Below are 144,179 nucleotides of genomic sequence, written 5' to 3'. Positions count from 1 at the left end.
GAGACAAAGGCTACAGTCAAAAATGATGCCAGAACCACAGCCAAGTTCTTGTATGAGTACGTGTTTACACACTATGGCTTACCTATTGAAATTGTTAGTGATCAAGGTGTGCACTTTGTGAATGAGGTCATAGAGTTTTTGCTTCAAGAATTTATGGTAATTCACAAGCGTTCTGCACCCTGTCATCCCCAAACCAATGGACAAGCTGAGAGTACTAACAAGATTCTCTGCACAGCACTCACAAAGATTGTTGAGGGACATAGGACTGATTGGGAGCAAAAGTTGCACTCAGTTCTTTGGGCATATAGGACAGCCTATAAAACATCTGTGGGCACAACCCCATTTGAGCAAAAGTTGCACTCAGTTCTTTGGGCATATAGGACAGCCTATAAATATCTGTGGGCACAACCCCATTTGAGCTTGCTTTTGGGCTAGATGCAATTCTTCCCATTGAATTTCTTGTACCTACCCTACGGGTTGCTAAACAACTGGTCATGAGCTTTCACAACGCATTGATGAATTGGAAAAGCTTGATGAGACCCGCTTATTGGCGGTAATGGGGATGTATGCCGAGAAGAGGAGACAGAAGCAATGGTATGATAGAAATGTAACAACGGGCCGATTCAAAAAAGGGGACCTTGTGCTCTTGTACACACTTAAGAAGCATAAGAGAAAGCTCAAGAAACGTGGACTAGGACCGTTTGTGATTAATGAGCTTACTCCAAGTGGTGCAGTGCGTTTAGAGACACTAGAAGGTGAGCAAATGCCTAACTTCATTAATGGAAGTCGTCTCAAGAAATACAATGAACCATTAACTGAAGCCATGCTTCAACAAATGCATGCTGCACAAACACGAAAAGAAGCACTTGACCTACTTAAACGTCAGGCTCAAGAAGAGGCTAAAGCTAGAGTTGCAAAAGCCAAGGAGCATCGCAAGGCTTCTATGTTGGCCCTACAGTTGGCTACTGATGAACCATATGTCGATCCTTTCAATATTCAAGTGTGTCTTCATCTTCATGAGACTACCTACTTTGTCTCTACCTTAATTGACTCTGGTGCAGATTATAATGTTCTCTCGTTTGACACATGGATAGCCTTGGGTCAACCAACACTTGTGCACATTCCTATTGACTTACGAAGCTATCTCAGGTGAAGATAACCCTATAGAGGAAAAATGTGTCAGTATGATGTCCATTCAGGATCACCAGATGTCTGTTCCCTTTTATGTGGCAAGTAAGTCCAAGGCAGTGGTAGAGGCTGTTCTCGGTCGATCATGGTTAAGTGCTACCAATTGTTCATTAGATTGGAAGAATAGACAATACAAATTGCAAATTGATTCTGATTGCGTATTGGGATCTGCTACTCCACAAGATTTATCATGTCAAAAGGGTGGTGTTTCTACCTTACACAACCCACTTTCAAAATCTGCTCTTGAAGCTCCAACAAAAATGATGTGGATAATTGATGAGTACTCAAGTGAGGGCCATGGCTGGCATGTTCCAACTACTTTAGTCACTGCTCAAAGAAGGCCAGGCAAGAAGGAATTATCAATTTGGCTACCCAAAGATGCGTACAAACTTGTATCATCTAGCCTAGTTGCTAAGCCTCCTAAAAAGCACATCTTTTCCAAGCCTAAACCTCAGATTGTTACTCGTTGGGTCCCAAAGCATGTTCTTAAAGCACAAGGCTATTTATGAGGGTGCAACAGCACTTTGGCTTCCCAAATGCCATGGTTTGCTAGGGGTAAAAGAGTGTATCAGAAAGATTCCAAAAGCCACCCTTGATTTTCCATATCAGTGGGTGCAAAGGAAATCATCACTCTTCAAGATAGGATAGGTGGTTGTGATAGCACCTACAAATCTTCTTGTGTTGATCTTCCTAAAACATGTATTGAAACACCAGTTGTCCCAATTTCTCCTTGTTACACAATTCCACCATCAACTTGTGTACCTAAGACAAGTCCAACCTCACATGAGTCTCCTTTGAGCATAGATTCTAGCACTTCAATGCTTAAATCCTCTTATCTTGCTCAAATTCCTCGACAATTGCTAAAATTTCCACCTCTTAAGAAGGACATACCGAAAACCAAGGATAAGGCATTAACACTACAATTGAAGCTCTTTGGTAGATCAATGTTTGAATAGTGTGGTTCCTTATGCCTTTAGGGGATTGTGTTCTTTTTGAGATGATCTTATCTAAAATGTTTTTGATTGGGATTGTAAGGATGGATATGAGTGTTTCTAAATTTCATTGTTCTACGTCCAGACAACTCCTGATGGATACTTGGCGAGATACATGTCCATCATGCATTAACCCTGATAGTACTCGACCTAAACATCGCGGGGGTTATAGTGCTCCTCCTTTTCAAACTCATTCTAGGTACTTTTATGCTCCCTTAGGTGAAAATTGTTGTGGGCATCACTTTGTCACGTTATTCTATCAACAGCATCACCCATTTCCACATTGTCAAGAGTGTGCACGACTCGTATTAGGAGAAGCTTCACACATTTGTTGGATATGTCGCTCTTACTTTAGGCGATATGGCATGGACTTAATGAAACAAATTGTGGGAATTACACCCCAACGCCATAATCTTCTTAATGTGAGAATACCAGAGAGAGGACCAAATCAACGTAGATTACCTGACAAGGTTCAAGCACAACAATGGAGGGATACATGCTTAAATGACTTGCAACCACCTACCTTGCAAGCCCTCCTTCCCCAAGCCTCAACATGTCAATTTTGGATCAATATGAGTACCTATATTGCGCAGTTCCAAAATCGAAATTGTCTGCTTAACCTTCCCATAGAACCAATGCCATATTTTAGCGAGGAAGCACTCCTTCCTCTACCACCTTCTCCAGAGGCCGGTTTTTGTGAAGGGTTGTCCCTGCATCCTGAAGAAATTGATACCATCTTTCCAGCAGACGTGGACACGGATCCACCACCAGTGCAAGGGTAAGCTCAGCGACTCCAAAATAAGATCAACAAGCCAGTGCACTTTTCTCCCACTGGGTTTTTCCCCTCGGCTATATTCGGTGATTGGCACCAATAACAAATTTTATTCCTTTCTTTTCTTTTCTTGTTTGTTAATAAACATTTTGCAGAGATCTCAGCTAAACAAGAGCATCAACCACGCCCCAATAGTCCACCTACCGTGCACATAAATTAGAAAGGGGGGACATGCAACGCCTACAAAGAGCAAAGAGAAGCAATCTGCACAACATCAGCAATGCATCAATGCAAACACACAACATCAACGAGCACTACAACAGGTGTATTCAAATCATAATCTTTTGTTCTTTATGTGCTTTTAACTTTTGGATATATTGTTTGCATGTTCACACACAGTTGGTTGGTTTAAGTTTTAGATTAGTTGTTAACATGTGGTGAGTAATTTCTAGATTCTTAGAGGACTTAGTATAAGGTATTTCTATTTGAAGACAGTGTAGGATATATACCAACGGAGTATGCCAAGTTCTTATGCTCTCAAGGTATATTAGTTATCCCTAGTGGTAGCTATCTCTTAGGTATGGGCTAGGTGCTAGGATTAATAAAGAAATTTACGAAAAATATGCCCTAAAAATATATATACAAGTGAATCGAGACATGACGTGTCTACAGCCATGTGGAATGCTTGGTAGGACCTGGGGTTGTCTTAACACCTTGGGGCCGATGCCTTGGTTTCCATGGGGTGAACACTGACGTCTAAATGATTCAGAAAAAGACCTTCAAGGACTCTATCGCCTTGATAGATGTTGGTAGGACTCTGGGGTACATTATGGGCCCTTGAGATCGGTGCCCTCATCTTCATGGGATACTCCTTATGACAAAAAGAAAGAAAAGGGTATGTCGCCTTTGAGATACTTAGCGGCCTTTAGGTTCTCTTGGCGGAGATCTCTTAGCCATTGCTTGGGTCTCATTGGGATGGAAGCTTCATCTTTTACACACACACCTCCAAAAAAAAAAAACAGGAGAAAAGAAGAAGAGGTCCAATCACCTTTGCTCATATTTAGGAGTAGGTTTGCCACTTAGGAATAACTTAAATACTTGTAGGACATTGAGACTGCGGTTATAACCTGCAGTGTGCCTTTGCATAGCACTATCTACCACTTAGTCTCACTTTGACTAGTCTTTACTCACCTATTTTAGCACTCTTTAAAACTCTAATCAGCCTTTCAATTGTATGCTCACGTGTGAGATTGTCATTGCTGGTTTCTTTTCTTTTCTTTTCTTTTCTTTTCTTCAATAAAAAGCTTTACTTGTATCCATTGTTTTTTGTAGCTTTTGCTTCTACCGCGCTCGAGGACGTCCGCAAAATAGGAAGGGGGGAGTGTTGCGTGACGAGTGAAGATCAATGCAAGGATGCAACAAAAAGATACTTAGGGCTCTTATAAAGAGTTCCAAGTTGTAGATGAGTGTGGGAGTGGGCTTGACAATAATCCCACATGGGAACTTTTGGGAGTTTTAGAGTTTTTGTATAAAAAGTGGCTCATTTGAGAGCTTATGGACACATTGGGCAAACTCACGTTTGAGCTCTCTTGAGATTAGCTCTCCCTCTTTTCCCATAGAGGTGCAAGCTCTTCTCTCTCCCCATCTACATTATTGTAAGTTCTATTTTTGTTAATTCAATGCAATGAGTTGATGTTTGTCTCTCCTCTCATGTCAATTCTCTAGTGTGCATGTTTCTTGTTGATAGCTTCAAGGTTTGTGTGCATGCTAGGGAAGTGAGTGTTTGAGGATGAAGAATGCTTTGATCTTGTGTATGCAATAGCTAAGCTTTCTTCTTGTTTGGATGCATGAATGAGTGGGATGAGGAGTGAGTGAGCAATAGCAAGATTGAGCTTGTGTGTGTGTGTTAAGTCTATGTCAATGGTAGTAGTATTCTTAGCATTCTCTCCATCAAATGGATAAGCTTTTGTGCACCGGTACGGGTTAAATCCCTAGCTCTGAAAGGGATGCAAATCCCATTGGATTGAGCTACATGTGGATCATACTACTCTTGCTACAAGTGAGAGAGTTTTCCGTCTCTCCAACCCCTCAAGATGTCCAGTATCTTCCCTTGTAATCAATCCCCTATTCAGATTAATAAAAGATCTTGTTTCTACCTATTTTGGCTTAGAGAGAGAAAATGTTTTAGATAGAGGTTATTCAGATTTTAGATATTTTTGGATGGAAAAATATTTCTTCTTATTAAAATAAATTCCCCCAAAACATAAGTTCAAAAAGATTTTCAGAAGGTGCATTAGAAATAAATTATAATCTGTTTAAAAGGCCTTATCCTAAGGGTCCAGATTTTTTGAAATTTTTAAATTAAGGTTCTGAGGGGCCAATCAGATTCATCCAAATGTATAGAGAAGATAAATTGAAGAAATAAAGAAAATCCCTCCCAAAAATGAGTAGATACTCACATAAGATGAAGAGTGGACTAAGGACCAAAGGAAATACTAAAAAAATAAATTTTTGACACCTCAGAGTGGGGATTCCCCCTCATGAAGGAGGCGCCTATTTCACATGTGTGGTGGAGTTTTAAATTCTCAAATATTGAGATATTTCATCTCTCCTCTCTCCTCTCTCCTAATTCAAGTCTAGTTCCAAAAAGTAAGCTAAACCGACCCAAAAATGGTCAAAAATTGACCAAACTGATCTGGAAAATTCTAGAATCAGTTTGCTTGGTTAGAAGCTCACTTTTTCTTATAAATAGAAGCCTCTCCCTTTGTAGAAGCTTAATAGTGTTTTATGCACTGTTACTCTACACCTCCCTAGAGCCAAAAACAGTGAATTTATTGATAATTCATTAGTTTTTGACCTTTCCCTCTTCAAAAGAATTGGTGGCCACTCTTGGTGCAAACAAGAGTAGATCCCTCAAACCATCAAGCCAAACGAAAGCTCACAGAAATTCATGTAAGTTAGAAATCCTACTTTTTCTTTATTCCTTTCAATGGTTTTCAAATTTTGTTTTCTTTAAAATGAAAAAATGACGTTATGCCTTGTTGGAAAGGCTTTCCCCCTCTCTTCATTCTTAAATTCAGCCTTTCTTTATCCTAGATAAGTAATCAAATTGTTAGAATTAAACTTTTGTTTCTCTTTTAAAAGTAGAATTTGATTAGTTTAGAATGCTTTAAACCATTTGGGATAATTTTTAAGTAACTTGAGGATAGAAAAAATTGAAAAATGGTCAGCCATGGAAAGGAGGTTATGGTAAAATTTTCTTAAATTTTGTGCCCTTCGGCCTCACCAATGCTCCAGCAACATTTCAACGGTTGATGTGCACAGCCTTCAAGGATTACTTACAAAAGTGGTTGGAGGTATTCATTGATGATCTGTATGCGCACTCTCGATGGGCAGACCATCTAGTCTGCTTGAGGAAAGTGTTCAAGCGATGTCGATTATATCACATATTCCTGAACCCTTTAAAGTGTCAGTTTTGGGTCAAGCATGGTGTGATATTGGGACACATTGTCTCAAATAATGGTATATCCATAGATGATAGCAAGGTCAAGCTGATATTGGAGCTGCCACCGCCCACCAATTACAAGGGTGTGTAAAGATTTATGGGCCATGTGAGGTATTATCGCCGCTTCATAATTTTCTGTGTTGAAATAGCCAGACCATTGTACAAGCTCCTCATTGTCTTTGAATGGACTAAGTTATGCTAGGAAGCATATGATCGACTGAAGCAAGCATTGGGACTAGCGCACCGATTCTACGACCCCCGAATTGGGATCTTATATTTCACGTGCATATTGATGCATCAAATTTTGCTATTGGTTACATACTAGCCCAGCCTGGTGAGTTCAAATTGGACTATCTAGTTTGCTTCACTAGTCGTCAGCTAAATGATGCAGAGGTGAACTACACCATCACAGAGAGGGAAGGATTGGCCATGGTTATGCCATCAAGAAATATCGACATTACCTCTTGGCCAACAAATTTGTATTCTTTGTGGACCATCAAATCTTATTATGCCTGGTGAATAAGCCTTACACCACGGGGAGAATCACACGATGGTTGCTATTATTGTTGGAATTCGACTTTACAGTCACGGGTCAGAAAAGGAACACAACATATGTTAGCTGATCACATGTCAAGAATTCCAAATGGGGAACCACCAAACTGGTGTTGATGATGATCTCCCTGTGCTTGCTTGTTCAAGTTGCATATGGTACCCGAATGGAGTGAGGAAATCTCAGATTATCTAGCTTATGGTTTTTCGTCAAAAATACCTTTGAACAAAGATAAAATGTAGCGGTTTATCAAGCATGCAACACCTTATCAACTAATTGCGGCAGAACTATATAAGCTAGGAAAAGATAATTTGCTCAGAAGATGCGTTAGAGAAGATGAGTTCGTCACCATATTGGAAGAAGCTCATTCAGGGATAGCAGGCAGGCATTTTGCTAGAGAAATCATAGCTCAAAAAGTGCTTCAATCAGGACTATGGTGGCCTATCATGGGACTATTCTGAGTATCGAAGATCACATCTCAGGGGTCTGTTCAAATTGAGACAATTGACGGCATCCAGATGGAGGGTTATGTCAATGGAAGTAAATTAAAAAAATATTTTGGACGACTTACCCAAGAGATGCTCTTGCAAGAACATCTCTTAAAACAATAGAAACAACTCACAAAGAAAAAAATCCAGCAGGCTCAAAAGAAGCTAAGGCTAGAGCGAGGCCAAAGCCAAACAATTACTGCACAATAGACTAATACATGTTAACATGACTTCTGTGACTCTCTTGGACGAAGAGGAACTAAACATTGAGCAAGCACGACTCAAGGTGGGACTTACTACTACAGCTAAAGGCCATGCAACAAGTATTGCATTAATATATACAGGGTCAAGTCATAACTTGATCTCATATGAAACTTGGGTAGCATTAGATTGACCACACCTTGAACCCACTGATGCACAAGTACATAGTGTTCACTTGATAACCACAAAAGCCGAGGGATTTTTAAATGTTAACATTTCCATTAGAAATAATTCCTTGGTCGGGAAGGTGTTTTTCATGCCTATAGGTTCCATGGAATAAGAAATGATTCTAGGACGATTCTGGATCTGTGCAAGTAAATGTAATATCCAATGGGAAGAAAGGATAGCATTGTTAAGCACGGGCGACAAGGTCATGTCCATACCCTTATGGAGCTTGAAAAATAGAGGAAAACACATTATAACTGATGAACAAACAACAACGAGTGCAATGGCAACACCTCAGAAAACAGAACCAGCATCCGTTGCATGAAGTTTGCACACAATACCTAACATCCAAGGGTACACAGAAGTGGGTGTCCAAGATTCAACTTAAAAATCAACCCGACAAAAAGGACACCATAAATCATATGGGGACCACAAGAAGAATCTGTAAAAAATTCAAAAGTCAGACCTTGCTAACACAAACAGATTGGTAGGACTCCAAGTATCCCAAGGGACCTCAAAGGTTCCATAAGCAATGGATCCGAAAGGACTTACTACGAGCACAAGGGTACTACCAAGGCAATACAGCAATATGGGTACCCAAATCCCACTCAGTGATAACACAAGCAGTTCAAATCATAAAAAAGAGGGTGGTAAGAGCATACAACATCAACTCCCAACTCAAGCAAGAACCTTGCCAGCCCTTGTGTGGAGGAAAAAGATGACTCAACCAAATGGGTTGGGAATTACCAAAGCAACGAAAGTACCCACTCTGGTTACAGAACTAAACAAGGAACCTAAAGGTAGAAACAAAGAAGTTCAACAAGGAGACACAATTAGAAGCCCTCCACCACAAGGCATAGTAACATTGTTCAGTTGGGTGGTGGAAGGAACAATACAAAACTCCCACATAGAGCTAAAACGACTGCATCAACAAATGCCCAAAAGTGCCCAGGTGACTCCTTGGTTCTCGTGGGGCAATAAAACAGATTGGTGTCCAATGGTTGCACAATGGGTACGAGGTAAGCAAGGTATCATTCACTCATCATGTGCATGTTTGACTGCTTGAGCATGAAGGAAAAAATGAGAAGGTATCAATCTTATGCATTCAAATTTCAAAAAGGTTCACGCCGTGAACAAAATCACAGAGGTTCACACCATGAAAATTTTTAAAAAATGTTCACCCCGTTGTCAGGCGAAATTTTGAAAGGTGTTTTGGGCTTGTGTACATATGGGATGCATGGCATGTATAAAGCTTTGCCCTGGAATGCCTTGGCAGATGTACAGGGTGGATGGCTTGGTAGTAGGCTTGTACAGGTTTGTCCAGAGCGTGGTCTGGTTGAGGTGGTATCAGTCACTCGGTCGCTCTCTATGTGTACGCGTCCCAAAATAGAGTGGGCACTCGAAGGTTGTATTCGAAGGTGTGCATGGAAGCATGGGGGCAACTAGTTGTTAGGGTGCCAATATAATATGTGTGGGATGAAGAATATCCAAAAAAGGAAGGTGATGATGGATGAGTGGGTGGCAAAGAGAAAGGTGGCGCGTTTTCTCCAGAACAAAGAGGGAGCACGTGGCAACACAACTGAGGGTGGCACCTGTCTTCTGGAATGTGAGGGAGTAAAGCCGAGCGAGCAAGGAAAGACCCAGAGGGGCTGGCGGAGCGGGTTACGCCAGAAGGTTGCCTTCAGTTGAGGCGCAACGCAGAGAGGAGCAAAGGCTGGTGCCAACTTCTAGAGGAGCCGCTTCCACTAATAGACGGGGACTGCACCGAAGCAGGGGGCCCTCTTAGCACACCAACTGCAGAGCAAAGAGACGGAGGGGCTGACGATAGTAGGCACTGCAGAGGCAGGTATTTTGGGTGGTTGCGGCCAGTTCTCAGTGAAAGGCAACAAAGAGGAGAGTTTTGGAGGTGGGGGCTGTGGTGTTTTGGCCGCCAGGGGAGCTGGTAGCGAAGGAGACCGCCGCTGGATGCAGTGCAGGAGAGGTGTGGCTTTGGTTGTTGTGGCTGCTAGCGATGACAGAAAAAGGAGTGTTGCCTTGGTTTGCTTGGTCGCCGGCAGTAGGTAGTGCAGTAGAAGGGCGGGCGAGTTCGTGAAGAAAGGTCCACAGTAGAACGTCAGAGAGGGGTTGCATTTGTTTTGTTGCTGACGATAGCTGGTAGCTGGTGATGCCAACGAGAGTCTTAGACATGGGTTCGTGGTTGGTAGTGGCCGCCTCTGGATAAAGAGTTTTTTGAAGTGGTGTGGCTTTGGTTGCTGTGGCACTGGCGGTGTCTACTGGCGACAGAGAGAGTTAGGTTTTGATGGGCTGGCGACTGGCCGGGGAGCCACCTCGAGTAGTGAAGAGCTTTGGACGTGTAGCTGTTTGGTGTGACGCCTGACAGTGAGGAGGCTGGAGCAATTGGCGACTTGTGAGGTGGCCGCCTCTGGAAGTAGACAGGGGGGTAGAAGTGTGTTGGGCTGGTTTTGCCTTGTAACTGGCGGTGGCTGGCAGATATACTCCCTTGGAGAGCCGCCAGTTCTCAGTGCTAGCAACAACAGAGAGAAGTGAAGCGTAGAGTGGCGCTGGCGCTGACGATGTAAGAGCAGGTTCTTTTTGTTTCGGTGGCTATTGTGGCAAGGTGTGGTGCCGACTTTTGAGAGAGCCGCCTGGGGGAGCAAGGAAGCAGGTGTTCGTTGAGGCTGGCGACTTGCTGGGAGGCCGCCGCCGCTGGATGTAGAGTTTTTTTGGGTAGGTGGTGCTTGGGTTTGTTTGGACGCTAGCAGAGCTGGAAGCACAGAGAGAGAGAAAGAGTTGGGTTTTGGAGGGCAGCAGAGACATGTGGGGCGACTGCAGGCTGATGTAGTGGATCATGTGCCGATTGAGGATGTGATGTATCCTTGGTCAAAGTGTTGATGTGTTTGTGGCTGAAGAGGCTTGTTGTCAGACGCAAGGTTGTAATTCCAGAGGCAGTGAGGCCGTGGTTGAATTCCCTTGGCAGTAAATCCAAGCCAGAGTGTTTGTAAGGTTGCGTGAGTAAAGGCTTCTGTGTCGGAAGAAGCTTGTATGAAGTGTTGGTTGAGAATTTCAGGGAAAAATGATACTGGTGATGTATCTGGTTATGGTTGTGTGTTGGTATCCTGTGTGTGTTGATTTGCAGGAGAAGGCATGATTGACGTGTTTGGGGTGGTGGTGTAGTCCACGGGTTTACACTCTCACAGCGCACTTTGTGCCAGCCTTCGATTACCTCGTCATGCACACGGTGGAAGTGTATGTGTTGCTGGGTGTTTACTTTGATTATGGTGCCCCTATTTTGGCTGTCTTTCAGGTGTGGGTGGTGTGGTGAATTGTGTGAGAAGTGTTCCAGCCAGTGTATCTTTTCACATCTCATACACCTCTTATCACATCCTATTACTTCCCATACGCATTTTATCACATCTTATCACATCTCATACACCTCTTATCACATCCTATCACTTCCCATACGCATCTTATCACATATTATCACATCTCATTTAAAAATCAATCTTTTATGCATCTTCCTATGCATAAATTCATTTTAAATGAAAATGACACTTTTGAATTAAAATTCCATCTCTTATGCATCTTCCTATGCATAAACTCAATTTAGATGAGAATTGACACTTTTGAATTAAAAATCCATCTTTTATGCATCTTCCTATGCATAAATTCAATTTGGATGAGAATAACACTTTTGAATTGAAATTCCATCCTTTTATGCATCTTCCTATGCATAAATTCAATTTAGATGAGAATGACACTTTGAATTTAAAAATCAATATTTTATGCATCTTCTTATGCATAAATTCAATTTAGACGAGAATGACACTTTGAATTTAAAAATCAATCTTTTATGCATCTTCTTATGCATAAATTCAATTTGGTAGGAATTACACTTTTAGAATAAAAGAATTTCTCTTATGCATCTAAGTTATGCATAAAATCCATTTATGATGAAAATCACACTTTTAGTATAAAAAGAATATCTTTTATGCATACCTCTATACATGAAATCCAATATGATAAAAGTAACACTTTTACAATAAAATAATCAACTTCTATGCATACCTCTATGCATGAAATCCAAATATGATAAAAGTCACACTTTTATAATAAAATAATCAACTTTTATGCATACCTCTATGCATGAAATCCAAATATGATAAAAGTCACACTTTTATAATAAAATAATCAACTTTTATGCATACCTCTATGCATGAAATCCAAATATGATAAAAGTCACACTTTTATAATAAAATAATCAACTTTTATGCATACCTCTATGCATGAAATCCAAATATGATAAAAGTCATACTTTTATAGTAAAATAATCAACTTTTATGCATACCTCTGCATGAAATCCAAATATGATAAAAGTCACGCTTTTATAATAAAATAATCAATTTTTATGCATACCTCTATGCATGAAATCCAATTATGATAAAAGTCACGCTTTTATAATAAAATAATCAATTTTTATGCATACCTCTATGCATGAAATCCAAATATGATAAAAGTAACACTTTTATAATAAAATAATCAACTTTTATGCATACCTCTATGCATGAAATTCAAATATGATAAAAGAAACACTTTTATAATAAAATAATCAACTTTTATGCATACCTCTATGCATGAAATTCAAATATGATAAAAGTCACGCTTTTATAATAAAATAATCAATTTTTATGCATACCTCTATGCATGAAATCCAAATATGATAAAAGAAACATTTTTATATTAAAATAATAATTCTTTTATGCATACCTCTATGCATGAAATCCAAATATGATAAAAGAACACTTTTATATTAAAATAATAATTCTTTTATGCATACCTCTATGCATGAAATCCAAATATGATAAAAGTAACACTTTTATAATAAAATAATCAACTTTTATGCATACCTCTATGCATGAAATTCAAATATAATAAAAGAAACACTTTTATAATAAAATAATCAACTTTTATGCATACCTCTATGCATGAAATTCAAATATGATAAAAGAAACACTTTTATATTAAAATAATAATTCTTTTATGCTGCATATCTCTATGCATGAAATTTAAATATGATAAAAGAACACTTTTATATTAAAATAATAATTCTTTTATGCATACCTCTATGCATGAAATCCAAATATGATAAAAGTAACACTTTTACAATAAAATAATCATCAATTATGCATAACATAAAAATCAATTTCTCCATGATTACAATAAAATTCTTTCAATTAATCTAGGATGATAATTCCTAGAATATGGTAAGAAGTTCTCTTTTCATGCTTTGAATAAAATTATTTTATGTGTAATTTTTATAAAAATTTTGCCATAGCTCCGCTACTATGACTGATAAATCTCAATTTATTTTGAAGGATAAAGCTTATCATTAAGGAAATGATTAGAATGATCCCTAATTGGATCCCTAATTTATTTTGAAGGATAAAGCTTATCATTAAGAAAATGATTAGAATGATCCCTAACTGGATCATTAACCCAATAATGGGTTGAATCATCAATATTCATGAAATACATAAACTAAAAGCATAAAAAAAAGCCATTAATTTGACCTCAAGCATAGATTAATCTTGGATTAAGGAAAAGCTTTATGAAAAGCTTCATTTGGATTGAGAATGGGTCATGAGTATGACCATTTCTTGAGTGAGAGAGAGAAATTACATAAAAATCATTAGAATTAAGCATAAATGGAAATTTATGTAATTCTTTACTATCATTAATCAATTTACTTCAATAGCATTCATCAAATTATGTAATTCTTCACTACCATTCATCAATTAACTTCAATTGCATTCAAAAACCATTCCAATTAAGCTTCTCAAGCTTGAGAGGGGTTGAGAAGAGAGAAGCATTGAGAAATTATAGAAAAGATCAAAATTCACCATTTACCTTAAAAATTGCTTGATTCTTTGTTCACGGTAGAGGCTCCCAACCAATCAATTGGTTAAGTATGTTGATGGAGCCACCAATGGGGATTGAAGAAAGAGGAAAGCTCCAATTTCTTCAATTTGGAGAGAATTTTAGAGAATAGTAGAAATTAGCATTATTTCAGCATAACTCTAGTATAGTAAAATTCTTCTATTTTTTTCAAAGGACTCATGTTCTATTTATAGGAGAGGGAAGCTCTAACCAAAGCTAACTGAATTCTAGAATTTTCCAAATTCAGTTTGGTTGAATTTGGACTAGATTTGGACCTAGTTTGGTTACTTTTTGATTCGGTTTGGTTTCATTTTGATTTGGTTTGGTTCAAGAGAGAGGAGAGATAAAAATATCACATTATTTTTGAGTTTAAAACTCATTCAAGCATGTGAAATATGCACCTCCTTTAATGGACTCCCCTTCCTTACATATGTGTCAAAATGGAATCATTATACCCAAAATATCTCATATTTTTAATATTGCTCATAGTTTTTTACTAATAAACCTTGTACATTTTCAACTCTTCATCTTGTGTGAGCATTTACTCATTTTTGGATACCCAAAATATCTCATATTTTTAATATTGCTCATAGTTTTTTACTAATAAACCTTGTACATTTTCAACTCTTCATCTTATGTGAGCATTTACTCATTTTTGGGTATCTTCTTTTACAAATTGGATTTATCTCCTCCCTACACATGGATTGATGCTATTGGCCCATAGGAACCTTAATTGGACCATAATCTAAAAATTTCTGAAAATCTAGACCCTTAGGCTAAGGTCCTTTATACCCATTTCCAATAAATTCTAATTGCATATTGGAAAGTTCTTTTTGAATTTCTGTTTCAGGGGAATTCATTTTAATAATATGAGAAATTTTCTATATAAAAATATTCAAAATCTGAATATTTTCTCTCTAAAATATTTTCTCTCTCTATGTCAAAATAGGCAGAGACAAGATCTTTTATATTTTTGAAGAGGGGATTGATTACAGGGGAAGATGCTGGACATCTTGAGACGCTGGGGAGGAATCTTACAAATCTTCTCCTCATTAGGACTTGTGATGAGCAACATGTCATCAACATCATCAACGTATAAAATGATACAAGTCTTACTCCTCTTTTACATAGAAGGCACTCTCAATTTCTTTCAGTGGGACTGTTGCAAAACCATTTGTGCAACCAAGTCTATATTTATCTTCTCATACCATGCTCTAGGAGCTTGCTTTAAAGATATGTAAAGCTTTTCTTAACTTGCATGTGTCATCTTGAATGACACATGTAGTCAAAGCTTTTCTTAACTTGCATGTGTCATCTTGAATGACACATGTAGTCAAAGCTTGATGGCTTAAATTTTCTCCTCGTTAGAACCTATAAGAAACATGTCATCAATGTATAAAATGATGAAAAAAAAGAGTCTTACTCCTCGTTTACATAGAGGGCTCTCAATTGCTCTTAGTGGGACTATTGTAAAAACAATTTGTGCAATCAAGTATGCATTTATCTTCTCATATCATACTCTGGGAGCCTGCTTAAGGACCTTTAAAGATTTTCTTAGCCTGCATACTTTAGACTCCTCAAAACCACAAAGTTGAGATACATAAACCTCCTCATGCAAATCACCATTCAAGAAGGCAGTTTTGATATCCAACTAATGTATATTATCCATCCATGATGCACTCTCAATGATGTAACAATTCACCGAATTGTAGTCATATGAGATGTGGGGGAAAAGGTCTCATCATAATCTATGCCTTTCTCCTTAGCATAACCCTTTGCAACAACAAGCCTTGCCCAATACCATAAACTTTATGCTTAACCTTATAAGCCCACTTCCTACCAATGGCCTTTTTACCATAAGGCAAATATGGCAAATACCATCTTTGAGGATTGAGTCATACTCGTCGTCTTGTATGATGGCATGCACCCAATGATCATTTTCCTATGCTTCCTCAGAGGAAACAAGTTCCTCTTCATTACATACTTTCAGTTGGTATTGGATGATTTATAGTACCTTGAGCATTTATTTGCTCCACATATGGCTCTCCGGCATTGTACAAAGATAGGAATGTATCTAAGATATCCTGTGAGCATACATTTTACTATTTTTTTTTGCATAAAATCATGGGCTGATTTGAGTTCTTAATAAAGACAACATCAATGACATATGACTAGGAGTGTAGGCCTAGTGTAGCATGTTAGGTGATAGACCCTCATCACATCAAGGGGGAGTGTTGAAAATTAACGTGCTAGAGGGTAACATTTGTATATAGTGTCATTTTTAATTTTTCACCATTCTTCATTAATATCTAGTTATGTCAAAACCATGCTTCTAATCATGTTTGATCCACCTTAAGCTTCTAAATCCATGAAATTGAACTCTTACATGTGCAATGCAACCAACTCTTGTATGAAATGCAACCAACTCATCAAACATAAGGGCACTGGGGCTACCCTTCATCATAAGCCGAAATGTGGATGCAAAACCCTGATATGAATCCGGTAAAGTTATGACAATAGGAGACACCAATAAACTATCTGAATAGGTCTCAATACATGCAAGCTACTCTCTCAGATCTTTGATCCTTGAGAGAATCCATTAAGTCTCTCTCATTCATATGCTTGGATTCTAATTGCTTGCGTGAGTAGGCCACACGTGCCTTGTTTACACACTTGGTAAAGCACATCAAGCACATTCCAAGCTCAAGAACCACCTCCTAAGGATACATACCATGACTCTTTCATTTCCAAATTCTCTGACTGTTTTCTCAATGAGTTATCTCCTAGACTCCCTAGAGCACGTCCTATGAAGATCATCACATAGACATTATTCCAGGTAGTGCACCGCCTTGTAGAGCACCTTATAGAGTTAACCCTCTTGAACAAAGAGAAATTCAGACTCAAATCGAGGAATTACTCTCTCGGCGGGGACTTATTAGACCAAGTAGTTCACCATATGGAGCACGAGTTCTTCTTGTAAAAAAAAAAGTGATACTTATCATATGTGTGTAAACTACAGAACTCTCAACAAGAACACTATCAAGAATAGATTTCTAATTCCTAGAGTTGATGATCTACTTGATAAATTAAGAGGAGCCAGCGTCTTTACCAAAATTAACCTAAAATCTGGATATCATCAAGTAAGAATGGCCAAGCAAGATATCTATAAAACTACTTTTAGAACTCAGACTGGTCACTTTGAGTTTTTAGTAATGCCATTCGGTCTTACTAATGCTCCTGCGATTTTTAGTTGTACGATGAATAGAATCTTTCTTAAACTTGTTTGCTGTAGTCCATACATTGAAAATTTGGAAACATTATTTGATGGGCTCAGAATTTCTTATAAAGACTGGTCAATAGAGTATTAAACATTTGCTTTCTCAAACACTTATTTTGGATAGGCATATTAAATGGGTAGCTTTTATTCAAAGTTTTCAGCCTATTATTCAATACCAACCTGGTAAAGAAAATGTAGTTGTTGACGCTTTGAGTAGAAGACCTTCCATTCAAAATATTTCTATGATTGAGAATACATCTTTTGATTCTATGCGTGAGACTTATGACCAAGACCCGGGATCAATCTCTTTTTAACCTATGTACCTAGAATAAAAGTAATGTAACTAGCACAACAAAAGGCTTACAACACAATAACGAAAAAATTAAATTAATGTTTGAATCTTACATCACCAGTGCTCCCATTTTGTGTTAAGAATTGTGGTGCCATTGAGCATAAAGAAGAGGTAGGGAGTGAGTATGAGTAGCCAAGCAAGAGTAAAGTCTAACATGAAGCCACATGAGCAAATGGAATTATCCTACATTGATGTACAAGCCAAAAGGTGTATCTCCTCATATAAAAGGGGACCATTTTCAAACAATTATCCTACATTGATGTACAAGCCAAAAGGTGTATCTCCTCATATAAAAGGGGACCATTTTCAAACAATGAATAGATCACTTGCACTAATCTCAAGTCTCTGTATGTATCAAGCTAATTTATCTTGGTGTCTAATTGTACTTGATTGCATCTTAATTAGCACGTACTTATGATGAGTCTTTTTCATTTTTAATTTACATTAGATTAGTGTTGTTATTAGAGTAGGATTAGTTTTTGATTAGGTAGATGTCGTGTCATTAAAGGAGCTTAATCCATGCTTCTTAACATGGTATCATAGCTAGGGTGAGGTTCTCCATTAGCTTAGTTTTTATCTCAATAGCAAGGTGATTAGGGTTACCTTCTTGTCTAGTTAGGGTTTCTCAGTTTTCTTTTCCTTTGTCCACATTTAGGGTTTCATTAGTGTGATAGAAAGAGTGTTCTTTATGTAGAGTCAAAAGAGAGCAAAACAACGCAACACAATAGTTTTTAGAGAAAGCTTTATTTGGCATATCCCTTGTATAGCAACTCCATTGGGGTGGTTTCTATGGATCTATAAGTGGTGCAATGAAAGAAGAGAAAGGTGGCATAGTTTATGGAAAAAGTACTGAGCTTTAGCAAGGGGAAAACTCTCACAATGGACTTACACACACGTGTGCAATACCCAAGAGTTTGAGCTGCCATAGCTGGGTGCAGATCAGAGAGCCCTTATAGAAGCCACAAGCAGTCAAAGAGCAAGATGCATCAAAAAGGGCTCAACAACAGTGCACCTCCAGGCTCAACACATTTACAAGGCCAGGAAGCCTATGAGCAAGCCTTTCCGATAGAGATCCGTTGGTGAGAGAGTCTGTGCGAGTGGTTACTGGCTGGACAATAACGCTTTGAAAATCAAGTCGATACCAGAGAGGCCGCCTTTTGTTTGTGTGTCTAGCCATTGCAAGCACTCAATGACCCAAAAATAAATATAGAAATAAAAAGAGATCCTAAGTTATTGAACCTTATCCTCTTTTAAGAGGTGGTTCACATGCCGTGCATTAAGGACGAAAATAACAAATATGCATTTCCAACATATTTTTGTATTGGCATGATATTCATAAACTTGGGCCCCCCAAATCTCCATCAAAATTAGGAACTCCATCCACATCATCATCATCATAATATTTTCACCAAAAATTCGTAAGCCACCATTATGATGAGGCATCCTTGAGTTTCTTGTGTGTGATGAAGGAAGAGTGCATTTCTCTAAATGAATACTGACTATGAGCGGAAAATAGGATGTAAAAGCAACCAAATGAGCACACAAAAATATGTGTTAAGTGAAAAAAAAGAGCATGAGGTCTACACCAAAGGAACAATGAATGAGATAACGCTAAATGGTAGAAGTGGAATCAAGATCACATATACCAAAGAGGGCACCACGACATTGACATCAACAAGTCATAATCAACAAGCATAAGCAATCAATAAACCTCACTACATAAGCCATTTTGTTCTAAAAAGAGGCCACCAAATAAGTAGGCAAGTCTATGTGTTTATAAGCATGCTTGACCACCTAAGAGTAACCAGAGAGCACCTAGGGGAAGTGATGCAAATGTAAACATTCCTAACCACCTGAGACTAGCTAATCAAGCACCTAAGGGGGGAGATGCCCCATGTTCAAGTCAAAATGTCAATCCATCTACCACCTACATTAAGGGGGAGTGAAGTATTGGTAAACCTCACATCTGACCACCTTGCAATAGCCTATGGAAATGGCACCAAGGGGGGGTGTTGAGAAAGGCAATGCCATTGAGCACAAGAAAGATGTAGGCAGTGAGTATGAGGAGCTAAGTAAGAGAAAAGTCTAGCATGACGCCACATGAGCAAAGGGAATTATCCTACATTAATGTGTAAGAAAAAGGTGTACCTCCTCACATATAAAAGGGGATCATTTTCAAATAATGAATATATCACTTGCACTTATCTCAACTCAGTATCTTTATGTATCCAAGCTAATTCATCTTGGTGTGTAATTGTACTTGAGTGCATCTTAATTAGCAGAGACACTTATGATGCGTCTTCTTGATTTTTTTACATCTTAGATTAGTGTTATCATTAGACTAGGATTAGTTTCTGATTAGGTGGATGTTGTGTTAGAGCTTAATCCATGATTCTCAACATTTTGTAGATTACATTGTGGACTTTCTCATGTCCATAGCTGCTAATGAAAATGTGAAGAATGAACTATATAGTATAAGAGAATCTAATCAATGTTTCATAATCCATATACATGAGCATAGATTAACATACATAAAGGGTGCATGATTTTAATATAGAGAAAGTAAGTGTATTTGTAACATCTTATGTCAATCATGTGTTTTTAGACTATACAACTCTATTGTAGACATCTTCTTCTTTGTTTTCGTGAGGGCTCCCTTTAAATGCATGACACGTGGTAGGTGTACAAAAAGAAGAAATTTGATCTTTCACCCTCTTTTCTTTCTTCTTTGTCAAGATCCAAGTCTTATGCTAATCATGTGTTTTTAGACCATACAACTATGTCGTAGAGACCTCTTCTTCTTTGTTTGGTGAAGGTCCCCTTCAAATGCATGACACATGTAGGTGTACAAAAGGGAGCAATTTGATCTTTCACTTTATTTTCTTCCTTCTTTCTCAATTACCCAAGGCACCTCAGGTAATTCCACTCTTCCATTTTCACTCCCTTGGTCATGTGATCTATCTATAAATGACCTATCAACTTCAAGTTTGATTCCCCCAAATCTCTCCACTATTCTCTCTAGTTTGATGCACTATTCTCTCCCTAGATTCTAAATATTCATTTTGCTACATTCATGGTGGGCCATTTTGTAACATTTTAAATCTACATTTATTGAGAATCTAAGGTAGATTCCAAGGCTTTTACTTTGACACTTCCTTTTACAATGCATGATTGACTCTAAGGCCATTTGGTCTCTTACACCTTTGGCTAAATGGCTCCTCCATTTGGTGGCTAATACTTGAACTCCCAATATACTAACCCTCAAGTGTTATTGATCCCTCTGATATATGGATTTAATATGTTGTGATACATATATTTTCACCATTCAATAATGGGAGAAGTTTTTACACACAAGTAGGGTTGAAGGTGGTCTAAAGGCCTTTGGTGTGTTAGAATGCCCAATCTTCTTGAGCAAGGTTTGCCTCTTCTATTGAGCTTGAGGTAAGTTTCCCTTCTTCATTGCTTGTAAAGTTGACTTGAGCCTTCTTTTTGAAGAAGCAATCCTTCTCTAGGTGATTTTTGCTACCGTAGTAATTGCACTTAAGCTTGCCCTTTTCTTTTAATGGACCTTTGCTAAAGATTTATTGGGGAAGTATGTTGAGTTGAAATCTCCCCCTTCTGGCTTACTTTCCCTCTTCTTTGGAGTGAGATAATCACCCCTTCTAATGCTAGATTTAGAATTATCTTCAAATTAATAACAATGTTACCATTATAGATATAATGATAATATAAGGTTTTGATTTATTTTTAACAATCTTCTTCTTAAGTTTAGAGATAGGCTTCACTTGCTCTTATTCCTTTGGTGAAGTAGGCATATTGAGTCAAATAACTCATTGGTTTTCAAAATTATACCTTATCTTGGAGAGAGGTTTACAAAGATGGAACAATATTACAACAACCACATATAATGATATACAAAATCCTCAATGGTATGATTGAAGTTATAAATAACCAGGGTTGAGCTAATTAATGAGTGCTAGTTAGAGTACCTAGAAAAATAATTCTTGGGTTTTGGTTTTAAAAAATGACAAGTTTTGGAGTGGATGATTTGGCAAATCAAGGGGAAACTTTAAAATGATGATACACAAACATTTTGCTACACCTTAATGTGTATATGGAACCACAAATTGTTCAAAAGCTCCCAATGTAATTAGCACTAGTCCTTTGTTAAATTTTTCTTTTAATGACTATTAAAAGAAAATTGATAAAGTGTTTGGATCTCACTAAACCAATGGGAATAAAATGTTTGGATTTCACTGAATAGTGGAACAAATTTTACATTTTTCTCTCCCTGGGTTGTGCCTGTTTCTTTGTTGATTTAATAATGCTTGCTTCAAATTGGGTGAAACTTTAGATGTGATGTGTGTTAGCTCAATGCCTATGTGCTTGGATTTTAGTAGAATGCAATGAAGAGGAAGATCTCAGAAGATTAATGGAAAGGGGTACTTCTTGCTTAAGAGAAAGGGGTGTTAATTAACTAACAATGGGATTTAATCATAATAGACCCAAAGCTATGATACCAATTGTAAAAAATAACTCTGTGTATTCCAATCAATGAGAAAAACAAGGCATTAAGGTGGATCAAATTGATACATATACATTGTTAAGTAAAAGACTTAATGTAAATAATTATGATTAAAGCTTGATTAGCACTAATGATCCATGAGTTATATTAGAGCTTAATCCATATTTTTTTAATGAAATTGTGCCTTCTTATATAGGAAAGATACAAGCATAAAAAGAACCAAGTTTGATTCCCCCAAATCTCTCCACTATTCTCTCCCTAGATTATAGATATCCACTACTGCTGCTAGATTCATGGTGGGCTATTTTGTATCATCTCCCATTTGCATTTATAGAGATTATAAGGTAGATTCTAAGGCTTTTACTTTGAGACTTGATTTTACAATGCATGATTGGCTCTAAGGACATTTGGGCTCTTATGACTTTGGCTAAATGGCTCCTCCATTTGTTGATGGGTAATACTTGAACTCCCTCTCCATCCCTTTAATATATGGATTCAATCTATTTTGATAGATGTATTTTCACTATTTAAGAATGGGTTATGTTTACACAAATAAGGTTAAAGGTGGCCTAAAGGTCTTTGGTGTTTTAGAATGCCCAATCTACTTGAGCAAGGTCTGCCTCTTTTGTTGAGCCTTGAAGGAAAGTTCCCCTTCTTCTTCATTTTGCTAACTTGAGGCTTTTCATATGATTAATATGAGTGAAAAAAGAATCATGTGGTTTCATTTTTAGGTCATAATTTTTAAATTTTAATGCAACTTTGAACCCTTTCCCTTTGCACTAAATACCTTTTCAAGATTCTCCCATGCATAAAAAGATGAATGAAGATATGTATAATTATCACTCACAGATAATGCAATAATGGAGAATTGTTTGTCATCCCTTGTAGCTTATAAAATTTAAGCCTCTCTAGTATTTGGATTTCTTTCATTTCCATTTGTTACATTCCATATGCTTCTCTCATTAGTTGACATTTTATCTTCATTTGCTATCTATCGAATACATTTACATCAAACTTATCCAATTGCATAGAATGAGATACCATTATGAGAGAGAGGGGAAGGTCTTACCCCTTGGTTTATGAACCCAAGGGAAAGTGTCTAGTCCCTAGTACAAGAATGCTTTAATTCCCCTCATTTGGTTTGTGAACCCAAGCTCATTGTCTAATCCATAGTATTCCCCTCATCATACATATGCATGTTTGTAATAAAGAATTCATAAAACTTAAAGATTTTTCAAAATGAAAATAATAAGGTTTTGATTAAGGTTTGACGATCTTCTTCTTAGTTTCAAGATATGCTTCAATTCCTCTTATTCCTTTGGGGAATATTGAATCAAATAGCTAACTGTACGTTGACTTGGAGAGGTTTGTTGAGGTTTAAAAAGATGAAAAAATGAGAAAAACCACATACAATGATGTAGAAACTCCCCAATGGTATGCTTGAAGCTCTAATGACTAAGGTTGAGAGGATTAATGAGTGCTAATTAGAGTAATTAACAAAATACTTCTTTGGTTTTGGTGTTAAAAAATGACCAGCCTTTGAGTGAATGATTTGGCATCAACCAAACCAAGTGGAAACTTTAGAATGTTGATGCAAAGAGGTTTAACAACACCTTAATGTGTAGATGGAACCATCAATTTGCCAAAAACCCCTAATGTAATTAGCACTAATTCTTTATTAATGATTGTTGATAGAAAATTGATAAAATTTTTAAGATAAAGGGGTGCTAATAAGTAACTAATGGTGGGCTTTAATCAACATGAACCTAAGATTTGATACCAATTTCTAAAAATAAGTGTGTGTATTCTAATCAATGAGATGCATTGAGGTGGACATTGTTAAGCAAAAGACTTAACATTGATGATCGTTAAAGCTTAATCAGCACAAATGACCCATAAGTTGTATTAGATCTTAATCCATGATTTAATTCATGAAATGGTCCCTCTTATATAGGCAAGATACAAGCATATAGAGCCAAATTTGATTCCCCCAAATCTCTCCACTATTCTCTCTAGTTTGACCCACTGATATCTCCCTAGATTTTAGGTATTTTCTAGATTCATGGTGGGCTATTTTGTACCATCTCCCATTGGTATTCATAGAGACTCTCAAGTAGATTCCAAGGATTTTTACTTTGACACTTGTTTTTACAATTCATGATTGACACTAAGGTCAAGGACAATGTAACCAAATTCACAACTACTAAGGTCACCAAGAATGGAATCCATTGTGGGAGTCCTGCCAAGGATCTTGTAAAATCATATAAGAGTTCCCATAAGGGGCATCGTTAGGTGCATCTACATTAAAGGGACATGGACACAAGTGGACTAGATATAATGTGTAGTGGATATAAGAGAATAGTCACAAGAGGTAGGATATTTCTTCACATCACAAAACTTTAAAACTCAAATTCCACAATAAGAGAGATAGAGAAGAATATTATAAAATACAATAGATGGCAAAGGCCATTGTCCTCCTACGAAGGGAGCTTTGATGGTGTGGATGACATAGAAACTATAAAGATGGAGGCTTTGTGCTAGTAGAAGCTAGAAATTAAACTCATAATGATGGTGGATGATCTAGGAACTACTAAGATGGAGGCTATATGCTAGTAGAGGCCAAAAATTAAACTCCCAATGACGTGACTGATGAAATGTGTTGAGAAATGGTTATGTATCTATAAAGGCCATATATATGCAAAGGACAGCTGATGGTCATAGAGCTAGTGTCACCATCCTGTGGTATAGACTCACCCTATAAAGATATATACCAATTGAGATATCAAGCTTAGCCAGATATTGATGACACACTAGGATAACAACTCCACACTTATGCCGTTGGCATGTTTTATAAGATCATGGGCGATATGCTGCGTGGTTTACAAGTTGTATGATAGCCACTTTGGTTCACTAGAGTTATGGCATAGTTATAGTACCAACTCATGAGCAATCGAGTTCACGTTATGGACCAACCTTGTATGTTTTAGGAGGAGAGTACTTTCCCTTATAGTATGTACTCTAGTATTTATGTTATGCTTATATCGAAGAGAAGAGAATATAAAAAAATTCAGCCATCCATGTCCCTTATGTGCTTGTCTACTCATGTGTATGTGTTTGTAAAAGGAGATCAAGATCACCCTCTCCCCCACATTCTTCTCATAGTATTAGAGTATCAGTTTATGTGAAGAGGTCAAGAGGAAAGCAAAGGAAGAGATAGAGATCAAGAGGTAAGCAAAGGAAGAAGTACATGGGTAAGGGGGACTCCATATGTTTCCCTTTAGAGGTAAATCTTTATAGGTAGCTATTAGTCAAGAGCAGTAGTACCAATAGGTAAATCTCTGCTAGTAGCTACTAGTTAAGAGTAGCAAGTAGGCACAATCGTAAGGTGTACTATTACATCTTGATTTGCCCTTTGTGAGATGAAATAGAGGGGAATTATAATCTGTTTTCAAATTTGGATTCAAGGCCATTTTTGGCCCCATTTTGGGTCTACAAGTTTTCTACATGCACTATGTAAAAGTTTTAAGCTTGATTATGTCTGCCTGATTTCTGGTGCCTGATTTCTGGTTAGATGTGCATAGTTGTAGCAGAAATAAGTTGCAAGACATTTTATAAGGAGTATCTGAGATGTTAAGGTTATTAGAAAATGCATGTTTATGTAACTAGTTCTAACGTACAATTGTAGTAAAATAAGTTTACAATACCATAGGATGTGATTGTGTTAGATATTATAGGTTAAGTGCAGAAGTTTCTGCAAGTACTATTCAAAAATAAGTTGTTTGTAGTAGGTAATCATGTCTTATAGTAGTTTGTCCTATATTATGTAAGAACAACTTCCAGGCATGGAAGTTTGGGATGATAAACTTCCTAATGCAAAAAGGATATGGGAGTTTGTTTTAGGTGATGAAAAGAAGCCACATCTTCTAGAAGAAACAATCACTCCTTAGCAAGCACATGCATTTAAGGCTTGCCATAAGAAATCCAGGAAGAGAATGTAAGATTCCTCCCCAGCGTCTCAAGATGTCCAGCATCTTCCCCTGTAATCAATCCCCTCTTCAGAAATATAAAAGATCTTGTCTCTACCTATTTTGACATAGAGAGAGAAAATATTCTAGAGAGAGAATATTCAGATTTTGAATATTTTTATATAAAAAAATTTTTATATTATTAAAATGAATTCCCCTGAAACAGAAATTCAAAAAGAACTTTCCAATATGCAATTGGAATTTATTGGAAATGGGTATAAAGGACCTTAGCCTAAGGGTCTAGATTTTCAGAAATTTTTGGATTATGGTCCAATTAAGGTTCCTATGGGCCAATAGCATCAATCCATGTGTAGGGAGGAGATAAATCCAATTTGTAAAAGAAGATACCCAAAAATGAGTAAATGCTCACATAAGATGAAGAGTTGAAAATGTACAAGGTTTATTAGTAAAAAACTATGAGCAATATTAAAAATATGAGATATTTTGGGTATCCAAAAATGAGTAAATGCTCACACAAGATGAAGAGTTGAAAATGTACAAGGTTTATTAGTAAAAAACTATGAGCAATATTAAAAACATGAGATATTTTGGGTATAATGATTCCATTTTGACACATATGTAAGGAAGGGGAGTCCATTAAAGGAGGTGCATATTTCACATGCTTGAATGAGTTTTAAACTAAAAAATAATGTGATATTTTTATCTCTCCTCTCTCTTGAACCAAACCAAATCAAAATGAAACCAAACCGAATCAAAAAGTAACCAAACTAGGTCCAAATCTAGTCCAAATTCAACCAAACTGAATTTAGAAAATTCTAGAATTCAGTTAGCTTTGGTTAGAGCTTCCCTCTCCTATAAATAGAACATGAGTCCTTTGAAAAAAATAGAAGAATTTTACTATACTAGAGTTATGCTGAAATAATGCTAATTTCTACTATTCTCTAAAATTCTCTCCAAATTGAAGAAATTGGAGCTTCCCTCTTTCTTCAATCCCCATTGGTGGCTCCATCAACATACTTAACCAATTGATTGGTTGGGGGCCTCTACCGTGAACAAAGAATCAAGCAATTTTTAAGGTAAATGGTGAATTTTGATCTTTTCTATAATTTCTCAATGCTTCTCTCTTCTCAACCCCTCTCAAGCTTGAGAAGCTTAATTGGAATGGTTTTTGAATGCAATTGAAGTTAATTGATGAATGGTAGTGAAGAATTACATAATTTGATGAATGCTATTGAAGTAAATTGATTAATGATAGTAAAGAATTACATAAATTTCCATTTATGCTTAATTCTAATGATTTTTATGTAATTTCTCTCTCTCACTCAAGAAATGGTCATACTCATGACCCATTCTCAATCCAAATGAAGCTTTTCATAAAGCTTTTCCTTAATCCAAGATTAATCTATGCTTGAGGTCAAATTAATGGCTTTTTCTATGCTTTTAGTTTATGTATTTCATGAATATTGATGATTCAACCCATTATTGGGTTAATGATCCAATTAGGGATCATTCTAATCATTTTCTTAATGATAAGCTTTATCCTTCAAAATAAATTGAGATTTATCAGTCATAGTAGCGGAGCTATGGCAAATTTTTTATAAAAATTACACATAAAATAATTTTATTCAAAGCATGAAAAGAGAACTTCCTACCATATTCAAGGAATTATCATCCTAGATTAATTGAAAGAATTTTATTGTAATCATGGAGAAATTAATTTTTATGTTATGCATAATTGATGATTATTTTATTGTAAAAGTATTACTTTTATCATATTTGGATTTCATGCATAGAGGTATGCATAAAAGAATTATTATTTTAATATAAAAGTGTTCTTTTATCATATTTGGATTTCATGCATAGAGGTATGCAGCATAAAAGAATTATTATTTTAATATAAAAGTGTTTCTTTTATCATATTTGAATTTCATGCATAGAGGTATGCATAAAAGTTGATTATTTTATTATAAAAGTGTTTCTTTTATCATATTTGGATTTCATGCATAGAGGTATGCATAAAAGAATTATTATTTTAATATAAAAGTGTTCTTTTATCATATTTGGATTTCATGCATAGAGGTATGCATAAAAGAATTATTATTTTAATATAAAAGTGTTTCTTTTATCATATTTGGATTTCATGCATAGAGGTATGCATAAAAATTGATTATTTTATTATAAAAGCGTGACTTTTATCATAATTGGATTTCATGCATAGAGGTATGCATAAAAGTTGATTATTTTATTATAAAAGCGTGACTTTTATCATAATTGGATTTCATGCATAGAGGTATGCATAAAAGTTGATTATTTTACTATAAAAGTATGACTTTTATCATATTTGGATTTCATGCATAGAGGTATGCATAAAAGTTGATTATTTTACTATAAAAGTGTGACTTTTATCATATTTGGATTTCATGCATAGAGGTATGCATAAAAGTTGATTATTTTATTATAAAAGTGTGACTTTTATCATATTTGGATTTCATGCATAGAGGTATGCATAGAAGTTGATTATTTTATTGTAAAAGTGTTACTTTTATCATATTGGATTTCATGTATAGAGGTATGCATAAAAGATATTCTTTTTATACTAAAAGTGTGATTTTTATCATAAATGGATTTTATGCATAACTTAGATGCATAAGAGAAATTCTTTTATTCTAAAAGTGTAATTCCTACCAAATTGAATTTATGCATAAGAAGATGCATAAAAGATTGATATTTAAATTCAAAGTGTCATTCTCATCTAAATTGAATTTATGCATAGGAAGATGCATAAAAGAATGGAATTTCAATTCAAAAGTGTTATTCTCATCCAAATTGAATTTATGCATAGGAAGATGCATAAAAGATGGATTTTTAATTCAAAAGTGTCAATTCTCATCTAAATTGAGTTTATGCATAGGAAGATGCATAAGAGATGGAATTTTAATTCAAAAGTGTCATTTTCATTTAAAATGAATTTATGCATAGGAAGATGCATAAAAGATTGATTTTTAAATGAGATGTGATAATATGTAATAAGATGCGTATGGGAAGTGATAGGATGCATAAAAGATTGATTTTTAAATGAGATGTGATAATATGTGATAAGATGCGTATGGGAAGTGATAGGATGTGATAAGAGGTGTATGAGATGTGATAAGATGTAATAAGATACGTATGAAAAGTGATAGGATGTGATAAGAGGTGTATGAGATGTGAAAAGATGTGATAATATATATATGAGATGTGATAGGATATGATAAGAGGTGTATGAGATGTGATAGAATGTGTTAAGATGAGTTAGGATGTGTTAAGATGTGTATGGGACGAGATAGAGAGTGTATCTGATGGGATAAGATGTATATGGGATGTGTTAGGGCGAGAATGGATGTAATATGGATGTGTTAGGGCGAGAATGGATGTAATATGGATGTATGAATGTAGATATGGATGTATGAATGTGAATATGGATGTGTGGATGTGAAAATGGAAGTGTGGATGTATGAATGTGGATGTGGATGTATGTATGTAGATGTGTATGTATGAATGTGAATGTGGATGTGGATGTGGATGTATGGATGTAGATACGGATGTGTATGTATGTATGTGGATGTGGATGTATGAATGAGGATGTAAAAATGGATGTATGTATGTAGACGTGGATGTATGGATGTGAATGTGAATGAAGATGTGGATGTGGATGTATGGATGTAGATACGGATGTGGATGTATGTATGTGAATGTGGATGTATGAATGAGGATGTGAAAATGGATGTATGCATGTGAATGTGGATGTATGAATGTGAATGTGGATGTGTGAAAGTGAAAATGGAAGTATGGATGTATGAATGTGGATGTGGATGTATGCATGTAGATGCATATGTATGAATGTGAAATTGGAAGTATGATGTGGACGTACGAACATGGATATGTATGTAGAATAATGAATGTGAAGGTGTATGTGAAATAATGTGTAGTCTATATGAGTGAATGGATGAGAATGAGTACACATTGAATGGAATGTGGGATAAGTAATGTGGTCCGAGAGTGGATAATGTGGAAAGACGAGAGTTCGTTATAGAAACTATATTTGTGACTGTTTGTAAATGACTGTTTTATGTCAAGAATGCTGGGGAAGCATTTTGACCGTCTTGAGGATTAAGGTCATGAAGACCGAACTGATAAAGTTGCAACTGCTGAGACGGAGAGTCAATGGAGGACGTCTCGCGTAGCAAGGTCGATCGAGGTCTTGACCAGCCTCGGTTCGATTTAAATGGTGAGCTTCTGGTACGGTGGACGAGGGACCAAGGAAGCGGCCTATGAGTGAAGCGCTAGGTTACCTGCGAAGGATCCTAGAGGGTGCTGACCATACAATGCTTGGGCTCTGGGTCGCCGAAGATACCCACACGTGCGTCATGGAAGATATTGGAACAAGGAATAAGAGTTGTTTTCTGAAACTGGGCATGGATCTGGTTGATTGACCTTGCTGGTCCTCAACGGATGAGTCCATGGCTCTTTTATATGGATCTGGTTGATTGACCTTGCTGGTCCTCAAACGGATGAGTCCATGGCTCTTTTATATGGATCTGTGGGTTGATCTTGCTGATCTTCCACGGAGATTCCATTCTGTTATATGAATATATTGCCGGTTACTATGAGCTAGGAACTATGGAAAAGGCCCCTGAGAGAACAGGTGGTGAGCGTTCTGGTTGCCAATGATGCCATAAGTACACCGATGAAAGAATGACTGGAATTAAGGATTCAACCAGAGACTTTGAGGATTGTCATCAGTGACATAATGGTTTTATTAAAGGATTGTTTTATTAAAGGATTGTTGCTGAGAAAAAGGCAATTTCATATTGGGTGTGTAAGTGGTGTGACTAGTTTTATGTTTGCATGAACTTCCGGCTAGGGGGCCTTGGAACTCTTTTCCTTGGTACCCGAGACAAAACCTAACCAAATTCCAAATTGGATCCCATCACTACAGTGGTTGGCTAACCCAGGGGATCGGATGGGGTTAGGCTGGACTGATGGATTCATGAATCGAGACTCAATTTCTGTTATTACAATAGATGAAGTAAGTCCCGGATAGTAATTGTTCTATGGATAGGAATCAACGGCTGTGCCTCTTGATGGTGGGGAAAAAAGCGTTGATCCCAATGATCCAAGTGCAAGTTTCTTCCCTGAACTGACCGAGTATCTTTATAGGTGCAGTCGGATCAGTTTGATCACTAATGGTCTTGACTACGTTAGAGTAAAAAGTTATCCTGGAGGAATCGCCCGTGCTTTCCGGATAAGGGAAGTTTTTCCGAGTTCGGTTTTGGAAAACCGACGGATTAGTCTCTTGTCCGGATATTCGTGGACGAGGCCTCGAGTGTGGGACCCTGCCCCGCGCATGAAGTGCTACGTCCGCTGCTAGTACCCCGAATCCGTTGCGCAGTGGGAACAGGGATCTCACAAGATTTCAGCCATCAAAGTTGAACTACATATATCATTTGAGATGATAGATTTGGGCTTGTCGCATTATTATTTGGGTATATATTTTTTATGTAGCAAGATGATAGTATTATAATGTTACAGCCAAAGTACATATAGAGAGATAGCTTACACGGTTTGTTTTACAATTTGGTCTTGAAGACTATAAGCATGTTGCTATGCAAGTGTAGAGATTAGTGATAGGCTCAATCTCCAGGATCTAGGTGAACCATTTGATGCATCACTTTATTGGCGGATTGTTGAGTGTCTCATCGATCTATGCAATGAAGGCCAGTCATTTAGTTTAGGGTCTCCCAATTAGGCAAGTTTATGGACAATCCCAAAAGTAATCATTGGCAAGCACTGCCAAGAGAGTATTTTAATAATTACATGGCACTTAGCCCCTTGGGATATTCTATGCTAAGTGGGGTGATACTCAGATACATGCTTTTAATGACTTGAATTGGGCTATTCTATGCTAAGGGGGTGATACTCAGATACATGCTTTTTATGACTTGAATTGGGCTAAATGTTATGGTACGTGAGTGTCCACTAGTGGCTTTTACTTTTTCTTGATGATTCATGTATATCATTGGCAAATCTTGTTATTGGACATCAATCCCCCACCTTCATCTTCATTGAAAGCTAGAGTGCATTGGCTATTATGAGAAACCCAGTGTTTTATGCTCGCACAAAGCACATTCAGGTGGGATTCAAGTATGTGAGGGAGAGGCTCGTTTTGCATTAGCCTAGCTTATGTCTCTACACACGATGATGTGGTAGATATGTTCACAAAGCTAGCTCACATGAGAGAAGTTCAAAGCCTTTTACAAAGCTTTGAGCTTACCCATGTGGGCTTTGATTAGTCACTTCATCACTATAGGGGAGATTTGTAGCTATTTATATGGTAGTGATGTTGTATGGACGTAGGTTAATAGTGAGGCAGGGTAATTTTTCTATCCTTAAGAGGTTTTTTCCCCCAAGCGTATGTACAAACTATTACGAGTGAGTAAGTGACCTTATCATGTCATTTCACTTGTATTCACTCATTCTCATCAATCTACTTTGAGTGTGGTGCTTCTCTACATCTCTACTTACTAGTTGCATTTCTATGTATGTTGTTACCTTTGTCTCCACTTTGATAATTTTGTTCTAAATTAGCATTCATATAAGAGTCTTTAGTGGGAATAAGGGCTTCCCATGGTCTTCTCTCCTCTTAACAATAACCAATCCTAAAAACCATAATTTCACTAATGTTCATAGGCCTTGTGTTTTTAACCCTAACCAGTGCCCTTCGGTGCTCCCATATAAAGGCTTGTACAAATGCACCAAATACATTATCAATGTAGTTGTTAATTGAGTCCTAAATCATGCCAAGTCAACCCTTAAGTTCTTAGAGTTTTCCCCTCAAGGCATGGGATATACCCAAATCATGCCAAATCAACCCTTTAGTTCTTAGAGTTTTTCCCTCAAGGTATGGGATATACCCTATTCAAAATCCATACTTATGCATAAACAATTGGCTTGTAAAACCCTTCAAATAGTATTTGGGGAGTTTTCTCTTAGCTACATAACACCATTTCAAAACCTTGATTTGATTATTAAAAAAATAAATCTTAACTATCATTTAAATGAGTAGACAAGACCTCATGAGAAGATCTATATCCACAACCATCACATGGAACTCAAATTATGTTATAAATCCACATTTAAAACTTGTATAATTAGATAAGTTCCCTTTTTTCCTTGCTTCAAACAAAAAACTGAGCTATATTAACCTTGGGAGCATGCACATCAATAATAATAGTTACATTTTGCACTAGAAACTTCCTTTGAAAGTTAGGGGAGCCACCACATGTCTTGATTAATCCCACAAAGCTAGAACTTTTTTGGGGTAGCTCTATAAGGGTAAAAATTATTTGTATTCTTCTTTTAAGAATTTTGAGAGGAGACATTCTCTCACTACAGCCTGCCCTATCCATGTGACAAGGACGTGTTGTCGTTTGGTTTTGTGGGCACCTCTGCTCTCCAGCTCTATTTCTCCATTCATGTCCTACTAGTTTATCCACCCTCAAAGACTGTTTCATTTTAGAATTCATGTGGCCTGGATGGGATCCTTAAATTTCTTCAAAGCCCTCCCCCTCGACGCCGCCCATGTTTTTGTTTAAAGAGAATGCAGGTGCTACACGTTATATCCCGCTATTTTTTTGCGGTATCAAAATTAACTTTAATTAGCATGTTGGATTATAAAGAGACAATTTAGGTCCACATAAATTGTTATATGTTTATTAGTGTTGCCTAATTCTTGCTTGTTTTCACATAATTAGAAAATTCAAATTATGGACACGTCTTCTAACTATGAGAATACACAATTGCAGAAGCAAAATCTTCACAACAACTATGAAAATTCAGATTATGGGCATATCTTCCAAACTGTGAGAATACATAACTGTAGAAAAAGAATCTTCACAACACAAAGCAATGAATCGCAAAGAAGTGGAAGTAAACAATATTACTCCTTATAAACTTTGACTACAAACTTTTCCCCTTCCTCGTGTGCTTTAGGTAAGGAGCTTTGAGATGGCAATTTAGAAATGCTTCAGCTGTCACGGTTTGTTCGTCCATCCTTCTGTGGTTAATTGGGGATGCCTAATTACCACTATGTTCAAAGCATGGCACTTGGGTGATTCCAAATATTCCATGTGTAGGAAATATGAAATTAGGGATAGCTAGAACTAAGTGTGAATTTATTACTTATGTGCTGTCATGGACTTGTGGCATGTGTTGCTAACTTGTAGTGTGTTTGAATGGATAACCTTGTAGGTTGGTGAGGTTGACGTGATGGCGGCGATATGGTGCGAGCTATTATCGGGATGGTTCTCATTTTGATATTTTTGGTAGTGTTTACTATGAGGTTTTGTATTTGGCCACCCCATTTTGATGTATTCGGGCGTGGACCTATTGAGCCGCCCACTTTTGTTATATTACGCGTGGATTTATTTATTTGCACGTGAGTTAGCCCTTGGGGTTCTTTTTTGTAATTATCCTTTAGTGTTTAGATAGGAACATTTTACCTAAGCTTGTATTAAAAGCAACCCCCATTTTTGTAAAGGGCAAGCCCATGCATAAGCGTGCATCTATTTTTGGCTTATGGTCTATTTTTAATTAATAAAGCATAAATATTCAAGAAGTGGAAGGAAGTTGACACTTCTTGGGGGCGGATAGATTGCACCCAATGATTCTCTCGTGTTTTTATGTTATGTTATGTTTTTATGATATTTATTAATCTTTCGGTTATGGTAATTTGATTGAAGTGATGAACTAGTTGGTATTTGGTTGGACGGTGTGTCTCCCTAAGATCCTAGTGGTTTCAGTGGTATCAGAGCAAAGGGGGGAGAGAAGGTGAAAAATATTGAGAAAAATCAAAGGGAGGAAGGCTTGCAAAAGAAAGAGAGAAGGTACGTGCAACTTTTTGGTTTTTGAGAAAGAAGAAAAATTCAAAAAATTGAAGGGAATTGAAGGCTTGGTTGAGGTCTCCTTTTCAAGTCACATCAAGTTCAAATCCAATGCATAAAAGCTTTATTCAAAACTTAACACATTATAATATTAACCTTAAACAAAGCTTAAGTAAAAGCTTAAGCTTAGCTTTAACTCCAACTACAAGCGCAACGAATTCTTGCCCGTCAGGATAGCGCGGCACCAGCTTGGAAATTTAGCTCTCAATTCAGCAAGCAGATCAAACATTTGCTCCATTAGATGCGTTCGGCATGTTCTCTTGCACAAATCCTGTACAATTTCTAGTCATACATGGTGTGAAACCTCTTGACCGTACAATGGTGTGAAACACACACTTTTGTTCATACACAATAGTGTGAATTGTGGCCCTACAGATGGTGTGAAAGGAAGGAGTAGGATCCCTCTCGAGCACACAATGCCCATCACCATGATTTTAACACTCTACATTGATGATGGAGTTTTTTTGACACTCTATGTGTCCCGCCGCCTCCCAAAACTTGCCGATGGAGACACAGCCTAGTGGTAAAGTGTTGAAGTCCCATGCATGAGGTGCTAGGTTCAAAACCTCTTTGCTGTTGACAATGGTATGAAAAGCGCACAAGCAAAGCTCCCAAAAAAAAAAAAAAAACTTGCCTAACCTGCTCATTCTTGGGTTGTTTCATATTAAGAGATGTCTCTACTTAAGAGACATCATAGTCAAGCGATACCACCTTGGATAGATTCTATGAGGACGCGCTATTCCTTGTAGAGGAGATGCTCTGAAGATACACAAAGGATTAATGCTTACTGTAAGGTTGGTGTTATTGATGCAACTACAACTCAAATATGTCGATCTTCCCCCCCTCTTTATATGCTGCCTGCTTGATGCCACTCATGATTCAAATTTGCAGGCTTTGAAAACAGAAGAAATGAGGAGATTTCAAGGTTTAGTAAGGCAAGCTGCTCGTGTCAATGGAGCTGCTGGCAGGTAGGGGTTCCACAAATGCGTGCGTGCGTGCGTGTTTGTTTGCTGTTTGTTTAATGTGTGCGTGTGCGTGGTCGTTTTGGGTTGTTTGGTTCTGTATGCTTTGGGCGTGTGTTTGTTTTGGGAAAGGGAGGGGTGGTTTTGGGTTATTTGGTTCTGTATGCTTTGGGTGTGTGTGTGTGTGTGTGTGTGTTTTGTTTGTTTCTTTGTTGAGAGGGGTCATTTTGGGTTGTTTGGTTCTGTATGCTTTGGGTGTGTGTTTGTTTTGGGAAAGGGAGGGGTGGTTTTGGGTTGTTTGGTTCTGTATGCTTTGGGTGTGTGTTTGTTTTGGAAAAGGGAGGGGTAGTTTTGGGTTGTTTGATTCTGTATGCTTTCTTCATTTTTTGCATAATATTTGTTGGCACCCTTCTGAGCAGGCGAGCCTTCAGCATTTACGATCAAATCAATGTCTTGGACAAAGTATCAGAAGAGAGTGGAAGGGTGCGTTTCACGGGGTCTGTATCGATGCCAATACACATACATACATACATACCCACATGAAGAATTTCATAAAATAAAACCTAACATTGATGTTTATAAGGATTGTTTTCCTTCATTTTTCTAAAAATAAACCCTAGATGCATGTTCTCTCACAGATATGGTGACACTGGTTTTGATGTGAATGGGGTATTCCATGAGGGCTCCATCATTTGCTTCGGCAGCTTGCATCTCACATGGACCCCCATGACCTTTAAAGAGATCACTCCAGAAAGGTATATTTGGGCTCCTTATTTATAAATTTGCAAAGTAGCACTAGTCTATGTGTATTACATACACGTGTGTGTACTTACAGCATATTGTAGATGCATGTTTAGGTGTTTGTTTGTTATATGTGAATGAAGTTTGGATATCTGTATGCATGGGTATACAGATAGATGTATCGTTATGTATGGGTGTGCACTTGCCGCTTTTGTGTATTATACACACACATATAAGTGTGTATACATGTGGAGAGAGAGAGAGAGAGAGAGAGAGAGAAGCATCTACTAAAGACCCAGTGGGCCTATGAGACCAAATTGATTCAATAAAGTCCATGGCATATCTCATCATGGAACAAAAAATAAAATAGAAACAAATCAAAACTATTGCAGTAGAGTGATACAAAACTGCCCATGGAAATCTCATGCTGGAATACTGGGAACATGAAATCTGAGAGGATCAGCCCCCAATAGATGGTATACCACTCTCCAAAATATCAAGCATGGAGCTAATGAGTATGGCTGAGAGGTGTCCCTAAGCTATGTCACGTGGAAAGGTAGCTTGATGGCGATGGAGCATGTCTTGGATTTGGAGCTCACGAGGGGATGGTGGCCAACATCCAGGGGGCCGAGGGTGTCGGGCATAGTGGAATGCGGAGGCCCAGTCCAAGGTAACTCCTCTCGGGCGGTGGGTCCACAGGATCCACTTATGGGTGTCCTCCTCTTGGGTTCGGAAGAAGCTGGTGTGTTCCTGTGTCTGTGGAGCTCAAGTAGGAAGAGCGTTAGGTAACGTTGGTCGAGGAAGTCACTGATCCTAGAGAGAGGGCCAAACCCTCATGGAACAGATAGTGAATCTTTCCGCGGATCTCATAGTATATCGAGTAGCGACATATGTAATGCTCCTTTGTCCCAACCTCTGTGTGGCATAATCAGTAGATCCTCTCTTCCCTGGGTCTCCTATGAACTCCTGGGCTCTAAAGATGCACTCAGCTCTTCTTATCTCCATTTTGAGGTGGTGGGATGAAACCCGTATTTGGCCAATTGCAATCTACATGGCATGGGACATGTGAACACTCAGGTAGTCTAGTTGTTGGATAATTCCATCCTTAGTGAGCCCGAGGAATTGATCTCTATAGAAGTGCACCGTTGAAGGGAGCTCCGAAGGTGCGATCCGGGTGCAGTGGGTGTAGAGGTTGAGAAGATCTAAGTGGATAATCCGGTTGGTGTCCTCATGAGAGAGTTAGAAAAAAGTTGAGTCCAAACTGTAATGAAGGGGTGGGAGGCGGTCCATTTGGAGCCCATATCTTGAAAACCAAGTGGATACTTGGGCATACCATACTCCAGGTGGCCCTCGAGTGCTAGTTGTCTCGAGGACTCCAAGGGAAGCCTTGGGGACTTGTGGGGATCCATGTGACTGATGTGATGGAGGCATGTGACTGTCTAGAAGAGTGCACCACTACCATCGGGGTTGCAACAAACTCTGCGTGGATAATTTGGTGAGGGACTAATGGTTTGTTGTGGATCATACGAGAGAGCATCATGACCTGGGGCCTCTCAACTCGCTGCCAATCCTAATCGGATAAATATGCCCCCCAGAAGGTTGCTCCATACATCAAGGCTAGTGTGATGAGGGTTGCAAAAAGCCAACCCTTCGTCCTAGGCTCTTGGAACTGTGCCTGGAAACACTGCCACTCAAGTAAGCACAAGGCTGCATATGTTCGTTACTCTGGCATGTGCTGTGGGAAGCATGGTGAAGCGTGGGTCACTGAATGTTACACCAAGGTAGACGTAGGAGGAGACAATCTCCACAGTATCCCCTCTATATGAGAAGCTCAATGTGGATGTGAAGGGGCAGGAGGTATTGAAGACCATTACCTTGGTTTTACCAAGGTTAACAGTGCAAAAATCCTTTAGGGCATCCAAATGTCTCTGAAGCCCCTCGGCTGAATCTGAAAGGAGGGCAATGTCATCTGCATAAAGTAGTAGGGGGATCAATATGCCTGCCAGTGTGGGACTAGCCCCGCCTAATTTGTCAATGAAGCTCGAGATCTCATTAATGTAGAGGCCAAAAAGAGTGGGTGATAGATGGCAGTCCTTCTTCACCCCAAAGGTGTTGGAAATCTCCTGTGATCTACCTCTTGGGGCTCTCACTTGTCCGGTGATGGACTCTTGATGATGCTCCAAACCATGTTAGATGGGACTCCTATCTCCCGTGGACGCTATAGGAGGCGGGCTTGGGATACAATATCAAAAGCTTTGCAGAAATCCACAAAGCAATAGTAAATCCTCTGATATTGTGCTCTACCCTCCTCAATGATGGCATGGAGGGTAAAGTTGTGGTCAAGGGTAGAGTAGCTTCTTTGAAAGCTTGCTTGTCATGAGGCTTTGCATTCTTATCTCTTTGCAAAAGAATTGAGCTCCACCTCTAGCACCGATCCATAGAATTTGGCCAATGTGTGGCCAATCATGATCGTCTTGTAATTATTAGGATCAAGTGGATCTTCGACTTTGAGGATGGGGGTGATGGTGTTAGTGGGGCCCGCCCATTATGTAGTCTACGGATGGCCTTGAGGACCATGTCCTTTGTGAAGAAGGTGGAGGTGGTGGGGCGGGGATCTGGTGGTGGGGGTAGAGGTGGCTTGTGACCGCTCCCTACAGGAGGCCTACAGATCGAAAGACAATATACACATATTTAGAGCACTTAATTTAACTGTTATTAAACAATGGAAACAACATCAGCGACACAAATATTGGAAATACTGAAAATACAAATGACACCAGCATTGGGGCCGGAAAGGGCCGCCCCCCCCCCCTCAATACTATTGTATTTCTTGGAGTATTTATATTTGTACAAGTGTCACGGGCCTGACAGGCCAGATTTCTCCACAAAGGAGTGAAAAAAAGAATTGGTTCAAGTCGATGAAGAGGTGTTGGGCGGAGTAGCCCCAAATCACAGGCTCATTCCCACCTTCACTGGGTGGACACCTGCCTTTCACTGGTCTTCCGGGACCGTGCACCAACAGGCACGCCCGTACTGACGCAGACCAAGGAGTACACCGCGGAGGGAACGTGGCCTGGTTCTCCCCAATGAGCTTTTCTCCCAAATTCCCTGGTGAGTCTAACCTTCACTGGCTCTCAGAAGCTCTGAGAGCGCGGTTAACAACACCACACAGGGGAATATACTAACCACACCAGGAAGAATTTCGTGAACATGGTCAGCATATACATGCCATGCTCCTGCACTACACAACTTAAAGCATTTTTTGAATTTAAATTAGCAAATTTCAGATTTATTCAAATGAGAAAAAGAATATGAGAGCACCTAGTACGGTGAGTACAATCCAGATATAACCGGTACTATTTGTAGCAGGTACAATCAAGCACTTTAGGTACTTCACATAAGGCCTCCCGGATAATGCATCCGCCACCACATTTTTCTTTCTTGGAGTATGTACAATCTGAAAATGAAACATGGAAAGAAAGTTTGCCATTCTCATTTGCTTCTCCGAAAGCTTTGTTGGAGATAGAAAGTATCTCAAGCTTTGATGATCTGTCTTGACTACAAATTCAGTCCCAAGAAGATAATGTTTCCATATCTTTAAGGCATGAATTACAGCCAAGAGCTCTTTCTCATAGATATCCATATGAAGCTCGGCATCATGCAATCGACGGCTCTCATATGCAACTGCATGACCTTCTTGATTTAGGACAGCCCCTATACAATCGCCACAAGCATCACATTCCACTATGAATGACCTTTGCAAGTCGGGAACAATCAATACGGGTCCAATTCTCGAGTTGCAAGAAGGCATCTTGCTCCTTTGGAGTCCATTTAAAAGTGGTTTTCTTCTTCGTGAGCTCATGTAGAGGGATGGCTATCATAGCAAAATGCCTTATGAAACGCCTATAGTATGAACATAATCCCAGAAAACTACGTACTTGATGTACATTTTGCAACTCTGGCCAATTCCGAATGGTTTCTATCTTGGTAGGATCCTTTCTTACTCCATCCTTGGATACAATGTGACCCAAATAGTGTCTCTCTGAAAGAAAGAACTCACTTTTCTTGGCATTAATGAAGAGTTTATGCTTCCGTAACTCTTCAAACACTGTGGCCAAATGAGTTCTATGCTCCTGCTCATTCTTGGAGAAAACCAAGATGTCATCAAAGAATACACCTGTGAATTTTCGATGGGGTCGGAATATCCTATCCATCATGCGATCGAATGTGGCTGGGGCATTGGTGAGACCAAAAGGCATCACCAAAAATTCATACAATCCAAAAGTTGTCCTGAATGCAGTTTTGTGGACATCCTGTGGCACCACTCGTATCTGGTGATAACCACTCTTCAAATCAATACGGCTGAAACAAGCCGAGCCATCAAGCTTATCCAAAATATCATCAATACGCGGGATTGGAAATCTATTCTTGATGGTGAGCTTATTTAGAGCTCTATAATCCACACACATGTGGAATGACCCATCTTTCTTTTGAACAAGAAGCACGGGAGAGCAATAAGGTGAGGAACTTGGCTGAACCAAACCTTTTTCCAAAAGCTCATTAACCTGCTTTATGATCTCTTCTTGTTGTGCGGCACTCACACGATATGCAGGTTTGTTAGGTGGAGAACTACCTGGCACAAGATCTATGCGATGATCCTCGGGCCTTGAGGAGGTAGTTCACCTGGCAATGCATTAGCAAAACAATCTTTATATGCATGAAGAAAATTCAGCCTATCCTGAGTCAAAACATCCACATTTTGATGACTTGGCTCAATGCTATCACGAACAAAAACCAAGTACGCAGAAAGACTCTTTTTCATTTCTTTATTAATCTGGATGTGAGATACAAGTGGGATAGAATCCCCTTCCTTGTCAGCATCAATAACATGCATGCAGCCTCTATGCATAAAGGAAATCTTGTTTGTCTTGTACTCTTTGCGGGGCTCAAGCCTGTGATGCCATGGCTTTCTAAGCAATACATCACATCCATCAAGTGGTGCAACCAAGAAATGCTCATGATCAAGGTAACCCTGGATATGTATGGGCAACTTCCCTATAAGTGGGGTAACCTGCACCTCTTTACCAACAAAGGAAGCTCCTGCTTCAATTTGAGGTCCCATATCCTCAACCTCAATACCCAAGGCGGCTGCCATCTGAATAGAGATGAAGTTATCTGTTGCACAATCATCAAACATAAATAGGGCGGGCTGATCCTTGATTTGATCCCATGCTTTGCATACCATCCTCTCTTTTCCATCATGCTTTGTGTTTCCTTGCACATCGGGAACTGCATGCACATTTGCCTTGGTTTGCTTGTCCTCATGCTTTGGTTTGCGGTTAGGGCATTGTCTAAACATATGCTCTTTGCTGCCACAAGAAAAGCATTTCCCCTCCTTGGCATATTGCTCCCTTTGCTCGGGGGTCAAGCCAAATTTGTTCTTCTTTGGCCCATGATCCTTAGATGAGGTATTTTTAGCTCTTTTTAGGTGGCTGTCCACCTTTTTGCAGGTTTGGGACAGCCTTATGTTTGCCCTTAGAACCCCCTTGATCTTGCTTAATTTTGAGCACCAATTGCTCCGTAGCAAGAGCAGAGGCTATAAGCTGTTGCAAAGTGTGTTTCGGGTGCAATTCAATACCCAAACGATAAGCTGGTTGCAATCCGAAGCGAAACTTCCTCTTTCTTTCATCCTCGGAGATTTGCATAAAGGGAGTTACTTCAAGCAACACTTTCCAAAACTTATTGACATACTGCTGCACACTTTCATTATCTTTTTGCTCAAGTCTATTTCGCTTTTGGGTGAGAGTTTGCTCCGTATTAGATGGCGAGAATTGGGCATAAAATCTATCCTTAAACTCTTTCCAAGTGCAAATGGGGTCTTTGGTGGTCTTTTCAGTGATCCACCAATGGGCAGCTGTCCCCTTCAAGAACATTCTTGCATGACGAATTTTGGACTTCTCAGTGAAGCCCTCATCACTAAAAGCAATATCAAACTGTGCCACAAATGCTAGTACTTTAGAGGCATCATACTCTCCATGAAAGGCATCAAATTTCACGGACTTGTCTCCTGTCTTGAACTCCTTGAGCTTCTTGGGATGTGGTACATGTTCTTCTCTTTTTCTCTTCCGCTTATCCAACGGGGCAGCTCTCTCTGCATGAGCTTCATGGGCAATGATAGGTGTTCCACTAGCAAAAAGTGACATGGGTCTTTGATTCTAGTGGCCCCACTGCATGTGACCTCAGATGCCTTGTCTCGCCACGAGACAACTCAATAGGCAAGGTCTTTTGGCTTGCATGCCGACCACTGTCCCCATGATGTACATACCTGGAATCCAAATGGCCTTGAGCATGCATAAACCTGTTTCCTCCTGTGCCATGAGGAGTGGATGCATGGCAAGAGGTGACCGATACTTCTTCTTTATGCAAATATGATCTCAACCTTTGAGAGGCTGGGTCTCCATGCTGCAAATGGGGTGGATTCTTGAACATAAGCTGTCCATCCTCTTCCCTCTTTAAGGTCACCCTTGCGGATAAGATAAGAGAGTTCCAGCTCCCTTGGCTTCTTACCCACTTCTCGAGCCATAGACTCAAAGTCATGTCCACCATAGCATCAGCTTTCTTGGCTTCTATGACACTTTGTACATGGGGGTCCTCATGCAAGAATTTCAGCTCTTGCTCTTTTGCCTGCAAGAGCCTCTTCATGTGCTCTCAACTCAGCCCTCAATGCATTGGGCTCTTCCTCGTGCATGGGTTCTTTACCACGTGATGGCTGTCCCATGTATGCACTGTCATAGACTCTCTCAAGAGGCTTATGCCTTCCAGGCAATGCATCGGAATCCCGTGAGGCACTTGATTGGCCCCTCGAATTCGGCACTTCCAATGGGTTGCCCTGGCTGTCCATTGAATTAAGTGTTCGTGCTTGCTTCCGATCACAAAACTCCGTGTCTTCTCTTGAGAAAGAGAGACGATCGGGCTCTGATACCAATGTGACCGCTCCCTACGGGAGGTCTACAGATCGGAAGACAATATACACATATTTAGAGCACTTAATTTAACTGTTATTAAACAATGGAAACAACATCAGCAACACAAATACTAACACAAATACTGGAAATACTAAAAATACAAATGACACCAGCATTGGGGCCGGAAAGGGCCGCCCCCCCCCTCAATACTTTTGTATTTCTTGGAGTATTTATATTTGTACAAGTGTCACGGGCCTGACAGGCTAGATTTCTCCACAAAGGAGTGAAAACAACCAAAAAGAACTGGTTCAAGTCGATGAAGAGGTGTTGGGGGGCGGAGTAGCCCCAAATCACAGGCTTATTCCCACCTTCACTGGGTGGACACCTGCCTTTCACTGGTCTTCCGGGACCGTGCACCAACAGGCACGCCCGTACTGACGCAGGCCAAGGAGTACACCACGGAGGGAACATGGCCTGGTTCTCCCCAATGAGCTTTGCTCCCAAATTCCCTGGTGAGTCTAACCTTCCCTGGCTCTCAGAAGCTCTGAGAGCGCGGTTAACAACACCACATAGGGGAATATACTAACCACATCAGGAACAATTTCGTGAACATGGTCAGCATATACATGCCATCCTCCTGCACTACACAACTTAAAGCATTTTTTGAATTTAAATTAGCAAATTTCAGATTTATTCAAATGAGAAAAAGAACATGAGAGCACTTGGTACGGTGAGTACAATCCAGATACAACCGGTACTATTTGTAGCAGGTACAATCAAGCACTTTAGGTACTTCACAAGTGTGCAAGTACAACCAGCCAGGTACTATGCAGGTACCTGTACTTGCAGCAGGTACAGCAGGTACACAAAGGCAGCCAGAAGGTACAGTAGGTACACCAGGGGCTGGTACAGGCGGGTACAACAGGTATTGCAGGTTCAGCAGCCAACAGGCGTGGAGAGCAAGTACACAAGGGCTAGTACAGCCGTGGACAGCAGGTACACGAGGGGCTGGTACAAGCGTGGACAACAGGTACTGCAGGTTCAGCAGCCAACAGGCGATGGGGAGTAAGCTGCAGGGGATGGAGAGAAAGAAACCACCAGCCCACCACATGGGGAATTTTCAATAGATGTTCCATGCAAAAGCCGTATCAAAGGTTATAAAACCTTAGATTCAATTTAATACTATGGGCACCATCAAAAGGAAATGTCTAGCCCTTCTTTTAATTGTGTGTGAACACATTAGCTTATAAACATTAAAGTTAACTATAGCTTATGGATTTTACATTTTAAAAGGGGCAAAATGACAATACTTACCACTTGTTCACACGCCACACCACCAAGTCAGCAAACAGCATTCCACGGTACACTGGGGGCGTCCCTGTCCAGTGTATTGGCACGGCATAACAGGCAGGCACACGCATACAAGTCATGCAAAAACAAATTTATGGATGCAGGCATAAATGCATGTGCACAAATAGTGGACGAAATCTCCCTTTCATGAAACTTGTACAAGAGGTTCCTGTCGGGCACAAAACTGGCGGGACAAATATAAATAAATATGTCCTAGTCTTCCTATGGAGTGACAGTCCCATAGGTAAGACACCATCCTGGCTATACACGGGTGGCACCAACAGGCTCCCGTCCATACAGCACAAAGCAAATCACACACGGGTGACACGAAACTGGTTCTCGTCCATGTGACGCAGCACTGGTCGCACACGGGTGGCACTGATTTGGCTCCCGTCCAGGTGACACCATAAAATTGGCCCTTTCACATGGGACACTGGCCTGGCCCCATGTGAACACGGCACAAATCTGGCCGCTCCATGTAGTGACGGTCCCATAGAAGTGGCTCCAAAAATGGAGATGGACCAAATGGTGACATGGTTGATGGGGGATATGATAGAGGGAGCGTGCATAGGAGTGCCATGTTTCTAGGCAAGTGATAGGTGTTGTGGGGGGGGGGCGCGACGTGAGAGAGAGAGAGAGAGAGAGAGAGAGAGAGAGAGAGAGAGAGAGCAAAAAGGTAGTACAATGTATCCTTGATGAATCTGAACCTTGGAAAAAAAAAACCTGCATGAAACTATACATGGTGAAATATGCACAAAGGCATTAGCGTTATCTATCTATCGACCACAACCAGCTTTAGCTTTGTAGAAATACTTCACTAACAAATAGATTAATCCAGAGTTTCACTAAGGAAAAAATTACTATTGGTGAGAGCCATTGCTCTGTGTGGTAGCATTTCGAGCATGAGGATAGATCAACACCATTTAATGTCTCCTTTCTCCCATGCCGTGCTAGTATGGTCCTGATCCTTTGTTGTAGTCTCCGCCGGTGTCGAGATGGGCCTCTCATCTTGGGGCGCCTGGACCGCCTCAGCTCTATAGCCCGATCAATGAGTGTACCTCTGGTGTGGCTATACTCTGGGGCTAGCTGCAATGCCTGCTGGCCTGACTGCTCAATCTCTGGTCGAAAGAAGTCTGTAATCTGCCTCTGTAGGTGTCTGTCCCTCTCTGATCCCCCTCCCTCTCAAGAGAAAGTATAATCCGAGGCATCTCTGATCCTGGTATAATCCGAGGCATCTCTGATCTTGGTATCTCATGACTCTAGAAAGTGGTCCGAAACCCTCTCTGAACAGGCAGTGAAAACGGCCTCGTATCTCATAATATACTGGATAGTGACATTTGTAATGTAACTCTGTCTCTGGCTCCATCTGGCACAGTTGACAAATCCTGGCCTCAGTTGGTACTCCTCTGAATCTGCCAGTCTCAATCTCTAGTTGGTGTGAGGATGTGCGCATCTGACCAATAGCACACCGTACCCCATGAGAAAGATGAGTATCCATGTAGCTGGGTCTAATCACAAATCCATCCTCCGTGAGCTGGAGAAGATGATCTCTATAGAAAGCCATCTTCGTACCAAGCTCGTGTGTCGGCTGTATCCATGTCCTCCTAGTGTCCAGCTGAGTCAAGTCCTGCTTGATAAGTCTGGTAATCTGTGTCCGTGAGAGAGAGGGAGGGTGCATCCAGGGAGTACTGAAATGGAGGTAGCCTGTCCATACTAAAGCCATGCAGTTGGAACCAAGCTGTCATCTGTGCATACCAACATGATCCGTCTCCCTGTGATGCCAACTGTCGTGAAGACTCCAGGGCTAAGCGAGCATATTTGTCTCTAGGGAGAGCCCAAGTGCTATGTATAAAGGAGACTGATCGAGTGAGTGCCTCTACTACCAATGGGGGGGCAGCCATCTATGCACGGATAATATCATGTGGTATGGAGGCCTTGGCCCTAATCATTCGGGAATTATAGAAACCAAGGGCCTCTCCATACATCTCCATCCATCAGTGCTACCAGCTCGGTTATGGTGATCCACTGAGGGTCCCCATATCTCCACTCCATACAGCATGGCTGAAGTGACCAAAGTGTCAAAGAGCCAGAGCTTTGTTCGAGGTTCCTGAAACTGAACCTGCGAACACATCCTCTCTAGTCTCCCCAATGCTGCATAAGCTCTAGTCAATCTGGTCTCCGTTGCTCTCCTCAAGGAAAATAGTGGGCCACTAAAAACCACACCAAGGTGTGCAATGCATTCAAATGACGCTGCATCCCCTGTGGAGAATTTGAGATCAGCACAATATCATCAGCATACAATAACAGCATCCATGTCCTTGCTAGTTGTGCTCCTCTGTCACCCTCCCGCTCTACATAGTCCGAAACCTCATCCACATACATCCCAAATAAGGTGGGAGAAAGGGGGCAGCCCTGTTTCACCCCAATAGTGGAGTGAACCATCTCAGATATACCCTGAGTAGTACATATCTGCCCCACAATTGTCCTGTATAAAGCCATGATTCCCCAAATCAGCTCCGTGGGCACTCCCATCTCCTGTAGTCTGCGCATCAGTCTGGCTCTCGGTACTGTGTCAAAAGCTTTGCGGAAATCCACAAAGCAACAATAAATCTTCCTGCCATATAATCTGCCCTCCTCAATAATAGCTCTGAGTGTCAAGATATGGTCAAGGGTGGAGAAACCTCTCCTGAACCCTGCCTGCCCTGATGCACGTATGCCCTCTCTCTCTGCCCATCTACTCAACTCATGCTCAAGAATAGATGCATATAATCTAGCCAATGTGTGACCAATCATGATGGTACGATAATTCCCAGGAAGCATGGGAATCTGGGATCCCCTGACTTGAAGATAGGCACAATCGTGGACATATTCCAAGTCTCAGGAAAACCCTCACACATGGCTCGGTTAAACATCATAGCAATAAGCTCTGCAAGCATATCTCTGGCATGAATAAAGTGTTCTGCTACCAAACCATCATGATCATATGCTCTCCCAGTCCTCATCCTGTCAATAGCTTTCCTTACCATCTCAGCAGTAAAGAAAGCACATGTCTCTGGGCATGGCTCCGATGGGTGTGGCAGGGGCGGCTGTCCTGGTGCTGTGTACAGGGATGCTGCATACTCACCCCAAATCTCTGTGGAGGTAATGGTTGGTGATGGTTAATGCTCATGGAATAGTGTCCATGCCTTGCCTGAGTCCTAACTCATAAATAACTGATACAAATCCCTCTCTAACTGAGCAAGATAAGCCCTCTTCTTCCGTCGCACTAGGTGCCGGAAGGTAATCCGTGATTGTCTGTGAGGAGTGGTAACACCCATGAGCATCTCTCTCTGCAATCTGATCCTCATCTCTCTCTGCACTCCTCATCATACCAACTGTTCTGGGGCATGTTCCCATATCGTCTCCGTGTAGGCTGACTATGGGGATATGCCTCTGATGCTGCAGCATGAAGCGTCTCTATCAATATCTGAGTGAGCTCTAATGGCCGACCCGACATAAGCGTATGTATATCTCATCCGTGTACACGGTGTCAGTCTCCCTTGTAAAGGTATAACGAGTGTGTGTGGAGACTTGTCCCAATGGAGCGGTGTTGAACTGAAATGTGAGAGTGAAGGACAAGATAGCATGATCCACTGCTATTCCAACCGGCCTAGTGCCTAGCATAAAATCTTGAAAAGAGGGAATGAGACTGGGCTGAGCCATAACATAGTCCACTGTACTAGCACCATGCCGATGTGGAAAGCTAGTGAAACCGCCCGATGTCGGGAATCTCTGTAGGCCATTCAGGATGGCCAATCCATGTGCAGTCCCCATGTCTATCAAATACCGCCCATACACTGTATGTTCCTCATCCTGTGAGAGTGTAGATAGGCCCATATCCCTAACATCAAGCTCCCTCAACATCTCCTCTGAGGTATCATAAAATACTGTCTGGTTATGGGCGGTCTTGGCATTGAAGTCCCCCAGGAGAATGATGTCACCATCCCTGGAGAACTCCCAAATGTCATCATCCAAAATAGAAAAGGGAGACTGCCCGCTAGGTGATGCATACACTGATGTACTAGGAGCAAAATAGCATATAGCAATGTAGAGATATCTGTCCGTCTCTGCCCTCAGTCTAACCCACATGTACCTAACGCTCTTGTCACCTCAGGAGGATCAAAGCCATTATTTCCCACCACCACAAGACTTTCTCCCGCCAGCTCAACCTTACTACACTGGGTACCATGTTGCAATGCTCTATGCGAGATATTCTTGGCTGATGAGAGAGCTTGAGGCTCTTTGTTTTTTTATTGATTTTTTTTAAAGTTTTACGTTTAGTACCATGATGATGTATTCCATGGACATGATGTAACATTTTGGTCTCATAGTTCATTTTGGCCTTTTGAAGGCATTAATACAGCTTTCTCTCTCTCTCTCTCTCTCTCTCTCTCTCTCTCTCTCTCTCTCACTGTTCGCTTCAGCACTGTTCGCCATTTCGCCTCCCCCACTGTTCGCTTCAGCACTGTTCGCCATTTCGCCTCCCCCACTGTTCACTTCAGCACTGTTCGTTCGCCTCTCCCACTGTTCACCCCCCCGCCTCCTGCCCATTTCGCCATTTCGCCTCTCCCACTGTTCACCATTTCGCCTCTCCCACTGTTCGCTTCAGCACTATTCGCCATTTCGCCTCTCCCACTGTTCGCTTCAGCACTGTTCGTTCGCCTCTCCCACTGTTCATCCCCCCGCCTCCTGCCCATTTCGCCATTTCGCCTCTCCCACTGTTCGCTGCGGTGGCTGGCCCCCTTTCCCCACCCACCCTTGCTCAGGCCCCCCCAAGGCAGCAACATAACTCTCTCTCTCTCTCTCTCCTCCCTGCTTGTGGGAAGGACTGCAGAGTGATCTGGAGGAATGGCCCCGAGTCTCCAAGAGAAACTCGAGGCCCTCGAGATGGCAATGAAGGCACTAATCAAGGAGAACAAGAAGACATCCGATTCCAACCTCAATGAGGTGGAAAACAAACTACACCGGCACATCATAGCTCTCGAAGCACGGGTCACGAACCTCGAACAAGAGAACACGGCACTCAAGGAGGAGGTGAGTGCATTGAAAGTGGAAATGGTAGCCATCAAGAATACTGAGAAGGAAGAAGGGGAGATCAATGACAACACTCTCACGGCCATCAAAGAAGAGATCTCCAAGGAGATCACAAAGGACATGGAGGGAAAGCTCGAAGCCAAGCAATCAGGATGGGTCGAGGTGGTGAAGAAGAACATCCGTAAAGAAGTGAGGGAGGAGACTCAAAGGGAAGAACACCAAATCATTCACACCACCATTGAGGAGGAGAAGATGAGGCATGCCCGCCGCCTCAACATTCGAGTCACAGGTATAGCCGAGACCCGACTCAACTCCCGAGAAAGATGGACAGCTTCTATGCATGAAGCTTGGTTACAAGGAAGAGCACCCTCTTCCCTTCACCAAAGCATGGAGAGCCGGGAAAGACTCAACACGCAAGCGAGCCCTCATCCTACAGTTTGCAGGAGAGAGGGAGAGGGTCACCTTCATGAGGAAGAGGGTCATACTACGGGGTTTAGAGGGAGCTCCTATTTTCTTGGATGATGATCTCACGAGGATGCAGCTTGAGCATAGGAGAACTTGCATGCCACGAGTCTTACACGCGAGGAGAGAAGGTAAGAAGGCCTTCTATCGAGATGGTTGGGTCATCATTGATGGCCGGCCCATGGATTAGCGGTTCGGGGCCTATGGGACACAGACCAGGCCACTTACAGAGATACACATGGCAGTATGGAACTGTAATGGTTCACTATGGGTGCAGCCTGGACGACTGGAGCATGTTATGGTGGGGAGAGACATCATACTTCTGACAGAGACACATCAGAGCCCAGAGAGAGGGCTACCTCGAGTAGAGGGATTCCAGTGGGAGTCAGCATACAGGAGGACCACACGCCAGGGTACCTCGAGAGGGTCGGGGGGGGTAGCAGTCCTATTCAAACGGGAGCTACAGGGGAGACTGAGAGTGGTAGCACAGGATCCAGAGGCCAGATACATGTGGATCAGCTTACAACTCTCACAGGACAGGGTTATATACATAGCTCTATGTTACTTTTCTCCATCAGGATCCTCCTATGTCATTACAGAGGACATGCCATAGGAGGAGGAGACGGGAGCCTCGCCATACACTTGTCTGTCAGAGGAGATTATGCATTATTCTACACTAGGGGAAGTATTTCTTACGGGCGACTTCAATGCCCACACACAGAGCAGACAGTGTGAGGTGTATGACTATGATGACATGGAGATCCTCCACCCTGTGGATCCAGAGGAGATAGGGGCTAGTCGGGCATCAGAGGACACTGGACCAGACAGAGGACATTATGGGGACCACTTACTAGAGTTGGGAGCTAGGCATCGTCTCGTTATTTATAACGGGATGCTACAGTGGCCGGGATCAGGAGGGCTGACATGCTTCCCACATGGGGGTCATACACGGACCGGAGGCACGGTGGTAGACTACATTATGGGGTCTTTGGAGGCATCACAACTTGTCACCTCATTCTCCATTCCACCTCGTCCTATTGGGGCAGATCATACATACTTGGCATTTTCACTAGCCGGATCACCAGTATCACCAGCCCCCCACATACCAACGCCACACACTACCATCTACTTCACACATGACATGGCAGACATATACACTGGCAGAGTAGAGGATGGGCTCCTACTCATGGATCCCCTGGCACCTATGGATACCATTACAGCCCAGCTGGCATCACTCCTACACACGGCTGCATTACAGAGCTTCCCACATTGTGTACACTCAGGAGAGCCTGCGAGACCTGGGACTATGCCCCAGAACAGATGGTATGATGACGAGTTCCTATACTCACGGCTTCGCATACAGAGAGCCTTGGGAGCCATCCTCACAGAGCAGGAGTCGAGGAGAGAGATGAGGAGACTTACTCGCCGCAAAAGGCGGGCCTTCGCAGAGATACAGGAGCTAGAGATCTTTCATTTCTTCATGAGTCGAGATAGCCCTGTCTCATGGCGGCACTTCAGAGAGCCCCAGACCCCGACACCTATTGCAGACCCATAGACATGGCACACATATGCAGAGGGCCTATACCATGCCCCACAGCAGCCACCTATACCTCAGCCACCACAGGAGCCTCGACCTACCACAGCTAGCTTCTTTACCCACTCGATGGTACAGGACGCTATCCGCCGCCTACAGCATGGACGGGCCGCCGACCATATGGGCCTGCAGGGTGAGCATCTCATATATGCAGTAGATTCTTTAGCTCCTTTTCTTGCACACCTGTTTAACAGGGCACTAGCAGAGGGTTTGCCTGCGGGGTGGACGATGCACACCATTGTGCCGATTCACAAAACAGGGGATATGCTCGATCCGAGCAACTACAGGACGGTTATGGTTGGCCACGTGTTGGCCAAACTCTATGGTGCAGTGCTGGAGCAAGAGCTTAGCTTATATGCTGAGCGAGCAGGTTTACCCTCCTCAGGGCAGGCAGGCTTCAGGAGAGCTTTCTCTACCACTTACCATGTATTCACTTTGAGATGTATGATTGATCAGGCCAGAGTGAGGAAGAGAAAGCTCTATTGCTGCTTTGTGGATTTCCGCAAGGCATTTGACACAGTACCACGAGAGAGGCTCTTTCAGCGCCTGTAGTCTCTTGGCATACCAGCAGATACGACATGGGGCATCTATGCATTATATGAGCAGGTTTTTGGGCGAGTCAGATGTCCAGGAGGTATGTCCGAGACTATTGCTAGCACCATTGGTGTGAAGCAAGGATGCCCACTTTCCCCCACGCTATTTGGGTTATACATTGATGAGGTGGCTGACTTCATTACACGGGGAGGCGGAGATGGAGTTGATTTAGCAGGTACCTTAGTACATATTATGCTCTATGCTGATGATATTGTATTAGTGTTTGAGTCTCCAGGTGGTCTACAGCAGCATCTACATGCACTCGATGATTTCTGCACACAGAGGGGTCTTACTGTGAACCTTGGGAAAACCAAGGTTATGGTCTTTCATACATCGAGACAGGGCAGGAGTCAGCTGACATTCACTCTCGCAGGATGCCAGGTGGAGGTGGTGACATCATACATGTACCTAGGGGTTACCTTCTCTGCAGCAGCCACACGCTTCACCATGGGTTCAGCAGCCAGAGCTAGATTGACACGGGGATATGCAGCATTGGCTATGCTAGAGAGACAGTGCCACCAGGCGCATTTTCAGGAGCCCCGAACGAAGGGGTGGCTATTTGACACATTAGTCACACCGGCATTGATGTATGGAGCAGCGGTATGGGCGCCAGGCCTTGCTACCCATTGGTGGACACAGATAGAGAGACCACAGGACCTCATGATGGCACACATGATACGCAGCAAACCGTCAGTACCTCATGCATAGTTACCACGGAACGTCGTTCCGCCTTCCTGGAACGCCGTTCCGGGCGAAGGCACGTTCCCGGAACGTCCCGAAACGTTCCGGATTTTTTATATTTTTTATATTTTTATTTTTTGCTTGCAGAAATGTATGTTCATGTCTTGGGGGAGCAAATATTATGAAGCATATTTGGCTATCCGTATACAAAAAGTTACATTTTTTTGTGTCATATGCTGACATGTCATATGACGTGGCGTTCCGCGACGTTCCCGATCTGCTCCCGTTTCCGTTCCCGCTCCCGTTCTAGCATCCGACGTTCCCAGAACGTTCCCGTTCCGCGGTAACTATGACCTCATGACATTATTCGAGCAGAGTTTGCTGCGCCTCCTATGATGGTAGAGGCCATATTTCAGACTATATGCCTGCTAGACAGATTCAGAGAGATGCCACAGGACAGATTGTCATATAGAGCTTTTGAGGCATCTAGACAGCTGGCTGAGGCAGGAGACAGAGGATCATGGTATGCACAGGTCACACATTGGTTCTCACAGCATGGCCTAGACATGGATCATCTACCAGTATGACAGGGATGCACCACATATCCGTCTCTCTCATAGTGAGAGGAACAGAGTATTGAGACAGGATCTATGGCAGCTCTATACACGAGAGACATGGATATCGCCTACACAGCCTCTTCCACCGAAAATGCTATACTACAGAGATCACTTCATGAGTATCACTGATGATGGATTTATAGAGAGGCCTAGATACATGGAGGGCTTTTTACCACACGGCTCCCGAGTGGCTATTGGTCAGCTCAGAGTTTCATCACACCGATTGGAGATTGAGACTGGCAGAGCAGCACGGATCCCCCGAGAGGAGAGGGTATGCAGATTGTGCAGAGAGGAGGTGGAGAGTGAGGAGCATTATGTATGCAGATGCAGAGCATATACAGCCATCAGAGAGAGATATCCCATTTTATTCAGAGAGCCACATTCCCTACGCCAGATCTTTGAGGCAGCAGACCAGCGCATACTGGGGAGATTCATTCTAGACATACAGCGCCACAGGGAGACATTATTACAGGCTCAGATAGCTCCAGAGGGGGGGCGACAGACACAGATTACTATAGAGATCCATCCCCCTCCCAGCCCCTACACGGCAGGGAATTACTCTCCAGAGAGCAAAGACACTTAGAGCCCGCAGGAGACAGAGGACACCTGGCTTTCGGACACCACGCCTATACCAGAGAGAGATGACAGAGATCAGAGCTCAGTTTCACAGAGAGGGTGCGGAGCGACTGGCTCGCTTCAGAGCACACCCAGGCATGTTCTTCAGGGAGCTGTGGACACCCCCTTCACTGATGTATACCATTTTATACCCCCCAGTATGGTACAGGATGGAGCTAGCTAGGTTGCATATCATGATTGTATACTGCATGCATATAGCTTTGCATTCTCCTAGTAGTAGAGCTCCATCCCCTGCACACCCACATTCAGCTTTTTTGTTCAGTACTTTTTCATTTTGTTGGGATGACAGAGGATACCCCATACAGGTACTCCGATTTGTCTCATAGGCCGAGTTCGGTCTTTTGGAAGACGTTAATAAAATCTTTCTTTCTTTCTTTCTTTCTTTCTCTCTCTCTCTCTCTTTCACTCTTACTTCTTCTACATTGTGCAAATTGTCAAGAACCAAGGTGCTGAATATTCGTTATCCAAAGTATAATCCTGTCTCTAAGCTTCCGCATATTACATCCACTAATTGTTACCAGCCTCGACATTTCCCAGTATGAAAGGGGTCTGGTGGACTCCAGGATGTCTAAACATTTGGAAAGTACAAGCTTTGGGAATGGGGGATTATCCTAGAATACAAAGGACCACACTCCTAAAATTTAGGAGAGTTGCTATTTTTGGCCCGACTCCGATGGAAATTCTGTTCGCGTCATTACATCTGGGATTGAGCAGATACCAAGAGTTGGCAAAGTGCTTATGATGACAAAATATCTACTAGTTGGGATATTTTTAGAGGTAAAGATTATGGGAGAACCCATCTCTTAGATTGGGACATGTGGCAAGAAAGTGGATCAAAGTGAGACAAGTGGCCTCACACTTTTGTCACTCCAGCTATTGTGTGGCTCTCCACTTGTCATTGTAGCCTTCTCTTGCCATTTTAGCTCATGGGAGGCCCAAATCTATAAATTGGAGCCCTCTCTCTTCATTAATAAAGGCTCTCTTGCTGCACACTAGCCTCTACCACCATTACAGACTGCCCTAATGATGGCTGCTCTCTTTCTCTCTCTCTTGAAGGCTGCCCATGAAGAAAACAGGCTGTTGGGGACTGTTTTGGAGGCTTCCATCGCGAAGAAATACTGAAGACAAGGGTATTTAATCATTTATTATGATTTCTAGCCATTGTACTTGTTGTACCAGCCCTTGTACTTGTTGTACCAGCCATTGTACTGGCTGTATCAGTCCTTGTACTTGTTGTACCTGCTGTACCAATCATTGTACCGAATGTACTAGCTTTTGTACTTGCTATATCAGCCATTGTACCTACTGTACCAGTCACTATACCTACTGTACCAACCATTGTACCTGTTGTACCGGCTGAATGGAGAGTTGTACTTGCTGTACCAACTCTATTGCATGAAGACCCGTGGTTTTTGGGGAAGAATCAGTACCCACACGGAGGTATATGGATTATATTGTTGATTCAACATTTCTACAGCCTGTGTTCCAGCTCGGTTGCCTCATGTTGGGCTGTGTTATGGCATTTGTATATGGATAATCCGGCATCTCCAGTGGGGAGAGTAAGGCCCTCAAAGCTTGTACATGATATTATTCTCCTTGGGTAATAAAATACTCCAAGGGAGGGGGGGGTCGGCTCATTCCGGCCTCTATGCGGTGTCACACGTGCAAGCTCCACTTTCAGCATTTGTGGATATTTTGTCTAGCTTTTATGTTTCATCATGCAAAGTGATGATGGATATATGTTAAGGCTGTGGCCATGTTTAAATGTTTTAATATGCATTGATGGTATCAACAAGTGTGTCAAAGGCCCTAGTCCCCCGGGCACCCGCCGCGAGTTACATTGGTATTAGAGCATAGGCTTTCTTGGAAGTGGAGGCTTCCTTCTATCAATAAGGAAGAGAAAAGATCTCAAGTGGGGACCACACTTACCATCATTGCTGTTAAGCATGGCCAGCCAATTCATAGCTTATGAAGCAAGAGCATGAGCAAGTAGACAGCTTGTTGATCTTAGGATTTATGAATTCACAAAATTTTATCTTGGAAGTGTGGAGTTGGCTTTTATGTGCACACGTTTAGCACTCTTTCCATATGGATATTGTGGATTATATTATTAAGCTTACAGGCAAGCTATATGGAGATATATCTCGGGATATCTTAAGGATATGGTGAGGAGATATTTCTTTTGGCTTCATGACCAACCTGGCAAAGAAAAGCTAAGTATACTTTGAGTTTGCAAAGTTGGTGCTTTGGCTATTTACTATGAAGTGTTTTTGATGTTCACTAACCCTTGTATAGCCATGCAAGGAGAAAGGTGGTGTTGTTTGCCTTGAGATAGTTTCAGGGAAACATTGTTTATGGCTCCCTTTATTGGGATGGATTATATCTATGGAGATTTCTTTCTTGGACAAGATTATGGACGAGTCTGTCCTAGTTTATAGAGAAGAAATATTTGGATATCTCATGGATATAATGCTTTTATGGATAAAAGCCCACCTCTACTCCAAGGTGTGTGGTTAGCACGGAGTATGTGGTAAGAGTTATGGTATACAGGTCTATGGATTCCTGGACTTCTTTTCTAGGAACCTTTCTTGTGGTGAAGCATGGGCAACTATAAACTACCCCCTCGTATGTGTAGGAGCCCACCATCTCTATTGGTCCCCCTTAGTTTGGAAATTGGTGCCTGCTTATTCCATTAGAGATATGAAAGATCATCCTTTTAGACAGTTTGAGATTTATCCTTTTGATCTCAGAAGGTGCACACAGTTGCTTCTGAGCCCTTTGGATAACCAAGAAAACAGCTTGATATTGTTTGCCTACAATATAATAGCCACAAGTGTTTTCCAAGTATGTGTATGTTTGAGAGAGAGAGAGAAAGAAAGAAAGAAAGATATATTAACGTCTGCGAAAGGCCAAAGTGGCCTATGAGACCAAAACATAGTACAGAGTTGATGGTGTCTTATCAAAAGCAAGACAAAAAGGACTAAAAAAGTCCTAAAACAGCTATGAAAGGAAACAAAAGTGTATAATATCTACAACTAGAGAGAGAGAAAGAGAGAATTTATTAATGTCTATGAAAGACCCAAATGATCTATGAGACCAAAACGTTTGTACATGTGATCCATGAGTAAACTGGATGGCAAGACAACATGAAAAAAAAAATAAAAGACTAGCTGGTGAAAGGATAGATGGGGCCAACGTACGTAGACCGTATGTGTACAATAAAGTAGGCAACAAAAGAACCTCATGTGTTAGGACTAATAATGTGTCATTGTCCTCATGAGCCGTGTGCCCTCAATATCTACCACTTGTGGTGGAGAGCCTATGTGTTGCTAAAGCAGGTCCCAAATCTGGAGTTGTTGGATAGAGGGTTTGGTCTCCTGTGAATTGGTACAACACAAGTGTGGGCATGGTGGTCGGTGAGCAAGATAAATATTTCACGATTCATACTTGGGTGCCCGGACAAATGGTATTATGTGTGGACATCCCCAAGTGTGAAGGGGGACCAAGGGATTTAATATTTATAATGTTTTAACCTTGGGTGGCAGTGGCCCCTAGGAAAGTTTTAATAAACTTTATGGGCCTTAGGATTTTTATGGGGAGAGGGGGCTACTCTACTTTTAGAGTACACGCCTCCCTCTCTATATCTCTCTCTCTTGCTTTTGGAAAGGGCAGGGCGGCTGGCAGCGTGGAGAGGAAGGTGTGAGGTCGCCTGAAGGGAGTCGTACAGGACAGCTGCTGCAGGGCAACTGGTGCAGGTCGGCTTCAGGACAGCTGGTACAGGCGGCTATAGGTCAGCTGGTACAGGCGGTTGCTGCTGGGCAGCTGGTGCAGGCGGCTACTGGGCAGCTGGCGTAGGCGGCTGCAAGACAACTAGTACAAGCGGTTGCAGGACCACGGGTACAAAGACAAGAGAGAGGCGGTTGACAGGGCAGCAGGCGCAGCCTCTCTCTCTCTCTCTCTCTCTCTCTCTCTCTTCCCCTCGTGTGAGCTTTGGAGGGCAAAGGCGGGTGGCTGCAATTCAGGACAGCATACTCTATACTCTCAGGGCTGTTGTTTTTGAGGAGGATTGGAATGAGGGACAACAGTGTACCTGCTGAATATCTTTCTCTCTCTTTCCCCACTGGCTTACGATTGCTTCAGAGTTGTTTCTTCTGGCCCTTTGTGAGAGGAGGGGTGTGGCAGTTTGAAGGGTGGAAACAGAGTTAGATTGTGGATTTGTTCTTTGGCTGAGTTCAAGGCTAAGATCATGGAACAGCCAGATGCGTACTCAAGGCTTCCCTGTTGCATTGTCTTGGTTGATTAGAGGAGACAGCAGTGTGTTGCTTTTGTGGGACACAGATGTGTGTGTGTATCCTCTATGCTATGGGGTCTTGAGGGTTGCCAGATTGGACATGTAGGTTTCTTTTCCTTGACCGACTTTGTTGTACTTAGTTAAGCTTTTCCATTGAAATTGAATAAAGAAATACCGAAAGGGGCGCCAAGCTTTGGGGCCAACAGGTGTCGTTCTCCTTTTTGTTTTGGAGCACTCCAGCTTTGGTTTATTTGTTTAATTGTCTGGACTACAATTGGATAGGCGACTGCTAGTCTACCACACTTTGGTTTCTACCAGAGGCCGGTTTCAAGGTTCCGTTTCCGGGACCCATCATCAACTTTCTTAAGGGGCTGAGCTCGTGGTTGTCTCGAGGAAAGCCATTGCTGAAAATTTCAGCAACATGTCAGACACAGAAGATGACTATTTTTATGATGAAGAGGAAGAGTAGGAGACCTCTCCTGAGAGAAATGAATCTGAGGATATCCTTGCAGGAGATCAGGTTGCAGAAGATGCATGTTATGAGGATGTAACGCAACCAGAAGACATGCCAAGTCAAGAGGAAGATGATGCCCAGTTCAAAGCTCCCATTGCAGGCGCAGTGGATGTGTTTATGCAGCTCACACAAAGTGAGAAGTTTGCTGAATTTATGAGAGCCCCTTTTGAACCTAAGAAGAAGAAGAAGAAAGAGCGTTCCAGGAACCCACCTCAGGGCAATAGTGGTGCCTTCCCACAGGATCTTACTTTTGGACCGTTTCCCAACATGAAGAACACTTTTGGTGCAAACCCACAGAGTTCCTTTTTCGGACAGCCACCTATTCCGCAACAGTCTATGCATCCAGGCTATTTTGGGAGTGGTTCCGTGTTCCAATCAATGACTGGGGGATACCCTCCGGGAGGCATGGGAATGCAAGGGAATTTTGGAGCTAATTTTCAGCCTAGTATGCAGGGGAATATGTATGGTGGTATGCAGCCCGGAATGCAAGGAAACATGTATGGGGGCATGCAGCCCGATATGCATAGTGGTATGTTTGGAAACATGGGGGGATCAGCAGGAATGTATAGTATGCCAGGTGTGGGAACCGGCAATGTTGACCCTATGATGGGCATGAATGCTTGGGGTAGCCATCTTGTGAAGCCTTTTCCTTACGATAATCTAACGCCTATGGGTAAGGCGAAAGATTATAAGGAAGGGAGAGCTGCAGTGAAATTTGACATGTTCAGTGGGGCCAAAGACAAGCTAAAGGCACTTACCTTTTTACAGCAATTTGATGCTGCTTTTTCTGGTGGAAATTACACGGAATCCTCTAAGGTGAGAAAAGCTACGACTTTTCTCAAGGGCAATGCATTGCAGTGGTGGTCCACTCTTCTTTTGCAGGGCATAGCACCATCTACTTGGATACAGTTTAAATAGGTGTTCTCTTCCGTGTGGCTCACATCTACATTTGAGGTGGATGTAATGACAACATGGCACAAGTTGGATGCATTGAAGTTGGAAAATCTTGAGGATTATAATAAGAAGTTTTGGGAAGCTTTACTCCCAGTTACTTCTTATCGTGCAGTGCCTTTGTTTGAGCAAGTTGAGAAGTATTGTTGTGGACTGCCCAAGGAAGTGCGTGACTATTGCATAAAGACTCGAGTAACAAATATGTCGCAGATGATAGAGAATGCTATGAGGGCAAATGCGTTACTCACTGGAGTCTCATCTGGATTTAAAGGAAGTAAAAGCACAAGCAAGAAATTTGAAAAGTCAGGGCATGCTTCGCGTGATACGAAAGGGTCTACAGAGAAGCGGTATAAGAAGTTGCCCAAGAGAACTTCTGAGGAGAGACAAGCTTTGATGGATGCTAGGAACTGCTTTTTCTGTACTGAGGAGGGACATGTCTTTTAATTGTCCCAAGCGTAAGTCCCGAAAGGACTCTGACACTAAAGGGGAGTCCAAGTCTAACCAAAGCCTTCTGTAGGGTTAGTTCTTGATCTTGTTGGGGAACAACTAGGTGGTGAAGAGATTGAGTTGTGCAGGACATGGGGCAAAGTGAGAGATCAGAATGCCTTGATTTTCTTTGACACAGGTGCTAGAGCCAACTTTATCTCGCCGGATTTGGCTAGCCGATTGGGAATCTGTGCAGAGGAGATGGGGCCTTTGTATGAGGCTGATATGGCTTGTCCTGGGTATGCAGAACCCGTTACCCCTATTATTGGGAAGCTGAGGCTTCATGTGTAGGGTTATATGGACAGTGATTATCATGCCACTTGATGGGTGTGATGTTTTGTTGGGTATGCCATGGTGCCATAGAGTACATGCGGTGGTGGATACGTACAACAAGAAGATTAGTTTGACTCATAGAGGAAAAAAGCATATTTTGGATGTAAAGCTTAAAGGGGAATCTGTTCCTATTGTATTAGCTTCGGCCATTTCATCAGTAATGAAAAAGCATCTTTCCGTGTACTTGGTTTTTGTAAAGGATGCAAAAAATGATGAGTCTAAATCTAATTTGTCTATGTTAGATAAAGACAGGATTGATTTCTTACGTGAGTTCCAAGATTGTTTTTCCGAGTCATTACTAGGAGAACTTCCTCCGAAAAGGCAAGAAGATCATGCTATTGATCTAATTCCGGGGAGTACCCCACCAAATAGACCGTTGTACCGTGTTAGTGCAACCCAATAAGAGGAAATTATGAGCCAGGTACAAGAGTTGTTGAAAAAGGGGTTGATCCAGCCTAGCTCATCACCCTTTTGCTCACATGTGCTCTTAGTGCAAAAGAAAGATGGTTCTTGCCGCATGTGTATAGATTACAGGGCGCTAAACAAGAACACCATCAAGAATCGATTCCCTATTCCGAGGATCCCGTATTGGTATAACCGGATCTCCGAAAGGCTTTTGTTGTCCAAGGCGATGCATGTGGGAACAGCATTGGGGCATTTCTCATGCAGGAAGGACATGTGATAGCCTATGAGAGTCATATATTACAGAATGCCTAGAAGCATTTACAGGTTTATGAGAAAGAGATGTTGGCTGTAATTCATGCTCTTTCTACATGGAAACATTATTTGCTTGGGGTTGATTTCACTGTGCAGACAGATCATCAGACCTTGTGTTATATCCTCACGCAAACTAAACTTTCTGAGAAGCATATGAGATGGGCCAATTTTTTGTCTATGTTCCACTTTTCAGATTGTACATGTGGAAGGCAAAAAGAATGTTGTGGCAGATGCTTTGTCACGCAAGCCACATGTCTCAGCAGTTTCACTTGCTTATCATCATGAGCTTAATGAGATGAAAGAGCAGTATGTCCAGGATGAGGATTTTGGAAGGGTCTATGATCAGATGTATGAGGGTCAGCGGCATGATCATTATACTCTTAGGGATGGCTTTTTGTCGATGCATGATAGACTGTGTGTTACCAGGCAGTTACGACTCAAGGTTATGATTGAAAGTCATGCTCCACCGTATGTAGGTCATAGAGGTATTGACGCCACGGTAAAGGCAGTTGAGGCCTTCTTTTATTGGCCAACCTTGAGAAGAGATGTTGATGCTTTTGTTAGGCAATGCATTGTATGTCAAAAGGTGAAGTTTGAACATCAAAAGATACCAGGGTTACTTCAGCCTTTACCTATTCCAGATAGACCATGGGAGAGCATTGCTATGGATTTTATATTTGATCTTCCGACGAGGACACAAACGGGGAATGATGGCATTTGGACTATCATATGTAGGTTCAATAAGTAGGCTCATTTCATTCCCGTGCGTAAGATGATCAAAGTTGATCACATGGTGAAGTTGTTCATGGCGAACGTCTTCAAGTATCATGGCATGCCTTCGTCTATCATTAGTGACCGTGATCCACGGATGACGAGTTTATTTTGGAGAGGGTTGTTTGACAACATGGGTACAACTCTCAAGTTTTCATCATCATTTCATCCACAGACAGATGGTCAGTCGGAAGAGGCTAATTCCATAGTGTTAGATCTTCTTAAGTGTTATGTGTCAGAGCACAAGCAACAATGGGAAAAGTATCTTCCTTTGGTGGATTTTGCTTATAACAACACTGTCCATACCTTGACGGGCGAGGCGTCTTTTGAGATTTTTGAAGGAGGGAAGAAGGTACCACCTATTTTGCACACAAAGGATAAGATCTTTGAGGCTGACCAATATGTGGAGAACATGGATGAAGCTTATCGGAGAGTTAAGTTGGCACTCCACAAAACTCAGCAGAAGCAAAAGAAAGCAGCAGACCGTCACAGACGTGCATTAGAGTTTGCATTGGGTGATTGGGTTCTTTTGCGATTTGAGAAAGCTAGGCTCAAAAAGATGAAGGGTAAAGAGCGCTTATTCCCTAAGTTGAGCATGCGCTATTATGGACCTTTTCAGGTATTGGAAAAGATTGGTGAGGTGGCCTATCGTTCGAAGCTACCAGATCACTGGAGGATTCACAATGCATTTCATGTGAGTCTACTTAGACCTTTCCGTGGGGATGTGCCTGAGGATGTATTAGATGAGGTTCAGCTGGAAGTTGAGGAACTTGATGAGGTTCTTATTCCAGAGCAGATACTGGCACATAAGGAAAGAAAGGTACCAGGTAAAGTTTCTCGTCACTATCTTGTGAAGTTCAAGAACTATTCATCGATGGATGCGAAGTGGATGGAGGAAGGTGACTTAGCAGATTCACCTTAGGTTTTGCAGCTTTATCTCGATGCCTTTGAGTTGGAGCCGACTCTTGTTACAGCTCATTCAGGTTCAGCAGAGCATGGGTCTGGAGCATTGCCTGATGCTCAAGAGGGGGTAGCACCTCCACTCCCTTGATACAGACAGGCTCAGATGATACCTAGAGGTCGCTTGGTGCAGCTTTTGTCTCACCCGAAGGTACTGATGGCTGATAGTACATCTGTTTATGGGACTTCTATGATATATGTGTACTAGTCACATTGGATGTTGTGGTTGTGTATGGTTGACAGTGGTATACAACTTGGACTATTACTACACCATTGGTTTGCAGTGAATGTTGCTACATATGCATGGCTTAGAGGGATTAGGATGCTAATCTTGCCATATTGTACTTTCACTTTGGATGTCTTGCTGTATCACCAGATTGCAATTGAGGACGCTTGCCATTTTTCAAGAGGGGGATATGTCATGACCCTGTGAAATTGGTACAGCACAAGTGTGGGCACGGTGGTCGGTGAGCAAGGTAAATATTTCATGATTCATACTTGGGTGCCCGGACAAATGGTAACATGTGTGGACATCCCCAAGTGTGAAGGGGGACCAAGGGATTTAATATTTATAATGTTTCAACGTTGGGTGGCCCCTAGGCATAAGTGGCCCCTAGGAAAGTTTTAATAAACTTTATGGTCCTTAGGATTTTTATGGGGAGAGGGGGCTACTCTACTTTTAGAGTACACGCCTCCCTCTCTATCTCTCTCTCTCTCTTGCTTTTGGAAATGGCAGGGCGGCTCGCAACGTGGAGAGGAAGGTGTGAGGTCGCCTGAAGGGAGTCGTACAGGACAGCTGTTGCAGGTCGGCTACAGGGCAGCTGGCGCAGGAGATTGCAGGAGATCTGGTGCAGGCGGCTGCTGCAGGTGAGCTGGTACAGGCGGCTACTGGGCAGCTGGCGCAGGTGGCTGCAAGACAACTGGTACAAGCGGTTGCAGGACAACGGGTACAAAGACAAGAGAGAGGCGGTTGATAGGGCAGCAGGCACAACTTGAATCTCCCTCTCTCTCTCTCTCTCTCTCTCTCTCTCTTTCTCTTCCCCTCGTGTGAACTCTGGAGGGCAAAGGTGGGTGGCTGCAATTCAGGACAGCATACTCTATACTCTCAGGGCTGGTGTTTTTGAGGAGGATTGGACTGAGGGACAGCAGTGTACCTTCTGAATATCTTTCTCTCTCTTTCCACTGGCTTACGATTGCTTCAGAGTTGTTTCTTCTGGCCCTTTGTGAGAGGAGGGGTGTGGCAGTTTGAAGGGTGGAAACATAGTTTTTTTTTTCCGAGAAAAGATCCTTTCATTAGTTATATAAAAAAGCCCATAGGGCTACAAAAGATCTCTCCTGCTCATAAAAAAAACAGAGTAGTGAATACAGCAAGGCAGCCCGGCTCTCCCTAGGTGCTGCAAAATACAAGCATCAGTACAAAGGACTGAGGGGCTAAATCATACAATAGGAGGGGGGAAAAGCCAAACAGGTGGCCTGTAATGCCAACGGGGGGATCCCGTGTGTAAGGTATAGAAGGGGCCGCTGCGCCAGGTGGTGTGAAAGGCCTGGCGCCGCAAGATCGCCTCATCCGAGTCGCCCCGGATGCGGTCATACTGTCCTCGCAAGGTGTGGATCAACTCCTGCCAAATCCCCCGTATAGTCTCTGCTGGTGGCTCCAGTCTCCCCTCAAAGGCCCTGAAACACCGGGCCCTCCAGGTGAACCAGATGGTGAGGCTGCTGAGGAGCTCCCATCGTAAATCCCTCTCCTGTGTCCAGCTGGCGGACGAGAAATCCGGTGACGGAACCAGACGAGGCTGGCCCCTAATGAATCTGATGGCCTGACTGTCCTGCTCCATCTCATAGCCCATAGCAGGCCCTGACGAAGTCGACCAAGCAGCGGCACCCCACGTAAACATACCCTCTGGAGAGAGGGGGGCCAGAATACGCAGCATCCGCAGCCAAATCTGTTGCGCCTGAGGGCAATCCCATTGGCAATGTCTCTGTGTCTCCATAGGGTGGCCGCATCGGACGCAGGCCGCCGGAAGACCACTGTAAACAAGCCAGGTGCCAACTGCTGAGCCCCTGTGGGCGACCAGCCATTGGAAAGTCGAGATCCTGTGGGCCTGTCGACTAGCCCAGAGCCGGGCCCAAAAATCCTCCAGGAACTCCTGTGAGAGTCCTTGTAGCCGCCAGTGCCCCGCTGCAGTTGGAGAGACCATCCTCCTCGCCGTCAAAATATGCCGCCCCAGCCGAACAGTATACTAGAAAAAGGTGATCTCTGTGGCCTCAAGGGATGCACAAGGATCATGCCACTCGTACTCCCCAGGGTCCCACTGTAGCCGGGCCAAGGGGCGCGCTGCATATGTCCATATGCGCCAATCCGGGAGCACATCTGCAGGGTCGGGGTCAATATGACACTTCCGAGAAGCGGCGGCCACTACCCGTATCCTCTGAAAGGTGCACTCTGCAACCAAAGGCGACTCCACCTCCACTCTCTGAAGTCTGCCCTCATCCTGAATCTCATAGTAGAGGCATCTGCCATCCTCAGTGCAAGCTCTGACAGCAATCAGGATCTCCAACTGTGTAAAGGCTCCCATCCACCGTGGGGCCACTAGCTCAAAAGGCGTGAACCACTCCTCTGTGAGTGCCTCCTGAATATCATCCCTCATAATCAACCCCCCTCTGAAGTGACTCAGCCTCTCCACCTGGATCTCCTCTGGGAGGCTACAGAAGGCTTGCCAGTCCCCAAAACTACGTGCTGGGCCTGCCGCTAAAGGTCCCCAGGCTAGACGAGGCCGAGAACCCAGCATATGACCCTGCTCTGTGCGAACCGCTGGGCTCCAGATGAGCGGCTGTCTGGCCCGCTCCTCAACACAAGAAGGAGGTCGCTGAGAGAGCCCCGGTCTCAGCAGCTCCCAAGCTCTTAGGATGCTCAAAGCAAATTTGTCCTCCCAACCTCTACTGAGGCCTGTCCTCCTCTCTATGAAGATCCAGCGAATCTCTGGTGCCCAAGTGCCCCCTGCTGGGGGAGCCTGAGCCTGCAGCCGCTGCAAGAGAAACTCTTTCCACGGCTCTGCGCCTGGAAGCAGCCCCCGAACAATTAGCTTCCCCAATAAGGCTCTACTCTGATCGACTGGATCTATAATGCCCAAGCCTCCCTGAGCCAGCGGAAGTGTAATAACTGCCCATGCAACCTTTGCCCGGGCTGGCTGACTGTCCCGCCCAGACCAAAGAAAGTTCCTGATCAGCCTCTGTACCTCGCTGATACAAGAGCTCGAAAAGATCCAGCAAGACGTAATGTACCACATGGTCGCTAACAGCACTTGATTTGCCACCACCACCCTCCCAGCCAAGGATAGTCGAGCTGTACTCCAATACAAAAGCTTCTTTTGAATGCTCAGAAGAAGCGGGGCAATCTGCTGCTCAGGTGACAAATCTAGTCCAATTTGACATCCCAAATACCGCACTGCTGTGCCAGGAGGAATCCATCTAAAACCGGGCTCCGGGCTCCATGCCGGAGTGGGAGCACTGCTGATCCAAAAGGCCACTGTCTTGCGCCAATTGATCAATGCTCCCGAAGCTGCACTAAAAACCTGGAGCGACTGCTCTGCCCGAAGAAGATTGGCCTCTTGGCCATGCAAAAATAAGCCCGTGTCGTCAGCAAACTCAACATCGAGCAAGTCCTCCCCCCGGACTGGGAGCTGGAGTCCTCTCAAACCAACCTCCTCTGCCATCAAATACATGCTCATAGCCTCCGCAAAGAAGAGAAAAAGAAAAGGGGCGAGGGGACACCCCTGACGGACTGATCTGGTCAGCTCAAAACTTGGCCCCCGTCCTCCTGCAATCAACACCTGGCTACGAGCTGTGGAATACAGAGCCGCCACCCCTCTAATCCAGCCTGGCTCAAAGCCCAGGCGAAGCATAGTGCCCTCTAAGAAACCCCAATCAACTCTATCGTATGCCTTCTCAAAATCGAGAAGCATCACGACCAAGTCCTCACCAAGAAATCTAGCTCGGGCCGTCGCCTCCCAGAAAGTAAAGATGATGTCAAGGATACTGCGCTCCTTGACGAATCCTGTCTGGGTAGCATGAATCAACTCCCCCCGGAAGGGCTGGATCCTCAAACTCAAGGCCTTTGCTAAGACCTTGTAGACAGTATTGAGGATCGTAATAGGTCTCCAATGCCGAATATCATCTGATACTCCCTCCCCCTTGGGGATAAGAAAGATCAAGCCCTCTGAAAAGCTCTGTGGCATCACCCCAGTGTCCAAAACATACTGAAAGCCCCTGCGGAGGCCTAGCCCCAAAAGGTCCCAATAGCGCATAAAAAAGGCCGGCGTCAGTCCGTCCTCCCCTGGGCAACTATGTCGCGGCAGGACCCTCAAGGCCTCGGCAAGCTCAATCTCTGAAAGAGGCGCACCAAGAACTGTACACATACGATCTGTGACCCTCCTCTGCACATGGGCCCACACAGTCTGTCTGCAAGCATCCCGATCCTCAGTGGTTGGCTCCGCTGAAAGCAGGTCTCTATAGAATGCAGTGGCAATGGCTCTGATCTCCCCGGGCTCAGTAGCTACCGATCCATCCGGCCTACCAAGCTGACGGACTCCTGCTCGAGCATGGCGGGGTCCAGTGATCTCAAAAAACTCCCTAGTCACTCTATCACCAAAATGCATCCACTGAGAGGCCTGATGACGATAGTAAAACTCATGTCTCTGCTCCTCTGCCTCTCTAACCTCCTGGCGTGCCTGGCTCAGCTGGGACTCCACCCACTCACATGCAGGAGGCTGCTCCTGAAGGCGCTGAAGCGAAGCAAGGCTGCGTCTTAGCCGATGCTCCCGCTCGCGAATCTGTCCCAGCCGTGTCAAAGCTACAGCGTGCAAAAAAGAGCTAAGCTCGATGAGTCCCTGGGCACACTGGCCTGCTGCATCTTGGTCAGAGCACTGACTATCATGCCAGATCCTCTCAATGTCCTCAGCGAGACTGGGATCTGTAAGTACCCTCTCTGGGATCCTCAACTGCAGGCTGGGCTCCCGTGTCCTCTCCTCCAATGTCAAGATAACTGGCGCATGATCTGAAAATGAGGTGCCAGCGAGAATGCCGACGGAGCCCCCTCGCTCCCCTAACCAGTCGCCCACATAAAAGCGATCAATCCGTGATAGATTAGTCCCTCCCTGCCGGGCGATCCGACCGAGAGAAACTAAGACTGTCCTGAGAGCGGGAGAAGGCCCCATGCTGCCATGCATCAGTGATCCTCAGTGACATGCAAAACCGGTCCCAAGCTGCAAGCTCCGTGCCGTGCACTGTAACATGACTGCCTCCCACCCTATCGGCTGGGTCCTCAAGCATGTTGAAGTCTCCCCCGACACACCAATGTGCGGCCTCTGGCAATGCATCCGTAACCTGGGTCCAGAACTCTGCTCTGGCACTAGCATGGTTGGGCGCATAGACGTTGAGCACGCCCAATAGCTCATCATGCATCCTCAGAATGACATACTGTGCTCTACCAGGCACAATGATCCCTCGATCCACAATGGCCTACCACCATACATCTGCAATGACCATGCATACTCCTCCCTGTCCACCCAAAGGACCAAACCCTGCAGACCAAAAGGTGTCCCATCTACCAGGCATCACCGAACCATATCTCCGGATCCCGCTCTCACCCAAGTGGTGCTCCTGCGTCATCAAAATATCAATGCTGCCACCAACCAGGCATCTCTGAAGCTCCTGCCTCAAGCAACCACGATAGCATATAAAATGCGCTCCGCCAAGGCCCTGTACATTCCATGAGATGATCCTCATGGATGACCTGCTGAGGTGGATGCTGTCTTAGCCGTACGGCGGGCCTTCGCAAGCGGCTTGGATGGAGAGTAGTCCCCATCCGAGCGGCTGCGAATCTGCCCACCCGGTGTACTGCAAGAATCACGGATCAGGCGCCAGTGGCTGTGGCCCATGGCGACTGCCTCCCGCTCTGACAGAGCAACCTCGTGTATACATACATATCCAAGCTCGCGTGCTAAGTCTGCCACTATGCGAACGACCAAATGACGAATCCCTGAGGCATCCACACTCCCGGGATCCGAGAAAAAATGAGCCAACTCCCATAGTCGGCCTATCACATCTGTCACCTCCAGATCGCTCACATGATGAGAAAACTCAACTGCTTGAGTCTTCAAAGTGCTAAGAGCGAGCTCTAGAGTCCACTCCCGGTCGCATGGGCCACATAGAGGGAACGAGAAGGCCACCGCTGAATCAAGTGCCTCCTCCCCGCGGGCCGGAGGTATCACTACATGAACTCGGATGGGTGCTGGCTCATGGGGGCCCTCTGCTCCAAAAAGCCATGTGAAGGCGTAATCAAAAGCCTCCGAGCGCTGTCTAATGCCGAGGCGACTCAGCCGATTGCGGATAGATGATATCCGTGAAGCCCGAATCGGCATGGTAAGTCTCCTCTGTGGTGCTCGAGCGAGGTCGGTGCTCAGCGCCCTCCGGACTGCAGGTGAACGCCAGGGGACTGCCAGGGCCTCCCGGGGAGGTGAGGCGGGCGGGGGGGGGAGGAGGGGGGGGCGAGGGGGGTGGAGAGGGAGCCGTTGCCGAACCCGGAGCGGGGACGGGAGGAGGCGAAGGTGGAAGCGAGGCGGTGGGAGGGGACGGGGGTGGGGGGGGTGAAGGAGGGGGTGCTGGCATCTCCTGGTCCTCAGTCGTCGCAGGGGTCTCCTCTTGGAGGGGAGCAAAGCTGTTCCTCACGGGAACCCAGTGATGCTGAGACTGTGGTTGCTGCTGCAGCGGTCTCTGGGCGTGCTGCTGTGGCTGTCTCCCTTGACGGCGCCCCTGTCCAGGCTGCCACTCCGAGGTCTCTGTGGCCTGAGGAGGTGTCCCGGAGGCTGCCTGCCGAGCCGCATCTGTGGGCGGGCCATCAGGGGCATGCTGCTGTGGTGAGGGTCGGGGTCTCCTGCGAGGGCAGGCCTTGGCCAGATGACCGACCTGCCTGCAAATGAAGCACTGGTTCGGGAGCCCCGAGAACTCCACTCTTTGATCAATCCACCCCCCCCCCCCCCCCCCCCCCCTATCCTAGGTAGCTGAATGACCTTAGGAAGGGAGGAGATGTCAGACACCAAAACTCTGACCGAAGGTAGCCCAGCTGCTCTGGCCACCACTGAAGCTGTTGTGGGGCCAGTCTCTAGTACCGAGCCCACCAATGCTCCTAGCCTAGAGAGGAGCGGAAGATACTCCCGGCGGAGTCCAGGGAAGCAAACTGTAACATGGAAAAGGCGCTCTCCCTGCTCAGCCGCTGCTGGGTCAAAGCCATGCTGCCAAGGTCTGAAGAAAGCCCGAGCACCCCTGATGTCAAGGGGACTCATGGCTAGGACCTTGGCCACGCTCTGGGCAGTCTCGAACTCGATCTGGTAATGTCCACGGCCCAGTAGCTGTACATCCAGGATCTTGCCCACATTTGCAAGAAGGCGGGCTTGGAGAAGATCCCGGATCTCCCCTCTGCTGGGGCGAGTGCCGACTATACGGCAGATGGTGGAACGCGCCTGGAGGCGTTCCACCTCTGCGGTGAGGCTCGCTTCCTCTTCTGGCGAAAGAGAAAGCCTGATGGGGGTGTCCTCAGGGGCGGGCGAGGGGGCTGCGGGTGAGTCCCTCTGAGGCGGGGCGGGAGGAGCCTCCATCAAAGTCTGAAGCTATGGCGAAGGCGAGGTGAAAGCGGAGATCCTGCAAGAACCGAGCTGCACACAGAGAGGCGGAAGACGAAGGCCGGAGAAAAAGGAAAAACCCCCCTGGGGGCGGAAATCAGCAAGAAAAGGGAGGGGGGGCGAAGCGGCGAAGGAGTAGCCCAGGGCGGGGGGTCGGGGCGCTGTAGAGGGGAGGAGGGGGCGAAAAGAAGGGGGGGTGCGAAGGCGAGGTGGGGTGGCGGGCAGTACAGCGAGGGAGGGGGGCGCAGTAGCGAGGGCAGGCGGGGGGGGCGCGAGGAATGAGGGGGGCGCGAGGGGGCGAGCAGGCAGGTAGGCGGGGGGGCGCAGGTGTGCAGGTAGCGCGAGCAGGGAGGGGGGGAGCTTCAGCGAGCTGTGTGTCTCCGGCCTTATTGATGCTCTTTGCTAGTTCCCATTCACATATGGGTGGAAACAGAGTTAGATTGTGGATTTGTTCTTTGGTTGAGTTCGAGGCTAAGATCATGGAACAGCCAGATGCATGCTCAAGGCTTCCCTGTTGCATTGTCTTGGTTGATTAGAGGAGACAGCAGTGTGTTACTTTTGTGGGACACAGATCTGTGTGTGTATCCTCTATGCTACGAGGTCTTGAGGGTTGCCAGATTGGACATGCAAGTTTCTTTTCCTTGACTGGCTTTGTTGTACTCAGCTAAGCTTTTCCATTGAAATGGAATAAAGAAATACCGAAAAGGGCGCCAAGCTTTGGGGCCAACAGGTGTCATTCTCCTTTTTGTTTTGGAGCACTCCAGCTCTGGTTTATTTGTTTAATTGTTTGGACTACAATTGGATAGGTGACTGCTAGTCTACCGCACTTTGGTTTCTACCAGAGGCGGGTTTCAAGGGCCTTTGCTCTCTCACAAAGTACCCTGCAAGTGCGTGGTGCCAGTGTGCTTCGGGCCTGGGGGGGTGCTCACTTGGTGCAGTCGTGTGGCTTGGTCGTGGGCTCTGTGTCCCTGCAAGTTGCACAGGGGTCGGCTGGGGCTCGTGGGTGGGAGTGGAAGAAGTCGATAATAGATGTCTGCGGTATCCCACCTCTTAGACTGCTGCCTTAGAAGTCTGTCTCACTGATGCATCCGCTCTAGTGGGTATAATCTCTGGTCTCTAATGCATCAGCGAAGACAAATCCCCGAACGGTGAACCTCTCTGTGAAGAGGCAGTGGTGGCATCCCCATATCTCATAGTGAACTGGACACGTGAGTATGTAATGCTCCTCTGAATCTGCCTCCCAGTACTACTTAGTTGGCATATTCATGTGTCCGCCGGCAGGATGCCCTTTGCTCTTCCCTCAGCTGACTAATGGAAATCCTCATGGCATGGGATATGCGTAAGGAGGTAATTGGGCCTCTTAATGAATCCATCCCAAGTGATTGGAACTTTGGGGAAAGCTTGGTCGGGGATATCCACGTCTTGTCTGTACGAAGCTGGGTCTGGTCTACATGGAAGTTTTGTAGTTCTGTTCTGTCATTTGTAGCTCCCAATCTTAAGCTATATGTTAAAAAAAGCTCGTAGTCATATGAGTCTGTATATATTTGTAAATTTTGGTACGTGTGTACTAATTCGGGTTGCGTACTATAATATATTTTTGTGTGCACCAGTTGGATCATTTGTCAACTTGGGCCATATTTATTCCATATTATGAGTAATGTGTGAAAGCAACACCATTTGTTAGATGAGTTTTCACACCTCTTTTTTTTTTCTTTTTTTTTGGGGGGGGTTTTTTTGGTTTTTGGCAGTCTTTCGATTTTTCAGCTCCTACGGCCTGCCCCAGGTATTCGATTGAACCTTAAAAAAATTAATACTTGTGATAATTAAAAGTATGATCTTGTGTCAAGGCTTATACTTAACAAAGCCAGCCTTCTTGCTACTTTACTTTGCCTAATGCCAGCTAGGCATGGTTTGGACCTTTTCTCCATCCATGGAAAATTATATTAGCGCTAAAGATACACCCTAAATAAGAAACCTTGTTTAGACTTCTTTATAGTTTAAAATTTTATTGGACTTCAAAACTTTCAGAAGTTGCTCAATGTGTTTTGCCTGCTCCTTCACAGTGCATAAAAACTTGGTATATTGTCAAAAAGATGAAGGCACGCTCCATTGCAAGAACGATTATGATTGCATTGTTCAAGATGCTAAACCATTGCTCAATAACAGGCACTTTCTTGTGTGTCCACATGGGCCTTATTGATGGTGCTCAAGTTGTCAATGCTACCTATATACAATCATACTCAAAGTGTTATCACAATTGGTCTCAAAATGCCCCATGCAATAGAGTCTGAAGTGACAAACCTCACTCTATGCCCGAGGAAGGAAAGGCTCAAGCCGCCTCCACAACTTATGAGCTGCTCAGAAGCCTTCTTTATAACGTCTTGAGTCTCTACTGCCAAGCTTGAACTCTTTTGTGGACTTGTCTATGCCAAAGTCATTATATTCTTACTTTCTGATAGTTTCAATCATTTTCTCTTTCTGATGTGCCGAGTTTGGCCTTCTGTGCCATGCGTCATCTTTTGACATTACATGCTGCTTCTTGGCAGCACTCCTATTTTGGGGAGAAGGGGTAAGGCCAAAGGATTCATTACTCCTTCTCTTGTGTTTTCTTTTCATTTCATGTCATCTGTGTTCCTTTCTCATTTCTTTTTTCCCTTGTCTCTTTGTTGATGTGGCTTTCTCTCATGAGATAGTTTTGTTTCACTCCAGTGAGATAGTATTGTTTTGTTTCTATTTTATTTTCGGTTCCAGGATGAGATATGCCATGGACATTATTGTATCACTTTGGTCTCATAGGCCCAATGGGTCTTTAGGAGACACTAAATATATCTTCTTTTCTCTCTTTTTCTCTCTCACTGCCTTAGGGTTGAGACTGTCCAAGCTGAGAGGATATCTCACGGGAGGAGAGGATATCAGAGTATGTACCATGGGAGAGATAGTGGGTGAGGCACACTATCTGTTTAACTGCCCTGCCTACTATGAGATACAGGGGATATTCCACTGTCTTTTCTGGGAGGGATTAGACCCACTCATATAGTATGAGGACCAAAGATGCCTGGACATGTGCTTGATAGAGCTCAGACGACACATGGATGTAGTACAAAGGCAGCCCTTGAGAGATAGGCCCAACCTTGACATGACACCACTCAGAGAGCCATCACAGATGTCTTCGTAGCATCTACTATTGGGATTTTGGAGTTAGTTGGTATGAACACCCTCTAGAGATGTGAACAGCCCTTATTAAGGTCTAGGTTAATAGATGAGGCTTGATGCCTATGAAAGCATGTACTTGGAAGGTTCTTATCACAATAAGAACATCATTTGAGTTGTGCAACATCCCTCTCTCTCTCTCTTGAAGGATCAGGCCCTAGGGTTTGCTGCAGTTGCACTCCGGGCGGCTAAGGAGGATGAAACTCCATGAGAGAGAGAGAGAGAGAGAGTGTTATATTTACATCTTGCAATAGGCCCGATGGGCCTATGAAGACAAAAGATGATTACAAGTATCCATGCAATATCATCGTCATGGAAAACTGAAACAAAACTCAAACTGAAACTAAAAACGTAGTAATTGAAGCGGAGTCCTAGGTAAATGCACATAACAAACGGGGGAGCATGCTATAAAGTATACAAGAATGATCATAATGCGCTCTATCCCAAATCTATGGAGGGGAGGGGTTACAATGCTCAAGAGAGAGAATTGCATGACTCAATTGATGTGATGTTTATTGATCTCATAGTTCAATCAAGTACATGCTTTTTGTAGGCAAGTAGCCTTTATCTTCTCACTCAATCACATCACACACACTAATAAGACAAGTACACATGGCATACTTATCTTATCCCCATGTAAGGGTGGGTTCACACACACTTATACATACAAACACACAAACTCGGGTACACATACAGAAGGTGGACACACACTCGAGACTGGCACACACGAGAGCTCTGAAACCCCAACAAACCCCCCTTCGGAGCGAAGGTGGTGAGACCTGAACGCAAAAGAAAGATACTACCTTCTAACCCCATCACATGCCGTGTCATAGCCGACTCATTGTGCACACCTCCCGTGTCATGTTAGCCCTCCAATCACATAATGCAACCGACAGAGGTAGCAAGGCCAACACTTTAATTAACCCCTCTAGCTCCTAATTGTGATAATGGAAAGCCTTTTATAACATCAAGGTGAAAAAATACATAGAGATTATTACATCTCGTTTTGGGACAGAGAACCCATGACGCACAAATAATAAAGGCGGAACACACGCGGGAACGCACAACACAAAGAACTACGAATTATTTTTGGAAGTTTAGGTGCTTCCGAGCGTGTGTTGGAGAAATAGGGTTGCTTCAGTGTCGCTTCCAGGCTACCGTCCGTGCCATGGCGTTATGGAGTCTTCAATGTGCTGCCTGTGGGTCCAATTTTGCGAGTTTGGCAAAAACCCTCAAATTTATTGGTAGTGCAGGGCTTCAATTTGTTGATCTTACCTGGTTTTGAGGAAAGCCCCAAAATTGGGCCTATGTTGGAGCTTCAATTATGATGCAGATTGCTGATTTTGCAGAAAGCCCCAATTTTATTGAAATGCAGGAATGCAGGAGTGTTAATTAGATGATTCAAAGCCCCAATCTGAGGCTGATGTCATATGTGCAGGTACAGCTGTATAGGGATGACGTCAGTTGTTGGAGAAGAAAAATTGCACAGAAGAAGTTGATGGTGGTGAAGAGAAGGCCGGCAGCGAAATTGAATTTGGCTTTAATAAGCCTTAATAGTAAGGCTTGAAGGTTTAAGACTTTGAGCTTGAATAAGGCCACATTGGTGGTGATGAGAATAGCAAGACGACGACTACAGGGGTGCCACATGAGCAACTCATGTTGGCTGCCCAACGAATATTGTGGCAGCTGCGCGAGGTGTGCGTTGGAGGCGCTAGCTGGGCAGAGCAAACCAGGTGGGCAAGAGTTCGAACGGTTCGAAGAAGGTGGACGTCTCTTTGTGACCTTGAGCGTTAGCTGGCACAGACAACAAAGAGACCACGAATCTTGTTGCTGCTTGCTCTGAGACCAAATGAAGGATCAATCCCTAGGGTTTGCTGCAGTTGCACTCTAGGCTAAGGAGGATGAAACTCCGAGAGAGAGAAGAGAAGAGAAGAGAAGAGAACTTTTTAACGTCGTAGGAAACTATCCCGAGAGAGAGAGAGAGAGAGAGAGAGAGAGAGAGAGGAGATTAACGGTGATAGAGAGAGAGCCGTTTTAGGGTTTTGAATTGCTGTCTGCTGCTGTTTTAGGGTTTCGAATTGCTCTCTTACTGCAGTTTTAGGTTTTCGAATTGCTGTTTTTCGTTGTTTTAGGGTTTCAAATTGCTGTTTTAGGGTTTTGGGCTGCTGTTTTGGGGTTTTGAACTGCTGTTTTTAGGGTTTCAAACTGCTGTTTTGGGGTTTTGAACTGCTGTTTTTAGGGTTTCAAACTGCTGTTTTTAGGGTTTCAAACTGCTGTTTTGGGGTTTTGAACTGCTGTTTTTAGGGTTTCAAACTGCTGTTTTAGGGTTTCAAACTGCTGTTTTAGGGTTTTGTACAATTGTATTCTGCTGTTCCAGGCTTTCAGCACAAAGAGAGAGAGAGGGAGAGATAGGAGAAAGTGGGAGAGATGTCGACTCTCAATGAAGATTTCATTACCAAGACAATGGCTGCTTTGGGTCCTGATATTGACAAGGTGAGACAGAGGATGAACTTTGTGAGCTAGGCCTTTCTAACAGGCCTAAATGTTCTGGCGGTGACAATAAAGATGAGGCTATGGTCGTGGTAGCAACCGTGGAGACAAATATGCCCTTGTTGGGTGATGGGTCGAACAATGTTTGTAATGATGCACAGGTGGATTGGGATCTCTTGCTGGATTTTGCGAATTCCCTTCTTTAGAATATGTGGAACATAATGAAACAAAGGTAGTGGATATCCCTGAAGAGGATGTTTTGGAAGTGTCAATGGACACGCCCCGTGTTTTGCAAGTCTTGGTAGCCTTCCATGAGAAGGGTGCAATTTTCTTTTTCAGAGGGCGCTTGCCGCCAATGCATGTGATCCGTCAGTGGTTGACTTCCCTTTGGCAGTCAGATGTGGTAGATGAATTTTTTTGATGGACCTAGGGGTTTTTTTGAAATTATGTTTAAAACACCTGAAGCTCGACAGTTGGTGCTTTAGAAAGTGCCTATGTTTTTTGAGGGCCAGTTGGTGCATGCTATCCCATGGAGATCCTTGGCTGAGTTTCAGGAAACTCTTAAGGAGGAATGTCTCATTTGGGTGGTGGTGGAGAACTCTCCTGGTATGTATTGGCCTTTGTTGCATGAGGCAATGCAATCTTTGGGAAAAGTCTTGGTTCCGCCCCGTTCTAGGTCCAACAATTGGAATAGATTATGTATGTTATGGAATATTGCTCGTCCCCGTCCTCCATGTTTGCGCCTTAAGTCACGAGGAATGAGGTGTATGCATTTCAAGCTCCGTTGGGGAGCTTTTACTGGACACTATTTTCAATGTGGTCAATTGGGACATTTCATGGTTGAGTGCAAGCTCAATGACAAAGATCAAGGGGGTGCTTGTTGAGGTGGAGTCTCAGGTGGGCAAGGAGGCTTCTTACATGGTTGTGGAGGACGCATGCAATACTTTTGATGTACAACATGTTGATGTACACTAGGTTGAGGATAGAGGAAAACAAGTAGTTCAGGAGGAGGCTCCTTGGAAAGATGTGGTTAGTCGTAAAGGCAAAAAGATGGATCAGTCATCCGGCCAAGGGGAAATCCGGAATTTGCATAATTCTCCTATTACTTATGGTCTCCCGGCTACTTCACGTCAAGGTGGTGCTCATTCTCGGGACCGTCAGCCTTTTGTCCACAGACATGGATCTCTTTCTATGCAATATAATTTGCGCCCTCGATCTACCAAGGTTAATGAGCCTTCTTCTCCTCTGGCTTTTGATAGACAAGGCCTTGTTGTCACCCCTTGGGATAGAAGGTATATGAGTGAAAGAGGTAAACAATGGAATCAGCCCTCTTCATCCAGGCAACCATCCTCTGGGGTTTTGCAAAATACTTTTGCACTTTTGGGTGACTATATGGGTGATGTATGTGCAGTGTTGGCTGCTAATGAAAGGCAGGGTAGGCCGCAACCTCGCTCTCATTGACTTTGTTCTTGTCTTTATGAAGCTGGTCCATTGGAATGTGTGCGGGATTTCCTCCTGTAAGAAGCAATATGTCTTGTGGCAAACATTGTTGTCTAATCAATGGGATTTTCTTTGTGCGTTTGAGCACAAACAACATAGTCAGGCGGGTGGTGGCTTTATACATAGAGGTTTTCATGTTTTCTTCAATGGGCACCCTTCTACCTAGTCAGGGGAGATGATGATTGTCCATGATCGTTTTCAGCCTTATATTATGTATCAAGATGTACATGGTAGATTTATGGTTGTGGAGATCACTTACGAAGAACAACTTCTTTGGTTGGTTGGTGTGTATGCTCCCCATACACTAGGGGCTCATTGTTCTCTTTGGTGGGATATGCAACAATGTTTGAGGTTAGGAAAACCAGGTTTTCTCATTGGGGATTTTAATATCTGCTCTTCTATTGATCAAGTTAATTCGCCTCACTCTATAATGGATAATCCAAAAAGGCGGGTTTGGGACTCTTTTATGTCTCTAGTTCTTAAACAGGACATTTGGTCCTGGCTACATCCTGCTTTACTTTTCAATCTCGCCAGTATCCTGGTACTTGGAGCAGGCTGGATAGAATGTATGTTATGCACGATGATTTATTTTTGCTTGAGATATTGAAAGTGGCTGTGGAGAGGCAGCATGTTCTTTCGGATCATTTCCCAGTGGTCTTGGATAATGCATCAGCCTGTGGATGTTTATAAAACTTTGCTTGGAGGTTGTCTTTGCGCTTCGATTCCAACTTTATAGATCATGAGGTCTTTCATGGATACATGTTGCAATTGATTGATAATTTTCAGCAATGTTTTATACAGCAGGGCATGTCAGCTTGGGATTGCTTTTTGTCTAATGTTCAACGCCTTGCTCGTCAGTATGGTATTCATCAGGCCTCGAAAAGGAGGCAAGAGCTGACACTACTGCAATCTTTACTGCGGGCCTTGCAATCTCAGGCGGCCATATCACCGGGGAATGATAGAGTGGATATTGTTGTTACTTGGTTCACTTGTGGAGTTGTTGAATGTCAAAAGGCAAGTTATATGAGGGCTAAGTTATCTGCCCGGTTGGAGGCCCTTAAGGATAATAATTGTCAGATACATAAATTTTATGCTTAGTTGCATCCCTCTTATGCTAGAGAGAATATTGTGAGGCTTGAAAATTCATTGGGAGAGATGATTCAAAGCCTCATAGCATCATTGATTTGTGTGTTCAGTTTTACTAGGAGCTTTTGGGCACTCTTGAGGTGCTATCTAATGATGTTCATCAAGCACAGGCTAGTATTCTAGCATTGGTGCAGCATCAAGTATCTTTGGACTTGGCCAATATATTAGATGCTGATATTACAAAGCAGGAGGTTGGCTTTGTGCTTGCTCATTTGCCCAAAGACAAGAGCCCAGGTTGGGATGGCATTACTAATGAATTGTTTTTCAAGTATGCGGATCAGTTGAAGGGTCCATTGACATCCATTTGCCAGGAGATCTGGCAATATGGAGCTATGCTTGATTCTTGGAAAGTGGGGGTGATTCGGTTGTTGCCAAACGTGCCTTCTTCCTTTGCTTTAAAACATTGGAAGCCTATCTCTTTGATGGGTTGTATGGCAAACAAATTGCACAAGTTTTTATTGGACTTGATACACCTTGCTCTGTATGGGTTTAGAAAGGGGCGCAATATCTTGCATAATATCCTTAATGTTCAAATAGGCATTGATTATGCAAGGAAAACAAAGCAGGAGGTGGTGATGGTTTAGTTGGATTTGGAAAAAGCCTTTGATCATGTCAGTTGGTCTTTCCCTGCTGAATTGATTCATTCTATGGGTTTTGGTCCACGTATGTCTCATTTGATCTACACTCTCAGCCATGGCTCTCAGTCTTGGAATATGATGAATGGTGGAGTTACGTCCCTAGTGTCCCTTACTCACTCTTTGCGGCAAGGATGTCTGTTGAGCCTTTGCTATTTGCTTTGGTTACCCATCCCATGCTTACTTTGCTTACTCAGTTGGTTCAGGAGGGGGAGGTGGTTGGGCTAACTTTGCCTTCGGGTCGGCAATTGGTGGGTCAAGCACTGACTGATGATTCATTTATGTTTCTTAAAGCCAACAAAGCCAACATTGAGAGGGCAATGGCAGCTTGGTCTTTGTTTGCGAAAGCTTCTGGGTTGTATATAAATACCCAGAAGTCGCCCTTCTTAGTTGCAAAGAGAGATTTACAGGAGCTTGGTTGGCAGGTTCATGTTGTGCGGCGTGGGACCATTGTGCGTCACTTGGGCTATCCTATCGAGGTGGATGTCACCAACAAACAACTTTTAGAATGGATCTCAGGCCATATTGGGGATAAGTTTGTGTACTGGAAGTCTAAGGCATGGCCGTTTTACACCTGGCTGAAAGTGGCATAGGTCATTATGCTAGCTATGCTTTCTTATTTCTTGCCCTTACTTCCTTGGTCTCGAAAGGCTTTGACAGCTCTCACCCAGCCGCTTCGATTCATGTTGTGGAAAAAGAAAGAAAATAATCTAGGGTTGATTTGGGTTTCATGGAAGCATATTACCACCCCAAAGAGATTGGGAGGAGCAGCTTTGTTGGATATTTGGGTACACCTTCTTGCCCGTAGGTGGACTTTACTCCAGGCTATGTGTGTTGACTCCCAACCATGGATAGACATGACTGTTGCATTTTTGGGTACACCTTCTTGCCCGTAGGTGGACTTTACTTCAAGCTATGTGTGTTGATTCCTAGCCATGGATAGACATGATTGTTGCATTTTTGGAGGATGTGGATCTTGTGCATGGGAAGACCTGGATTGTTGCATCTTGGTGGGATGTTCTAAATGCTTCACAATCTGTGCGTGCATCTGCTTCTCCTTTGCTGCTAGATCATTTGGTTAAATCACAGCAGGAGGTGTTACGGTTCACTTCTTGGAGACCTCCAGATTCTCGTCGAGATGAGAACTCCTGCTTGCACAGGTGTTGGTCACCTCTCATGTGATTGCTTGGCGAGAGTGCGAATGTTGCCATTCCGCCGTGCCCGTCATAGATTTCGGTTGCCCCGAGGTTACATGTGTATTTGGTTGCAGTTGCAGCAACAAGTGAAGTCTCTGGGGTGCCTTCCTAGGATGGATTCTTCTCATGCATGGGATGATTGGGTGTGTTGGGTCACAAGACCAGGCTGCTGAAGCCTTTTGCTAATGTTGTATATCATCTTTTGGTCCAAGAGAAGAGGTGGCTTGCAAAAAAGGCTAATAAAGTATGGAATGTTGAGAAAACGGTCTCTTGGTGGAAGTGCATCCTATTCTGTGGTTGGTATTCCAAGCTTCCTTTTCAAGGCAAAGTGTTTATTTGGTGAGTCATGGATGGGGGCCTGCCTTTGGCCATTGCCCTTCGGTGTCGGAGACTTTCGAATGGCAACTGTTTCTTCTGCCAGACTTGTCTAGAATATAGTCGGCATAGGTTTATTTCTTGCCTGGTGGCTTGCCAGATATGGGAGTTCATCTCTTCAGCGTGGCAAATGGTGACTCGACACACTTTGTCACCCAGGCAGCGGGTATTTGGACATGATCAGCCCGGGGGGAACAATCGGCAACATGAGGTCTTCTTTGTTTTCTTTCGATGGTTGGGTCTTTGGCATAATTGGCTCATGCGAAATGCTTTCATCTTTGATTCACAATCAGGGGTGAAAGGTTATGTCCAGCGTGTTCGTGGTCTATTGCTTTGGCAAGTTTTTCTTTGATCGATGCACATGTTATCACCAAGGCGCAAGCTGACCCCTGGTTACATGCTCTTCTTATGGTGGGCATGCCTCATGTGGCCTTTTAGTGTGTGCGGTTTGACGTCCTCTATGTACATGTTTGAGAGAGAGAGAGAGAGAGAAGATGTAACAATGCTCAAGAGGCGGACAAATTGCACGACTCAAATTGATGTAATGTTTATTGATATCATAGTTCAATCAAGTACATGCTTTTTGTAGGCAAGTAGCCTTATCTTCTGACTCAAATCACATCACACACACTAATAAGATAAGTATGTCATGTACTAATAAGTCCAAGTACACATGACATACTTATCCCCATTTTAAGGGTGGGTTCACACACACGTACACATACAAACACAAACTCACGTACACAAACACACACACACGAGACTGGCACACACATGAGAGCTCCGAAACCTGAACATCTGTCTCTCTCTCTTTCTCTCTCTCTCTCTTCACCATTGTCATGGATTGAGCGTCCTCTCTCTCCTTGAACCCTCATCTCTTCTACACACACATCATGGAAATCTTCCACCCTCCATAGCTTGAGCTCTAGATCCTATGGATAGCGACATGGTATCAGCGCACGTTTGTATGCGTCATGTTGTTTTTATGATTTCTGCATTTTAGGGTTTTCTGCTGATCAACCATCTTTTACCTATTTGTGTGCTGAGTGACCACCTTCTACCTGTGTTTTTTAATCGAATCATTATGGCTGCATTTTTTATGCTGCTGCAGCCATCATCACCAACATCATGGCTGCGTTTTGATGCTGTTGCCGCTTGTGTTTTCTTACTGCTGTGCGCTACACTTGATCCGCTGCAGCTGCCTTATGCTGTGCGTTCAATTAGTGCAGCTACCACAGCATGCCCCGCCTGTACTGCTGTGATCCACCATCTGCACTGCCTGTCTCAGCCTGTACCAGCTATTGTGTATGCCGTGCCTACAACGGATCCTCGGCTCCAGTCTACACCTGAGCAACACCTTCTGTCTCCCATCAAAATTGGTGCCTTTCACACATGAGGTAAAATTGACTAATTACAGTTTTTTTCATTCATCAAAATGAGGGCAGTTGCAGAAATTAGGAGATTCTACAGATTTAAAAAATGAAGCTTCTGCAACTTGTGAATTTGGGGAGAATTTCTTCAAATTGGAGATCCATCTCCCACAGATTTTTGGGGCTTTTCCAAAATGAAGCCTCCTGCATCAAATCGGAGTCTCTACATCAATGAAAATTTGACTTTTTTCATCTATAACTCCCAATTTAGCAAGTATAGGTCCTCTATCTGGGCCCCTGAGCCTAAAAAGATAGCATAAGTGTCAATTGCTTGGCAATACCGTTGAAAAAGGGCAAATCTTTATTGACGCATTGATCGGAAGTTTCTAAATTTCCAAAAGTTCTTCTAATTCCAGGTATGAGTCAAGGGTTCTCTGCCCAGGATGCCCCCCAAAATCTGAATATTTTGTACTCATGGGTTCTCTGCCCAAGAAGTCCCCCAAAATATGAATATTTTGCGTTTCTTTCCGTAATGCTCCATCTTTCCCTCTTTACCCTGCTTATAGACCCTCGGCAATGTTATACCAATTTTACAACTAATGGAAATTGCCTTCCGATCGGGCACTCCTGTGGGGGAGCTCAGATGGTGATCCAAAAAGGCATTGAGATAGAGGATTGTATGCACTGTGAAAGAAGGGTGCATAGAGTGATGAAGTTAGATCTCAAAACTAATAATTTGAATATTGTGGAAGATTTTGAACCCGTCTATATATAGTACCTGTGGTCATATTCTAGTTCGGCCCATATCGGCTACCCTACATTGAGTCCAACCGACCACATCGCCTTCCAGATCACCTGAGGTCATGTGGACGCTTGTTTGGGCCTTCCAACCCGAGGGCAATGTCTCGAGAAGATCTCCCTCTACCCTTAGTGCTGTCCAATATGGGTATATCATTCCATACTTACATGTAGCCTACTTGGCATGATGCCAAGCCTACCGAAGCTGTCTCTTAGCCATCCGACCACATATGGCCACATGTCAATGTCCAAACTGGGTTGTGTCAGGTGACACAGTGGCTCCTCATAAAGGGGGCCGTACAATGTACAGCTAGCGAGTACTCACGTAGTCAATCATGACGAGGGTGGAGAATCGATTTCCAACACTCTCTTTCACAGCTCTGTAGTGTCCCATAAGTGAGCTCCTAGATTGGAATTAGGGTTTCGTAAAAAGGAAACTTGTTTTTGGTCCTTATCTTACCAAAACGGGCTGCCCAAGTGGCCACCATGCACATAATTGTCCTCTTTCTCCAATTGTCAATGTGTTTTAAAACATTTGATCCACCAACTAGTGAACAATTTATAAACTATCCGGCTTTATTTTAATGAAGTGTGTACTTGCCATCATAAACCTTATTAATAAATAAGGTTTGTGTGGACACTCACCACTTGCAAAACCTTTAAGATGCCGCATCATGTTGTGCAAACATGCATCCACACATGGTGCTTAGGCATTTTCGACCCCATGGATAATTCACCATCATAAATATTAGGCAATGTCCACGTAGGAAAGCAATTTCACACAGGAGGGTTAACCGCTAAAGTCTAAGCATGTAGCATGGAATAGGTTGACAGTCGTAATGCACAACAAAGCCTTCTGTAAATAAAGCCTGTGAGTTTATGCAAACCACTTTACTTTGAGAGAGAGAAGATGAGAGTCGACACCAGATTGGGTCCCAATTACCCATTGAAGCCCCCCCTCTCCCTTGCAAGGAGGAGTATTTGCTTGTATTTCTTTGCAGAACTTTGTACAATGATAATGAATGATGACTGAGGACTGCCCAACGCAAGGACGAGGAAGACCGAATGCAGGCTGAACCATATGATGAACCAATAGCATTGTAGAAGACTCCATGAAGCCACTGATGTGAATCCAGAACTGATGAGGATATGCACATATGCTGGCTGAAGATGAGATGATCTTCTATGCTGCCTTGGACTGAAGCACACAGTGCTTGAGGCTATTTTTATGCTCCAAGAAATCGGGGGATCTCAAGCACACATGTTCTCTTGAATTGCTTGGCTGAATTCTGAATGAAAGAAGTTATTTATGGCTCTTTGCCCAAGTGTCTCTGAGCTTTCTCACTATGTACCACTTTGTTCCTAACGTTGTAGGACTTAACGTACTTGGCATATTCCTTTCAAGACTCGACAAGCTCTTTGAGTTTGGCTCCTTTCTCTACCTTAGCCTTGACTTTATTAAGCTCGTGTTTGGTAGCTCGTCCATTTATATGGACCAACAAGTCCTAGGGTTAGGTAATGGCTGCAGCAGCTATGGGGGCTGAAACTCCATAGCATGGAGAGAGAGAGAGAGAGAGAGAGAGATGATATGCTACAGAGAGACACTGATGCACGAGTGTTGGGCGCAAACTCACATAATGCTGGATTGATATAAAATGAAAGTACATGCTCTTTTTGTAGGTGCAAGACTGTCATTTGCACGCTAGGGGCAGGCAGATTGACGAGCTAGAGTATGATATGTTGTGGGCGGACATGTCCTTTTTGGTCTGCTATTGATAGCGTGTGCTTTTTGGGCGTTCCTTCCCTATTTATTGGGGGGAGGGGTGCCAGTTGGGCGCACACCGACAAATGGAGAATGGAGCACAAGAGTGCAGAGCGCGTGGAGCAAGAGCACCATTGCGCACGAGGCCGTCGTCCTTGGGGGACAACCCCGGGTGGTAGAGGACACCGGATGAGGTTGATTGCAGGGCACTCATGAGAGCATGATGCTCTAGCTCGTGGCTCGGTGGGGACGGCCAAGATTGTGAGCCTCGCTCACGATTGTCATGGTTGGGTGGCGAGTATGCCTGCACCCAGATATGTTTCTTCCCCTTTGCCTTCTAGGGTTAGGGTTTGTTGCTTTTTCTTGCTTTTCATGGCTGTTTTGCAGATTTCCTTCTCGGAGAGATGGTGGGTTTTGACAGTGGTATCAGAGCCTCTCCGGGAGGAAGATGCTAGCGGGACACCTTTGGGTGAGCTCTTGCTATGTTTCCTGCAGCGTACATGTGTAGGTTTGTTGCAAGATGGAGAGAGAGAGAGAGAGAGAGAGAGAGAAATGAAATGAAATGAAATGATATATTAACGTTTTCAAAAGGCCAAAATGACCTATGAGACCAAAAAGGTTACAACAATTGGTGGATCTGATACAATGTCTGTGTAAGAAAAGCTAAAAACAACTAACTGAAACTGAAATAACTATGAGGAAAAGTACGGTACTAGGAGCTCCTAATGGATAACATCTGGGAGGAAAACTCCAGCAACAAAGGTAAGCATCATACACATCACTATCCAAAGAAGTCTCTCATCGGTCGATGGCGGATATCCTCAGTGTCCTCCATGGTGAGTACTCTGACTGGACGTCTCCCATGCCGTGCTAGTATGGTCCTGATCCTCTGTTGTAGTCTCCGCCGGTGTCGAGATGGGCCTCTCATCTTGGGGCGCCTGGACCGCCCCAGCTCTATAGCCCGATCAATCAGTGTACCTCTAGTGCGGCTATACTCTGGGGCTAGCTGCAATGCCTGCTGGCCTGACTGCTCAATCTCTGGTCGAAAGAAGTCTGTAATCTGCCTCTGTAGGCGTCTCTCCCTCTCTGATCCCCTCCCTCTCAAGAGACCCTCTCTAATAATCCGAGGCATCTCTGATCCTGGTATCTCATGACTCTAGAAAGTGGTCCAAAACCCTCTCTAAACAGGCAGTGAAAACGGCCTCGTATCTCATAATATACTGGACAGTGACATATGTAATGTAACTCTGTCTCTGGCTCCATCTGGCTGTCAAATCCACACGGATCTTCCCTCGTGATCGATCTTGGTTCGAAACTCGAATCCTGCAAACAAACGAACAACAAACAAGCATGGGGGTGCAGGCCTGACTCACCCTCCAACCATGACAGCCGTGGGCGAGCCCACAGTCTTGGCTGTCCCCACCGAGCCACGAGCTGAGCTAACTAGGTTGACATACCGACCAATCTCCTCCTCACGACGTCCCATACCGCCGCGAAGCTGCCCTCGCGGGCCTCGAGATTGCTGCCGACCTTGGCTGCATAAAGCAGGTGCAAGTCTGCACTAGATCCAGGCTCCAAGACCATAGAGCTCTCACAAACTCACGAGACTCTCTATAATACAATAACTAACCTTGGCCACCCTTTTATAGGCTCTTGGCCGGTCATCGGGCGTCCACACTTGGGTGCCCGCCCGTCCATACTTGGGTGCCCGCCCGTTAGTATATCCCTAACTCAGCTCGTCAATCAGCCTGCCTAGTTCCAAGCTTCCCCAAGCCTCGAAACTAGTCTTGCATGCGTATAGCACACGGTAGATACCCACTGTGCACATGACATACTCCCCTTCCTCTAAGAGCTCACTCCTGAGCTCACTAAAAAGCCAGGGTAATCTCTCTGAAGAGAAGTCAATGTCTCCCATGTAGCGTCCTCCTCAACACGATCCTTCCACTTGATCTTGTATTCCGTGATAAGCGTATGACGCAATCTTCGTTCACGAAATCCAAGAATCTTTTCAGGTTCGTGCGGAACAAATGTCATGTCTTGGACATCTATAATTTCTTGAGGAGTAACTAACTGATCTGCTCCACCCAGTGCTTCCTTAAGTCTACTGACATGAAATACAGGATGAACTTTCACATGAGAAGGCAAATCCAATTCATATGCAACTGAACCAATCCGTCGTGTAACACGAAATGGTCCACAGTATCTAGGGGATAATTTCGGAGATCTACCTGTCCGTAAAGTCTCGGAATCTTTCGGAACTCGCAAATACACCATCGTTCCTTCAGAGAACTCTCTGGGTGAACGATGTCTATTAGAATAAAACCTGTCTCGGTCTTGAGCACTTCTAATAGATTCCTTCGCAACTTGTAACATTTCCTGCATATCTTACAAAAAATTACGTGCTGCATCATGTTGAAGTCCTGAGAATCCTACTGTAACAGGTGATCTTGGTTGAAAACCATACATAAGCATGAAAGGACTAAACCCTGTACTCGTATGCTTAGTACTGTTATATGCAAATTCTAACATAGGAAGATAATCCTCCCATGAACTTTGTCTTTTGGATACATATGCTCGAAGCACATCCTCCAAAATCTGATTCACTCTTTCAGTCTGGCCATCAGATTGAGGATGATCAGAGGAACTCAAATTCAAAGTTGTTTCCAACTTCTCGAAAACAAGTTTCCAAAAGTCACTCGTAAACTTAGAGTCCCTATCACTGACTATGTCCTGCGGTAACCCGTACAGTCTAAACAATTGCTCGATAAACTGCCGAGCTAATTGCGTAGCTGTAATAGTCTTCCGGGTCGGTAAAAATCTAGCCATTTTTGTCAAGCGATCTACCACAACCCAAATAGAATCGTGGCCTTGATGTGTTCTTGGCAATCCGGTAATAAAATCCATGGAAATACTTTCCCATTTATTACCTGGGATTTGCAAAGGATGCAACAACCCAGCCTGTCTAAAGCGTTCAGCTTTATTTGCCTAACAAATCTGACACTTGAGAACATAATCTTCTACATACCCTTTCATCTTCGGCCAATAAAAAGTGTGTTTCACTAATGATAGTGTCCCGTGTACCCCAGGGTGTCCAGCAGAAGGGGCGTCGTGACACTCCCTCAGAATCTTGGACCTAATGTCCGGGATCTGTGATACACAAATTTTGTCATTACGGAATAGTAAACCATTCCGAATCATCCACTGACCTCCTGCAGCCTGAATGGTAGACTGCTCAGTCACCGAGTCTTGGTCAATCAATGAGCTCCCGTCCTGGATCTTCTGCCAAAATGGACCAAAATAACTATCAGTCCTGCAAAGCCCTCTCAATAACTGAAATAAGTCAGTAGAAATCTTGGTGAACGACAAAGTATTCACCTCTCTAATCCGACTAAGCGCATCTGCAATATTATTCATGGACCCTTTCCGATAGCGGATCTCAAAATCAAAATCTTGCATTAACTCTGCCCAACGAGCTTTCCTGCCTCTCAAATCATCCGCATCACACACATACTTGATTGACTGATGATCAGTCAATACCACAAACTTGGAGCCATATAAATAATGTCTCCAAACCTTGAGAGCATGAATCACAGCATAAAGCTCCTTCTCAAGGGTTGGCCAACGAGATTGAGTGTCGTCTAGCTTTTTACTTTCAAAAGCAACCGGTCTACCATCTTGAAATAAAGCAGCCCCGATAGCATAGTCACTGGCATCAGTTTCAAGAACATAAGGCCGACTAGGATCAGGCAATGCTAAGATAGGTGCTTTCTTGACTTTATCTTTCAAAAGTCTGAAGGCCATATCCAAATCGTTATTCCAAGTGATAGGCTGATTGGACTTACGTCCACGACCTTTCAAAAAGTCGGTCATCGGTAGTGTGAGCTGAGAGTACTCCCGTACAGATTTCCTAAGAAAAACAACAAAACCGAGAAAAGAACGAAGTTGTTTCACTGTTCGCGGTATAGGCCAGTCCAAAACCTTCTGAACTCGGTCATAGTCAATGCTCAATCCATCTCTAGTAATCTTGTGTCCCAAGTAAATGATGTCGGTCATAAAGAACTCACATTTACTCAATTTAGCATATAGTCGATTCTGTCTTAAAATAGATAAGACAATCGTGAGGTGTCTGACATGATCCTCAAGAGTACGACTATATATCAAAATATCATCCAGGAACACCACCACAAATTTTCCCAAATGTTCACGAAAAAGATCGTTCATCATTTGCTGGAAAGTGGTTGGAGCATTGGTTAACCCAAAAGGTAATACGAGAAACTCGTAATGGCCATACCTAGTCCGAAAGGCGGTTCTTTCGACATGCCTTTCATGAATACGTATCTGGTGATAGCCAGTACGTAAATCTATCTTCGTGAAATATTTCGCTCCTGCTAACCGGTCAATTAGGTCATCTGATCTAGGGAGAGGATAACGGTTCTTAATAGTCAGCTTGTTCAATCTTTTGTAATCTATACACATTCTCCAAGTATTGTCCTTCTTTCTCCTAAGCAACACAGGTGCACCCCAAGGTGATTTACTTGGACGGATCCAGTCCATCCTCAAATAATCTTCGAGTTGTTTAGCCAACTCATCTTCCTCAGCTTGGCTCATCCTATAAGGTGGAATACTCACAGGATGAGCACCAGGGATCAAGTCAATACGATGATCTACTGCTCGTTCGGGTGGTAAACCCGATGGCAATTCCTTAGGAAATACATCTTGAAACGAATCAAGTATCTTCTGTAATTCTTTGCTTTCAAACACACTTAATTCATTCACATCCATGGAAGGGATGAGAAAAGAAGAAAGTGGAATCAAGACACAATGGAAAGCGGTGTACAAAGAAGAATTCATTATATTTCCAGAATCAATTGCATTTACAAGAGGTCCCTGAGAGGGATGAATACAATCACCTAAAATACTATACTTGGTGTCCCTATGCTGAAAAGAAAAAATATGACTAGACCAATCTATCTGGACATCAAGAGTCTTAAACCACTCAATCTCTAATAACAAGTCTACATTTTCCAGATGCATAACATAGCATTCCAGAGTATCTTTGTAGTCCTGAATCTGGATTGGAAGCATCTCCACCTTGCGATCCCAAACTTGTCTGCCCGCAGGTAGACGTACCTCATAGGTATGGTCGCTGAGTGTCGTGTCAAGACTCAATTTCTGCACAAGTTTGTAGTTAACAAAGTTATGCGAACTGCCAGGGTCTAAAAGAATGTGAATTTTATGGCCATTCACTTCTCCAAATACCTTAGAATTGAACAGACAATCAGAACAAGTACTAGGGCGAGAAAGTACAGTAATTGACGTACCTGTCAAAGACAACTAGTTAGCTGCCTTTGGCTTGGGTCCTGCGTTTGACTTGGTACCCTTTTTCTTCGGGCACTCATTACGCATGTGTCCTTTTTCTTCGCAGATAAAACAATGTCCTTCCTTCTTGAGCTTCAAAGCCCTAAGGAGTCGTTTCTTCTTCGCTGGTAATTCTTCGAAGGTTGGTCCGAAGACTTGCCTTCAGTCGTGTTAGCCATAGGTGCGGAGAACTTTCTTTTATGCTTATTCCCCTGCTCGGTAACGGGTTTTGACTTGGAAGAGACCATCGTATCATCATAGATACGAGCTGAATGAATGGCCTCGTCCAAAGTTTTACATTTGTTATTTTTAACCTGTAATCGGTACGAGTCGGGTAAACCAGCTACGAAAAACCCCAACAGAGTAGTGGGATCCATCTTTGTAGCCTTCATCTGCAAGTCACGAAACTTCTGGAGGTAGACCTCATAAGTGAGGTGCTGCGAGGTCATGGTCAAAGCTGAAAACCGGGCAACAACATCGTAGTCATCCTCTTTCTTGAGGAATTCTTTCTTGAAAATATCTTCAAATTGTGCCCAAGTCGTTGGCTTTGGGTTCAATTCCTTCCACCAAAGCAAAGCTTTGCCGGAGAGGAAACCTGCTGCTAACTGTATCTTCTTTCCATCATCATATGGATGAAACTGAAAGTGAACTTGCCACTTGTGTAGCCAAGTGTCCACGATCTCCTTGGTTCTCTGCTTTTGCTCGCCCCCGAACGGTTCCGGAGTAATATTGGGGCCTAAAGCTGAAGCCAAGGTATCCATTCCCGAAAAAGTAGAGAGGGTAGTGGTCAATAGAGCGATGGAGTTCTGCAAAGCCTGCATCTGGGCTGCGATTTGTGCCTGACGTTCCGCCGAAGAAGCTTCGAGAGCTACTTTGAACTCTTGGAAATCTGATTTTGACACAAACTCGTCAAAAAGATCGGCATCGGTTCCTTCCGTAGCCGGCAAGCCTTCGCGTTCCACGAGGGGCTCCAACTCTGATTCTTGGGTCGACATCGTGAAGAGGGTACGCGGAGAGAAAATTTGATCTTTGCACAACAAAAGTGCGAACGAACTCGAGAGCTTGAGAGCTTGAAACTTGAGAACTTGAGAACTCGAGAGATGTGTGGCAAGAAGCCCACTTGAGGGGGTTTATAAAGGTTTCCCAAAAGCCAAAAAAAACTCGAAAAGCTAGGCTTAGCTTTTGCTTTAGCTTTTGTTTTTTTTTTTGTGAATAAATATATATATATATATATGGATATATATATTCTCTTGTCTTTTAAAAAAAAAATAAAAACCTTGGAAACCTTAAAGAGGGGAAGACTTTTAAACCTTTTTTAAAAAAAATTTAAACTCCCCTAAAAAAAACAAAAAACGAAAGCATTAAAAAAGGTATGCTTTCCTTGCGTTGTTTTTTTTTTTTCAACCTCCTGGATTAGCCTTAGCCGGCGCTTGCTGCTGACGTGGTGTGGTGGCCATCGCTGCTAACGTGACTGCTGCCGATGCCAGAATCATCGCACCAACCTGCGTGTACGCCTGCGCCAGCGCTGCATAGGTGGGGTCACCCGTCCACGTGCGCCTGGGCGTTGCCTGGGTTGGCTGCGCGGGCCTGGCCTGGGCGCTGCCTGGCTGGCTGCGCTGCCTGGCTGGGGCGCCTGCGTAGGCCTGGGCGCTGCCCGCTTGGCCTAGGCGCCGCCTGGGCTGGCTGCCTTAGCCTGGCCACATGCCTAGCGTTGGCCTGGGCTGGCTGCACAGAGCTGGCCACGCAGGCCTGGCCGCCTGACTTGGCAGGCCTGGCCGCCAACAGCATCTACGCATACACGACCACCCATACACGTCCAACGCTAACCAGCCAGCATGCCCACGCACCAACACGATACACGATCCCGTTCTTCTCAGGCTCTCTCTCTCTTGTTCGAATCTGAAAAGCAAACATGCTTTTCTTTTTTTCTTTTTTCTGTTTTCTCTCATGCGACTGCACAACAGGACTCCCCTTCTTTGCAAAGCAATCAACCCTTACTAATCCTACCATCTCCCATCAACATGGGGTGCTTTGATGAAGGAAAAACACATACAAAATCTGAAAACTGCAGTATGCACAGAAAAAACAGCAAGCTTTTTTAACACATACCGTTCTTCGACCTCTTCTTCTCTACCTACCGACTTGCTCGTTCACGAGGTATGCTCTGATACCACTGTCAAATCCACACGGATCTTCCCTCGTGATCGATCTTGGTTCGAAACTCGAATCCTGCAAACAAACGAACAACAAACAAGCATGGGGGTGCAGGCCTGACTCACCTCCCAACCATGACAGCCGTGGGCGAGCCCACAGTCTTGGCTGTCCCCACCAAGCCACGAGCTGAGCTAACTAGGTTGACGTACCGACCAATCTCCTCCTCACGACGTCCCATACAGCCGCGAAGCTGCCCTCGCGGGCCTCGAGATTGCTGCCGGCCTTGGCTGCATAAAGCAGGTGCACGTCTGCACTAGATCTAGGCTCCAAGACCATAGAGCTCTCACAAACTCGCGAGACTCTCTATAATACAATAACTAACCTTGGCCACCCTTTTATAGGCTCTTGGCCGGTCATCGGGCGTCCACACTTGGCCGCCCGCCCGTCCATACTTGGGTGCCCGCCCGTTAGTATATCCCTAACTCAGCTCGTCAATCAGCCTGCCTAGTTCCAAGCTTCTCCAAGCCTCGAAACTAGTCTTGCATGCGTATAGCACACGGTAGATACCCACTGTGCACATGACACTGGCATAGCTCACAAATCCTGGCCTCAGCTGGTACTCCTCTGAATCTGCCAGTCTCAATCTCTAGCTGGTGTGAGGATGTGCGCATCTGACCAATAGCACACCGTACCCCATGAGAAAGATGAGTATCCATGTAGCTGGGTCTAATCACAAACCCATCCTGCGTGAGCTGGAGAAGATGATCTCTATAGAAAGCCATCTTCGTACCAAGCTCCTGTGTCGGCTGTATCCATGTCCTCCTAGTGTCCAGCTGAATCAAGTCCTGCCTGATAAGTCTGGTAATCTCTGCCCGTGTGAGAGAGAGGGAGGGTGCATCCAGGGAGTACTGAAATGGAGGTAGCCTTTCGATACTAAAGCCATGCAACTGGAACCAAGCTGTCATCTGTGCATACCAACATGATCCGTCTCCCTGTGATGCCAACTGTCGTGAAGACTCCAGGGCTAAGCGAGCATATCTATCTCTAGGGAGAGCCCAAGTGCTATGTATAAAGGAGACTGATCGAGTGAGTGCCTCTACTACCAATGGGGGGGCAGCCATCTCTGCACGGATAATATCATGTGGTACGGAGGCCTTGGCCCTAATCATCCGGGAAATCATAGAAACCAAGGGCCTCTCCATATGTCTCCATCCATCAGTGCTACCAGCTCGGCTGTGGTGATCTACTGAGGGTCCCCATATCTCCACTCCATACAGCATGGCTGAAGTGACCAAAGTGTCAAAGAGCCAGAGCTTTGTTCGAGGTTCCTGAAACTGAACCTGCGAACACATCCTCTCTAGTCTCCCCAATGCTGCATAAGCTCTGGTCAATCTGGTCTCCGCTGCTCTCCTCAAGAAAAATAGTGGGCCACTGAAAACCACACCAAGGTAAGTATATGCATCTGTATACTCCACTGTCTCATGACCATATGTAAAGGTGGGTACTGACCTCCTAACCCACTGTGCTGTGGTGTTAAACACCATCACCTTGGTTTTACCAAGGTTAATAGACAATCCACTGTCCTGTGCAAAGGTGTGCAATGCATCCAAATGACGCTGCTTCCCCTCTGGAGAATCTGAGATCAGCACAATATCATCAGCATACAATAACAGTGGAATCCATGTCCCTCCTAGCTGTGCTCCTCTGTCACCCTCCCGCTCTACATAGTCTGAAACCTCATCCACGTACATCCCAAATAAGGTGGGAGAAAGGGGGCAGCCCTGTTTCACCCCAATAGTGGAGTGAACCATCTCAGATATACCCTGAGTAGTACGTACCTGCCCCACAACTGTCCTGTATAAAGCCATGATTCCCCAAATCAGCTATGTGGGCACTCCCATCTCTTGTAGTCTGCGCATCAGTCTGGCTCTCGGTACTGTGTCAAAAGCTTTGCGGAAATCCACAAAGCAACAATAAATCCTCCTGCCATATAATCTGCCCTCCTCAATAATAGCTCTGAGTGTCAAGATATGGTCAAGAGTGGAGAAACCTCTCCTGAACCCTGCCTGCCCTGATGCACGTATGCCCTCTCTCTCTGCCCATCTACTCAACTCATGCTCAAGAATAGATGCATATAATCTAGCCAATGTGTGACCAATCATGATGGTACGATAATTCCCAGGAAGCATGGGATCCCCTGACTTGAAGATAGGCACAATCGTGGACATATTCCAAGTCTCAGGAAAACCCTCACACATGGCTCGGTTAAACATCATAGCAATAAGCTCTGCAAGCATATCTCTGGCATGAATAAAGTGCTCTGCTACCAAACCATCATGATCATATGCTCTCCCAGTCCTCATCGTGTCAATAGCTTTCCTTACCATCTCAGCAGTAAAGAAAGCACATGTCTCTGGGCATGGCTCCGATGGGTCTGGCAGGGGCGGTTGTCCTGCTGCTGTGTACAGGGATGCTGCATACTCACCCCAAATCTCTGTGGAGGTAATGGCTGGTGATGGTGAATGCTCATGGAATAGTCTCCATGCCTCGCCTGAGTCCTGACTCATAAATAACTGATACAAATCCCTCTCTAACTGAGCAAGATAAGCCCTCTTCTTCCGTCGCACTAGGTGCCGGAAGGTAATCCGTGACTGTCTGTGAGTGGTAACACCCATGAGCACCTCTCTCTGTAATCTGATCCTCATCTCTCTGCACTCCTCATCATACCAACTGTTCTGGGGCATGTTCCCAGATTGTCTCCGTGTAGGCTGACTATGGGGATATGCCTCTGATGCTGCAGCATGAAGCGTATCTATCAATATCTGAGTGAGCTCATCTAATGGCCGTCCCGGCTCCTCGGCACATAAGCGTCTGTATATCTCATCCATGTACACGGTGTCAGTCTCCCTCGTAAAGGTATAACGAGTGTGTGTGGAGACCTCTCCCAATGGAGCGGTGCTGAACTGAAATGTAAGAGTGAAGGACAAGATAGCATGATCCACTGCTATTCCAACCGGCCTAGTGCCTACCATAAAATCCTGAAAAGAGGGAATGAGACTAGGCTGAGCCATAACATAGTCCACTGTACTAGCACCATGCCTATGTGGAAAGCAAGTGAAACCACCCGATGTCGGGAATGTCTGTAGGCCATTTAGGATGGCCAATCCATGTGCAGTCCCCATGTCTATCAAATACCGCCCATACACTGTATGCTCCTCATCCTGTGAGAGTCTAGATAGGCCCATATCCCTAACATCAAGCTCCCTCAACATCTCCTCTGAGGTATCATAAAATACTGTCTGGTTATGGGCGGTCCTGGCATTGAAGTCCCCAAGGAGAATGATGTCACCATCCCTGGAGAACTCCCAAATGTCATCATCCAAAATAGAAAAGGGAGACTGCCCGCTAGGTGATGCATACACTGATGTACTAGGAGCAAAATAGCATATAGCAATGTAGAGATATCTGCCCGTCTCTGCCCTCAGTCTAACCCACATGTACCTAGCCTGCTCATCTCTGCGGACTATATGTATCAGTGGCTGTAGCTCCTCTCTAAACAATACTGCCACTCCTCCTGAGCCCCGTCCTCTATGCTCTGAACGAGTCTCCTCTCTACAAGCTGTCTCCCATCGGTATCCACTAACATGTGGCATGGACTGTCCAGGAGCCTGATGCGTCTCACAGTAGAAGATGATGTCCCTCCCAGTGAAACTATCCTCAAAAGCCCCTACATCAAGACGTAGAGATCCATTACAATTCCAAGTAGCAACTTTGAGTGTAGTCCCATAGGTCTCGCGCCGTCATGAAGAGCGCCTCTCCATAATCACCACTCTACCATCTCTATAGAAGGCCACTTTCCATTTCTCTCGGGCTGCCCTTATCTCTGGCATAACTTCTTTCATGTGGGCAAGTTGCGAGAGTGTGAGGTCATCTCCAAGAAATATTCCCGTCTTCTTGAGTGTAGGACGCCATGAATGATAAGTGCTCTCTCCTTAGAAGATTCGCCACCACTACCTTCTCTCTTCTTTCCCACTCTCCATGCCTTTGTGTGCGTGGCTTCAATGCCCATCATAGAGAAGAGCTCCTTGGTTTCCCCTTCCGCATCATCACGGTCTTTTAGACCGGACACTCGTACATGTAAGGCCCGGGTCTTCCTCCTTTGCTCCTCTTCAAGGGTCATGTTGATGATGGTGGGAGTGGGGATGGGTGGCGATTCTTTACCTTTCCCTTTCTTGGCGACCTCGATCCATTTCTCCGCCTCGTCCATCTTCTTTTGTGTCTTTGTGATCACCTCCACCCATGAAGATGTCTTCTCTTTATGTTGCTCCTCCTCCTCTCGAATGATCCTCATTTGTTCCTTGATGGTATTCAGCTCTTCAAGAAAGGAGGGCTGAAATTTTCCATCCTCAAGATTGCTTTTTGAAGTGGCTGCCAACTCCTTTTTGAGGGTTGAGATTTCAGCCGCTTGACTCTTAGCATGCAATTTGGCCTCCACTAGTTCCTCCTTTAAAGCTGAAATCTCAGCCTCTTGCTTGGAAGATCTCTCTTCGAGCTCTTGGATTTTGTCAAATCCCTTCTCGAGTTTGGAGAGGCGGTTTATGATTGCGGTGACGGAAGAGTCGACCATCTTCTTGTTTTCTTTGATAATTGTGCCGAGCTTGTCCTCCACCTTCACGAGCTCCTCTTTAAACCCGGTCTTGGTCATGACTTTTTGCATTCCCACAGCCAATGGACTGAACATTAATCCATGACACAGGAGCAAAACAGCAGCAACAAGGGGGGTTCAAGTCATGTAGGGAAAAGGGGAAAGAGAGGAGAAGAGAGTTATGTTGCTGCCTTGGGGGCCTGAGGAAGGAAGGGTGGGTGGGTGCGTGGGTGGGTGGGTGGGAGAACGGAGGCGGAGAGAAGGGCAGGCAAACAGCGAAGAGGGGGGGGAGCCGGCGAAGGGGTGAACAGAGGGCAGGGCGCAGGCAAACAGCGAAGAGGGGGGGCATAGGGCGGCGCAAGGGCGAAGGGGGGCAGGGCGGGAGGGGGGGGCGCAGGCGGGCAGCGAAGAGAGAGAGAGAGAGAGAGAGAGAGAGGGAGCCAAAACAGGCGGGCAGCGAAGAGAGAGAGGGGGCCGCGGAAGTGAAACAGAGGGAGGGCGGCAAGCAAGGGCGAAACAGCGAGCGAGGGCGAACAGCGAAGAGAGAGAGAGAGAGAGAGAGAGATGAAATGATAATGAAATGATATATTAACGTCTTCAGATGTGATAATGCTCAGAGAGAGAGAGAGAGAGAGAGAGAGAGAGAGATGAAATGATAATGAAATGATATATTAACGTCTTCAGAAGGCCAAAATGACCTATGAGACCAAAAAGGTTACAACAATTGGTGGATCTGATACAATGTCTGTGTAAGAAAAGCTAAAAACAACTAAACAACTAACTAAAACTGAAACAACTATGAGGAAAAGTACGGTACTAGGAGCTCCTAATGGATAACATCTGGGAGGAAAACTCCAGCAACAAAGGTAAGCATCATACACATCACTATCCAAAGATGTCTCTCATCAGTCGATGGCGGATATCCTCAATGTCCTCCATGGTGAGTACTCTGACTGGACGTCTTCTGGCGGCTGTGCAGCCCAGACTACTCGGACAGTCTTCTGTCCAAGGGTAGGACAGTGTTGCGCCTATGGGCAGCAAAAGGGCCCAGCTCGAGTGGGGGCAGATCTGGGAACAATGGCTGTAGAGATGGCGGCCAACCTGGGGGGTGTGAGCAGGCCGAGGTGACATGCAAGAGCCTAGTTTTGATCGCAGGCAGCTTGCGGGCAAAAAAGAGGGTTCCACCTGGGCTGTAGCCAGTGGGCAGCCCAAGGGCGTGGCCATGGCAGAGGGCCCTCCTTTCTTCAGTGAGCGGGCAGGTCGAAGAACCCTGCGGGCAGGCTAGGGCAAGGCACGGTGGAGAACCCAGATGGGTGCAGCCAGATCTGGAGGGGATTCCCCTCTCTCTATGGAGCAGGTAGGCAGTCAGGAAAGCAGGCCGAGTTGCTTTCTTAGGCAGCAAAGTTAAAAACTCACCTGGCCATTAAGAAAAAACAAAGTAGGGGTTTTTCCCTGAGCAATCCAGCTGTGAGTGGGTTCCCACGAACCCTTTCTTCTCACGAACTTCTTCTTTTCTTTTTCTCGCAGAAGTTCTGACTGTTCTTCACAGATTTGGGGGTAAATTTTGACTCTCATCTCGAGGTGATACAAGACAAGCTCGTGTACGGAATAAAAGGTGTACTTGCATGACTCGATGCACGTGCTTCGTCGTATTGCTGATTTGAACCTGCATGTTAAGAGGTATGTGTTCGTACCAGACACATGCTACATATATGGAACGATAGAAGAAGCATAGTAATGAATCTTGTTTTGCTCGTATATGAAGTTGTTCTTGGTACACATAGGAGTTTCTACTCCAAGAATTTTGTGGACACACACACAAGAGTTAGTTATGGGCTTGTACCATGCAAGACACAAACCTAAACCCCTACAGATATTAGAATGACCATTGTTTTCGTTGTTGGGCTTTGATAGGCAAGACTTATCTACATATGTAAGATTGAGGAATAGTTGACCACACATTGCCACTGTGGGTACACGGATATTTGATAGAGGGCATCTAGATTAAGTTTACATTTTGGGATTCATTGTCAGATTGCATGACAAGATGGTTATGCGACAATACCCATTATGTACCTTTTCAGCCTTACAGTCCTTAAGGTTTTGATGGTCCTCTAGTTTTATGTCCATAGCAGGAGTGTGTATAGATAGATATTCCCGCTATTCCAAGTATACCTGCCTATTCTTATACCAAGACTATTGAATCATGGTTATTCAAGAACTTGCGCTATGTGCATAAGTTTTTGGAAGCAAGTTTTGGTTTCCAAGATTTTTTGGGTTTAGATAGGTGCTTTGACTAGGACGCTGGTCAAGGTTCTTCTTCTTTGTGTACACAGATGTTGTCTAATCCCTAGACCGAGTTATGATCACTAGTCTGGTTTGGAGTTCTTCCTTTCGAGAACTTGTTTCAGTTTGTGGCACATGGTGAGCCATTGGCATTTATTGTTTTTGATAGATCGCGCAAATCCACAAATTGGTGTTTTGTTGTAATCGTAGCACAGGCATGGGGTGTATCATGGTGGTATGGGACGCCATGATCCATCGCATGATTGGGGCTATTCCAAGTTGTCGAGACTTCTTACAAACACAAGGCTATCTCAACATTTTTGAGGGATAGATACTTTACTTTTGATACAGACAATTATGATAGATGCTAGCTTGCGTCATAACCAGGTCTGTTGAAACAGCTGTTCCTTTCATGTCCAAGGTACTCATAGACTTTTCGAGGTTTGTTTGGGAAGTTAGACTTCCGAGGTGATGAAGTATAGATTGATGATCTTTTCTAGAAGATCGGTTCTTCTCTTGTTTGGGAAGAGACTACTGTTGTGTTCCACTTGGTTCGGGCTTCAGTAAGTAGGTTTTGGGTTTTTCCAGTTTTGTGGTTTTTTCCAGTCCAGATTTATAGAGGACATCAAGATAAAAGCATGTTAGTCAAATGGAAGATACTTTTGGTTTCGGGATAACTCTTTGGACAGTAGTTGCTTACCTTTGGTACTGGTAGCATTGTCAGCTTCGAGTTACCCAGATGATCCATTTGCTCCGGATTTGGCTTTTGTGACTAGGAATTGACGCTCATGTCCTGTTACTTGAGCAGGTCGATCTCTTAGTTGGATTGTCCTTGAGACTATTCGTTTCGACCAATAGAGGGTGCTTCTCTAGTGTTGCGAGTGTGGCAACTTCTCCTTGAGTTCTTTTTCTTGAGCTCAAGAGAGAGCTCTTTTGAGGAAGGGGAGTATGTCATGTGCACGTTAGTTAGGGGCAGGCAGATTGACGAGCTAGAGTATGATATGTTGTGGGCGGACATGTGCTTTTTGGTCCGCTATTGATAGCGTGTGCTTTTTGGGCGTTCTTTCCCTATTTATTGGGGGGAGGGGTGCCAGTTGGGCGCACACCGACAAATGGAGCACAAGAGTGCAAAGCACTAGGGGGCAGGCAGATTGACGAGCTAGAGTATGATATGTTGTGGGCGGACATGTTAGCTCGTCAATCTGCACGCTAGGGGCAGGCAGATTGACGAGCTAGAGTATGATATGTTGTGGGCGGACATGTGCTTTTTGGTCTACTATTGATAGCGTGTGCTTTTTGGTCTACTATTGATAGTGTGTGCTTTTTGGGCGTTCCTTCCCTATTCATTGGGAGGGAGGGGTGTCAGTTGGGCGCACACCGACAAATGGAGCACAAGAGTGCAAAGCGCGTGGAGCAAGAGCCCCGCAGAAGGCCGTCGTCCTTGGGGGACAAACCCGGGTGGTAGAGGACACCGAATGAGGTCGATGGTAGGGCACTCATGAGAGCATGACGCTTTAGCTCGTGGCTCGGTGGCGATGGCCAAGATTGTGAGCCTCGCTCATGGCTATCATGGTTGGGTGGTGAGTATGCTTGCACCCAGATATGTTTCTTCCGCTTTGCCTTCTAGGGTTAGGGTTTGTTGCTTTGTCTTGGCTTTCATGGCTGTTTTGTAGATTTCCCTCTTGGAGAGATTGTGGGTTTTGACAAGGCCCTTATCTTATGACTTCTAGAAATCACAAGTACTAATGGGCACATGACACATAGCATATACTTATCTTATCTAGATAAGAGGGCGTTCACACCTAAGCAGGTGTTCACACACTCATAAATGAACATGGTGGGCATGCACACATTTAGCGCTTTTAGAGGCTGTACCACACAGGCACACGTAGATACACAAACACAGTTATACAAGCACACAATAGACACACACGTGAAGGTCCAAATATCCCAACAATCCCCGCTTCGGAGCAAAGGTGGTGAGATCCTAACGCAAAGAAGATGCTACCACCTACCCCATCCATATTGCCTTAGAGCAGACTCACCATCTACACCTCCCATATGCATGGTGGTCTCTCCTAGCGAGGCCAGCACTTGGTCATCCCTCTGGCTCCTAACTGTGATAATGGAAACATGAAGCCTTTTATAACATTCAGGCAAAAAACACACACCTAGAGATTATTACATCTGGTTTTGGGAGACATCCCGGGTAGAGAACCCATGACTCAACACACATAAAACCATGAAAATAATTTTAGGGGATTAAATCCCCTTTTAATGCTAGTGATGTCGTCTTTCTCGGCGTCTCTTCCATGCTACTGCCCTATCCATGACCTTATGGGAATTTCAATTTGCTGAATGTAGATTTGATTTTCCCAATTTTGGCTGATTCGAGAAAAATCCCTGAATTTTAGGGCTTCAATGCATCAATTTTGGCCAAAAATCAAGAAAGGCTCAATTATTAAGCTCATTGGCACCTTTAATTAGACAATTTTGGGTAAAAAAGCAAAAATGCCCAAACTGAACTGATTACAGTAGCTCCAATTTGATGATTTTTGCCTTGAAATTAAAAACTCCCTTTTTTTTTTGAATCCAAGGCCTTCAATTTTGCTGCAGAGAGGGTGAAATTAGGAAAGCCCCAAATTTATGTGTGTGCAGGGGCTTCAATTAGGCTGCACACTGCGTTGATGCATGCTGACATGGCCGAGATGCTGATGGTGATTATGATGCTAGCTGATGCAGATGTATAGGAGAGGGTTAGCTTTCGTTTAGGAGCTCGAGCACTTTGGAGGGAGACTAGGAGTTGAGGAGAAGAGTGTAGTTCGAGGGGGAGCAATTGGCGAGGGGTCAGACCCGCGACACGCTTCACCTTCGAACTTCGCCCTTTGTTAAAACTGATGGGCCTCCTTGCCCCCTTGGGTTACTGGACGGCAAGCCTTGCTGGAAGTCCGAGGACGGAGATTTGAGGGCGCAAGGGCCTTTGCCTTTGTCGCTTATAACAGATGCCCACGACAGACGTCTTGTCGGCAGACGAGTTGGCTGTTGGCTCCATTGGGTTCGTGAGAGCCATTGTGTCCACTAGGTCACGAAAGCCAATGTGCAGGTAGGCAGGATGACAGGTCACGAAGGTGTGTGTCGAGGGCAACAGTAGAGATAGTGGTGAGGCATCAGGTCATGGGCAGCATAGATAGTGAAGTAGGTAGGGATGTGCAAACTATGGCGAGCTACATAGATGGTGATGGCAAGCTCCTCCTTCACAGAATGCTCTGATACCAAATGAAGGACCAGCAGGTCTCGGGGTTAGGTAATGGCTGGAGTAGCTATGGGGGGTGAAACTCGGTAGCGTGAAGAGAGAGAGAGAGAGAGAGAGAGAGATTAAGCGTTTACTAAAGACCCAATGGGCCTATGAGACCAAAGTGATACAATAAAGTCCATGGCATATCTCATCATGGAATGGAAAATAAAATAGAAAGAAAACATAAACATAGCTATCTCACTGGGGTGATACAAAACTGTCCACGGAAACTCATCATGGAATAGTAAGAACATAGAAACATGAGAGCAACATCAGCTCCGAGTAGATGGTATACCACTCTCCAAAATATCAAGCATGGGGCTAATGAGTATGAGAGAGAGAGAGAGAGAGAGAGAGAGAGACTGATGCACAAGTGTTGGGCACAAACTCACATAAGGCACAAACTCACAAGAGTTGCGGCCAGATGATATTGTGCTTATTCTTTCTATCTTTAGCGGTGCATTTGTCCTATCAACTACTTATTTGATGTACTAATTCTTTCTATTTGCTACTTCCCTTAGTGCTAGGCTTCATTATGGCTGAGTCTGCCCTGCATCTCCGGAGGTTTGACAGAAACTCAGTACGAAGGGCTTTGTGTGAATATATGCTCTTGTGTGTGTGTGTGTGTGTGTGTGTGTGTGTGTGTGTGTGTGTGTGTGTGTGTGTGTGTGTGGAGTGTGTGTGTGAGAGCATATCTTGATACAGAGTTCTAGACCCAATATTGGGCATTGATGACGTTAGTGGAGATGTCATAGTATCTAGTCCATACTATGCATAATATAGTCTTGTGGGTTGACTGCCATGAGTATATAACATGCACGTTCCTAAAAGGTGAATTTGGGCATGTTCTTGGATTCATCTAGGTTTATAATGCTTGATTGATGTAAAATGAAAGTACATGTCCTTTTGTAGGTGCAGTACCTTATCTTATGACTCACACAAATCACAAGTACTAATGGGCACATGACACATAGCACATACTTATCTTATCCAAATAAGAGGGTGTTCACACCTAAGCAGGTGTTCACACTCATAAATGAACAAGGTGGACATACACACATTTAGCCCTTTTAGAGATGTACACATGGACACACAGATACACAAACACGGTTATGCAAGCACACGATAGACACACATGTGAAGCTCCGAATATCCCAACATTATGTGGCTGTCGGCCAGCTTCATATGTCCCATGACTTGCTGAAAATAGCATTTAATGCTTTTAAATGCTGGCCGAGTGCTGTTGGGTGCCTACTTATACTGGCCAACTGATATTATATGCTTTCCATGCTGATTATATGTTGGCCAACTGCTGTCTATGGGTGGCATATGGTGTCTAGCACCATATACAAGGCAACCCTCATGATGGTGCCTTACGGGCCAGCGCACAGGCTGGCCCATGTGCACATGCTTTATAATAATGCTTCTATGTGATTGACCTAATGCTAGGCTGGCTTCTATATGCTCTTACATGATGAATTCTCCAAGTGGGTAAGAGGACTGACATATGCAAACTCTCTAAGGCTTGGAAGAATGACCTACGTAGCTTGTGCCTGACATGTCTCGGGTTGGGGCTCACAATGGGGTTATGACATATGACAAATAATCTTAAGAAGGTATTAAAACTGTATGATGTTACATATTATGTTGAGCCAGTGTGTCACATAGCACCATAGTGCAGGGTGCATGTGACAAGGCATTCGTCAAATACGCATCTGCACTTGTTGACTTGTAAATCACCCATCCATTGACATGTACACCAAAGATATTGCCTAGCCATCTCAGTTCAGTATGTGTACATGGCCAATATCCATACGTGCATCGCCCAAAGTCCATACACAGGTCCAAAACATCTTGTCATGCCCTTGGATTCCATATGGGCACTGCCTGTATGATCCATACACATACCTTGGCCAGACGTGTACTACATGTCATTAGTTCCAAATTCGGCAACATTTTAGGGGAGATTTAGGGGCAGATTTAGAGCCAAGTTTGCAGCCCAATAGGCTCCCGATGTGCCCAAGACATACACCCATATATGGGAAACCTTTTGGGCACAATCTGGACAGAAAAGATGACTTTTTGGACGAAGTTTTGTGGGCTGAAATGGCAAAGCCGAGTGGATTACGAATTTTCCTCTTATCCCTATCAATAGTCAAGCTCTCATTTGTACATATCATCTAATCCCCATTTGGGATCAAGTCATAGGCAGTCAGTAGGTCTAAAGTCAACCTTTTGGTCAGGACATCATTAAAATTCGCATCATTGTTCGTTATCAGGCTTAGGGTTGAGGATCAAGTAAGCAAGGCTTCCACGGATGCAACGTTGGTATCAGAGCATTCATGCTTAACCCTCTAAGCTGTCCCAAAAAGTGCAGAGAATCCATAGTAGAATACAACAAAGGTAGCCGTATGAGGTGGTCTGCAGCAGGCAAAGCCCAAGCAAAGCATTCTCTGGGAGTGTGTGCTCAAGGGAGGACACTAGTTAACTCTCAGGTCAGTTCCTGAGGCAAAGCAATAGGCATGATCATTCTTGGCAGGAGACCATAGCTGTGTTAAGGAAAAGGGATTGCATGCATGGGGACAAAGTGGAACAGATGCAGAGTTCTTCAACCAAACTTGGAGTGGAATTTGAGGTAATGTACTACATGGTGGCTAGGAGGCCACTACCACTCGTCCAACCAGAGAGGGTTGAGTAGAACTCCAGTACAGTAGAGCAGCTTCCTCGTTATGCTCAGGAGGAGGGCGATATGCTCAGAGGAGAAGATGTCTATACCCACATGGCAGTCGAGGTAACAAACTGTGGTGCCCCTCGGAATCCATTGTATGGCCTCAATTGGATGCCAAGTCAGGGTGGGAGATGTGCGGACCCAAAAACCACACGACTTCTGCTATTTGATGCGGGCACCTGAAGCGAGTCAAAACTCGTTGATGGTGGCTACAAAGCCTTTGGAAGAGAATCTGTCTGCATGACCTCATCGGGCGGCCAACCTTCAAAAGATCCCAATGCTGCATGAAAAGGGAGACAAAGAGTCTGTCCTCTCTAGGATATTTCCTGCGAGTAAACGCCCAAAGAGCTTGTTCAAGGTCATCCATGGCGAAGGAGGAGTCAAGGGCCTACTAGAGCCCCTCTGTCAAGATGGGTTGTTGAGTGGACTGCCCAACCTGCTCTCGTGCCCGACTTTGTTGTGAGGTCAGTGGGTCCCAGCGAAGAATCTGGTTGTAGAAATCAAAGGCAATGGCTTGGACCTAGGATGGCTTTGAAGGCACCTTCGGCCTGGGGAGGTGCTCAACTTCATCCCCATGGTGGTGGGGTCCTGTCATAGTGAAGAAATCCCCTGTGACCGTGCCACTTGCCAAATGCCTAGCTAGAGACAACAGGGATAGCCCTTGAGTCCATTGAGAGAAGAGAGAGTAGAGTACCGTTGCCGCGCTCGGCGGCCCACACCTCTTTTCGGACCGAAGTTTGGAATCTGCACCAGGAGGGTGCTAGAGAGACGCCAAACCTTGCTGTTGCAGGCTCCTCTTCTGCTCTCAGAAAGTTTCCAGCCTCTCCCTTGCAAAAGATTGAAGAAAATTGCTGATCTCCTGGAGTGCCCCATCTAGGGTGGCTATTATGCACCAAGGCTAATCGTGGTTAAGACCTTTAGGTTAGGTTAACCATAGTCTGGGGCAGGCATCTTAAGTGGGGGTTAGTAGATTTTTTGAAACATGTGCTATATTTGGTTCCTGGTTTATAGGAGGTCTATATAAGTGGTGTTATGAGTCAGTTTTAGAGAGAGCTCCTTGCTTGTGTCACAGATCTAATAAATGCAATCTTGCAATGCTCTATCAGTATTGGTGTGAATAGCACTACCTTGGACTAAGCGGATGACTGCGTGAAGGGGGGAAACCTTAGTGCATGTATGTGTGAACATCAGCTAGTGGACAATCCGGTGTCATAACATCATGCCCAATCCGAATCTCTGAAGGCATGTAGATGTGACTCAAACACCCCCCCCCCCCCCCCCCCTTGCGCGCGCCCCGGGTAGAACAATCCAAGGACCTGGGTGCCCTATAAGTAGCAGAAAACCCGCTTGACAGCCTGCCAATGCCTGGTACTTAGACATCTTTGTCATGGGCAATGGTGTGTGAACACTCTAGGACTAGCGGGGGCACTTTTTCCCTCACTAGGAGGTCTTTTCCCCGGGCATGGGAACACCCTCTATCTCTTACTATTGGGTGTACTTATTATCCTTTGTACTTTCTTTGTGTACAACACTTATTATTATCAAGTGGTATGTTTCGCTTCTCCCAAGAGCGTTAGGACTGGATCTGCTACACCCTATGTGTGCCTTGTTTGCAAGCTGCTAACCCAAAACCTTGTCAGAGGGTAGCGGAAAGATGTAGATGAATTACAAAAACACTGAAGCTCCAAGAGAGAGAGGAGAGAAAACAGCAAAACGCTGATGCACTAATCTCAAGAAAAGAGTGGATACAACCAGCTTGTAGGCGAGGAGTGGGCTCCATATAGGTGAAGGTGCTCACCAAGAATGATCAAGGAATGTTCAATGATGAAGGAACAAGGAAGAGGGCAGCCCATATATATACTCCAATATGAGCTGGCTGCTTGCATCCTAGTGTTCTACACGACCCGAGAATCGGTGAAAAACTCCATAAAATGGGTGGGCAACCAACATCAAAGGCCCATAGGGGAAAATATGGGGAATGCCTAAGCATAGAAATGTCCCACATAAACACTAGAAAACCACTAATAGGATATGATATATGCTAACACCCCCTCTCAGGTCCTGGGGGCGGCCCAAGACCCTAGGAGTTGCCATCAATGCCGACAGCTAATTGAGATAATCCTTTGGTGAATAAGGTTGCACTGTTGTCTTGGGTAGGACAATATTCAAGGATAATGTCTCCCTCTAAGATCCGTTCCCGCACAAAGTGGTATTGGATCTCTATATGCTTGGTCCGTGCATGAAATAGCGGATTCTTAGCAATAGCCAAGCAACTCTGGTTGTCACATGAGATAAGGGTAGGTTGTCGCTGTCGAAAACCGATCTCCTCAAGTAGCCGTTGCAACCAAATCACCTCACAAGCAACCGAAGAAGCCACTCGATACTTCGCCTCAATCGATGAAGCGCCACTGTAGGCTGCTTTTCACTCGTCCATGAAATGGCTCCAGATCCAAGAGTAAAGCAATACGCATCTCCAGCCCGGTCGGAGTCACTCCTCTAGCCACGTAAAGTGACCCCCTTTCCATAGAAAATGCCAAAATCCTTGGTACCTTTGAAGTACCGCAACATGTGGAGTGCTACCTACCAATGAGTGTCCAATGGTGCCTGCATGAAAGCACTGAGAGTTCCCACCACAAATGCACAATTAGGCCGTGTGTTGAGCAACCAAATCAAGGAACCAACGAGTTTCCTGTACAAAAGTGTATCTGTCATTGGATCGGATCCAGAAGAGGAAAGTTTGATGCCGGGATCCATGGGGGAAGTGATGGGCTTACAATCTGTCATCTTGAAAGCCTCCAATAGCTCTGTAACATTCCGCTACTGAGAAATGAATATGCCATCTGAGCGTTGAAAAATCTCCAATCCAAGATCTGTCATCTTAAATTCTTGATTGAGGGCAACCTATGTTTTAGCAATGTGTGCTGCATGGCTAGCCGCCTGTGATGATCAAGTCGTCCACATAGAGACTGATGAGAATATACAACCCTTTCTTGGGATAAATGTAGAGATTTGGATCAGCCACCGACCGCTTGAAACCCTTCTGTTGAAAGAAAGCATAAATCTTCTCATACCAAGCCATGGGGGCTTATTTCAAACCATATAAAGCCTTTTTCAGCTTGTAGACCATACGTTTGGAGCCCCGACCCTGAAATCTTGGGGGTCGTTCGACATAAACTTCCTCCTTTAGCTCCTCATTGAGGAATGCTTACTTGGCCTCCACTGAAAGATAGGCCAATGAGAATGTGCAACAAGAGTAACAATGAGAATGTGCAACAAGAGCAAGAACAGTCCGAATGTCACCATCCGGGTAGTCGGTGCAGAGGTATCATCAAAATCCATGCCAGCTTTCTGAGAATAGTCTTTGGCCAGCAGCTTGGCCTTGTGCTTATCCAGAGTCCCATCCGATTTGTACTCGGTCTTATAGATCCATTTGACACCAATCACCTTTGCTTTGCCGGTCTAGGAACCAGCTCCCAAGTTTGATTCCGCTCAATAGTGTCAAGCTTTGCTTCGATGGCTTGCTTCCAAGTCGGTTTGGAAAGGCTTCATGAGGCATTGAGTGTGGATGATGACATGGAAGAGAACCATAGGAGAATGTTACACAACATGCCACACCATTCAATGATATCGGGTAGATTGCAAAATTTGGCAAGGCTTCATAGGGAAAGCATGGTTGAGAATCATCTTCGCCAACCAATGAATGAGGTGCCTCCACCATTGCCACATGAGGAGGAAGAGGATCTCATCATGGAATACATGGTGAATGACTTCTTTGAACGGGAGGTCATGGGGATGATAGAGAGCAAGCTCCAATACTGGTTAAATTGATGAGAAGTAAACTCGCCTTCTTTGTCGGCTCGTAGTGTCAAGATAGAGTGTTTTGACTATTTCTCCACCAAGGTTCTCCATGTTTGGAATCTTCGAAAGTTTCATCTTTGGACTTGAGAAAATAGGCCCAAGTATACCGGCTAAAATCATCAACTAAGAGAAAAACGTAACTGGTAGAACCAAGAGACGGAGTGTGTATCGGGCCACACAAATCCACATAAACCAACTCCACAGGTGTTGTAGCTCACCGTGTGGCTTTCTTTGGAAAGGTCTCTTGATGTTGTTTCCCTTTGAGGCAAGAGTGACAAGGGCCCTCACATGTGCCAACATCGGCAAGGCCTCCAAATAAAGATGTCCAAATCTAGCATGCCAAAGATCGCCTGTGCGGGTACCTGTTTGAGAGTAAAGAGCCGTGAGTTTGTAGAGGCCATGGTCCTCGATGCCTTGCCATAGGATCCTGTTAGTGAGAGGGTCCCGAATGATCATTGAGTCCTCCATAAATTCCACCTTCATGTTGAATTTGCAAATCTCATGTACTGAAAGGAGACTAAATCCTAAATCTAGCACATATAGCACTCTCGAGGTGTACTTCCTTTCCATTGCTATCCGGATGAGGGGCATTGTCCCTTCGCCATGAATTGGGGACAATAGAGTTATCTCCAATGGTAACTTTGCCGTGGCGTTGCTGCAGTTCATCAAGTTGATCCTTGTGATAAGTCGTGCTGTGTGGCACCGCTATCCAAAATCCACTGAGGAGAGTGGGAACAAGAAGGAAGAGCCTGCTCAACCATTGGAGGAGTCGTCCCGGACTTGAGATCAAGCAAGGTGACGAAAGCTGACTCCTCCACACCTTTGGCAGATGAGCTTGCCCCTTTGTCCTTTGACTTCCCTTCCAAATCCCGCATGCGACTACGGCATTGTCGCCATAAGTGCCCTTGTTTGGAGCAATAATCTTAAACCTTCTAGTTGCCAAAAGAACTAGAAGTTGAAGACCCATTCGGCTTTGCATCCTTGGAGTCCTTAGAATCCTTAGAAGGAGGTGCCCCACCTTTGCCTTTGTTAGGCTGACCCCCTCTCTGTCCAATAAAGGCATGGGTACCTTTCTTTGAAAAAGAATCCTTGAATCTGCTCTCTTGATGGAGGACTAGTGAAAAAGGGGTGTTTTCAAAAGGGGTGTTTTCTAGAATAAGGAAGGGAATGCCATGATTTGCAAAAGCTAGCCGCATCATTCCAAGCCTGTAAGGTGATATGCGCTGCTTTTCTGCCACGTGTTAGTGCCATATCATCAACGCCATGCCATTTTTTTTTCCCAAATTTATCAACTTCTTTTTTTTTTGGGGGGGGCGGGGGGGGGGGGGGGGGTGCGTTGCGCTTTGCATATCAGCAACCTGTATTGTGATGCTTCGGTGACAGCTGTCCTCCCCTGACCATAAAAAGTTTGTAGTCATTGTGGTGTACAAAAGAAGAGAAGAGTAGCTTGTTGGTTTATGCTGGTGAAAAAGAACAATTGGTTAATAAAAATATTTAGTGGTGTCAATAGAGGGTGTGTGGACAACCTTGAAAAGATAAAGGCAATCATGTTGACCTTGGAGGATAGAAGATTTTCATTTATGCGGGTCGTAACATGCATTGGTGACATGCCCTTATTAATTGCATCTTTGCATGATGTATCTGATGGGTTCCTTTTTATATACCACTTTGCTCTCCTTGTCACATGGATTTGAGTCCTTTGACGAGTCTCGGTCATTTAGTCATTTACTCTACTGCATTTTTTTTGGCCACACACCAGATATTTTGTTGCTTGGATGTGGAAGAAGAATGCAGCTCGTTGGCAAAGAACTTCGAGACTTTTTGCGCTCCAATGGCATCAAACTAGAGGCTATTGATTCTGTATGGCTACACCAATATGCATTTTTTACTCTCAGTGGTGTCATATATGTGCCTTGGCTTTAAGATGAGAATTGTTCTGCTTGGAATGATCCTCTCAGAGAGCCCTACAAGCGTACGGTCTTTGTTTTTAAAGGCAAATGGGTTGTGGTGCATTTTGAACTGATGATTGCTGCAAGCCCTAATACTGGACACGTGTGTGTTCTTGTGTGTTTTGGTGATTGTGTCACAGCGTAATGCCATTTCAACATTCAATTTTTTGAATGAGGAAGGAAGATTAGTAGCAGCTGCCTTGTTGCCATATGGCACAGAGTCATGAGGAGGACTAGAAAAGGATGGCTTAATAACAAACTTTGGAATTTCAAACAGACAGCATGGTACATTTTAAAAGCTGAAAAGTTTTGTTTATACCTGTTTTTGTACTGGGAAGATGTGATGTGTGCATAACCCTAGGAAGGCCTTTGACTGTAAGGAATGGATGACCTGCTTCTTGTATTGACCTTGAAGAAGTTCTTGTTGATATAACTTCAACCTCTTGATGTGATTGTGTGCATGAGTGAAAAGTTCTGATCCAGATTTTCCCTCTTGATAGTTTTTTTTAATAAAAAAAGTGGTGGATTATCAGTGAAGTATTAATTCAATTGCTCAGATGGTCAGAGATATTTAAGTATTAATTCAATTAGTCAGAAGTAATTTGTAGCTCCATAAAAAAACAAATACATGTGTTGATGCAAAGTATAGAATTGATAGCCTTGAGGTCTCTGCATTTTGATACATGAATATTGTTGAACCTCCCTGGTAATGCACTACTACATATCTAGGCAATAAAACATTTATATTTTAAAACGTACAACAAAAGCATTGGGCCCTTGCTTTACATTGAGCTTCACAGTGACTCTTCCTTGATGCAAAAACTTCATTGGACTACCATGTGTTTGATGTTAAGGTTTTGGACAATTTCATCCTTTCCCTCCATGCTAAGTGTTATGCAATGTCCTGAAGTAAAATTTGGCTCTTTCTTTTCTTTCTTATTTGATTACATAGTTTTGGGTCTTGTGTAAGTGCTTGACGAAGTGAAGCCACAATTGGTTCTCTCCTTGGAATCTCTCTCTCTCTCTCTCTCTCTCATACACATATAGGTTGCATACTGAGCCACTTGCAGTAGTGCTCCATCCATCACCCCCCCCCCCCCCCCCAACTAGCCCAATACTTTCATAGTTTATTTCATGTTCATTTTGTCTCTTTTTTTTTCTTTTTTCTTTTTTTTGGACACCCAGAGGACATTGACAGTTATACATTGATTTGTTTCAAGCTTTCTCTCTCTCTCTCTCTCTCTCTCCTGCCCAGTTTAGTAGACCATTTTGGTCTCTTGGGATTGTTCCTATGACTATAAAAGCTTCTCTCTCTCTCTCTCTCTCAATCAACAAAAGCGCCACTCTAGAGACCCCATGGGAGTCCTTGTCACAACCTTGAAGTGGTTTGTTGCCTCCATAAGCACCCTTGGACAGAAGTCTACAAACCAAAGATTTCCATCATGATTTTCGTTCTCCAAGCGGTGGGAGAGGATTTAGTGAGGTCCATAACTGAGCGGTGATGGACCGAGCGAGCTTGCCCAAAGATTGTAACACTCCAATGAATTTTAACAAAGCCTAGTCTTAAGCTTGTTTGTGTCTTATCTAGCTTTTATTTATTTTTTAAATATAACAAAATCATTGTTCAATATTCTCTATTCATAATTTCTTTATAACAATATATCTAGATACATAATAAACATTTATAACAATATATATACTTACTACATAAATAAGTATATTGTAAGATCCACCCTACATGCATGGCCTCTCCAAATGGGAGTTCACCAATTGTCCATGGTGGTAAGACTTTACTATTGGGCTAGGGAGTGTGAATATGCGAGCAATAAAATCTTGAGTGAGCCATTGAAGGATCAAGCAACACCACTTAGACCGAATTGAAAAGGAAACCAAAAGAACACGAGAGACGGTGGAATTGATGGTAGTAGTTTAATGATAAGTTCTATTGCTTTTCAATTTAGTTTGCAGAGAAATAAGGATTATGAGATATTGATAATGATTTATAGTAGGGCATATTATGGACACTCCACCCTCATCAGCACCTTTGGATACTACACCTAAAGATATATAGAATGTTCATGCTAGTATGCTATGTTATTAATTGTATTTATGAAGGATAATTGTACATTGTGTCTAGAGTCTAATGCTAGTATAGAACAAGTACTTGTTGTCCATATTATTAACTATTGAATGTAAATGTTTGTGTTCTTAATAGTAGCTAGGGACATTGCAAAAGTGACACTTTGTTTATATTGCCAAGCCTATGAGTTTGAGAGGAGAAGAGGTTGTAAGACACGGGAAATGATGAGAAGAGGATGTAAAACATGGGAGATGATGAGTATGCAAAGAGGCCATGCCAATCCTTTTCACTAGTGAGGCACTACTTTCAATATTCCCATAAAGGATTTTGATATTATCAATATTTTCATCTTAGATAATCTAGGAAACCTGCTTTTGGGATTTTGACATTATTGTGGATTTTTATGTCTTGGATTATCTAGAAAACTTACTTTTATTTGTGTGGAAATGCTTACTAAAGTCATGGTATTTTTGGCAATTGGTCATATTTTGTGTTCATGTGGTTTAATGTTGCTTTGGATTGAAGACTTAACTATTTTTTATGAATTTATTATTGCAGGTATAGCATCTTGCATCGTTATGTGGTAAAATGGCACGAGTAATGAGTAGAGATGAGAGAGGAATGAGAAGTCTTGAGTGCATAATCAAAATTTTAACAATGATTGTGAAGAGTAGTAGCATGGAATTAATGATTTGATGTATTGCAATGTATGCTTCATCCATGCCATTATGAAGAAATCAATGTAATCGTGGGCCTTTTGTTTTTTATGTTGTATTAAAAAAAAAAAAAGAAACTCTAAAAGTTTGCATGGAATATTCTTGAATTGCTCAAATCTAGCCTTGCAAATTTCATTGAGGTATTTAGTATGATTCTAAAAATAGTTGATGCCATTAATGTAGTAATAGGGGGAAGCAAAGTTTATGAGAAAAGAAATGAGAGCAAGGAAAATATGAATATTTGCTTCCAACTAAATGGCACCAAATATTCAACATACCCTTTATTCTCTCACTTGCCTTTCAGAAATGGTCTTAGACTTGAGAAGATTTGATGCCATTAATGTGGTAATAGAGGGAAGCAAAGTTTTTGAGCAAAGAAATGAGAGCATGGCTACTACTGAGGTTGAAGGCTACATATAGAGATTCGATTTTTCCCTTTTACAGGAAACGAAAGTGAGAAAATATGAGGAAGACCTAGATAAGTATAGTAAAATTATAGCTAACTCAAAATCCTATTTTTTAATCTAAAAAGTTCACTCTGAAAGCATAGACCTAGGCTTGGGTAACAAAAAATCTGAAAATCATAAGTCTATATCAAGATATCGTTTTTATTTTTTTTTCTCAAATTCTAATTTTGATAAAATTTGAACTTTAAAAGTCGTGTGGGTAGTTAAGAGTGTCATATCTTACATACTGTATGTTTTTAGCTCAAATAGAATTGGATTTTTGGAGGAGATCTAGTTGTTTCAATCTTGGACACAGAGGACATTATTACAATAAAATAATAGGTTATTGTATTATAAAACTAGTAAAAAGTCCTCTCCTTTATTATGAAAGAAGAGAGTAAGAGAACAATATAAATTTTTGCACTTTTCCTTGATTCATGGAAGAGAGATATCTTAGAGGAAAAAAATTGAGTCTACATTTTAAAAAAATGTATATGTCCCTTAAAGAACTCTCAATCATTCACTTAGGGAAGGAAATATAGGCAACAACCGTTGTGGGGATACTTACTCGCTTTCAAGCTTGGGATCTCCATAGACTCCAAGATCCACTAGTGGTGGTTGCTAGCTCCGTGCTTGTAGACCTTACCTCTCGCTACACTAAGAAGGTATCATCGAGAATGGCCTTGCAAGGACAACCTTGCAAGGACATACCTCTTTCACTCTCTTTGACAAGGCACAGGGAGGCACATACACAAAGGACACAAGTGCGTCCTCTCAACTCTCTCTCTCTCTCTCTCTTCACACACACACAGACACACACCTCCCTAAAATAATCATTTGACATTTGGCATGGTGGGATCCACTTATCATGAAAGATTTTTTGAGATGAAGATTATAGATTATTGCACGAACTAAGCTTCTTCCTTGCTTCCTTGTGGCCTTCCCCTTTGCCTAATGAAATCATTTCTAAGGTCTCATGATATGCTTGAGGAGGAAGAACATCCATTGAGAAGAACAATACTACATATTGCCACTCAACCACTAAATGGATCACTTATCCACCACATGTAATTGCCTAGTTAGTATAGTCCTAGTAAAGTTCATTGAGCAAAACAATACTACATATTACCATTCATCCACCACATGTAATTGACTAGTAGGTATAGTACTTAGTAAAGTTTTCCTCAATCATACACACTACTACCTCCACATTGCCATTACTCGAGCCACATAAATAGTGGATGGATCAATCTCTTTTTAACCTATGTACCTAGAATAAAAGTAATGTAACTAGCACAACAAAAGGCTTACAACACAATAACACAAATATTAAATTAATGCTTGAATCTTACATCACCAGTGCTCCCATTTTGTGTTAAGAAATGTGGTGCCATTGAGCATAAAGAAGAGGTAGGGAGTGAGTATGAGTAGCCAAGCAAGAGTAAAGTCTAACATGAAGCCACATGAGCAAATGGAATTATCCTACATTGATGTACAAGCCAAAAGGTGTATCTCCTCATATAAAAGGGGACCATTTTCAAACAATGAATAGAACAGTTGCACTAATCTCAAGTCTCTGTATGTATCCAAGCTAATTCATCTTGGTGTTTAATTGTACTTGATTGCATCTTAATTAGCACAGATTGCATCTTAATTAGCACATACTTATGATGAGTCTTTTTTATTTTTAATTTACATTAGATTAGTGTTATTATTAGGGTAGGATTAGTTTTTGATTAGGTAGATGTCGTGTCATTAGAAGAGCTTAATCTATGCTTCCTAACATGGTATCATAGCTAGGGTGGGGTTCTCCATTAGCTTAGTTTTTATCTCAATAGCAAGGTGATCAGGGTTACCTTCTTGTCTAGTTAGGGTTTCTGAGTTTGCTTTTCCTTTCTCCACATTTAGGGTTTCATTAGTGTGATAGAAAGAGTGTTCTTTATGCAGAGTCAAAAGAGAGCAAAACCACGCAACACAATAGTTTTTAGAGAAAGCTTTATGTGGCATATCCCTTGTATAGCAACTCCATTGGCGTGGTTTCTATGGATCTATAAGTGGTGCAATGAAAGAAGAGAAGGTGGCACAGTTTATGGAAAAAGTAGTGCATTGGTAGCAAAAGCTGAGCTTTAGCAAGGGGGAAACTCTAAGAGTTTGAGCTGCCATAGCTGAGTGCAGATCAGAGAGCCCTTATAGAAGCCACAAGCAGTCAAAGAGCAAGATGCATCAGAAAGGGCTCAACAATAGTGCACCTCCAGGCTCAACACATTTACAAGGCCAGGAAGCCTATGATCCGTTGGTGAGAGAGTCTGTGCGAGTGGTTACTGGCTGGACAATAACGCTTTGCACTCAACGACCCAAAAAATAAATAAAGAAATAAACAGAGATCCTAAGGTATTGAACCTTATCCTCTTTTAAGAGGTGGTTCACATGCCTTGCATTAGGGACGGAAATAGCAAACATGCATTTCCAACATATTTTTGTATTGGCATGATATTCATAAACTTGGCCCCCCAAATCTCCATCAAAATTAGGAACTCCATCCACATCATCATCATCATCATAATATTTTCACCAAAAATTACCATTATGATGAGGCATCCTTGAGTTTCTTGTGTGTGATGAGGATCCTAACCACTTGAGACTAGCTAATCAAGCACCTAGGGGGGGAGATGTCCCATGTTCAAGTCAAAATGTCAATCCATCTACCACCTACATTAAGGGGGAGTGAAGTATTGGTAAACCTCACATCCGACCACCTTGCAATAGCCTATGGAAATGGCACCAAGGGGGGGGTGTTGAGAAATGCAGTGCCATAGAGCACAAGAAAGACGTAGGCAGTGAGTATGAGTAGCTAAGTAAGAGAAAAGTCTAGCATGACGCCACATGAGCAAAGGGAATTATCCCACATTGATGTGTAAGAAAAAGGTGTACCTCCTCATACATAAAAATGGATCATTTTCAAATAATGAATATATCACTTGCACTTATCTCAACTCAGTATCTTTATGTATCCAAGCTAATTTATCTTGGTGTGTAATTGTACTTGAGTGCATCTTAATTAGCAGACACTTATGATGCGTCTTCTTAATTTTTATACATCTTAGATTAGTGTTATCATTAGAGTAGGATTAGTTTCTAATTAGGTGGATGTTGTGTTAGAGCTTAATCTATGATTCTCAACGTTTTGCAGATTACATTGTGGACTTTCTCATGTCCATAACTGCTAATGAAAATGTGAAGAATGAACTATATAGTATAAGAGAATCTAATCAATGTTTCATAATCCATATACATGAGCATAGATTAACATACATAAAGGGTGCATGATTTTAATATAGAGAAAGTAAGTGTATTTGTAACATCTTATGTCAATCATGTGTTTTTAGACTATACAACTCTATTGTAGACATCTTCTTCTTTGTTTTCGTGAGGGCTCCCTTTAAATGCATGACACCTGGTAGGTGTACAAAAAGAAGAAATTTGATCTTTCACCCTCTTTTCTTTCTTCTTTGTCAAGATCCGAGTCTTATGCTAATCATGTGTTTTTAGACCATACAACTATGTCGTAGAGACCTCTTCTTCTTTGTTTTGGTGAAGGTCCCCTTCAAATGCATGACACATGTAGGTGTACAAAAAAGGGAGCAATTTGATCTTTCACTTTATTTTCTTCCTTCTTTGTCAATTACCCAAGGCACCTTAGGTAATTCCACTCTTCCATTTTCACTCCCTTGGTCATGTGATCTATCTATAAATGACCTATCAACTTCAATTCTTCTCATGCCCCAAGAGTATTGTTCTTACCAAATGGTCCCAAACATTGGATGCCACACTCTTGAAGATGATATATCTTACCTTGTCCAATATGGGAGGTAAGAGAAGATTGAGTACCTTATCATTCTCGATGGTGTCCTCTTAAACTCTTCTCTAACAAAACATGGCACAAAATTCCCATTGATTTATGGATAGCAGGTGTGGTGGTACTCCTTTTGTAGATGGCACAAACTTATCACGATGAGACAAAAGAAGCTAGTGATGATTTTCATAGATGACATTCTTAAGGTGATCCGACCTTAATGTACTAAGTGTTGGCCGATTGGGCAAGCATTATGCCTAGAAGCTGGTGAGATCTATTTAATATCATAAGAGAGCTATCCATAACAATTGAGATTCACACAAATTGGGCAAGCATTATGCTCAAAAGTTGTGAGACCTATTTAATGTCATGAGAGAGCTATCCATTACAAAACATGAATCTATAACTTTATAAAAATGGAGATGTATGATAGAAAGAATACCAAAGCACTTTTTATATTCTGGAAAGTCATGCATCATCCACATTGAAAATGGATTTGCCTCCATGCCACACTATAATATTTTAAGCTCATCAATTAAAGGCGGTACACATGCATGTTCTTCACCTTGTGTTTTTTCGGGCACAAGAAGGGCAAACATCACATGACCTTTCTTAATGGACTTCCAAGGAGAGAGATAATAGTTCACCACCATGACCGGCCATGTGCTCCATGATGAATGGATTAAATTCATCCATCCCCAATCCAAACCTCAAGTGACATGGCTCCTCTTTAAATTCAGGCCCTTGTTCCTTAATATGTATCTATGTGGATGAATCCATTGGTATCCTCATCATACCATTAATGGATAGATGTTGTGCATGCTGTCATGTGATGAGATAGACAATGGATTTACATTGAAACATGTGTTGAATGCATGCAATGATGGAAAATTTCCCCAAAACCTCTTGAGAAAACTTTGTACCTTGCAAATTATTTTGATATATCGACTACACTTTGGGCAATTTCGTGGCATCATTAAGAGGATATAACCATTGATTTAAGAATGTATCTGTTTGTAATCCATGCACAAGTGTACCTAAACTCCTCTTACTTTGACACTTGTCTTAGGCACATTGTTATTTGGAGGAAGCATCTTCTTTAAAAGTCTACAAAAATGAAGGAGCTTACTTAGAGAACTCACAAATAATGGTCATTCTAAGTTACACGAAGTGGAAATAATGGATTGTAAGTTAAGTAGGTGCTTGAAGGGTTGCATATTGACAACCCTCGTATAATGGTGTCTTTTCCTCTTGTCATAATCTTGCTTCATCACATGTCATGTTGAACTCTAGATTTTCTACTTTCACATCTTCAATGTTGAAGAAGTCATTAACCATCTCCTCTCTAGAAAGGTCCTCCATGATCTCATGTGAGTGGTGGAGGCATTTCCTCCTCTTGCAAGGAGGGTCATCATTGACCAATACATGAGTGATGACCATTCTTCACTCACAAGAGGAGGGTCATCAATCACCAATACATGATTACCCAAATGCTCTTGGTGTTCCCTTCTCAACCATCCACTAGTAATTAAATAGTGTGGCATCAAATGTAATATTCCCTCGTTAACCATCCACTAGTAAATACAAGATTCTATGATGGGTATCTTCCTTGTCCTCATCCTAATATAGGATAGAGTAAAATCATTAATGGATGAGCATAATATTTTTAATGTAAGCATCATGGCATATATAGAATCACTATGTAAGCATCATGACATTTAATTGCATACCCACCAAAGAATCACGATGCCTAAGCAATTTAAATTGTCTCCATATGCATCCACATGTCTTATCATAATAATTTTGCTCAAATTGTCTCCATATTCATCCACATGTCTTATCATGATGTTGATGCATAATTACACCTTTGCATCATGCACATGGACATGACAACTTTTGATGTAATTATTCTTAGCTTCCCTTAGGTGGCCCCACCTCCTCCTGTGATGATGAAGATGACCTATTTCCATGTGGTGACTTCAAACATTGCTAGTATGAGTACCTATTTCCATGTGGTGACTTCAAACACATTATGCTAGTATGAGTACCTATTTCCATGTGGTGACTTTAAACACATTATGCTAGTATGAGCACCTAAAATCACATTTGTGAATGTAAAACTTTTTTCTCTCTCTGGATTTTTTAAAAGCTTTTTACATTTTCCCAAGTTTTGCAATTATACACACCACTATACATGTGGCTATTTTTGTGGTTATACACGGGGCTAAAATGCGGTTATGTATAGAGGCCTCTTCATATACCTATGCTTTGCATCTACCCATAATTTCTTCTATGCATAAGAGGCATGTATACATCTATGCATAGAAGCCTCTTATCCATAGATTCCTCTTATAAATTTATGCATAAGAGGAACCTATACATAGAGGCCTCTTATACATAGAGGCCTATGCATAGAAGCATTTGCATATAGAGGCCTCTTAGACATCCTTCCTTGCTACACCTTCCCACTTTTTATATCATTGTGCGTTTTATATAGTCCTTTTCTATATGCCCTAGTTTTCCACAATAATAGATCCATGCTATTTCCACTCAGGTTTCTTTGCATTCACCTTGCCCTCTCTGGCTCCCCTTGCCTCTAGAGTGGTTTTTTCGGCCTATTGTGTTGTTGTCCATGATTGTTGTTTCCATATCAACCTATACCTCAGCTTCTAGATGAAGATTTGCCTCTACCTCTACCTGCGTTAGAGTAGACGTATTCTTGCATAGTTTCAGGAGGATAATTTACTCCAACATTCACCTCCTCTCATTGATTAGAAGGGCTATAAGGTCTTGAGACTTTGGGAAATATCCTTGAGCTCGGATAAATGTCCGAAATTGATCATAGTTTTTTCTAAGTCCATTCACCGACACTAATATGTCATCATCAACAAGTGATCCAATAGAGTTGAGGGCATGCCCTTCAACCATCAATAAGTAATCATTGATACACATAGCTTATTCATTATGTAGCTTTTGATTTAACACCATCTTCCTATCCTTAGTACTTTTTATTAAAATTGAGTGTATGTATACTTATCAATGAGAAAAACAATACATTAAGTTGCATCAAGGTGATACATAGACATTGTTAAGCGCAATGATGAAACTAAAGCTTAGTTAGTCCTAATGATCCATGAGTTGTATTAGAGATTAATTTTATTTATGAAATTGTGTCTCTTATATAGGTAAGATATACAAGCATAAAGAGCCAAGTTTGATTCCCCCAAATCTCTCCACTATTCTCCCTAGTTTGATGCACTATTCTCTCCCTAGATTCTAAATATTTGTTGCTACATTCATGGTGGGCCATTTTGTAACATTTTAAATCTACATTTATTGAGAATCTAAGGTAGATTCCAAGGCTTTTACTTTGACACTTCCTTTTACAATGCATGATTGACTCTAAGGTCATTTGGTCTCTTACACCTTTGGCTAAATGGCTCCTCCATTTGGTCTTGAACTCCCGATATACTAACCCTCAAGTGTTATTGATCCCTCTAATATATGGATTTAATATGTTGTGATACATATATTTTCACCATTCAATAATGGGAGAAGTTTTTACACAAGTGGGGTTGAAGGCGGCCTAAAGGCCTTTGGTGTGTTAGAATGCCCAATCTTCTTGAGCAAGGTTTGCCTCTTCTATTGAGCTTGAGGTAAGTTGCCCTTCTTCATTGCTTGTAAAGTTGACTTGAGCCTTCTTTTTGAAGAAACAATCCTCCTTCTCTAGGTGATTTTTGCTACCATAGTAATTGCACTTAAGCTTGCCCTTTTCTTTTAATGGACCTTTGCTAAAGATTTATTGGGGAAGTATGTTGAGTTGAAATCTCCCCCTTCTGGCTTACTTTCCCTCTTCTTTGGAGGAAGATAATCACCCCTTCTAATGCTAGATTCAGAATTATCTTCAAATTAATAACAATGTTGCCATTATAGATATAATGATAATATAAGGTTTTGATTTATTTTTAACAATCTTCTTCTTAGGTTTAGAGATAGGCTTCACTTGCTCTTATTCCTTTAGTGAAGTAGGCATATTGAGTCAAATAACTCATTGGTTTTCAAAATTATTCCTTTGGTGAAGTAGGCATATTGAGTCAAATAACTCATTGGTTTTCAAAATTATACCTTATCTTGGAGAGAGGTTTACAAAGATGGAACAATATTACAACCACCACATATAATGATATACAAAATCCTCAATGGTATGATTGAAGTTATAAATAACTAGGGTTGAGCTAATTAATGAGTGCTAGTTAGAGTACCTAGAAAAATAATTCTCAGGTTTTGGTGTTAAAAAATGACAAGTTTTGGAGTGGATGATTTGGCAAATCAAGGGGAAACTTTAAAATGATGATACACAAACATTTCACTACACGTTAATGTGTATATGGAACCATAAATTGTTCAAAAGTTCCCAATGTAATTAGCACTAATCCTTTGTTAATGACTATTAAAAGAAAACTAATAAAGTGTTTGGATCTCACTAAACCAGTGGGAATAAAATGTTTGGATTTCACTTAATAAAGGAACAAATTTTACATTTTTCTCTCCTTGGGTTGTGCCAGTTTCTTTGTTGATTTAATGATGCTTTGCTTCAAATTGGGTGAAACTTTAGATGTGATGTATGTTAGCTCAATGCCTATGTGCTTGGATTTTAGTAGAACGCAATGAAGAGGAAGATCTCAGAAGATTAATGGAAAGGGGTGCTTATTGCTTAAGAGAAAGGGGTGTTAATTAACTAACAATGGGATTTAGATGGAATAGACCAAAGCTATGATACCAATTGTAAAAAATAACTATGTGTATTCCAATCAATGAGAAAAACAAGGCATTAAGGTGGATCAAATTGATACATATACATTGTTAAGTAAAAGACTTAATGTAAATAATTATGATTAAAGCTTGATTAACACTAATGATCCATGAGTTATATTAGAGCTTAATCCATAATTTTATTTATGAAATTGTGCCTTCTTATATAGGAAAGATACAAACATAAAAAGAACCAAGTTTGATTCCCCCAAATCTCTCCACTATTCTCTCCCTAGATTATAGATATCCACTGCTGCTAGATTCATGGTGGGCTATTTTGTATCATCTCCCATTTGCATTTATAGAGATTATAAGGCTTTTACTTTGAGACTTGATTTTACAATGCATGATTGGCTCTAAGGACATTTGGGCTCTTATAACTTTGGCTAAATGGCTCCTCCATTTGTTGATGGGTAATACTTGAACTCCCTCTCCATCCCTTTAATATATGGATTCAATCTATTTTGATAGATGTATTTTCACTATTTAAGAATGGGTTATGTTTACACAAATAAGGTTGAAGGTGGCCTAAAGGTCTTTGGTGTTTTAGAATGCCCAATCTACTTGAGCAAGGTTTGCCTCTTTTGCTGAGCTTGAAGGAAAGTTCCCCTTCTTCTTCATTGCTAACTTGAGGCTTTTCATATGATTAATATGAGTGAAAAAAGAATCATGTGGTTTCAATTTAGGTCATAATTTTTAAATTTTAATGCAACTTTGAATCCTTTCCCTTTGCACTAAATAGCTTTTCAAGATTCTCCCATGCATAAAAAGATGAATGAAGATATGTATAATTATCACTCAAAGATAATGCAATAATGGAGAATTGTTTGTCATCCCTTGTAGCCTATAAAATTTAAGCCTCTCTAGTATTTGGATTTCTTTCATTTCCATTTTCTACATTCCATATGCTTCTCTCATTAGTTGACATCTTATCTTCATTTGCTATCTATGGCATACATTTACATCAAACTTATCCAATTGCATAGAATGAGATACCATTATGAGAGAGAGGGGAAGGTCTTACCCCTTGGTTTATGAACCCAAGGGAAAGTGTCTAATCCCTAGTACAAGAATGCTTTGATTCCCCTCATTTGGTTTGTGGACCCAAGCTCATTGTCTAATCCATAGTATTCCCCTCATCATACATATGCATGTTTGTAATAAAGAATTCATAAAACTTAAAGATTTTTCAAAATGAAAATAATAAGGTTTTGATTAAGGTTTGACGATCTTCTTCTTAGTCTCAAGATATGCTTCAATTCCTCTTATTCCTTTGGGGAATATTGAATCAAATAGCTAACTGTACGTTGACTTGGAGAGGTTTGTTGAGGTTTAAAAAGATGAAAAAATATGAGAAAACCCACATACAATGATGTAGAAACTCCCCAATGGGTCGCTCGCTCCAGGGTGTCGATGTCTATGCTCAGGCTCTCATAAGCGGCCATTAGTTTCCTAACACCACTGTAAACAAAGGCCAATCAGTATCCTGATCAATCTGGACTTCTAACTTAAACAATAATAGGTATCGTAATGATTTTAACTTATAGAGCAAAACATTGCCATGGACACCAGATGTCGAATTTGCAAGGTAAATAACATTGTCTTGCACATCGACTAGAACAAGACTCCAATGGGCACCGCATCACATCCAAATAGATTTCTATTAGTTTCAAGCCAGATGAAAAACAAAATGCCTCCTCGCATTGTGGTAACTTCATTGTGATAGCTACCTTTAAATTTATTTTTTTTGCAAGAAACCCATTACCATCACATACTTATAAATGCATCCTCATTTGAGATAGCAACTTAATGACAATAGCTATTTTAAATCCCAAGCTTCAAATATATTACAACACTCCTAATAGAAGAAATTTAAAATTGATGAATACACCTTAATACACCCTTTACAAAGATAGTAAATCTATAAGACAATAGTCTAGGCATGGGGTTATGCTTCTCTTCATTAGTGACTCAAGCCCCAAAGAAGACAAATATGACAAACCCCTCAAGTTGCCACATCCAAGAAAGACGTGGCAAAAATAAAGAGCCACTAAATGGAATAGTACACAAACTTCATCTAGCCTACCTTAGTTATGGTACATTAAGGTAAACAATGAGGCTATGAAGAGTGCACTCAAAACTAAAAAGAACAACTTACCATCTTGTCTCAATCAAGAAGGTAACCTTAGATGAAAATCTCATGAGAGAGTTGATAAGAGGTCAACTAAAGTTCAGTCTCTTAGCTAAAGAGGAATTGAACAAGGTAAAAGCCAAAGCCAAGTACAAACCTAAAAGCCAAAGTAGTAAGAGGATGCAAAAGAGCCACTAAATGGAATAGTACACAAACTGCATCTAGCCTACCTTAGTTATGGTACATTAAGGTAAACAATGAGGCTATGAAGAGTGCACTCAAAACTAAAAAGAACAACTTACCATCTTGTCTCAATCAAGAAGGTAACCTTAGATGAAAATCTCATGAGAGAGTTGATAAGAGGTCAACTAAAGTTCAGTCTCTTAGCTAAAGAGGAATTGAACAAGGTAAAAGCCAAAGCCAAGTACAAACCTAAAAGCCAAAGTAGTAAGAGGATGCAAAAGACCTTTAGCAAGTGCTAAGCCATCGAAATACTTACCTAGGCAATACATACATAGCCTATGGGTGAGCTCAAATAATGATGGAGAAAAATTTCATGATTGACCCACTAGTGCTAGGTAAATGAATTTAGCCAAAGCAAGGAAAGACTCAAAACTTTACATTGCCAAGGATTTGAGCGACGAATATGAGAGGTCTTAATCGATTCACTCTGTGAAGCGAGAGCACGTGCCAAAGGAAGCACTATATAACTCGTGTATGGTGATTCGTATAAACATCATGCAAGAGAGATACAGAGACAAACTCACTTTTCATGATATGCCAAAAAATTACTCGAGCATCATCCAGCTGGACCTCCCGAAACCAGTTTAGCACATCATGGTAGGGAACTGACTCTACTAGCAAAAGTGTTGACACTAGCAAATCAATCTGGAACACCCGATGCTGTACATCCTCGGGCAATTGTTGCGAAATAACAAAACTTCACAAGAAAACATATCAAGAGTTAGGCATAAACTTTTAAGAGCCAAGAATGAAAAATTATGGGAGGACAGAGAAAAGAGTATACCTTAAAACACATCTGAGCACTTTGTCGTTGACTTCAGTTCTAGGATCAAACAAAATGTTTATCTCCTCAGCATGAATCGGGAAATAACATCTTTGCCCTCTAATATGATAGGGTACATAGAACTCCGGCAACAAAAATTAAAGCGCCTCCCGATTCATAGCGTGGAGTGCGCGAACATTTTCTCTTTTTGTTTGCAATGCAAGCATTGCCACATGATGTTCCCTTTGAGCGCTTGTTCGAAAATTTACCCGAGTCTCATGTTCATGTTCTAGAACTCCCTCCGTCACCTCTTCAATTCTCACTTTTTGAACGGGACGGACATCCAAAATTTGCACCATTCATGCATCAGTAAATGTAACCGGCCTAAGTAACTTATCATATCTAAAACGAAGGGCTACTAGGCTGAAAAAATCTTTGTTCATCACTGTGACCCTGTGTGCATGGGCCGCAAGAACGTAACTATCCAAAAAAAAATTCAATCATCCAATACTCTGAGGCCTCCTGCAAGCAAAACAGGGCCGATGCCTTCCACCTAAACAAAATTCCATTTCGCTCGCAAATTCTCCTGACAAGCCTTTGGAAAGGTAATCTTGGAATAGCAGCAGTCTCGACGGGTGCTTCATAAATCGTGTGATTTCTCACAGCACTGACGAATGCTCTGTGAAACGCCTTTGTCTAGGCTGCAGTTTGGATAATCGAGAAGGACTACTTGATTTCCTTGATCTTAAGGCATTCAGAGTGCCCATCTTCTTCCCACTAGATGAGGGACCTGCATTGTCCTTGGGTCTAGCTGTATGCCTTACACGAGCCATCTGAAAATGCAAGCAAGTGCAGAAAACTTAGCTATTCAGTAGTACATGATTAACAATTCACCATAACACGAGAGAGGGTGGCCAAGAAAGCAATATGCACTTCCTCGCTTTATGTTGAATCCATTCACGTGAGATGAAGGGCCACTGAAAGCACAATAATCCTCCTTGCATTATGGTGAATTAATTGACACCAATGCGAGGTGGATTATCGTGAATCCTTTGCCCTTTGATCTTGCGTTATAGTGAATTGATTCACCATAACGCCAGACTAAGGGCTAGCCAAAGCAAAACAATCCGCCTCGCGTTATAGTGAATCAATTTACTACAACGGGAGGAGGATTATCGTGAATCTCTTACCATTCCATCTTGCATTTTGGTGATTCGATTCACCATAACACATGGAGCCATCCATATTGAGATTCTAATGGCCCGTGGTCTGCTTTAAGGTGAGTCGAATCACCATAAAGCAAGATTCAATGGCAGAGGGCACATAGTCGAAGAATAAACAAAACAATCAAGGAATATACAAAAAACTCACAAAACAAGTAATATACAAAAACTCACATTTGATGCATGGGAATGGATGGAGACTGTCGTGTAGGAGGTGGAATATCGGTTCAGTAGTGTGGGGGTAGTCGGAAGTTGGAAGGAGGCAAACAGGAGGACAGACAAGGTGAAATCGATAAGAGGACGAAAAGTTGGCATGATTAACGGCTTTGATTAGTCTTTAGAGCGAACACATGTGCTAGGTACATGGCGAGCTGCCACGTGGCATTCTTGGAATGGCGGGTGAAAAGGCAGCACTGACGTGTCGCATAGCATTAAAAACGGTTTTTAATTGCCTCTCTTGCTTTGATTAGTCTTTATAGCATGTACACGTGTTAGGTACATGGCGAGCTGCCACATGGCATTCATGGAATGGCGGGTGAAAACGCGGTGCTGACGTGTCGCATAGCATTAAAAATGGTTTTTAATTGCCTCTCTTGGATACCCATCCAGTCGTATCCTCATTTATCTCCCCACCAACGGCCTTCATCTCCATCAATGTTTATATCCTCCAACCCTCCTTCATCGTCTTGTACCAAACGACAAAGACAAACCTCCAACCTCCTTCATCTCCATCAAAGATAACAACCTCCTTCATCTCCATCTCCTGCAACATTGTGACCGATTCGTTTTCCTAGTATTTTTATCTCTTTTGTGCTTCCTTCTCCTTTTGTTATTTCGTTCTCTTGGTTTCATTCTTACAGAACCCCTTGCTTTGTTTTTTCATGATAGAAACGTTATGGTGAATTGAAAACCTATGACTCCTCGCATTATGGTGAATTGACTCACTACAATGCGAGGAAGACTATTTTAATTCGTTTGGCATCTCCTCTCTCAGTATGGGTACTTGAGAAGTATCTTTATTTGTAATTCACCATAACGTGAGAGGCGGCACCAAAGGATGAAAAAGTCCTCATGTAGCGGTGAATCAATTCACCATAACGCGAGTGAAGGTCCCATAGGAAGCACAATATGCCTCCTCACATTATGGTGAATCGATTCACCATAACGCGAGAAGAGGTCCTTGACGAAGCTGCAATTTTATTTGCGTTAGGGAAAATAGATTCACTACAACGCAAGGAGGAATACCTGGCTTCCTCTGGCATCTCCTCTCGCGTTATGTTTAATCCATTCACCACACAGAGATTTGGTGTTTAAGACCGACTGTCTCTTGATTCATTGCTTGAACTAATAATTTCCATGTCTTATCTACACCCTTGAATTTAGCCACGGCACAAGTTCAAGTCGAGTTTGATGTGGACAAAGAGATTAAAGAAACACCTGCAACTCTGTTGTATGACTTCCTCTACAAATGTGGATGTCATGATTTGCACCCTTCGATTTTGTTGATGTTCAATTGTGATTTTTCTCTGGAGGATACACTTTCTAGCCATCCCGAATACTTTGAAGAGGCAAAGCAAGAGTTTGATGAGCTCTCACAAATGAAGATACAGTGATGATTGATGGAAAAAACCACATTCATTTTAATCTCAAGGTGTCGCCGGAGAGGAAGCACAGAGGTTAAACAGGGTACCATGTGATAAGAAGAGAGCTTTGCCATGCCCTTTTCACAAAAGAAAATGCCGCTTGATGGAATACTCTTATGCCTTCTTATGCTTCTTGCACATGAACGTGCAATTAACAGATGAAGAATGTATAGAGCCGCATGCGACAAATGAAAGTGAAGACATGGTTTCTCATCAGGCTAGTCCCACCGTTGAGGATGTTGCTGAAGAGGAGGACACTCCTCATGTGATTGAGGAGTTCAATGTTGAAGAAGAGAGGAAGCTCAGTGCAGCGGTTGATATTGAGGCAGTGAGAGAACAAAACATTGACGTAGGCCAGCCTGTGATTGAATCAGATGAGCTCCCCCATTCCAACGCCATTGCTCCCCTCCTATACCAAGTAGGAGATTCAGAGTATATATTGCTGACAGACATAAATACAACATGTATTTAACTTAAGGGAGGACCATTGCATAGCTTTCATAGCCCAAAATCTAGAGGTTGATGATAATTTTGTAGATGATGATGGGATAGATAAGTACTTACTAGTGGATAGCCATGTGAAAGACAGCGAGTTCCTATCTGCTGTGCAGCAACACTAAAGATGATCTATGTTGATGCCCTTAAATATGAAGGAAAAGGTGCCACAGAGGAAGAGCTACAAGAAGCAAGGGAAATACTGAATATTACCAACATGGGAGAGTTTAGGGATGTGCCAAGTAAGACAGCGAAAACCGTTCCTAGTTCGAGCACTAATTTATGGCAAGATGCCTTGCTTGAAGCAGATGAGAACCAAGAGGTTATTTTCTTTTGTTATGTTTTCGTACTTTTGTTGCGGATTTGGCTTTATCAACTTTGTCCTGAATTGTTTGGCGATGTTGTTTCTAGGCTAATGCTCCTTTATTTTTTTAGTTGAAAATATATGAAGACACATTCCTCAAACGTGCTTCAGGCAAGTGTATGGCGGGATTGGGCCACGATTCGACACTAGGAACATATATACATTGTCTAAAATTTCCTCAAATTGTGATATTTCACGCTAGCTTCTCCAAGGACAATGCAAGTTTTCCTCTAATGGCGATAAAGACTCTATCCAGGTATTTAGGTGGCTATCACTTAAGGCTATCACTTAAGGCTGAATGCAAACAAGGAACATATATACATTGTCTAAAATTCCCTCAAATTGTGATATTTCACGCTAGCTTCTCCAAGGACAATGCAAGTTTTCCTCTGATGGCAATAAAGACTCTATCCAGGTATTTAGGTGGCTATCACTTAAGGCTGAATGCAAACAAGGCAATACTTCTGGAGTGGCAAGCAGCTGTTCGAATTTTTGGGGAGGGACCAGGAGTATATTCATTGAGATGTAAATATTATTTAACATATGTTGCTTATGGCTTGGCATGTGGAATCACAGATCCTAATCTATTGAGTGATTGCGGGAAGAAGCATCTTCTTAGAACAGCAAGGCCAATGGTCCCTGTTGTGCCATTGATAGAGGATGAAGAAGATGTTGTAGAAACTTAATCAAAAAGGGCTCGGCTGGGGGATGTCTCTGCTCCACAACAATAGATTTAGATTGTTCCAGTTGTTAAGAAGTTTCTTCAAATTTCTCGATACTCTTCTTGCTTACCATTAAAAACTATGAAATGTATATATATTGAAAACATTTATATGGGACATAGATGAAAGCTCTTGTTCTTTTAAAATCTTTTAAAGTTACATCATTGTTTTATAATATGTATTTCAATGATCAATTTTCTTCCACAGTTTGCCCTGTCTTTGTCGTTGTCTTAGCCATTCAGCATGATTCTGCCTCCCCTGTGAGGAGACATATATTGATCGTCTCCGTTCAGCTTGCATCTCTCTTATTGCACATGACATAGCTGATTTAGACTGTTTGATCTTCACACGAGCCCTCACTTGAATCCGCCTATACCACCACTGACATAGTTGCTTCATGGAATTAATTTTCTTCACTCCTCCTCCATGTTGAGCACAACGTGCTTGCCAATGAGATCTTTCCATGCCTTGGGTAGACCAAATCCCAAGGCTTCCACACTCTTCTGCAAAAAAGGGTCCATGTGCATGCAAAATGTGCTACAAATGCTCAACAACAACAAGACATTTAGTATCGTACAATATATTTTGAACAACAATAAAAACTCAAAGCTATAGGTATTCAAGTAATAACCATGTATTGTGTCAAGTTTGTTGCACCCCATGCCTTTTCATAGCTAGTGTAGAACTCTGTCACAACTGCCTCAAATTTCTCAACGTCCCCATCTTCAAACCTTGCTTTTTGCAACAAAGGTGCTAGGCAATCAAGTGCCAACCACGCTTTGGCCTTTGCCACCCTTGCTTATCCTGAAGAGCCTCGATTAGGTATAGCTGCATGAAGCTTTCTCCACACCTCAAAATCTGTACCCAAGTGACCTCTCTGGGTATGATTAGATAAGAACTTTTTGGCTTTTGCACCTCCAAAACATGGTTTGCTAGGAACATTTCTTGTCTTCCCTGATCTTCTCAAGTCCTTCTTAATCTTCACTTGACCACAATGTAAACCTACATCTGAAAGCACTTGCTCTATTTTTTTAATAGTTCTTTCACTCTCTAATGTTGGTTTCATAATCCATGCAAATTCGATGTACATGTAGACTAGTTTCTCAATTATTCTAACCAGCGCATGCAAAACACAAATATGAACTCTGATCAAAGGGATAGCAAGAATTGGATCCCAATTAGGATCCACTCCTGGAGCATCACGATTTGGGGCTTGACGCCTATTACTGATTGCATTTAGGCATTTCCATTCTCTCTCTTTTCCTCCTTTGGAGACACCTCGTTTAGCCATGCAATACAGGCAAGGATACTTGGCCATTGCTCCTTGGGAAATACCAAACATGCATTTCAAGGTTTTAAGATCTGCAGGCCAGGTGCCATTCAACCTCATATTCACCATATCCTTCTACATAAAGCTTTTTGCCATTCGATTGCTACTGCTGGATAGTGGAAGGAAGCTCAGTCTGGTTAAAGTACCACTTTAGAAAATCATGGGTCTCTGTTGAAACCTGTTAACAAGAGGCCAGTTAAATTGTCTACAACATGTAATGGATAGCAACATAATATACTTTTTTTTTAAATGGATAGCACCTCACCTCAAATGCAGCTAGCCACCAAATCTCATTTTTGGATTGTACACTAAAGTGCCTCTCATTAGCATTACTGATACTTCCATCCAAAGCTCTATTCATTAAAGTCAAGCTAACCCTTTCGAGCTTCTGTCCTTTGATCACCTCACTCTCATCAAGTTTTAAAACAAATTTCAGCCTTCCATTGCACTCATGAACACTGATGTCATAAAATTTCACCATAGCCATTTGTAATTTCCGAACATCCATAATGAAATTGTTGATCTCTGTAAGCTCTATGATTTTCTGTTCCCCACTCTTTTTAGTCACTGTCAATGTACTAGACACATGACAAGGCTCTCCAACAAGTTCGACCATTCCCAAGTTGAGAATATTTTGAGCTTTGTTCACGTGAAATGGTTTTGGAATAGGAATTACTGTTTTTTTCCCAAGCTTAGAATTGAAACCTTCTTTAACTTTATTAAACAACATCCTGTAAGACTTTGTGCTTATGCCAGCCATGTCACATATACCTTGTGCATTTACAGGAGTGAATGCTTCACTCACCTTTTGCAAGGATTGCTTTGCTATGTCTGATCGAAGTCTTGCAAACTTAGGATGATGTATTGCTGACTCCACGATGTCTTTTGTCAGAACTTTGCCAAATATATCAGAACCTTGCTCTTTTGGACCCACAACATCTGTGACCATCCTAAAGCAACAACGATAGCTATTTCAGTCCATCATTCATCTAACTATACCACCCCCACACCCAATCCCCCATCTCCAAAAAAGGAACTAAAGATGAAAATGAAAAGTAAGTGCTCAAAGAAATTATAGATCCCATAATACCTGCTCTGCAAGCTTTTACACGACGCATATTGTAATTTTTTGTTGAACTTTTCAAGTTGTTTTCTAAGGTGTGCATTCTCACTCTCCAAAGTGAAATTATTGATTTCTCGAAGTGCCAAAATTTTATTCTTCTCTTTAATAGTGGCTTGCATCTTACGAATAGTCTGCTGTGCAAATGATCAATCTCTTTTTGTAACCCAGAACAAACTTTTGCTTTGTCCTCATATGAAGCTTGCAAAGCTGTTGTGATCGATGCCAAGTAAAAATTCGCACCTTCAAGCATTTTTATTCTGGCATCTCTATCACTCAAATGTCTTTCAAAGTTACATTGAATGATACTTTGACATTGGCCAAACAATCTTTTGCAATATCCAAGCAATCCATTTTCACCCTCACACAAAAACTTAAAGAAACTTGTCAACCCAAAGAATGATGGAGATTGAGAGGAGGTTGGATCTCGTGGGTAAATACTACCATCCAACCATAGGTCCATATTTTTCTTTCCTTCATTTCAAAGCTCAATAATGTGGGCTTCGCATGCTGGCCTAGACCAATTTCTCTTACAACAACAACAGGGAGCATAATCGGCTTCTACTTGGAAGTGGATGTCCACCTTTTTCTTCTTTTGTTTCACATGTTCCATTGCATTGTTCTGTGCTTTAACAATACCAAAAAGCATCATGAACTCACACTTTAACCAAAAGAAACCAAAGATATTACACTTATCTCCGGTGAAGAATATTGCTTCATTAAAACCAAAAGATAACATCACTAAATAATACCTCCTTGTCCATCAAACAAACTTGGTGGTATCCTGGATGCACCAAAATGTACACAATACTTGTAAGCACAACCCTCACTTGTTATTCATGCACAAGCAGGTATGGCGCATGAAGAACAAATTCTTTTCCATCCTTTTTCAAAACTTGCCGCCTCATTCTCTCCTCAAACCTTGATGTATGATGAATCAATGTTCCATTGAATGTGCCACGAACTTGGAGGTAGGCAGGCACTCATGAGATGGAGAGGAAGATTGTGGCATGAGAAAGATGCGGGAGACTATGAGCTTCCAAAATGGAAGGAATGTGAATGAGAAGAAGATAAAATCAAAAACTTCCCGCTCAAAACAATTCGGATTTGGAGTGGTTGTGGAGTCGGGAAGACAATGAGGGAGACAATGCAAGATGATGGGCTGCAGGGACGAAGTTTGGTTCAAGTTTGGTAAGCAAAGTTGGCTTGGTTCCATTCAAAAGTGTAATGAAGAAAGAGAGTGGTGACTTTTTTCAATAAAATAAGGCACCATAGTGGGAATAAAAAACTATACTTAAGAGGCATTGTTTTGAATTAAAAAACACCCCACATGTCAGTTAATGGAATAAAGAACTCAAAAATGACGCACCTACCCTCCAATATTATATGTGGGTTTATTGGCTTGCTTTGTCCACATCACCATCCCAAGGGATCTCTTACAAGGCCCCTTTTTGAGTCCAAATTTTCCCAAATGACATGTGGATTCAAAAATCTCTACATGTTGGATAGGATCTCCGTCCCCCAGAGAATTTTTGGACGATATGTGGTTTCATCTGGGAGGGTCGGGATTCTAGAGTAGTGACTAGTTCCCTGACCATTCCTCGGCCCATCTCTTCCTCCATATTTATCAGGTCTATCATTAAGGTCCATGGTTGGATCCATCCTTGGCCTTTGAGGAATTGCTCCCCCCTTCCTAGACCTCTTCCCCTTCCTGTATTGGCTCTTCTAGGTATTTTTGGTCCATGGGATGGTCCTGCTCGCTGTACCTTGGAGTGGCTCATCATTAGTTGCCTCCGTACGTCTTTGCAGCAGAATCAGAAGTTCCATGTCTTGTAGGAACGTAGGGTGATTGATCATCTGTTCAATATCCTTTTTGGTGTATAGACGGTCCTCTACTTCACCCTCTGCCACTCTTGCTAGGTTATCTTCCTCTTCTATGGTTGTAAAACCTTCCTCCGCTCTAGATTCCTCATTTATGGGTTCCAAGTTTGGAATTTCTCCCTCACTTCTTCCCATAATCAATTCTGGTTAAGTTTTTAGCAGTACTTTTACTGCAACATGAAGATCATCTTTTAGTAATTTCTAGCAGTGATGAAGTGCTTTTCAGTAGTGCTGAAGAGCTGTAATGTGGTGATTATGCTACTTCTCAGAGTAAGCAAGTATAAAGTTTTATACCTACATGATGATGCTTCTAGCAATGATAAAGTACTAGCAAATTGAGCTGCTAGCCATTTCTTCAATTTACACCATTGTTATAGTACTTTCAAGGACTTCAGTAGTGTTGCAATACTCTTTATTAGTAGTGTTGTACTTTTTAGCAGTACTTTTACTGCAACATAAAGAACTTTTTTTTAGTACTTTCTAGCAATGATGTTCTTTTCAATACTTTTACTGTAACATAAAGAACTTTTTTTTAGTACTTTCTAGCAATGATGAAGTTCTTTTCAGTAGTACTGAAGAACTGTCGTGTGGTGATTACACTACTTCTCAGAGTCAGGAAGTATAAAGTTTCATACCTGCATGATGATGCTGCTAGAAATGATAAAGTACTATTAAATTGAGCTTCTAGCCATCTAGCCATTTCTTCAATTTGCACCATTGTTGTAGTACTTTCAAGGAATTCAATAGTGTTGCAATACTCTTCAGTAGTGTTGTACTCTTCAGTAGTGTTGTACTTTTCAGTAGTACTTTTCCTACAACATGAAGACCATTTTGTAGTACTTTTGAAAGATCCTTGTCCCCTCTGCGCAACGAATTCAGGGGTGCTAACAGCGAAAGTAGCACTTCTGCGCAACGAATTCAGGGGTACTAACAGCGGAAGTAGCACTTCTGCGTGCGGGGCAGGATCCCTCACTCTATCCAGACAAGAGACTAATCCCTCGATTCTTTCAAAAACCAAACCTGAAAAAAACTTCCCTCGCCCGGAAAGCACGGGTGATTCCTCCAGAATATTTTTACTCTAACGTAGTCAACCAAACTGATCCGACCGAACCTGCATCTCATCCTTTCACATATCCTCTCTTCTCATTCTCATCTCATCATTCACATCCACATCCATTTACTTCTCATCTCATCCACATTCATTTTCATTACACCACATCCTATCACATCCCATTTACATCTTATCACCTCTCATTTACATTACACCACATCCTATCACATCCCATTTACATCTTATCACCTCTCATTTACATCTTATCACCTCTCATTTACATCTTATCATATCCATTCACATCTTATCCTATCACATCCCATTTACATCTTATCACCTCTCATTTACATCTTATCATATCCATTCACATCCTATCGCATCCCGTTTACATCTTATCACATCCATTCCACATCCTATTCCCATTTAGTAGCTTTTTTTACTTTGATACCCGATAATGGGACTTTTTCTAAATTTCTGCCAATTGCTTGGCTTAGGTAAAGATTCTTTTTCTCGAGACGATTGTTTTCATATTCCTTCTCAATTCCTGAGTTGAATTATATCCAATATTCCTCTTTTGAATAAAAGAATTCATAGGATTTATATAAATCAATTCTACCCATATTTTCACTTTTGATAAATAATCATAAATTGAATTATACTAAAAATTCTCTTCTTCCCATTTAATTTCTTGGATCTCAAATACCATGGAAATTTCTCTTTTTGCATTTTATTATTTGCATTCCAATGTCATGGGAATTCCAATATCATGGAAATTCCTCTTTTATCATCAAATATTTCTCATAAAATAATTTTATCTAAACTAAAATACCCATTAATTCAATATGATAGGAATTTCTCTTTTCCCATCTAAATGATGGAATTCCAAATTTCATAGGAATTCCTCTTTTACCATTTAATTATTTCTCATAGATAAAATAAATTTATCTAAAATTCATCTTTGAATTTAAATAAAATATCCAATAATTCCAATATGCTAGGAATTTCTCTTTTTCCATCTAAATGATGGAATTCCAAATGTCATAGGAATTTCTTTTTTACCATTTAATTATTTCTCATAGATAAAATAAATTTATCTAAAATTCATCTTTGAATTTAAATAAAATATCCAATAATTTCAATATGCTAGGAATTTCTCTTTTCCCATCTAAATGATGGAATTTCAAATGTCATAGGAATTTCTCTTTTACCATTTAAATATTTCTCATAGAGATAAAATAAATTTATCTAAAATTTATCTTTGAATTTAAATAAAATATCCAATAATTCCAATATGCCAAAATTTCTCTTTTCCCATCTAAATGATGGAATTCCAAATGTCATAGGAATTCCTCTTTTACCATTTAATTATTTCTCATAGATAAAATAAATTTATCTAAAATTCATCTTTGAATTTAAATAAAATATCCAATAATTCCAATATGCTAGGAATTTCTCTTTTCCCATCTAAATGATGGAATTCCAAATGTCATAGGAATTCCTCTTTCATCATAAAAATGAATTACTAGAAATTTCTCTTTTTGCTAATTAACTATTTATGCATAAATATTAAATCAATTTTTGCATGGTTATGAAATGAGAATTTTTCAATTAACCTAGGATGATTAACCCTAGAATATGGTAGGAAGTCCTCTTTTCATATTATGAATGAAAATGATTTATGTGTTAACTTTTCAAAAATTTTACCATAGCTCCGCTGCTATTACTGATAATTTTTAATAATTTTAAAAGCATAAAGTTTAGTAATACCATATGATAGAATGACTATCATTAGGAGCAATATCCAATTATGGACTTGATTCCTAAGTTTTTCATAAATTAAATAGCATAAAAGCATTAAAAAGCCACTTCTTTAGCCGCCTCAAATTTGACAAGCGTAGAATTTACTTTAAGATTTGAGAATTACTTCATGAGAAGCATCATTGGAATATAGAATAGGTCATAGGAATGACCATTCTTTGGGGGAGATAGAGATATGCTTAAAAAACATTCTAATTTAAGCATAAATGTAAAATTATAAGATTTATCACTAGAATTCATTAGAGAGTTCCAATTGCATTAAAGAGCCATTCAATTGAATACTTCTCAAGCTTTGGCAACTAACTTTTTTCGAATCGCCATGCACTTACTAGTGTGACTAGCAGCTTAAATTTATAAAATTTGGACTTTTAAATACTTTTCAAAGCCTACTTTTAAGCGCCAAAAACTAATGTCCTTGACATTCATTTCCAGGACACCTATATGTGCTTTCACCCCCAATCCCTTAATTAGTATTAGGTAATTAGGTTTTAGTAAGCATTCTAGGTATCATTAGGTAATTAGGTAGCTGGAGACTAGCTCTAGCCACCCACAAAAAGAAAAACACAAGAAATCATCAAGGAAGGACCCAAAGCCTCAGAAATCAGGGGAGGAGGAGAGGCGCATTTTTTACTTTATCTGCCTTCTAAGAAGAATACGGCCGTACCCTTCTCAGAGCCACGATTGTGTCTTCCTTTGCCATGCTCGTGTCTTCCTCCTGGGAATCCTTCAGAATCCGTTTCATTAATATGAGCAAAGGAAAATTAAGGGGAATAAATTACATTTACAAGGTATAAAGGGCATTAAAAACGAGTACAAATTGGGTACTGCTGTACTGTCAAGGGAATATCAGAGGGTGGCTATTAGAAGACACATCTACCCTGCACAATTAAGAAATCTACCTAACCTGACAAGCATACAGCCGTACCTTTAGAAGACTACACCCGTGTCCTCCTGAAGCCACGCCCATGTCCTTCTCAAGACACGCTCGTACCTTTCCTCAAGTACACTCGTGCCTTTTGCCCCAACACGGACATGTCTTTCACAAGCACATGCTCGTGTCTTCCTCCTTCCAAGCGTATGCTCGTACCCTTCTATTAGCAACGTTTTTGTCTTTCTAGAAGCGTACGCTCGTTTCATCTTTCAAGCGTATGCCCGTACCTAAACCAGCGTACGACCGTGCCTTCCCACAAAAAAACAAACAAAAACAAAAACAGAAGCTGTCCAAAGGGAGATCCAACACTACCACTTCCCACCTTCATGCACTTATGCTAGGGAAAATTGGTGCAAAACAACCCTCTATTTGAAGATATAGGTCTTCTTGACGCCCCCTCACTTGTAGGATCATACCCCTTAGTCAACACAACATGGAGCCAAACATTGTTGGTCTTTGACAACACCAGTGAGAGTGAGTAGCATCCTAGCAGCACGGGATGCACTACCACTGAATTAGAGACATGAGGACTGGTGGCTCAGTACATGGCCACCTACCTTGGAGCAAGAACCAGAGTTCCCCTACATGTTCATAAAGAAGTCTCGCTTTGAGACTCCGAAACTTTATCCTAGGAAACGCACAATCAGACAATCTACAACCTAGGGATAGAGGCATGGAATGCTAGTGTAAGATTCAAACCTCTAGCTTTTGAGGTGTATTGGTGTAAGAACCTCCCCTTTCGATCTTATAATTATTCCCCTCTCTGAAATAAAAGAAAGATCCTGTTTTGGCCTGGAGAGAGAAAATGTCTAGAGGGAGGTCATCCGAAATTGAGATATTTTTAGATATAAAAATCCTCCTAGTGTCTAAAATGGTTTCCCCTAAAATATAAATTCAAAAAGAACTTTCCAATGTGCAATTGGAATTAATTGAAAATAGGTATAAAGGACCTTAGCTTAAGGGTCTAGATTTTAAGAAATTTTTGGATTATGGTCCAATTAAGGTTCCTATGGGCCAATTGGATCAATCCAAGTGTGGGGAGGAGATAAATCTAATTTATAAAACAAAAATACCCAAAAATGAGTAATTACCCACATAAGATGAAGAGTTGACTAAGTACAAGGTTTATTAGTAAAAAACTATGAATACTACTAAAAAAATGAGATATTTTGGGTATAATGATACATTTTTGACACTTTGGTAAAGGAGAAGGGGGCTCTTCAAGGAGGTGCCTATTTCACATGTGTGGAGGAGTTTTAAACTCAAAAATAATAAGATATATAATTATTTTACTATGTCTTATTCTTTTCATAAAAATTAAAAATTGCCAGTAATAGCAGCGAAGCTATGGCAAAATTTTTAAGAAATTGATGCATAATTCATTCTTATGCATAACGTGAAAAGAGGACTTCCTATCATATTCTAGGATTGAATATCCTAGGTTAAAAGAATGGTTTTTGTCACATTCAATGGAAAACTAATTTTTAAGTTTATGTGTAATTAAAAATTTAAGAAATGAGAAAATTATGGTAATTATATTTAAATGGTAAAAGAGGAATTCCTATGACATTTGAAATTCGATCATTTAGATGGGAAAAGAGAAATTCCTAGCATATTGGAATTATTGGATATTTTATTTAAATTCAAAGATAAATTTTAGATAAATTTATTTTATCTATGAGAAATAATTAAATGGTAAAAAAGAAATTCCTATGACATTTGGAATTCAATCATTTAGATGGGAAAAGAGAAATTCCTAGCATATTGGAGTTATTGGATACTTTATTTAAATTCAAAGATGAATTTTAGATAAATTTATTTTATCTATGAGAAATATTTAAATGGTAAAAGAGGAATTCCTATGACAATTGAAATTCAATCATTTAGATGGGAAAAGAGAAATTCCTAGCATATTAAAATTATTGAATATTTTATAAATTTATTTTATCTATGAGAAATAATTAAATGGTAAAAGAGGAATTTCTATGACCATTGGAATTCAATCATTTAGATGGGAAAAGAGAAACTCCTAAAATATTGAATTAATGGGTATTTTAATTTAGATGAATTTATTTTATGAGAAATATTTGATGATAAAAGAGGAATTCCCATGATATTGGAATGCAAATAATTAAATGCAAAAAGAGAAATTCCCATGGTATTTGAGATCCATGAAATCAAATGGGAAGAAGAGGAATTTTTAGTATAATTCAATTTATGATTATTCATCAAAAGTGAAAATATGGGTAGAGTTGATTTTTGTAAATCCCATAAATTCTTTTATTCAAAAGAGGAATATTGAATATAATTCAATTGAGGAATTAAGAAGGAATATGAAAATAGTCATCGAGAAAAAGAATCTTTATCTAAGCCGATAGGATGTGAATGGATGTGATAAGATGTAAATGAGATGTGATAAGATGTAAATGAGATGATGTGATAAGATGTAAATGAGATGTGATAGGATGTGGTGTAATGAAAATGAATGTGGATGAGATGTGAAGTAAATGGATGTAGATGTGAATGATGAGATGAGAATGAGAAGAGAGGATATGTGAAAGGGTGAGATGGGAAGTAAACGGATGTGGATGTGTATGTGATGAAAGTGTGAATGTGTATGTGAAGAATGGATGTGGATGTGTATGTGAAGAATGGATATGGATGTATGTGAAAGAATGGATGTGGATGTGTGTGTGATGAAAATGGATGTGAATGTGTATGTGAAGAATGGATGTGGATGTGTATGTGAAAGAATGGATGTGGATGTGTATGTGTATGTGAAAGAATGGATGTGGATGTATGTGGATGTGTATGTGAAGAATGGATGTGGATGTGTATGTGAAGAATGGATGTGGATGTGGATGTGTATGTGAAAGAATGGATGTGGATGTATGTGGATGTGTATGTGAAGAATGGATGTGGATGTGTATGTGAAAGAATGGATGTGGATGTATGTGAAAGAATGGATGTGGATGTGGATGTGGATGTGAAAGAATGGATGTGGATGTGTATGTGTATGTGAAAGAATGTGATGTGATGTAAAGAGATGTGATATGACATAAATATATGTGGATCTGAAGTGATAGATATGAATGTATGGATAGATGTGGGTAGTTGTACATATGAACAATTGGATGGATGTGGATGAACGAGATGAGATGTGTATGAATGAGACATGATGTGGATGTGATGTAATGTGGATGGGATGAATGAGATATGATGTGGATAGATGTGATGTGATGTAATGTGGATAGAATGTATGTGATGGGATGGTGATGAGAATGAATGTGATGGATATGAATGAATGTGATGTGATGGATGTGAATGGATGGAGGTGATGTGATATAAAATGGATAGATATGAGTGAATGAGATGTGATGTAATGTGATGTGAATCGAGATGTGAATGAATGAGATGTGATGTCATGTGAATCGGGATGTGAATGAATGATATAGGATGTGAATGGATGATATGTGATGTGAATGAATGTGATGTGATGTGATGTGAAACGGGATGGATGTGAATGAATGTGATGTGATGTGATGTGAAACGGGATAGATGTGAATGAATGAGATGTGATGTGAATGGATGAGATGTGATGGGATATGAATCGGGATAGACGTGAATGAATGAGATGTGAGGTGAAATGGATGTGATGTGATGTGATGTGGATCGGGGTAGATATGAATGGATGAGATGTGGATATGGGTAGATGCGAGTGGATGGGATCTGATGAGGATAAATGAGGAAAGATGTGATGAGATGGAAAATGATGTGATTGGATGAGAATGGAAATACATATGAAACGGATGTGGATTAAATAATGTGGATTGATGTGGAACAATGTGGAAAGATGAGAGTTCGTTATAGAAACTGTATTCATGACTTGTTTTTTAAATGACTGTTTTATGTCAAGAATGTTGGGGAAGCATTTTGACCGTCTTGTGAATGAGGTCGTGGAGACTGATAAAGTTGCAATGATGCCATAGGTACACCGATAAAGGAATGATTGGAAATTAGGATTCAACCGGATATTTTGGAGGATTATGATCAGTGACACTATGGTTTCATTAAATGATTGTTTTAAAGACAACTGAATATGTGAAAAAGGCAATTTCATATTGGGTGTGTAAGTGGTGTGACTAGTTTTAAGTTTACATGAATATCCAGCTAGGGAGCTTGGGAACTATTTTCCCTGGTACCCGGGACAAAACCTAATCAAATTCCTAATTGGATCCCATCACTACAGTGGTTGGGCAGTTGGCTAACCCATGGGACTGGATGGGGTTAAGCTGGACTGATGGATCCCTAAAATGAGACTCAAATTTGTTATGGTACGATAGATGAAGTAAATCCCGGATAAAAATTATTCTATGGAAAAGAATCAACGGCTGTGCCTCTCAATGAGGAAAAAAGCATTTGTCTCTATGATCCAAGTGCAAGTTTCTTCCT

General features: G+C 42.3%; 1 protein-coding gene across 5 annotated transcripts; it reads left to right on the top strand.

Annotated features, from left to right (window-relative positions):
* The first annotated feature begins 35,614 nt into the window (after positions 1–35,614).
* LOC147605559 (uncharacterized) lies at positions 35,615–112,642 on the top strand. Of its 5 annotated transcripts, none has more exons than XM_086793143.1 (7): positions 35,615–35,770; positions 35,868–35,944; positions 36,358–36,421; positions 36,577–36,693; positions 73,099–73,133; positions 111,916–112,016; positions 112,246–112,642. In XM_086793143.1, the coding sequence occupies exons 2-7, from the start codon at positions 35,929–35,931 to the stop codon at positions 112,330–112,332; spliced, it is 420 nt and encodes a 139-aa protein (XP_086649269.1). In that variant the 5' UTR covers positions 35,615–35,770; positions 35,868–35,928; the 3' UTR covers positions 112,333–112,642. The 5 variants fall into 5 exon arrangements, with proteins under 5 accessions (XP_086649269.1, XP_086649268.1, XP_086649271.1 ...); XM_086793142.1 differs by having other exon boundaries at positions 35,616–35,770; positions 36,358–36,435; XM_086793145.1 differs by having other exon boundaries at positions 35,640–35,765.
* The last annotated feature ends 31,537 nt before the right edge of the window (positions 112,643–144,179 follow it).

This window comes from Cibotium barometz, chromosome 59 (assembly GCF_041138505.1).
Source record: "Cibotium barometz isolate CiBa-2024 chromosome 59, ASM4113850v1, whole genome shotgun sequence".
Lineage (NCBI taxonomy): Eukaryota > Viridiplantae > Streptophyta > Polypodiopsida > Cyatheales > Cibotiaceae > Cibotium > Cibotium barometz.
Note: the sequence above shows the minus strand (reverse complement) of the source record. Positions and strands in the feature narration are given on the sequence as shown.

Coding starts and splice junctions, on each gene's coding strand:
- LOC147605559 (XM_086793141.1), top strand. Junction 35,945..36,357: donor GTCAATGGAGCTGCTGGCAG/GTAGGGGTTCCA, acceptor CCTTCTGAGCAG/GCGAGCCTTCAGCATTTACG. Junction 36,694..73,098: donor AAAGAGATCACTCCAGAAAG/GTATATTTGGGC, acceptor GGTTTTTGGCAG/TCTTTCGATTTTTCAGCTCC.